The sequence below is a fragment of the Hemitrygon akajei genome, chromosome 14 (genome assembly GCF_048418815.1).
Source record: "Hemitrygon akajei chromosome 14, sHemAka1.3, whole genome shotgun sequence".
NCBI classification, from domain to species: domain Eukaryota; kingdom Metazoa; phylum Chordata; class Chondrichthyes; order Myliobatiformes; family Dasyatidae; genus Hemitrygon; species Hemitrygon akajei.
In genome coordinates, this window is record NC_133137.1 from 7,067,827 (window position 1) to 7,192,701 (window position 124,875).

Below are 124,875 nucleotides of genomic sequence, written 5' to 3' on the forward strand. Positions count from 1 at the left end.
GTTGATCTCTTGTGGGACCTACCTTTCCCCTAGTTACACTTTTCCTTTTAATATAGCTAATGAATCTCATAGGATTTTCCTTAACCTTATCTACCAGATCTATGTCATAGCTTTTCTTTGCCCTCCTGATTTCCCTTTTTAAGTGCATTCCTAATAATTTTATAGTTATCAAGGGATTCAGTTGTCCCATCCTCCTAAACCCAATGACCGTAAGACCATAAGACATAGGAGCAGATTTAGGCCATTCAGCCCATCGAGTCTGCTCTGCCATTCCATTATGGCTGAACCCAGATCTCACTCAACCCTATACACCTGCCTTCTTGCCATATATATTCCTTCTTTCCCCTGACAAGAGCATTAGTAGCTGAAGTTCCCTAAATTTGCCAGGCTTACTCTTAACCATATCAGGAACAAGTTGCCCTTGGACCTATAATAGCACATTCTTAGAAACCTCCCATTTACCATTCATTCCTTTCCCTTCAAAAAGCTTCCTCCAGTCCACCTCGGCTAGATCCTGTCTAATTCTCCCAAATTAGTCCGGCTCTAGTTTAGGATCCTAACCTTTCCATCACTATCTTGAAAACTTATTGTCATGGCTCATTTAGTCCTCCTATTAAATTAAACCCATATCACAGACATTCACTTTGTCCCAGTCATTATCCTCTCCCCCATTCTCTGCTAGTGTACTCACTGGTTTTCCCTCTCTCACTTCTGATGCAGAATCCTTAACCTGAAACATTGACTGTTTCTCCTTTCACAGATGCTACATGATTAGCTGTGTTTTTCCATCCTCTTTTGCCTCTGTTCAAAATTTCAGTCGTCTATTTAGAACAGGTGGGGAATTCTTCTAGCAGTAATTTATTAAAGAAACTGGTTTCCTTATCCATTGAAGCATTTGGCTAGCTGAAATACTTCAGCATGTAATGTTGGACCTAAGCAAGTACCTTATCTAAGGGTGTTGGATCATATCAGAACAAAGAATGTAAAAGCATGCACTGTATTCTTTTCTTCTCCTGCACCCTTCATATGGGTCTTCCAGATATAATACTGGGGCTTTATAAGGCTTTGGTCAGACTGCACTTGGTGGATTGTGAGCAGTTTTAGTCCCCTTATCTAAAAGAGGATGTGTTGGCATTGGAGAGAGTCCAGAGGAGGTTCACAAAATGATCCAGAGAATGAAAGGGTTAATGTATGAGAGATGTTTGATGGCTCTGGACCTGTTCTCATAGGAGTTTAGAAGAATGACAGGTGCTCACATTGAAACTTACTGAATATTGAATGACCTAGATAGAGTGGAAGTGCAGAGGATATTTCCCACAGTGGGGAAGTCCAGGACCAGAGGGCACAGCTTCAAAATGCAAGGACCTCCCTTTAGAACAGGGATGAGGAGGAATTTCTTGAGCCAAAAAGTGGTTAATCTGTGGAATTCATTGCCACAGAAGGCAGTGGCAGCCAAGTCAATGCTATATTTAAACCAGAGATTGATACGTTCTCGATTAGTCAGGATGTCAAACAGAGAGAAGGCAGGAGAACGGGAATGAAAGGGATAATAAATCAGCCATGCTGGAATGGCGGAGCAGACTCAATGGGCCGAATGGCCCAACTCTGCTTCGATTTCTTATAGTCTTCATATCATCTTTTTATCTCTGAAATAGGCATTTTGCAAAGACTAGTCCCTAGCCAAGTAATTTTTTAAAAAATATTTCTTTTTCTCTAAGTATTAATTCCCTCAAGTATTAACTTTAAAAAAACCTTCATTCAGGAGGTCAATATATTCTTAATCATATTCCTTGTGAGTTGAATCAAAGCCACTAAGTTATGAAAGGCCTCTTTTTCCAGTCACTTTTCAGCTTTAAGCAGATAAAATATTAACCAAAGTGTTATTTTCATATGTCAGTTAAAAGGCAACTAATTACAAAATAGCCTGCTTTGTTTTCACCTTGACTTTAATGAATTTAATAAATCTATAATGAATTTAATAAATAGCTCCTTTTAAGGTCTCATCAATAAAAAAACAGAAATATTTTCTCCTACCCTGACTGAAAGTCTGCTGATGAAATGTTGTTGCCACGCTCTCAGATTTTGAACTCAAGAACCCTGAAGCTCTTAATTTTCTCAAATGACCAAGAGAAAGATTTGAGTAAATAAGAAAAGCTGCAATAGATTTAGAAAATAACACAATTCAAGCTCAATGTCTGTAAGTCCAAGTCTGAATCTAAGTCTGCTGGAGGCCAAAAACGGATGGCCTGTCCTGTTGTTACGGAGTGTGCATATGCACGGGTGTGAGGAAGGAATGGGGTTTCGCTTTGCTGTTGTTGCTTTGTTGCTTCTTGTATCCTGTGTTGTTCTGCCCAGCATGGTGGTCATGCTATGTTGGCACTGGAACATGTGGTGACACTTGCCGGCTGCCCCCAGCACATCCTCAGGTGTGCTGGTTGCTTATGCAAATGACACACGTCACTGTGACAAATAAACTTGAATCTTGAATCTTAATATTTGTTATAATTGGTGAATTGCTTCCATGTCAAAATAACCTTTCAAAATAGTTGTTTAAGGTATGAAATTACAGATAATACTTATTGATTAGTAAAAGGGGTTTCCAATTCAAACACTAACTCTGCAAGTTAATTCTAAGTTTTTTCATTTAAAAAAATTATTTTTGGGATCTGGCCAGCATTTATTGCCCATGAGCAGATGTTTGTGATTGCCTCTTTGAAACCCTGCAGTCTTTCTCCATGTATAGACGTTTCTGCTTAGAGCACGTTAACAGGCCCAGTCGCAACTGCTCAATTACACCCATGTGACCAATTAACATACTAACATACTAACCCGTACGTCTTTGGAATGTAGGAGGAAATTAGAGGACATCCACATAGTCATGGGGAGAACATACAAAGTTCTTACAGACAGTGGCAGGAATTGAACCCGGGTCGCTGGCACTGTAATAGCGTTACACTAACCGCTACGCTACCGCTCCACTGCCGCCGCCCCACGTTTCCTTTCCTCCTTACTCTGATTTTTCACGAGTGATCCTGCACCGATGTGTGTTGGCCTATTGGAAACAACTATCAATCAAGCTGCACCTTTCATTATAACTCTGTCATATTGCCTGTGTTCTGTGCTGTCTGAATAAATGTGCATTTAAGATTCTATCTACTCAATATTTGGTGCTGCAATTATTAAATATACCTAAATTACAAATAAGTTGGCAATTTTCTTCGTGTTTTCCGCCTGTGATGTATAGTTTTATTAAACTGCACATCACGCAATATTGCCAAACATGCAACATCTTCTGAAACTGGGAGAACATGATAGGAACTGTTGTGACTGTAATCGAAGTCACTGGGCAGACACTGAAACTGGTGATATAGAAGTCTTTATTCAGCACAACAAGCAGGCATCATGCTGGGGACACTCTTGGTGGAGGCTGACAAACCCAAAGGTACATCACAGTTTTATACCCTTAAGGGCAGCAGGTGATTCAATATGATTTTCACATTGTTTACTCCAATACTTTGTGTTGACAAATGGTTCCTTTGAGACGCGTAGTGGAAGCACATGATAATTGGCAAGACACCTCAGCAGGTCCAAATGTCTTTGGGAGAAATTAATTAATACAAATATTCTAAAACCTTTAGCTAACAGAGGCAGACACTGAAAATTAATATTGTCAGCATTGTACACAAACATGATAAGTACGCAAAATTCTACTGATTATCTATGCCTGTGACCATGTTTGATATACAAAGTGACAACACCCATCTGGTCTGCCAGTTTGTACTCATGGCACAATGGTATGAATAAATTAGCCATGTTGACTGGTTTGATGCAAGCCAATTAACCCAACCACGTTGCAACTTGCAATTTCTTAGTCTGTGCAGCAGCCTGTGCTTTTAATTCAATGTACTGATTACAATTAGTAAAAGCTGAAGGCTAATTGCAAACGTCCTGAACTTGTGTTTACAATAAAAAACTGAAGACTGGTTCTTGTTTGAATTAATATCTTATAAACCACGGAACTCCAGAATGCTCACTAACAGGCACCATATTCTCCTTCACTGCATCTGAGATTCTGAGATGCTGTTGGACTGAAGGTAATTGGCACTGTTCCATCAGGGTTCTGCCCACACTATTTTATCCTAGAATTTTGGGCACAGGCAAGTCAGAATTCTTTTGTCATGGATTCTGGAGAATACAGCAAGAAATGAGCCCTTCAGCCCAACAAATAAATACTGATCCTTAGCCACCCATTTGAAGTAATCCTCTGCCAACGCCAATGTTCCCATTCATTCCACATTGTCATCATCTCACCGCAGACTCTACCACACATCTACACAATGGGGCAACTTAACCGACCAACAGCGTGTACGGGAGGAAACTGGAATCTCCTGGCCCAGGAGATCACTGTCTATTGATGCTCTACAGCAGGACCCCTGACACCAGTGTCTAGGTTCTGACGACAGTTCATACTGCCGCAAGCAGCTGTTTCTTGGTGCCCGGTCTTCATAAAGGCCTGGATCCGGTCTGTGTAGATGGCAAATCTCACCAGGGCTCCTATGTCAATTGCCAACTCCCTAATCCTATACCAATCCCAACTGATCATTACAGAAAACCTGTTTAATATAAATCTGATTGTTGTACTTACTACACAATGACCCCTGAACCTAGTGGACTTGTACGAGAACACAACAGTCTGCTGAACTACATAGACTTGAAATTAACTGCAGAAGGCAGAATCCTACCATTCACATCGGGCCTCCGTTTACGTTTTCCTGCACAGTGGTATAGTGAGCAGAGGTGCCACCTCCCACTGCCAGAGACCTGGGTTCAGTTCAGGCCTTGGCTGCTATCTGCGTGGAGTTTGCACGGTATACTCTTGCTGTGATTGTCTGGGATTCCTGTGCTCTGGTTTCCTCCAACATCGCAAAGACAAACAGATTGGTAGCTGAATTGCCCCAGTGTTGGGGTGACTTCTGGGATTCAGAGCTGTTGGTGAGAAGAAGGGGAGAATAGAATGGGATGGGTGTAGGGTTAGTGTAATTAGATGGACGATGGCCATTGTGGACCTGGGAGGCTGAGGGAGGAGCAGTGCCTCCAATCGCCTTTATCCAGGGGTCTGTGGGAGGAGCCACAGGAGCAGTCAGCAGAGGGGTGTGTCCAGACAGGTATATGTAGTTCACCACATGGCCATTGTGGACCTGGGAGGCTGAGGGCCTGTTTCTATGCTGTATCTCACCGTGACTCTCTCTGAGACTGTTTTCCTTACTCCGTAAGATCACAGGGCATAGAAGCAGAATTAAGCCATTCGGCTCATCAAGTCTACTCCACTATTTGATCATTGCTGATTTATTTTCCTTCCCAACCCCATTCTCCTGCCTTCTCCCTGTGACCTTTGATGCCCTTACTAACCAAGAACATGCCAACCACTGCTTTAGATATACCAAATGACCTGGCCTCCACAACCACCTGTGACAATTAATTCTACCCTCTGACTAAAGAAATTCTTCCTCTTCCCTGTTCTAATGGGATGTCATAGTATCCTGTGACTGTGCCCTCTCATCCTAGACTCTCTCACAATTGCACTCATTCTCTCCACACATGCTCTATCTAGGCCTTTCAATATTCATTACGTTTCAATTAATTCATTCTTCGAAGATCGAGCGAGTATAGATCCTCCCTTTAGAATGCTTCTTCTTATTTGGGATGAATCAATCCTGCAGCTTCTGAATTACTCCCAAAAACTCTAGCTAGTGCTGTTTTACCATCATCCCTGATAGTTATCCCTTTGCAGTCAACTTTGGCCAGTTCATGCCTTTAATCCACTGGAATACTGATTTTAACTTCTCACTCTCAAACAGCAGGGTGAATTCTATCATAATCACTACCTCAAAGGGAACCACTATCTTAAGTTGCCTAATAAAATCTAGTTCATTACACAACATCCAATCCATAACTGCTCTTTCCCCAATGGGCTTGACCGCAAGTTGTTCTCATATCATATCATATATCTTTGTTCCTTTCAACTTAATATTTAGATCCAGTATTCCTTAATTGCATATTTTATCAAGATTTTATAAAAACATCTTTTATCAATTCAGTATTAATGCTCCGAGATGCTTAACAGCCCCAGGCATTTTGAGGAGAACATCAGAAAAGTTTCTTTATGAAAACACTATGTTGTTCTAGCAAAAGAGGTCAGCAAGTCTGTATGTTGGAAATGTTTTAATAAGCACAGCTCTCAGGAACTTCACTATATTTCTGCTGTTTATCTATATACAACTAAAACTCTCATGCTCTGTTTGTGACCTCCAATTAGCACAAGCGGTGCATTACAGCAGCATTATTTTTGGCTAAATTGACTTAAAATGCGCTAACTTACAAAATGCAGGCAAAGTTCAGGGTTATATATTCGTATGAAATTGCTCACTTGCCAAAATCAACAGCCCCGCTTTCACCTGAGAGCAGATGTCAGCCATGATAAAAACCGCGTCGTGACACCACGACGCATGCGCACAGCCAGCCTCAGAAGCGACTCACGATGCTCACAGCAGCCACACCAACTGGAGCAAAAGGGCAGGGCAGCTCTATTTCAAGTGGTAATCACCATCAGAATGTGCAGGATTGGGACAGGTCTGACTGCCACCCATCAATAAGAGATAATTAAATCTTATTGTAATGACGTACTTCGAGACACCCATCAAACCCTTTGCTATAGTCAAAGGACAGCGGTGACTATATCACGTTTATTTAGTAAAGCACCAACTACATCATCAAGAATAATCAGTATCCTAGAGGTTTTGGTGTTACTGCTTCATACCTTCGATCCAACATTAGGGTAAAAAGAATATGGACAGCCTAATTATGCCGCGTGGAAAGAGAAGGGGGACATTATAGTCAAGAGATGATGGCAAACGTCGTTGGGAAGTGGCAAGGAGGGGGAGAGAACAAGAATCGGGTGAGGCCAGGGACGCACGACTCCAGGATCCACAATGACAACAACTGGCATAGGAGGAGGAGAGAGGAAGAGACAATGAAGCAGAGAAGTGCATGTCTCCAGGATCAGAGACAAAGAACAAACAGCAGAAGAGATGAAGAGACAGGGAATGAAAGGGCTGCACGTCTCCAGAATGACAAAAGCAGGTACAGGAGGAGGAAAGAGGAAGAAACAAAGGAGCAGAGAAATGCACGTCTCCAAGATCAGAGACTATGAATAAACAGTAGGAGAGATGAAGAGATGGTGGATGAAAGGATTGCACGTCTCCAGAATGACAACGGGAGGCACACCCTTGTGCCTTGGCAGATCAACCAGAAATAATGCCATCAAAAGTATCCTTCGTTAAACGAGGAGGAGCTATATTTGAAAACACAAAATGCTGGCAGAACTCAGCAGGCCAGACAGCATCTATGGGAGGAGGTAGTGACAATGTTTCGGGCCGAAACCCTTCATCAGGAGCTATATTTGCCTTGCTACGCGTTCTTCTTCTTTAATAAACTGAGGCTTTCTTCAATTTCCAAAGCAAAGTGATACCAATAGCATTCAGGAAAATGTGAAGTTCATTCTGGTCACATCAGACTGCACTACCTTTCTCTCAAAGAGTGCCCCAACGAGTCGCCCCATTGTCTAGTTAGCATTAAAGATATATCTCTCTTTTTAAGCAGAACTTAAATCATAAAGGCAGCAGAGTCGATGCACGCCCGATTCCAGGCCCAAACCCAACAACAGAGGGACACTCTGCTGCTTGTCTTGTTCATTGACCCTCCTTTCCCACGCTTTGGACCTCACTGTGTTGTTATCTTGCAACCTGGATCCTTGGAAACTGGAACTTGAACTTGCTTCTATCTCAAATGGTGTTGAACGCAGTTAAAATGAGGTGCATATTCTGAGAACATGTGAGGCCGTTGGAAGTTGGGAGCCTGACCCAAGGCCTTCATTTTTCACGTAAATCTCCAGCAATCCAGGGACTTCAGTGGTTCTGGACGAGCAGCTTTTCCAGACTACTGGACGTTCCTATCATAAGTACTTACAGCGGTTCATGTGGACATTCACCCAGACGATTGCACTCTGTACTCCTCCCATTCACATACCTATCCAAACTTCTCTTAAATGTTACAAATGAACCTTCATCTAGCTCTCCTGTTGGCAGATGCTCCATTTGCACCTCTCTTTGAGTGATGAAACTGCCCCTCAGAATCCCCTTAAATATTTCACCTTTCACCCTAAACCCTGACTTCTAGTACTAGTCTCACCCAATCTGTGGGGGAAGGCTTGCATGCATTCACCCGGTCTGGAGCCCTCATAATTTTGTATTCCTCTATGAGATCTCCTCTCATTCTCCTATTCTCCAGGGAATAAAATCCTGACCTCTTCACCCTTGTTCTGATTTATGAAGGCCAATGTGCTAAAAGCTCTCTTCACTACCCTATCTACCTGTGATTCCACTTTGAAGGAATTTATTATATCAGTAATTGGAACACTAAATTATTGACTCAATCAATTACAATCAGGTTTAAAGTGCAAATGTGGAAGTGCTTGGTAAACAGAAAGCAATTATGTGGCTCGTAATCTTCATTCTCAGAATGTCAAAGAGAGGTTGGCATCAGTGTAATAATTGTGGCCTGGACTCAGCCTCTTAAAAGGACACTCGCCATAGTGGAGCCTCAATAGTTGTTATGGAGGAGTGGGAAAGAGATGCTGGTCCTCTGAGAGCGATATAGAAACAAATGGTGATGAGCTCTGTGTCAGGAGGGGAGTGCTAAACACCAGGACAGGACAGTGGCTGTGGAAGTATTAAATGGCAGGAATAAGGCCCAATGCCACACAAGGTATGCCAGGGTCAGATACACAGCACTTAAACCTTCACCTTAAGAGTTCTGTTTCCTGCTGTAGCATTAAATACCTCCACAAACACTCACACCACTAGGTTCCCCCAGTCCCACAGACAGACAGACACACGCACATACATGCAACCTCCCACCTACACAGCCCACAGACCTACAACACACATATACGAGGAGTGATTGATAAGTTCGCGGCCTAAGGTAGAAGGAGTGTATTTTAGAAAACCTAGCACATTTATTTTTTAACAGTTGATAACTCATCTCCTTTTATCTTAGGCCACAAAATTATCAATCACCCCTGCTGTGGACACTTTCTGGAGGTCCAAGACCCGTATGCTCCACGACTGTTGGACTAAGTGTGTAAATGTAGGAGGGGACTATGTTGAAAAATAAATGTGCTAGGTTTTCTAAAATTGACTCCTTCTACCTTAGGTCATGAACTTATCAATCACCCCTCATATTGTCTACTTAAATTGGTTTATTATTTTTCCTATGATAATTTAACCTCAGCTGATTTTGCCATTAACCTTTGGAATTACCGTATATAACCTAAGTGCACGATCCATGTGGTCATGAAGGATATTAACTAATGTGGTACATAAATATTGTGTTTTCCTAGGCGGGGTTTTGATAATAAGAATAAAGAGAGTTAATAATATAAGCAGACAAATTTGGAAACACTCAACGGGGAAAGAGAAACAAAGTTCAGGTCAGAGAAGTCTTGCCAGCCCTGGAAAGTTCACTCTTTCACTTTCCATAATTACCATCTGAGCGGTTGAATGTTTCCAGCATTTTCAGCTCTATTTCAGATTTCCAAAGCCTACAGTTTTAGAGATTTACATTGAGAGTTAACAAGGGGGCTTTGAGGAAGTTGTCTTTATCCAGTGCAGTAACCTAACCCAGGCAGTTACATTAGATTAATCCTGTGTCGCCTTCAGCTGTTGCATGGGACTTGTGAGCTATTCATTCAGTTAAAAGTGACACCCCCCACCCCCCATGATAATCTATCATTAGCTGGCTGCAAATGTGGTCATTGAAAAGTCACCCTTGTGTACAGTTCTGATTTTTTTTATGCCTTTGTTTTAGAATTCCGGAACATAATGCATTTTCAAATCTTTATTGCTTTACCTGGGACTCTGTCTCACATAAAAACAGCATCTGAGGGTGCCTACAATATTGTATAACATCGGTTAAACGGACCCTGCTTTTGATCCACCAGTGTAGCAGTTAGCATCAAACCACCACAGCAGCAGTTGTAGGATTGTAAGACCGCGGTTCAGCTCCCACTGCCGTTGGCAAGTTCTGCCCATAACTGCATAAGTTTCCTAAGGGGGCTTTGGTTTCTCCCCACACTTCAGATGTGCGCGTTTGGGGTAGCAAGTCGTGGACACGCTATGTTGGTGCTGGAATGGTGATGACATTTGCCAGCACCCCAACCTTCACTGATTTTATTTGATACAAACATCAGACTTCAACCTATGCTCTGATATGCATATGACAAGTAAAGCCAATCTTTAGTTCCATAAAATGATTAATCCTCAGACATCCTCCTCTCCGTGGAAGTCACCGAAAGGGACTTTTACGTTTTCTCTTCTTGGGATGACCAGGAAGAAATGCTGAAACTTAGCAATGCAGCACAACTGAATGGCAAACTAAGGACTAAAGGAAAGAGTTAATAAATAAGAAGACTTGTAGATTCCATTTACACTGAGCTTCTTATTGGAGTATAGTCCAATATGATAAAAGTCCAGGGGAGTTGGATCTGCCTCTGTGACATAAGGAAAATATCAGTGAGGTGGAACAACTGTTCAAGGTCAACCATTGATTAAATAAATTATTTATTACCCCTTTTAACATTATTTGAATAAATAATTGACCATCCCGTTAAGCTCTTTGTCAGTGAGAAGATAATAAATATTAAGCAACACCCTCATCCCCACAGACCTGTTATAGACCTTAAAGGTCACTGCTTTGTTCACTCTGAGTGGTGTCTCTCATTATCAGTAGTGTAGCAGCAATAACTGAAGTCCATGAGCTAGATAAGGGACAAATCTGCCATTGTCCTCACTGCTCACGACTCTCCACTTTGCTTGGGTAGAAGGCTGTTATAATCAAAGGAGAGCATTCTGTTAAAGTTGTTGGTGTGTTCAATAATTGGCAGAAGTCCGGAGTAAGTGTTTGTTCCATTTCTTTCACAATTTAAATTGGTTATAAATGAATTAATTATACATTGTTAATGTGGCAGTTCTTGAAATATAAGGTATTCATAAATCAGCACTACCTATAGCCATTAAATTGAACAAATCAGATGTTTTCCTTTACATTGGTCAAGGTATTTGTCTATATAATCTCACTTCCAACCAATCATTCTGTTCCGTAAGACCATAATACATAGGGGCAGAATTAGGCCATTTGGCCCATTGAGTCTGCTCAGCCATTCCAACATGACTGATTTATCTTCTCTCTCAACCCCATTCTCCTCCCTTCTCCCAGTGATCTTTGTTGTTCTGACTAATTAAGAACCTATCAACCACTGCTTTAAATATACCCAATGATTTGGCCTCCATAGCTATCTGTGGCAATAAGCTCCACTGATTCACCACCCTCTGGCTAAAGAAATTCTTCCTCACCTCTGTTCTAAATGGTCATCCCTCTAACCTGAGATTATGCCTCTGGTCCTAGACTCCCTAACTGTAGGAAACATCCTCTCCACATCCACTCTATCTAGGCCTTTCAATGTTCATTAAGCTTTATGAGATCCCCCTTCATTCTTCCAAACTCCAGTGAGTAAAGGCTCAGAGCCATCAAGCACTTCTCGTACATTAACCCTTTCATTCCCAGAATTATTCTCGTGAACCTCCTCTGGACCCTCTCCAATGCCAGAACATCTTTTCAGGTAAGGGGCTCAAAGCTGCTCACAATACTCCAAGTGGAGTCTGACCAATGCCTTATAAAGCCTCAGCATTACATCTTTGATTTTATACTCTCGTCCTCTTGAGATGAATGCCAACATTACATTTGCTTTTCTTATCACTAACCCAAAATGCAAATTAACCTTTAAGGAATCCTGCATGAGGACTCCCAAGTCCCTTTGCATCTCTAACTTTTGAATTTTCTTTCTGTTTATAAAATAGTCTTCGTAGTTTATAAGTAACTTTTAGAAGGTACTGACTAACTTTTCTTCATGTAGACATTAATTTATTAACTTTTTACGGGAGAGCTGGCTTCCAGCGTCTCGATCCTACGTCATCACGTGACGTCCCCCTAAAATAGTCTTCGTGCATTTTATTCCACCTGCACTTCTTTGCCCATTCTTCTAATCTGTCTCAGTCAGTTCCCCTCCACCTGTGTTTGTATTGTCCGCAAACTTGGACACAAAGCTATCGATTTTGTCATCGAAATTATTGCCATATGATGTGAAAAGAAGTCATCCCAACACTAACCCCTGCTGAACATGACCACTTAATGACAGCCAACCGGAAAAGGCCCCCGTTTTTCCCACTCTGCCTCTTGCCAGTCAGCCGATCTTCTACATTCCATGGCACTCTTCCACGTTCTATCTTCTCTTCTGCTCTTATTTCACTCTCATCAATAGCCGTCTGATTGGTTGTCCATCAAATCCTACGATGATAGTAGAAACCTGTATGTGAGAGTTTTAAAAATGGAGAAGACACTGCACGGGGCAAGTTCCACTCCCTCAACCTTGGAAGTCCGGGTCTAGTGGTACCAGTAGTTGTCACAACTGGAGTTTTCCTTGGTTGCATTGGATGGCCTTGACATCTTCTGTGCCTTGTCATAGCCTTCACTCTTCATGAATCATTGCAGAACCGCCTTCCTGGCCATTGGATCTCACTATTGCTCTCATGTGCCCAGTTGTTGGAATTGACACGTAATTTTTCTCCCTTTCATAACTCTTATTTCTATCCCTAGTCATTACTGCAAATAATTTCTTTGTCTCTTAATAGAATGAAATATCCTAAGATTCATCATAGCAATAGAATCAGTATAAAACTAACAGCAAGCTTAGGGTGGAGGTAATTTTACAGTTGACTAACAGGTCAAAGAAGAAGACAATATGCAATATGACAGAGGAAGAAAAGGAAATGAAGATTGATTATGATTTCAAGAGCTTCAGAGTTATACAGGAAAAGTCAGTTCAGCTAGTGGAGGACGAAGAAATTTGGAAGAACTGGGACCCAAGGTGGAGAAAAGCAGAGATACAAATGTAATTCCCTTGTACAGCTATTCCTCTATCATGGGTGAGATGTAATTTTCCCTACTGCACTTGTACAGGCGTTTGTCCAAGCAAAAACCTTTAATCTCAATTTTGAAGTGTTGAACTGACCTGATGTCCACAGTTGTTCAATGGACAGAGATGTGAATGTTAGTGATCTTGTGTGAAGAGAGATTTACAATATTTATTTATTTAAAATTAATTGAGATACAGCACAGACCAGGCCCTTTCAGTCCTTCAAGTCTCACTGCCCAGCAACCTCTGATTTAACTCTAGCCTATTTATGGGGCAATTTACAGTAACTAACTAACACACTGTCCAGTACATCTTTGGACTGTGGGAGGAAACTGGAGCTCCTGGAGATAACCCACACCTTGCACGGAGTGGACGTGCAGACTCCTTACAGGTGACATTGGGATTAAACACAGACTCTGCTGCCCCATACTGTAATAGTGTCTCATTAATCTCCACACTACCATATTCTCAAAGTACCTTGAAGGACTCTACTTGCAGGGATTTATCTATTTCCCAACAAGTAGGAAACAGTTACTCACAATCTACTCTTTCCATTTAATAATCTTAAGCACTTCTGTTATATATCAAAGAACAATAGTGGCATTCATGAGTATTTAAATTGGATACATGGATATACAGGAAAGAGCTGTATATTCGTCAGTCCTGACAAAGGGTCTCGGCCCGAAACGTTGCCTGCTCCTTTCCACACATGCTGCCCAACTTGCTGAGTTCTTCCAGCTCGTTTGTACGTGTTGATTTGACCACAGCATCTGCAGTGTACTTTGTGTTCACAGGAAACAGCTGCCTGGATATGAATAATGTGCAGGCATAAGAGATGAGTTTAGTTTGGCATCCTGCTCAGGACAGACACAGGCTGAAATGTCTGTTCCTGTGCTGTACTGTTCTGTTTTCAATGTGAGAGTGATAATGAGTTGAAGGAACAATTAAGGATGTGCGAAGCTGCAAAGTGTTTTGATGACAGGGTGAGATTGGAAGGTGTACTTCAGTATTAATATTGGTGAAAGTGTGAATTGAACTGGGTATTACTAACAATGTGAAGATGGAGTGCTTACGTGACCCTGGGTAGAGTGTTTATGCCAGTGTTAGTATGAGGTGGAAAGGTCGGTCAGTGACAGTGTCTCTGTATTAATGGGAGTATGGTGGTTGGTGACTAAATGAGATTGGAGTATGGAATTTTGTTGGTGTGAGAGAGTGTCTGTATTAGGCCCAACATAAGATTAATGAGTCTGTGACAAGGTGATATGGTATTTGTTAGAGATATGTATGAAATTACAATGCTTATTAGTGAGAGGGTTAGACTGGAATTGTTTATATTAGTCGCTGTGGAGACAGGAATGTGTTTGCACTGTGTGGTGTTGTTATTCCCCTATTAATGACAGGTTTGGCATCCATAGAGGTCACAAGTTAAGTTTGGAGGGAGTGTGTGTGTGTGTGTGTGTTTTTGTATGCTATGGACAATTACTGCTGGTGTGAGAGTGAAGTGAGTGTGTATGACAGAATGAGGCTGGAGCGTGTGTGCACGTGTGTGTGGGGGGTGAGGGGTCAAGGTGTGTGTGTTGGGGTTATGTGTAGGTGTCAGTGACAGCATAGGGTAGGAATGATATTTGGTGACGATGATTGATCTATACTCCAGGCAAAGAGATAATGGAGTATGTATTGGTATTGTTCCTCAGTTTTTCATGTAGCCTTCTGGTTGAGCTACTGGACAGTCTAACACACCCAGAAGCCCAGTGGAAAATAACCTTTCCCTGCAAGGACCTTTTGAGTCTGATTACACAAGCCTCTGTGGACAGCTGGCCCAAGCCAGAGAGTGTTCACTCATATGACCTTGAGCTCAAAGAGGAAGATGCCTCAAAGCCACAGTCACTCTTTGGCATTCTGTTCTGAATACACAGTACTTCTTATTAAAAAGAAGATTATGTACTTATATACTTTACAGTTTCAGATTTAACTCAGTGATGGACATTTATATTTCTTGGACACCATAACTGTACAGGTGAAACCGATGTCTCAGTGGGTTTTAAACATAAAACCACAAGGCATAGGAGAGAATTAGACCATTTGGCCATCAAGTCTTCTCCGCCATTCCAACATGGCTGATTTATTTTCCTGCTCAGCCCCATTCTCCTCCCTTCTTCTCATGATCTTTGACAACCCTACTAATCAAGAACTTAGCAATCTTTCCTTTAGATACACCCAAAAGCATGGCCTCTAGAGCCATCTGGGATAATGAATTCCACAGATTCACCACCATCTGGCTAAAGAAATTTCTCCTCATTGTTGTTCTAAAGGGACATCCTTGTATTCTGAGGCTGTGCCTTTTTGGTCTGGATCTCCCCTTTTAGGAAACATCCCTGCCACATCCACTCTTTCTAGGCCTTTCAATGTTCAATATGTTTTAATGAGACCCCCTCATTCTTCTAAATCTAGTGAGTACAGGCTCAAAACCATCACTTACTCCTCACACATCAACCTTTTCATTCCTAGAATTATTCTTATGAACCTCCTCCAGATCCTCTCCAATGCCAGCTCATCTTTTCTTAGCTAAGGGGCCCAAAAATTATACTCCAGGTGTGGTCTGACCAATTCTTATAAGGCCTCTGCATTACAACTTTGTTAAATTATTGTCGTTTGGAAATTAATGCCAACAATACATTTGCCTTCCTTACTCCCAACACAACGTGTGAGTTAACCTGGAGGAAATCCTGCACCAGGTCTCCCAAGTCCCCTTGCACCTCTGACTTTTGAAATTTCTCTCTATCTAGAAAGTAGTCTAGGCCTTTATTTCCTCTACCAAAGTTCACACTGTATTCCATTTGTCACATTTTTTTGCCCTTTCTCCTAACCTGTCCAAGTCCTTCTGCAGACCCCCTGCTTCCTCAATGTTACCTGCCCCTCTACCTACCTCTATATCATCCGTATATTTGGCCACAAATCTATCAATTGTTTTTTGAAGATCTCTATTCGTTGTCCTCTGGAAGTGTCAGAATGTCCCTGCTCTGCCCTTTGGTTGGAGACCCTGTTTGTCATGGGCTAAGCTATACTATTACTGACTATATGAGACTGGTGTGTGTAGAGCTATTGTTGATAAGTTAGTCCATTTGCTTTTTAAGAATACCTGTGCATTTCCTCTGTGCCTATAGTTCAGTACATGCGCAGTATCTCATGTGCACTAATAAAAGAAGCAACTGTTGTTCTACATCACGTAGCACTGAATCAAAGGCTCACCCTTCACAGTACACACACCATGCTAAGCTGCAGAGTGAGGCTGGAGTGGCTGCACCTGTGACTGTGGGAGCTGGTGTCAGTGAGCGTGTGAGACGGAGGCTGTTAGTGAGGGTGCGAAGATGAGCAATGTATTAATGATGTCCTGACGTCAGATTCTGTGTATCAGTGACAGTGCGAGCCTGGAGTGTGTGTGTGTGAGACTGTTTGCATGAATGAGTGTGTAAGTGTATGAGTGTGACTGTGTGTGTGTGTGTAAGTGTATGAACGTAAGTATGAGTGTATGTGTGATAAAGTTAGTGTGTCACTGTAAGTATTACTAGTATTTTTATAATACCTTTCATTACTAGAGATTGTATAAAATCATTTTCATTTATTGAAGTAATCATGGTTTTGTTATGGAGTAATATTGCAAATATAAATACAAAATAGTTTTCCATAAAATTCAACAGATAAAAATCTAATCAATTCTTCCATCCTAATTTCTGAGGGATATACTGTATAGCGCTAATGAATAAGACTTGTCTCTGATTTTTGAACTTGTGCTATGGGATATTTTACACTCATCCAATAGCAGACAGCAATCTGTTTAGTCTTTTAACATGAAAATTATTCCCTCTGACAATGGAACTCTCTCTGAGTAGTATTGGTCAAGTTGTGAGGTTCTGGGGATGTTTTGCCCAGAGCGAGTAGTTGGAGTATTTGTGTCAGAATAGTGTGGCCAAGGTTTTGGGACTGAGGTTTGAAGCTCCAAACTGATTCAGATGATATTGTTACCAGTAGAGCTATTGTTAGTGCTGAGCTCATATAGGGCCAACAATTGAAAGCATTACATTACCTATAGCTTATATTAGATCATTGGTTTCAGTACAATTCTGGGTGCCACACTTTGGGAATGATATAAAGGTTTTTATTGAGGGTAGAGGGGAAATGTGTTGATGCGTGGCCAAGTGGTTAAGGTGTTGATCTATTGATCTGAAGGTTATTAGTTCGAGCCTCAGCTAAGGCAATGTGTTGTGTCCTTGAGCAAGGCACTTAACCACACATTGCTCTGCGACAACACCGGTACCAAGCTGTATCGGCCCTTGCCCTTCCCTTGGACAACATCGGTGGCATGGAAAGGTGACTTGTCGCATGGGCAACTGCTGGTCTCCCATACAATCGTGCCCAGGCCTGTGCCGTGGAAACATTCCAAGGCGCAAATCCATGGTCTCTTGAGATTAACGGATGCCTTTTAGAGGGGAGATATTAAGAATGGGCTGCTTCAGTTATGTGGATAGATTGGAGAAGCTGCGATAGTTGTTCTTTGTGCAGAGGACACTGTGGGATCATCAGATGGAGGTATTTAAAGTCATAAAGAGGGTGAACAAGAGCAGGTGAAGAAGGGTCACTAATGAGGGGATGTAGAAATAAGTTGATTGGGGAACAGACCAGAAGTGACCTGAGGAAGACAGTTTGTGCTGAGGGTCTGGAATATTCACCCTCTGGAAATAGTCAGGCTGACTCAGCTGGTAACTGGAAGGGACGAATGTGCGATTGGGAGGACGTGGCGTGGGTTTTGCTCTTATGTAGAGTCAATATGAGATCCATAGGCCAAATGGCCTCTTTCTGTGCTGTAGTCATTCTGAGATTCTGTGGTTCTATGGCTAGAATTTAATGTTGAAAAGCTGCAGCAAATTTTAAAAGGTGAACATTTTAATCTTCTTAATACTCAATTAACGTGAACCTTAACTATCCCCATTTATAAAAAATATAGTTGTTGGTGATAATTTCCCAATTACCATCTTTTTCTCTGCAAACATTAATTTCTGACGTAAATAAATAAAGACATGAATTCTAAATGATGAACTTTGAAGAACAAAATAATTTTCACAAATGTTTGCAGCCTAATGCGACCTTAGGTTCAGATGACTGGATAATGATTATGGTTGGAGATTGAATGAATTTACAACTGAATAGCATTGGGCACAATGGCTCAGATATTAGTGGGGAACTCAACACGGCAATTGCCATCCTTATTTCCAAAAATACTTCTCAGTGCTAGAGTTACCAGCCTCGTTTGGAGTTCAAAATGGTGTTGGTGTGAGAAACACGAATAACCAATGACTTTGAAGTTTGATTTTTTTTTTAGGTCATTCCTCTCTGCTGTGCTGTGAATTATTTTAGCAGTTCATCAGCCAGAAGGTGGTATGATATATTTTACTGTAAGTACACGTGTGGCTACCAGCAGTGGCAGTTCGAGCTGGCATGTAAGCTTAGCAAATGTAAATTGTATCTGCATGCACTTCAATTATTGTCCTATTCTTTTCATGCACTTTATGTTTCAGCAGCCTGCATTTCTAAAGTCATGGAACTACAAACCTTTTCTGCAGTTTAATGGTGGGGATTCAGAAATTGCAATACATGGTCAGTGTGGCAAAGGAATGCAAATTGTGGTCATATGACTTTGGACACTTGAATTAGAACAGGAGTCGGTTACAATATGGTATTCCAGCAGTATACTTTTAAATCAGGCACAGCTTGCTAAATTATTTTTTATAGGTTGAAGAAGGATATACACTCAGCAACCTACAGTTTGTAGATTGTCTTCAGTGATACTACACTCCCTGTTGTATACCCAGTTGGATAAACTAAAGATCACACAAAAGCCTCAAAACTTTGTAAAAGTTACTTGTTCTTCAAAGTTTTAATCTTCATTTAGTCATCTTAGTTTTTAATGATTACAGATTATATAGGGTAATGGTAGTTACTGGGTAATCATTGCCAAGGGTTTTTAATGTAATACAGTTTGGAGTCATAGAGCACAACAGCACAGAAACAGTCCTCTGGCTCAGCTAGTCCATGGTGAGCAATTATTCTACCGTGTCCCATTGACATGCACCTGGAGCATTACCCCCCCCCATCCATATACCTATCCTAATTTCTCTTAAATGTTGCAATCAAGTCCACATTCATCACTTCTGCTGACAGCTCATTCCATATTCTCAGCCCCCTCTGAGTGAAGAAATTCACCTTCAAGTTCCCCTTAAATATTTCTCCTTTCATGCTTAACCTATGACCTCTAGTTCAATTCTCACCCAACCTCAGTGGAAAAAGCTTGCATGCATTTACTCTATCTATAGCCCTCATAGTTTTGTGATTTTATATATATATATCGAGAGAGAGAGAGAGAGAGAGAGAGAGAGAGAGAGAGAGAGAGAGAGAGAGAGAGAGAGAGAGAGAGATAGATAGATAGTGGATGTACCATGGTCAGGAGGAACATAGTTACGTTTGGTTGTATATATGCACGGTCAGATGACAATAAGTTTGAACTTGAACTTCGTATAACCTCTAACAAATCTCCCCTCATTCTTCTGTGCTCCAGGGAAAAAAACTCCTATTCTGTTCAACTTTTCCCTACAACTCAGGTCCTCAAGTCTCCATAACATTCTTGTAAATTTTCTTTGTTACTCTTCAAACTTACTGGTATTTTTCCTGTAGGTTGCTGCTGAGAACTATACCCAATTCTCCAAATTCGGCCTCACCAATGTCTTATACAACTTCAACATAACATCCTAACTCCTGCACTGAAGGTTTTTTAAATTTATGAGGAAGGTTAAAATGTTTAACTTGTTTTGAAATCTGAATCATAATCATACATTTTCAGAATCAGAATCAGGTTTACTATCACTGACCTATGTCATGAAATTTGTTCTTTTGCAGCAGTAGTACAGTGCAATACATAAATTAACCAAAGAGTGCAAAATAGTGATGTAGTGTTTGTGGGTTGGTTACCCATAGCTAGACTTACTCCTCAACTTTCCCCAACAGCACTGCGAATGCTTTCCTTCCAATTCCCTTTCAAACACTCTGATGAAATCTGCCTCAACAAAACCATTGCAACCTTAACCATGCAAAGTGTAAAATGAATCCTCATGTTGCTTTTGGGTCGTTTGTAAATCAGATTTGTTTGTTGCTATTTTGTGCATTCCAGTTAGTCACTGCTCCCTGGGTGAAAAAGGTCCTCCTCAGGTCCCCTCTTGTCTTTTACCACAAGTCCATGTATTCTAGTTTTACCTACTTTTTGAGTGGGGAAACATTTCCCTCAGTCTATGTATTCCCCTCATAAGCTTATATCAATTACTCCTTGTAGATGCAATTTTGCTTTGTATTCCCTTTGTATGTACCCAGTATACTTACCCCCCTGCTCTGCCTTCTCAGCTTACTAACCTTTTCTACTCTAGGTGACTGTACCTCCCCATCTGAGCATCATTCACCTAACAATTCAAAGTCAAAGAGCTAGCAAAGCTCCCCATCAGCGTTAGCAAGCCTCTGTGCTAGGACATTGGTCCAGTTCCAGTTTAGGTACAGCCTGTCCTGCTTACCTTCTCCAGAAATGGTCCCAGAAGCCTAAAACTCAGCCTCCGCACCTTTCCTTAGAAGCTACATATTTATATGATTGGGGGGACTTTAACACAGTCAAAGGGAATTAAGCCAGGCCAGGTCATACCTGTAAACAGCAGGAGTGTTGTCGAACAGAGAAACCTTGGGGTACACATACATAGTTTGCCGGAAGTACTGACACAGGTAGACAGGATAGTGAAGAGGCACTTGGCAAGCTCGTCTTCATTGGTTATGGCATTGAGAGGTGGAACGTTATGTGTGGAACATTAATGAGATCACACTTGCAGTATTGGCTACAGTTCTGGTCGCCCAGCTGTAGAGAGGTTGTCATTAAACTGTAAAGGGTGCAGAAAAGATTTGCAAGCATGTTGCCAGGACCAGATAGAAGGAGAGACAGTTTTCCCTGGAGCAGATGGCATTGATGGAGGTATATAAAATCGTGAAAAGAATAGATACGGTGGATAGTTACAGCCTTTCTCCCAGAGTAGAGGAGTCTAAAACTAAAGGGTATAGGTATAAGGTGAAAGGGGGACGATTTCAATTGTATCTGAAGGGCAGCATTTTTACACAGAGGGCGGTGGGTATGTATAACAAGTTACCAGACATAGAAGTAGATGTAGATGTAATTACAACAGTTAAAGGACATCTAGACAGGTATGTGGATAGGAAATGTTCAGAGGGATAGGGGACAAATGGCACCTTGGTCAGCATGGATGGGCAGCCTGGACCAAAGGGCCTTCGACTGTGTTGCATTATTCTATGAATTGGTGAGTCTATCCCTGTATTAACAAGTTATGGCCCTGAGAGAAATTAGATAACTAGTTCGGAAAAGAATGCTTGTCATCTGATGTACAGCACAGCATCAGATTACTGATATATAAGGAAGATCTCCTGATTAACTTTTCCACATGTCAATGTGCTGTAAACGTAAACACTACTTACAATTACAACCAGGCCTTTCAGGAAAGGAAGTACAAGCACTTCACACGTTCAGGGTGGTATTAGGTTATTACACTTTCTGTTGCCTGGCTCTAAAAATGGTTGCTCCTTTTCCCGTGCATTTGGATAAATGGATCATTTTTAGATTGGTGTCACTGATTCATGGAGTGCCATCGGCGTTTGTGCTGGATCATCCACCTTAGCCACATTTTAAACTAGGTTAAAGGGGCCGAGTGTACCCTGGCCTGGTTTGTTACTGAGAAGTTGGGTCGGTAAGTTGTGAGAAATAAGTGAGACTGAGGTGGGCAAGATAATGGCAGATAGAGTATAATGTAAGGTTTTCTCTGTTGAAGGATGACAAAGGAAATTATTACTTACACTGAGTAAAACTTCAAACAATGGTACAAATGGATCTGATGTCCTTAGCCCACAAAGTACAAAAAAATGCATTCGAGTACAATAAGTATTCAGGGAGGCTAACAGAATATTTGAGAAATAGATTACTCCAACTTCTGATAATCACTTCATTTGGTTTTCCCTGCAACCTCTTCTCTCTTTTTCTGTTCCCATTTCCTGTTACACTTCATTGCTTCTCCTCTCCTCCCCTGCCCTTCTGAGCTGCCATCATCTCCCTCTAGTTCCTCACCTCTTTCCTTACATTCCATGGTTTATTGTTCTTTCCTATTAGATTCCTTTTTATTCAGCCCTCTACCTCTTCCACCTATCACCTTGCAGCTTCTTATATCATCCCCTCTCTCCATCCGTCCACCTTTTCCCTTATCTGATCTCACCAATCACCTGCCAGATTGTACTTCTCCCTCTCTTTTCACCTTCTTATTCTGATTTCTGCCCCCTTTCTCTCTGGTCTTGATGAAGTGTCTGGGGCAGAAACATGGACTCTCCTCTATAGATATTCTGTGTGTGTTGCTCAGGGGAGGGTTTGATACAGCTTTATACAAACTGCTGGCATAATCACATCTGTCTGCAGTTTGATGAAGGACATGCTTGCACTGGTGAAATACAGAGAATGTTCGTTAGGTTGATTCTAGATGTCAAGGGGTTGACAGATGAAGCGATGTTGACCATTGATGGCTGATACTCAATGGGGTTTTGCAGAATAGAGATGATCTTTCTCGAAGTGTTGGATTGTGAGGGGAATGCTGGAAAGTTTGTCCCCTAATTGATGTACTTAGGACCAGAAGGAGTTTTGGAACGAGTGATCTCCCCTTTCAGATGGAGATGAGGAGGAATTTATTTTCGCAGAGGTTTTGAATCTTTAGCATTCTCTACCACAGAGAGCTGTGAAGGTGGTACTATTGGAAATATGCAAGCAGACAATGATAGACATTTAAATTAAGTGATACAGGGAGACTATGAGGAGGCACTGAGGCCAAAATTGGGTTTGATGTTGTGATGGTTCGGAAACTGAACTCGGTTGACACTGCTTATGCATTTATTACCCAAAATACCAGCCAACAAGTAAAAGAAGCCAGACGTTAGTCCTAATTTATCAAAAACAACATTTGTACTTTCGTACCTCCTGCTTCCAGCTTGATGATTGATGCTTCTCAGCTATGTCAGGTCTGTTGCCGGTGTGCATGAGAGCTAGCCACATGACCTCATCTATAAGCCAATGAATGTTGAGTAGTGCAGGACTCAGCAGGCATGGTGTTGGATGGTAGGCTGCAATCTATTGAAGACTCTTGGTTGGACATTTAGCTGAATGATTAGCTCTATTCTATCATACATGTAGCCTGGTGAAATAGATTTTACATAAGGAAATTCAGACAATTTAGGTGTTCCTATCACTGCAGATAGGGAAGATGGAGGAGTTCCGGAATACATTGATGTGGGCAGTGGAAGTAAGAAGATTAGGTGGATGAATGTCACCTCTGATGGAGGTTTGCGAAGGGGAGAGACAATTTAGGATGGAGAAGGATGGGGAGGGGCAGTTTCAGTAAATGGAGGATTTATGGGGTGGTTGATGAGGGAGAAGATCAGTTGGGAACATTTGCAGATGGGTTCATCTGAGGAGATGAATGGGATTGGAAGGAGACCAAGGAATTTGATGGTGAAGAAATGATTCCTAAGAAAGATAACTTAATGAAGGACCTAATCAAAAAAGATGGCCATATTAGACCCCTCAAATGTTGCCAACATGGTAGCTAACTCTCTCAAACAACAGGGAGGCAGACCTCCATTGTCTTGTTAAGGGGTGCTTCGCTGTTCCAGCGTATATCACTTGCAGACCTTGTGTGTACAGTGCAATTTGAACAAGTGATTTGAATGTCAGCATTGTACACAGGAAAGGGCGTATCCTCCCAAACTCAATGGTCGCCACACACAAAGCTTGTATTTCCACAAAGGAGCCACACCTAATTTAGAACATTGTTGACACACTCTGAACCTGGCTGTATTTAGTGACTGGGATTAAAACAAGACTCTGTCTTTGAAACATTGTGAACACAATGGAGTTTCCATTGCTAATCATTTAAGCATAAGCAGGCTGATTACTAGTCATTGTATTCATGTGATGTAATGGAGATAATATCATATTTTCTCATAAATTACAGGAAAATATACAAAATGCAGAATTTTCTGAATTCTCTGCTCGAAACCTGGGTCTCATTTGGACATATTAACCTCAGAGATTGTCTTCAAATCAAAAGTACAAATGCTGCAAATCTGAAATGAAAACAAAATGTTGGATGCACTCAGTGGGTCAGAGAGCCCCTGATGTAAGACCTTTGATCTAAAATGTTAGCTCATTCTCCTTCCACAAATACTTCCTGACCCGCTGAGTTTTCCAGGACTTGTAGACTGGCTTCCTCAGCTGGACTAGAAGCATCAAGATGTTTGGCGACATCTTTTTTAACTTATTGTCTCACTTGATCTTTTCTGCCAGTGCCCAGTGAATTTGTCTTAGCTATGAAAACAGACCATTTAATTACTGATCTGGTAGAAATGTGTAAAATTTCGGGATAGGGTAAATGGTCCAAATCTTGATTTTAGGATGGTCAGCTTGGGGCGTTGGAGTTAGGAGTTCTTCTATAAGGAGTCTGTATATCCTTCCTGTGGAATACATAGGTTTTCTCTGGGTGCTCCGGTTTCCTCGCACAGTCCAAACACCTACCAATTAGTAGGTTATTTGGTCATTGTAAATTGTCCTGTGATTAGGCTGGGGTTAAACAGCAGGTTACTGGCCACTGTGGCTCAGATGGTCACAAGCTCCTGTTGCACACTATGTCTCTAAATAAAATAATACCAGAGGACAGAGGTTTAAGGTGGGGGTGGGGGCACTGGGGTTTAAAGGAGACGGTGTGAGGCGGGTATTTTTACACAGAGTGGTACGTACCTGAAACATATTGCCAAGGAGGTGGATGAAGCAAATATGATAGCAATTTTAAGAGATATTTTAACAGGTACATGGACACTCAGACAACTGGGGGATATACAGATCATGTGCGTTGGATGGGATTAGTTGGACAGACATCAATGCAGCACAGAGCCTGTTTCTGTGCTGTTGTGTGCCCTACATAACAACAGTGATGTCACTTTTTCTGCACACCATTCATTGGCTGTACAGGATGGTGGGATATAGAGTGCTGAAGCAGGACAGCACAACAGTGTAGAGGCCCTCAACCCATTATGTCCTGCTAACCAATAGAAACCTACTCCATGAATAATCAAACCCCTCCCTCTGACACATCGCATAATCCTCCAATTTTCTTCCATCTGTCTGCCTATCTAATGCCCCTATTGCATCAGCCTCTGCCACCAACTCAGCCGTGCTTCCAAGCAGCCAGCAGTCTCTGTGTAAAAAGCTACCTCTGACAACTCCCCTAAACTCTCCTCCACTCACCTGAAACAAGTGCTGTTAAATGGATGGCCTCGGATCTTGGCCATTTCCACCCTGGTACATCTTGGGATAGAAGAAAGGAGCATTTTAAATGTAGGAATTTAAAAAAAACTATGGTAATGTTCTTGTCTAACAGTGTGCCTATAATATTTTCAAAGCTATAGTTAAAAAGATTGAGAGTTAATGATTGGAAGGTAGAAGTGGCGTGGGATCAGTGCAGGTTAGTGCATTGCCATCTGCTTTAAAAACCAGTAGTCAGAATCAAACTAAATTTATACAATGATACGTTGAATTCTCAATTAGACAACGTTAAGCACATCAAGCTGTAATTAATTCAGTACTCCCAAGGTGAGGAAAGGGGCAGTGATACAATTTGTACAGCATCAGCAAGCACTGACCTTTGAAACAAAATTAAGTTCAATAAATGATCCTTCAGTTTCATTGTTCACTTACTTGGTTATCTTTAAACCTCAGGCATTCCAAGCAGTGGATGGTTCCGTTTCCTCTCCCAGACAAATAAGAGTGAGCGTTCTCTCCCGTCTGATCTTTGCAAAACTGTCCGAAAATAATAACGGATTCAATCTCCTGTTCATTTTGTGAAGCTTCAAAAGAGGCAACAATCCAGCATGATTAAAGGCAAAAGGCAGAAAGCACAGCTTCTTTGTATATTAGTGACTGGACTTATTTCCTACTTTACAGTTCAAACAGGTATGTTGAAATAAGTAATTGAAAATATCTTTGCTATTAATCCAGTGGCGTTTTTGATTCTTTTATTTAAAAACCTTTCTTCTAGTATTTTTTGGCATTTATTTATTCAGTACTTTATATTATTGGTTAATTAGAATTAATTTGAAGTGTGCCATTAATGGGTTTGCAATTTATGGAGCAAGATGTTCAACACCATCAATTTTACAGGGTTTTCAAAACAGTTTGAACTAGGTCTATGTCTTCCTCTACACTTTGGATTGGATGACATGGCAAAGAATGATTTCTGCCCCCGGACAGTGATTTAAAGCCTCCTGCACAATCTCCTGAACTATTTTCTCATGCTTAAGTTTATTTTATGTAGAACTCTGAAAGTTGTATCAACTGCTACAGCCAAAGCTGTAGGTAGATATTTTTGTTTAATTTCTCTTTCCTTTTATTGCATAGTTAGAGCAGTGGGGGATGGCAGGCAGGACAGTGGTGGGAGGTAGGCAGGACAGTGGTGGGAGGCAGGCAGGACAGTGGTGGGAGGTAGGCAGGACAGTGGTGGGAGGCAGGCAGGACAGTGGTGGGAGGTAGGCAGGACAGTGGTGGGAGGCAGGCAGGACAGTGGTGGGAGGCAGGCAGGACAGTGGTGGGAGGTAGGCAGGACAGTGGTGGGAGGCAGGCAGGACAGTGGTGGGAGGTAGGCAGGACAGTGGTGGGAGGCAGGCAGGACAGTGGTGGGAGGCAGGCAGGACAGTGGTGGGAGGTAGGAAGGACAGTGGTGGGAGGTAGGAAGGCAGGGAGGTCTCAAGTGGACCTGACGACTGCACCTGCACAAAGTGCATCCAGCCGCAGCTCCTTTTGGACTACATTAAGGAATTGGAGTTGGAGCAGGAAGAACTCTGGATCACCTGGGAGGCCGAGGGGCTCATCAGCAGGCAATACAGGGAGGTAGTTACACCCAATATGCAGGTGACAGGTGACAGTCGGGAGTGGAAAAAATAGGTAGCCAGTGCAGAGTAACCCTGTGCCTGTACCCTCAATAATAGGTTGGGGGGGTGACCTAGGAGGGAAAAGCCACTGTGGTCAGGTCTTTGGCACTAGTCAGGCTCTGCAGCTCAGAAGGAAAGGGGTGAGAAGAGATATAGTGGTAGTGGATTCAATGGTCAGGGGAACAGGCAGGAGGTTCTGTGGGCAAGAGCAAGCTTCCTCGATGGTATGTTGCCTCCCGAGTGCCAGCATCAGGGACATAGGATTATTAAGTGAGAGGGTGAGCAGCCAGTGGTCGCATACACACCGGTACCAAGGACTCGGGTAGGAAGGGTCATGTGGTCCAGCAAAGTGAGTTCAGCCAGTTAGGTGCAAAGTTAAAGGAAAGGAATGCCAGGATTGTGATCTCAGGATTACTACCCATGTCACATGCTGGTGAGGTCAGAAATAGGAAGATAATGCTGTTTGACACACGGCTAATGAGATGGTGCAGGAGGGAGGGTTTTATATTTTTGGACCATTGGGCAGAAGAGAGAGTTTGCGCCTGAACTCGGTGGAGTGGGGTGGGGGTGGTGGGGAGGAGGGAAACTGATATCCTAGCAGGAAGAGTATGGGAAATAAAAGTGCCAGAGCAGATAGTAGAGTGGTTGTGGGGAAAGGTGTTAAGCCCACATAAAAAATCAAGAATAGAAAGAATGAGCATAGTGGGACTAATATTCTGAGTACTGTTCTATGGATCAGCATATGGAATAGACAATAGACAGTAGGTGCAGGAGTAGGCCATTCGGCCCTTCTAGCCAGCACCACCATTCACTGTGATCATGGCTGATCATACACAATCAGTACCCCGTTCCTGCCCTCTCCCTATATCCCTTGACCCTGCTATCTATAAGGGCTCTATCTAACTCTCTCTTGAATGCATCCAGAGACTTGGCCTCCACTGCCTTCTGGGGCAGAGCATTCCACATATCCACCACTCTCTGGGTGAAAAAGTTTTTCCGCATCTCTGTTCTAAATGGCCTACCTCTTATTCTTAAACTGTGGCCTCTAGTTCTGGACTCACCCATCAGCGGGAACATGCTTCCTGCCTCCAGTGTGTCCAATCCCTTAATAATCTTATATGTTTCAATCAGATCCCCTCTCATCCTTCTAAATTCCAGTGTATACAAGCCCAGTCGCTCCAATCTTTCAACATATGACAGTCCCGCCATTCCAGGAATTAACCTTGTGAACCTACGCTGCACTCCCTCAATAGCAAGAATGTCCTTCCTCAAATTTGGAGACCAAAACTGCACACAATACTCCAGGTGGGGTCTCACCAGGGCCCTGTACAGCTGCAGAAGGACCTCTTTACTCCTATACTTAATTCCTCTTGTTATAAAAGCCAGCAAGCCATTAGCTTTCTTCATTGCCTGCTGTACCTGCATGCTTGCTTTCATTGACTGATGTACAAGAACACCTAGATCTCGTTGTACTTCCCCTTTTCCTAACTTGACTCCATTTAGATAGTAATCTGCCTTCCTGTTTTTGCCACCAATGTGGATAACCTCACATTTATCCACATTAAACTGCATCTGCCATGCATTTGCCCACTCACCCCACCTGTCCAAGTCACCCTGCATTCTCATAACATCCTCCTGACATTTCACACTGCCACCCAGCTTTGTGTCATCAGCAAATTTGCTAATGTTACTTTTAATCCCTTCATCTAAATCATTAATGTATATTGTAAACAGCTGTGGTCCCAGCACCGAATCTTGTGGTACCCCACTGGTCACAGCCTGCCATTCCAAATCACTACTCTTTGTTTCCTGTCAGCCAGCCAATTTTCAATCCATGTCAGTACTCTGCCCCCAATACCATGTGCCCTAATTTTGCCCACTAATCTCCTATGTGGGACTTCATCAAAAGCTTTCTGGAAGTCCAGGTACATTACATCCACTGGCTCTCCCTTGTCCATTTTCATAGCTACATCCTCAAAAAACTCCAGAAGATTAGTCAAGCATGATTTTCCCATCATAAATCCATGCTGACTCGGACTGATCCTTCTACTGCTATCCAAATGTGTTGTAATTTCCTCTTTTATAATTGACTCCAGCATCTTTCCCACCACTGACGTCAGGCTAACCGTCTATAATTCCCTGTTTTCTCTCTCCCTCCTTTCTTGAAAAGTGGGACAACATTAGCCACCCTCCAATCAGCAGGAACTGTTCCTGAATCTATATGGAAAATGATTACCAATGCGTCCACTATTTCTAGAGCCACCTCTTTAAGTACCCTGGGATGCAGACCATCAGGTCCCGGGGACTTATCTGCCTTCAGACTCAACAGTCTATCCAACACCGTTTCTTGCCTAATATAAATTTCCTTCAGTTATGACAATGTAGCCATTAGCGAGACTTGGTTGCAGAAGGAGCAGGACTAGCAGCTCAATATTCCAGGGTTCCATTGTTTTGGATGTGATAGAGCGGGAGGTGTGGGATTACTGGTCAGGGAAAATGTCATGGCAGTGCTCAGACAGGATACACTGTGGAGCTCATTTACTGGCACAGAATGGGTGGAATTAAGGGATAAAAAAGGGAAGACCAAATTAATGGGATTATATTATAGATGATAATATGTTGTGTTGGCGCGTGGCCTAGTGGGCAAGGCATCAGACTAGATGGATAGATGGATAGATAGATAGATAGATAGATAGATACTTTATTCATCCCCATGGGGAAATTCAACTTTTTTTCCAATGTCCCATACACTTGTTGTAGCAAAACTAATTACATACAATACTTAACTCAGTAAAAAATATGATATGCATCTAAATCACTATCTCAAAAAGCATTAATAATAGCTTTTAAAAAGTTCTTAAGTCCTGGCGGTAGAATTGTAAAGCCTAATGGCGTTGGGGAGTATTGACCTCTTCATCCTGTCTGAGGAGCATTGCATCGATAGTAACCTGTCGCTGAAACTGCTTCTCTGTCTCTGGATGGTGCTATGTAGAGGATGTTCAGAGTTATCCACTAGTAACCTGAAGGTCACTGGTTCGAGCCTCAGCTGAGGCAGTGTGTTTGTGTCCCTGAGCAAGGCACTTAACAACACATTGCTCTGCGATGTCACTGGTGCCAAGCTGCATGGGTCCTAGTGCCCTTCCCTTGGACAACATCGGTGGCGTGGAGAGGGGAAGGCCTGCAGCTTGGGCAACTGCCGGTCTCCCATACAACCCTGCTCAGGCCTGCGCCCTGGAAACTCCAGGCACAGATCCATGGTCTCTCGAGACCGACGGATGCCACCACCATTATAGAAAATCCAACAGTCTATGGGATTTAGAGGAGCAAATTTGTGGAGAGATCATAGACTGTTGCAAGAAACAGAATTTTGTGATAATAGGTGATTTTAACTTTCCACATATTGACTGTGACTCCCATACTGTAAAAGGGCTTGATGGGATAGAGTTTGTCCAATGTTTCAGGAAAGTTACCTTAATCAGTACATGCAGCTCCTAACAAGAGAGAGTGCCATGCTACGCAATGGACTATGTACAGATTACAGAAGAAGAGGTGTTTGCTGTCTTGAAACAAATTAGGGTGTATAAACCCCTAAGGTCTGACAAGGTGTTCACATGGACCCTGTGGAGGATTAGCAGAGAAATATTTAAAATATCCTTAGTCACAGGTGAGGTGCCAGGTGATCGGAGGATAGCCAATGTTAAAAGGATCTAGTGCTTCCCTGGTGTATATGACAAATAAACTCTTCTCGGGCTTCCAGCTGGGTACAGGTATCGATTTTAATCAATGTTTCAATGACAAGCTCTGTCATCTTAATCAGGGCTGATGCCTCAGTTAAAATCAATACCTGTGCCTGGCTGGAAGCCAGAGAAGAGTTTATTTGACAGCTAATGTTGTTCTGTTTTTGAAGAAATGCTCTTAGAATAAAACAGGAAATTGAAGGCTGGTGAGCCTGACACCAGTAGTGGGAAAGTTATCGGAAGGTATTCTAAAGGACCAGATGTATGAGTATTGGATAGACGTGGACTGATTACCGATAGTCAGCATGGCTTTGTGTGTGGTGGGTTATGTCTAACCAATCTTACAGAGTTTTTCGAAGAAGTTAAGGCAGTGGATGTTGTCTACATGGACTTTAGGAAGACCTTTGTCGAGGTCCCATGTGGGAGGTTGGTCAGAAAGTTCGGTGGTAAATTGGATTAGACATTGGCTTTGCAGGAGAAGACAGAGAGTGGTAGTGGATGATTGCATTTCTGACTGGAGGCCTGTGACTGCAGGGATTGATGCTGGGCCCACTGTTGTTTGTCATCTATATCAGTGATCTGGGTAATAATATGGTAAACTGTATCAGCAGATTGTAGCTGTAGTGGACAGAGATGAAGGTTATCAAAGTTTGCAATGGGATCTGGAGCAGCTGGAAAAAAGGGATGAAAAATGGCAAATGGAATTTAATGCAGACAAGTGTCAGGTGCTGCACAGGGTACACAATGAATGATAGGGCACTCAGGAATGTGGTAAAGCAGAAGGATCTGGGAATATAAATCCATTATCCTGTTTTGTTTTCTACAGTTGCTGCCTTTTACAATATTTCCTGTTTTTATTTCAGATTTCCAGCATCTGCAGTTTTTATTTGGATCTTAAAATACCATTCTTCCTTTCAGGAACCTAACAGAAATCCTGCTGAGTACGACTGCAGTAGCTTCAGATGCTTTGTTTTCGTGCTCAGCTGAGGAGCCAATTTTGTGAAGTTACCATTTGTGGGATTATGACTGAGCACATCAAAGTCAGAATCCCGCATAAACGGAATTAGTGGTGTGAGTTAAAGTATTCAGAGGCACTTCCTCTGTAGTCTCCCTCACTCAACAGCAGCAAAGCAAATTCTCTCAGTGGTCTTTGTGAGAGTTTGCTGCATGTATATTGACAGCGGTATTTACTTCCATCTCTACATTTTCACCACTTCATTGTGTAAAAAGCTTGCTGGGATATCCTTAGCCCATATAAAATGTTAAGTTAATGGAAATGATTAGTTCTGTTTGAATAAATACATAAATAGACACACATACACACTCTCTCTCTCTCACGCAACCAGACAGAGAGAGAGAGAGAGAGAGAGAGAGACAGACAGACAGACAGTCACAGATCTCACACACACAGATCTCTCTCTTACACACACACACACACACACACACACACACACACACACACACACACACACACACACACCGTGTTTCAGTGTTCGCTGAGTCTGTGTTGCTTGTATGGTTCAATCTGGGCATAATGATAACATCACATGATATCAGGTTAAATGCAGCCGTGAAGACCAGAAATATTTTTAACTGTGATAGTAATGATTAATTATACTAGCATGTTCACTCTGTTGTTGTCCAACAGTAAGGGAGAGGAATAAAGGGCGTTGTTTAGACTGGAACTGCACAATACAGGAAAATAATTCAATTTATGAAACAGACATTCCTGTACTTTCCCCCAGTGTACTTATTTATTCATTAATAGTGTTGACAAAAGGTCAACAGGTGAAAAACTAGTGGAAAGAAAAGCAGATGAACCCTTGAATTCTTGACAAGTAGATCACAATCAGTAAAGATGGGCAGCAAATTCTCCGCCACGATTATTTTCAATACTCAGCTCTCTATTTTACTCCCTGTACTCTTACAATTGCGTTGGCCACTTTCTGCTCTAACTCCACCTAAAAGCGTACCAGATGGTAAAATCATAGTGGGCTGTAGCTCAAATAACAATGAGACTGAGTACAGGAAGGAGATAGTGAGCTTAGTCTTATGGCGTCTTATGGTGTACTTTTTCCTCAGCAAAAGAGTTAGTCATTGACTTCAGGAAGGCAGGCCGTACACATGGTTCTGTTTACATCAGTGGTGCTTGAGGTTGAGAGGGCAGAGGGCTTCTAGATCCCAGAATATCACTAATAGCCTGTCCGAGTCCAACTTCATAGATGACACAACCACAAAAACTCACCAATGCCTCTATCTTCCTCAGCAGGCTAAAGAAATTTGGTATGTTCTCTCTGATCAATTTTTAGTGATGCATCCTATCCAAATGCTTGCTATGGCAACTACTCTGCCTTTGACTGCAAGAAGAATGGTGGACTGATCTCAGCACATCACAGAAACAAATGTCCCCTAAACTTCTTGCTGCCTTGGTAATCAAAGGCCCCTCCCACCCTGGACATTTGCTTTTCTTTATTAGACCATAGGATCATTGTTGTGTTCTCTATATTAATACGTGCCATGGGTTTCTAATAACCAACCATATTCTGGAAGAAATAGAACTTTTACTTAACAGCAACAACCACATGTGTCTTACAGCGCCATGCTTCCAGATCTTTCTATCATTTCTGCACATGCTCAGAACTCCCTCCAGTCATGTTCTTACATGTGATATCACCACATCTTCCTTTCCTTAAAAAGAAAAATAATTAGCAACATTGACCATAGCAAATGCATAATTTAACATGTCTCTATCAGTCTTTCTGGGGGTTTATGAACACGAGTAGACCTTCTAAGTGGTTCACACAGTTCTTGTGTTTCGTTGTTATTTCCATGTTTTGTCTGGTCTGCATCAGTTAACTGAAACTCTGAAGTTGGCTCTTTTCTGAGGTTTTTGCGATTTCTTCTTAACACTGCTCCTTCTCCTGTTTGGACCATGTATGATCTGGGTTGTACTTCTTCAAGGACTGTAGCTTTCTTAATTCCTTCCACTTCCATTCGCAATGAAATACGAATCTTCTTTTCTTCATCTAATTCATTCATTAACTGTGTAACTTCTTTTTTATGCTGAGACTTCATCATTTCAATAAAACCTCTCAATTCCTTCACTTGTGCTTTCACTTCTTCAGTTGGATCCTGATCCTTGTCACTCTTTGGCTTCAGATCAGTATTGTACTGTACCGGCAAGTTTGGCCTCTGTCCTCCTGTTGAGGTGAGATTGTGATGGAATGCATGGCCCATTGATGCATGTGCATTACTTCCAGAGGGCAAAATTGCAACTCCTGGTTTTGGTGGCAATGTTTTGTCAGACGCTAGTAACAAAGGGATGGGTCTGGGAGCTTTCTTTATTGCTTCTAGCCGTTCCATTCTGTCAAGTTCTGTTTTCAGTTGATGACGTAATTAATGCAAAAGGTACTTTTCTACATGGATGTACTACAGGTGGCACTGTGTTGTCAATTTTAATCATGTGCTCTCCTGGCAGACAACCAAGCCCTTTGAACAAGTCCTCATACTCTTTCATCAAGTCACTGTATTCTGACTCTGTGTCACTGTCCAGGACTAAAACTCTTTTCACCAAATTCAGTCTCTCACAGGCAGATAAACCCAGTATTGACTGTACATTCCTCAGTATCACCACAAATGAAAGCGTGTGCACAATATTTTTGTGTGATACTTTTGCCACACATGTTCCTTTAACTGGAATGTCTGCACCTGAATATCCAGTCACTTTTATGTTTGTCTTATGTAACTTTGGTCTTGGCTTTAATGCATTAAACTCAGATTCTGCAAGAACATTTACTTGTGCTTCAGTATTAAGTTTAAACAGAATATTGTTTTGGTTTACTTGCAATGGAATAGTCGAGTCATTCTTACTCCGTTTGTTTTCACAAAGCACATCTATATAAAACTCCTCACGTTCATTTTCAAGCACTGCATTTACATGTTTTATTTCCTTTTTACTTCTGCAACAGCATGAAAAATGATTACTCTTACCGCAGTCATTGCACATTTTCCCATACGCTGGACACTATTTTGGCCGATGCTGCCACCCACAGCGATCACATAGTTTTTTTCTCTCAGATGACGTCTTGCTCTCTGTCGGTTTTGTTGTCATTTTATTATTTTTTCCAATATGTTCACGCTTTCTCACAGCGTGTACGTTGCAGTTCTCAATCTGTTTCCGAAGCTTTGCAGAGCGTCAAAGCTTTTTCCAAATCTATGTCTTGTTCCCTTACCAGTCTTTCTCTCAGACCATTATCCAGAATGCCACAAACAATTCTGTCTTTTAATGAGAGAGTCTGTCAGTTCTCCAAACTTGCATGTTTTACTCCGGTGTCTCAACTCAGTAACATATTGATCAATAGTTTCAGCAGCTCTCTGCTTGCATGTAAAAAAATTTGTACCATTTATACATCATATTACGCTTTGGTATATAAAATGCTTCAAATTTGTCCATGATCGTGTTTAGATTTAAATTATCTCCATTTTCGAAAGTAAAATGGTGATATACCTCAATTGCGTCGTCACCTATTACATGGAGTAGAAACCCAGCTTTCGTTTTTCCCGGTTTTTTATCCACTTCAATCACTGATAAATAAATTTCAAAACATTGCTTAAATTTTCTCCAGTTCTCAGCTATGTTCCCAGACAATTGAAGTGTCGGTGGCGGCTGCAAACCTTCCATTTGTAAAATTGTTAGAAACACCAAAACAGTTTCAACTCTTTTTTCAGAAAATTATCTTCGATTCTCCCATGTTAGGAAACATATTATTCTTCCAAAATGACTTCTGACACCATGTTGTGTTCTCTATATTAATACGTACCGTGGGTTTCTAATAACGAACCATATTCTGGAAGAAATAGAACTTTTATTTAACAGCAACAATCACACGTGTCTTACAGCGCCATGCTTCCAGATCTCTCTATCATTTCTGCGTATGCTCAGAACTCCCTCCAATCACGTTCTTACACGTGATATCACCACAATCATAAGAAATTAGAGCAGAATTAGGCCATTCGGCCCATCAAGTCTGCTCCACCATTCCATCATGGCTCATTTATTATCCCTCTCAACCCCATTCTCCTGCCTTCTCCCCTTAACCTTTGGCATCCTGACTATCATTCTCTGCTTTAAATATATGCAGTGACTTGACCTTTACAGCCATCCATGACAATGAATTCCACAGATTTATTACCCTTTAGCTAAAGACATTTCTCCTCATCTCTGTTCCAAATGGATGTCCCTCTATTCTCTGGTCCTAGACCACCTACTATAGGAAACATCCTCTGCATATCCACTTTATCTGCAACTTTAATATTTAATAGATTTCATTGAGATACCCCTTATTCTTCTAAACTCCAGTGAAAATAGGACCAGACCGATCAAAAAGGTCCTCATTTCATTCTTGGAATCATTTTTTGTGAACTTTCTCTGGACCCTTTCCAATGCCAGCACATTATTTCTAGATAAAGGACCCAAACAGGCTGGTGAATGTTTGAGATAGTCAGAATACTGACTGGTATGGAAATATTGCTGCACCTCTCCCACATTGCCCTCCACCACCCCCACCTCACCCCACTCCAACAATCGAAGAATACTTACATCTATAGGACGCCTGCCAGGGTTAACTCAAGCTCATAATAATTTGAGGATGCAAACTTTTCACAAGTGTGTTCGAAATTCCAGCAAAATTTCTTCAAATACGTTGTTCTCCATTCTGACAGCGAGACTGAAGTCTGCAGGATTAGTACACATCATAGAATGATAGAATGGTTACAGGTTAGAAGGGGGCATTCTGCCCATTATGCTTATACTGGCTACTGACTGTGAGTCAGATTAACTCACCAGTTTCACTGCTTGCCAACTTTTTCCACAGCTGAGGGTGCATTTGTTCATCATATATTTTAAAGGTAAAGACACTGCGGTACATTCCAAATGATAGCCCCACACTGTGCCAAAAGATTTCTCCTCATGCCTTCTAGTTCTCTTTCCCTTAATTTTATGCCTATGGTCTCCATTCCATATGGAGATCGGATGGATCGGATGGCTGCACGCACCTGTTTATCAAGGCCCTTTAAGGTGTTACGATGGGCCCGACCAAGGACCAGACTGTGCACCAACTTAGGAATGAGGTGCTCGCGAAGAATCGCCAGCCGCCGGTGAGGCTTCAATGAGAGGGAAACACCCTCCCATTATCAAAATCTATCCAGATCCCCCATTATTGTATGTTCTTCTATAAACTCTCTCCTCAACATTCTCTCTCTTAAACGAGACAGATCCAGACTCCCTATTCTATAATTTTAACTGTCGTTCATAATTCCAGGAACTTTTCTCATTCAGATCTTCTCCAATGCCTTCTTGTAATGAAGTGAGCAGATCTGCAAACCATACTCCAACAAGGGGCAATTATCTGCAGGACTGGTGCACCAGAGGTAGAAACTAAGCTTCAATTAATGCCCGTTGCAACGTTGGCGTTTAGAGCAGCTATGAAGGCCCTCCATCTTTGATGTGTCTTGAGCCTCCTTCCTCATGTTGATAGGTTCCTCTTGGTTTTTGCTACTGTTAGTAGATGCAGATCTTGGGTAGAGATTCAGGAATACCGTCACACTCAGAGGTTCAATGACTCTTCATTTCTGTTCCCTTAACAATTTTGTTTTACCTGTCAGGGTTGTTGGCCCTGAGTTGAACCCCCGAACCTGGAGGACTGGTGGGCCACTCTTAGTCTGGTCTCTACCCTTTGACGTGTTTGGCATGGGTGACTCTACCGAAGCATAAAGCCCTGACTCCAGCCAACATAGCTCTCCGGGTCATTGAGGCAAGCGAGCCTCCAAACCACAACAAGGTTGTGGTGCTCTTGGAGGACAGGTAGAAAGGGTTTATGCTTATTGGAGCAGAACGTTATTGTTACCTCTGGATCATAGATGACCTTATTTTGGTTTAAGTCCATGATAGGAAATCTTTGATAATGTAAACATCAATTTAGTTAGCAAGTGGGAGAGTCAATAGCTCATTATGCCAAGGTGAGGTATCTTCTACTCTCAGGCAGTTATTAATGTCTACCATTAACCTGCTGGGTTACTGTTTGGCATTTTCCAGGCAGATGGATACAGAAAAGAATACTCAATGGTCTTGATAGCAATGTGTGAGAAACTCTTCCTCTATACAAAAATAGTGCTTAGATTTCAAAAGTAATTAAGTGGCTGTAAAGAGCTTTGAGACGACCCTTGGTTGTGCAAGGTACAAGATAAATGCAACCTTTAATATTTTCATTTTTTTAACCATATCATACTCAAGTGTTTACCAAGGCAACTTTACAGAAGAATTTGGATGAGGAAAACTATTTGCCCATCTCAGAACAAAAATCTATAATCCTCCCAATATGACATCACACCGCACTCTAAGCCACTCTGTATTATCGTTGTTTCAATTCCTACATGAAAACGCATTCCAACCATTGAGAAGAAACCCGTGCAGATATTGCCTCCACTTACTCTGAAATTGTACCTTTAATTCCACTGTTTTTGAAACTGCTCTATACAACATTGAGGTTAGAAGTTCTTATTGCATTAAAACAAATGGGATAAAGTCCATAAGACATAAGACTATTTGGCCCTTCGAATCAGCTCTGCCATTCTATCATGGCTGATTTATTATCCCTTTCAACCCCATTCTCCTGCCTTCTTCCCAGAACCTTTGACGCTCAGATTAATCAAGAACCTATCATCCTCTGCCTTAAATATACCCCATTAACTGGCCTGCACAGCTGTCTGTGGCTATGAATTCCATAGATTCAATACCCTCTGGCTAAAGAAATTTTCCTTCACCTTTCTTCTAAATGGAAGTCCCTCAATTCTGAGGCTGTGCCCTTCAGTTGTAGACTCCCCCATTATAGGAAACATCCTCTCCACATCCATTCTATCTAGACCTTTCAATATTCAATGTGTTTCCATGATATCCCCCATTATTCTTCTAAACCCCAGTGAGTACAGGCCCAGAGCCATCAAATAGGTCTCATATGTTAACTGTTTCATTCCACAGAGCATTCTTGCGAACCTCCTCTGGACCCTCTCCATCACGTCTCCACCAAGTTAAAATGTAAGAAAGAATAAAACAAACGTTTAGTTCAGTATTAAATCTCCTGCTAAATTTCAGGACATTTGTATGTCATATCTCACCTAGGGCTCAATTGGGTATTGGTTGAAAGTATATACTCACCTCAGAGGAGAGGGTGATTGGGGGAAAGTATAGGGGAGATGCCAGGGGTTGGTTTTTTACACAGAATGGGAACACCATGCCATGGGTGGAGGTAGAGGCAGATATGTTAGGGACATTTATGACACTCTAAGGTGCATGAATGGCAGTAAAATGGATGGCTATGTAGGAAGAGGGAAGGGTTAGATTGATCTTGGTTTTGGTAAATAATTGGCACAACATCGTGGGGTCTGTACTGTGCTATGGTGATCTTTGTACTATAGCCCATCTGATTTGGTATGATATAGGGCCTGTGTATTGAGATGACTGGATTTTTAAATATTAAAGACAACTTAATATTCCACAAAACTCCAACTTGCATGTCATCTAAGTCAGTGATAGTAAATCTCAGCAACACAATCTGAGCTTCATAATCAGAGCAGTTGGGTCAAAGGAAAGTGGAATCAAAAGGAGAATAAATCTTATTCTGATTCAATTTTCCTTTGATCCAAGTGCTCAGATTATGTTCTAAGGCAGTGCTGTTGATGGTGTATAAACGAAGCTTATGATTAACAAAACATAATATTTAAACAATTATCTATGTGTTTCTTCCAAGAGCAAATGTAGGTAACTGTTAACTTGCAAAGGTGTGCCTTCACGTTAACAAATGGCATAATGTTCACTTCAGGCAGCTGAAACAAAGAGGTATAAAATTTCTGTCACTTTATTCACCAAAAATTATTATTACAGCTACTCTTGGGCCATGATCTATCTTTTAATAGATTAGACTATAACAGTATTTTATAATTGATGAGAGTGTAGCTTCAAATCTATATGGTAACATGATCAAGGCTGGTTCCTTTCCAAATGGGGTGATTATCAGTTTAGTTAGAAATTGTGTGGAAGGAAGGGTGGGTAACTATACTGAATGACATACCTTATGTCAAAGTTCTTCATTTTCTTTTTGCCTGAATCTTTCTTTTTCACCAGATGCCATGACTTGGTTACTTGTCACTGGATAAAGATGTCCACAAAACAGAGTTAACTGCACCAGTGACACCTCCCTCCCTGAAGCTCTTTGCGATTTTTACGCATGCTTCGAGGCACGCTACACAATGCTGGCCACAAAAGCTACCCTGCTCACAGGTGAGCTGTCACTGAATAGCAGCAGATGTGAAATGGACTCTGCAGAGAGTCAACCCCCCCCCCCCAGTAAGACCTTGAAAGGTAGTTTCTTTTTAATCTCCTTTCAATTGATTCTTATGATTTCATTTCCAAAACCCTAGCTATTTTATATGAAGTATGTTTTTATTGGGTGCACTTTAATTTTAAGATGGTGCATATTTGTTTCTTCCTGTTATAAACCCTTGACCTGTACAGGATATTTTTACCCATCAATCCCCCACTTTATGGACCACCCAATGTCCAAACATAGACAGCAGTCATGTGATCCACTGATGATCTGTGTTGCTGAAGAAATTTGGCCTGTCACCTAAAACCCTCACTAATTTTTATAGATGCGCCGTAGAAAGCATTCTTCTAGGGTGCATCACAACCTAGTGTGGAAGTTGTCCTGTCCAAGACAGGAAGAAGTTGCAGAAGATCGTGAACCTAGCCCAGCACATCACACAAACCAATCTTCCATCCTTGGACTCACTTTACACCTCACGCTGTCAGAGCAGTGCTGCCAGGATAATCAAGGACACGACCCACCCAGCCAACACACTTTTTGTCTCTCTTCCCTCTGGGAGAAGGTTCAGGAGCTTGAAGATTCGTATGGCCAGATTTGGGAACAGCTTCTTTCCAACTGTGATAAGACAGCTGAACGGATCCTGACCCGGATCTGGGCCGTAACTTCCAAATATCCGGACCTAACTTGCACTATCTTACTTGCCCTTTTCTATTTTATAATTATGATTTATAATTTAAATTTTTATTATACTTACTTTGATTTGTACTTCAGGGAGCACAAAGCACAGAATCAAATATCGCTGTGATGATTGTACGCTCTAGTATCAATTGTTTGGTGACAATAATCATCATCATTGTATTGCGACTACTGCTGTCACAAGCCATCTCCAGTATTCAATTAGCTAAAAATGTCTGTATTAATTTTATGTTTCCTGAGACTATTGGGTGTATGGAATTCCCTACCACAGAGGTTGAGGTGAATATACTTGGCATGAATATAGGAAATCACATTTCCGAAGATAAGATTGGGAGTTCTTATCCTATCAGGAGAAAGCATGAGAGAGAATGGAATGGAAAGAATGATAGGCAATGCGAGGTATGGAGTAGTTGGAGAAGGATTGATGGGGGCATAGATCAGTCATTCAGTCACAGAGTCATAGAGCACTACAGCACTGAAACAGGCTCTTCAACCCATCTAGTGTATGCTCTGTCTAACCTATTGACCTGGACCTGGACCATTTTCCTCCATAACCCTCCCATCCATGCAATTATCCAAATTTCTCTTAAATGTTGAAATAGTACCCTCATCTACCGCTTCCAAATATTATTATTGTTATTATTGCCAAAGAGCATGTTCCTGTACCATGCTGGTACCACAATTGTTCCTGCCTTGTCATGAACCTATAATTATTTAGATTTGGGGGAATGTCTGAGTTTGATGAAAATGAAAATGTTAGAGATGTCTATAAATGGAGCTTATGATTAACATAATGTAATATTTAGACTTGTTTGTATGTTTTTCTCAATATGGTTGTAGTTTCAGGCTAATTTATGAAGTTACTGGTAAGATCAACAGCTCATTCTTTAAGTACATATATGCTTTCATGTTTTTATTCATGGTCAATGAACCTAGGAAGCCATAATTGTACAAAAATGTCATTGTGCCCAACCGCTTATTAGTATATCCAGTTCCTAACCATGGATTACTTTATAGTAGAATGAATTGTGCTATCAGATCTTCACATCTGCATATTTTTTAACCAGACTGTGGAGTAACTATCAATTTAATTGTAAATTAAATGTGATATTGGTTGGCTGAAAGTATAGCTGCATTCTTTCATTGTTAAATGTGTCCTCTATTTCTACTTTGTTCACCCTTTCCTTGAACGCCTACTTGGAATGGTTGGAAGACCTAGCTTGATATGCCGGCTCAGCACCAAGTCAGAAGAGCTGCTACCTGAGAACTCTGGAGATTTGAATTCAATCATGAGTTTGGTTGCTGTCTGTGTGGAGTTTGTACTTCCTCCCTTTGACAATGTGGCTTCCCTCTCACAACCCAATGGTGTGCTGGTTGATTAATAGGTTACTGTAAATTGTCCTATAGTGGTCGAATGGGTGGAGAATCGGGCAGGAGTTAACAGCCACATGAGAGAAAATATATTGTAGGGACATATGTGGTGCATTGGGACTGACGAGAATGCTCTGAGAGCAGACGTAGGCCATTAGGAATATGGTGTGAATAACGTATGATTTATTTTTCTCTAATCTCTAGTATAAGTGGAGGTCAGTCTTTAACAATATTCCTTTCCTCACTCCTATCACTTTAACAAGAAATCCCTCCCTTCCTGAATGTACTATGATTGCTTTTTATTAATTTACCTTTTAATCTTCAATTAGAGGCAGATACATTAAGGACATTCAAGAAATTCTTAGATTGCCATAAGGATGATAGAAAAATGGAGAGCTATGTAGGAGGTAAGGGTTAGATTGATCCCAGAGAAGGTTAAAATGTTGGCAGAACCTTGTGGTCCAATGGGCCTGTACTGAACTGTAGTTCTATGTTTTATAAAATGTTGCAGTAATGACAGTTAAAGATGGTTTAGTCCATTTAAGAATAGTGGAGCCTAGCAAGCCTTCACTTCTTTTCAACCCTCTGCTCCCAGGCCAATGACTTCAAAATCTTTGTGTACGTGTTTCAGCTGTAGTCTTGTCCAGCCCTGTTTAGTTAAGACTCCAGTCATCATCTCTCCAATTTTGGAGCATGCAGAAACTGCTGCCATCTTGTCTAGAATTCTGGAAATTCTCCAAATGTCTTGGTCTCAACATACATGATAGTCTTAACAACCAAAGGACCTGCTTCTATGCTCTGTCTCTCTATGATCTACCCTCTCTGTGATGCTTCATGCTTTATAACAGTCTTCTTTTTACTTCTATTGTGTACAGATTTAACCTTGACTGTGACCCATCTTTGGTTAATTTTATATGTCTAAGGTAGAATATGGATGGTGCTTACAGTTTTTGTAGAATCCAGACAGAATTCTCAGAGGTCTGAAAACAATTTTGGTAAATTCACACCCAAAGGAAAATTGTTCTTGCTTGAATTTATCATTTATCTGCAGTAAGATTGGCCATTAAGGTCACTGCTGGCTAATATTTAAAAACTTTTACCACGGAGAAGAATGTCTTCATATTTTCCATTACATACCTTGAGTTAAGCAGATGCCTTTCAAGCAGGGGATCATTTACTGCTGCAGTCTTACTTTAATGCCATTGGAAATTTCTTATTAATTATTGGGAGTGATTAAGCAAAACATGATTATCATTGCACTACTGGCTTATCTGACTGAACAAGTGGCCAACCTTCAGGGAAGTGTAAATTATGATGTAAGGCAGCAAGTGAGTTCTCTCTGAAATCAGTCAGAGTGGTGAAAATCCCTTCTCTTGCTACATGCGAATATCAGCAGGGCTATGTATTAGATTGGCATAGGGGTTGTACTGAATTTTAGCATTCCAAATCAGTTTCTGTGAAATGAATGAAGCAATAATCAGGCAACATCTGTTTGGGATTGAATGATCTAATGTGCCAGGTTACATTTGAGCAGATGTTGAAAACAAAACTAACTATTTGCCCAGATCAAAGATCTCAGTCCGAAACATTAACTGTACATTTCTCTCCGCAGATGCTGCTTAACATGTTGAGTTCCTCCAACATATTGTTTTTCAGCTTTTTGTAATCAGCTTTTCAGTTTGTGTGAACTTGATCAAAATATTGGGCAAGCCACTGTTGAGAACTCCACTGCACTTCCTTGAATAACAACATGGGTCATTTACCAAAGAGGTCATATTGAATTGGTGTGAAGTTCCATTGAAGCTATTACTCACCATCTTAGAGACCTCCAAAGAATTTCTATCTAGAAGAGCACGGTCCCAATTTTTCTATCTTCTCGAAAGCCACTCTCCTATAATGCCACCTTGTCTGCCCTTTCTAAGATCTTTCTAACACAGCTTTTGTATTTCAACAACCTTGATCATTTAGTAAAATTCCTATTTACTCAATGTAGTAACTCTGCAGCCATTTCAGCTTGGAAGGGAAATGACCAGCATTATGAATGATGCCGCGAAAAAGAGCATTGTGCTAAATATGTTATTCTCTTGATGAAAGTTGCTATGTGAACTTTTTCTGCGTGTTCTCATAATTTTTTAGTCCAATGTGTGGGAGTTACTCTACCAGGAGCAATAAATTCACTTATTTGAAACTGATATGCTGGAGAATGCAGAATTTCTTGAATGTAGATGTGTGGCTGGAGTGTCTTCCACCATTCAAGCAGATTTCAACAGGTGGCCCATGAGCAAAATTAGATCCTGTTTTGTTTTTAATTTCTAGATGCTCAGGATTCGTGCGCAAGCCGTTGTGGAAGCAAACTGCCTCAGTGTTCTTGCCATGTGACTTGTGAACCTTTGGGAACATGTTGTACAGATTACTGGAATTTCTGCCTGCGGATATTTCCTCAGTCAGGAACCTTAATGGGAGGAGAAGACTTTGTCATCGTTAACAATACATTTCAGCCTGAAGACCAGATAGTCTGCAGGTAAGTCTCTAACGTGGTCACTCTGGATCCTATTTGTACAAAGAACCAGCCCATCCAAGGATATTAGCCCCTGTTGTTAATGGACTACAAAACTGCCAACTTGGACTGTGCTGCTGGGACCCTGACAATCCCGAGGCAAAGAGATGGGCAATTTTAGTACACATAAATACAGCAAAATTCTCATGCCGTAATCATAAATGTATGCATATTTAAGCCAATTGGCTTAATTCTGCTCCTATGCCTTACAGTCTTATGGTCTTATAATTCTTGAGCCCAGTCAATATTGTCATAAAGCTCTCTGCGGCCCCTCTTGTTTTCCAGTGATGTGTTGACAAGGAGTTAATGCAGTACTTCAACAATTTTTTATGGTTGTGCTGTCATTTCCCGCTTTGATATTTTATGCCTTGGTCAATAAAAGCAGGTATTCTCTGTGCTCCCATAACCACCTTATGCAGCAACGTTCAGGGATCTGTTGTCAAGCAGTCCCTGAGCCCTCAGTGGTATAACAACCACTTATGAACATTTTCTTTCCCCTCAAGTGCATTGCCATTTACTTTTTCAGAATGAATTCCATTTGCCACTTTTGTGCCCATCTAACTACCCCACTATTACCCTCTTGCAGACTAAAACTCCATGATCTTATGACTTTCAAGTTGAGGCTCTCTACTGCATGTTCCGTTTGGACCAAACATGAATCTACTCTCTTCTAGGTTCAAGAACTCCATTGTCACCAAGGGGTACATTGAAAATAAGATGGCCCACTGCATCTCACCATTGCTCTATGAAAATGGAAGGATACCTTTTGAGTTGTCAGTTGACAGTGGAATAAACTACAGTCACCAGGGGACCTGGGTGTCAGGTGAGCGAAATCGTTCAGCTGCAAATGTCCTTTTTCACTGGTAACCGATTAGAAAACTAGTGCAATAGTAGAAGGCTCAAGGTAATTGCTTAGGAGCAAAACTGGCAGAAGCTAGGCAATATTTTTCACTTTTTGTGTATTAGTCAAGTCCAATACAGATGAAGTTGGCACTTAAGCTCAGAGACCACATGAAGCTGATGAAACCGCTCACATGAGGCTTTCAAACAAATGCTCATGATCTAAATGTGAAGAGTTAGATAACAACTGTCAGAGTATCCTTCGTTATCGGAAGAAGTCATAGAAGATGAATCAGGGGATTGAGTTCAAGAGTTGCAAGATAATGTTACAGCTCTATAAAACCCTGATTGGACCACATCTAGAAATAGTGTTCAGAAAAGATATGGAAGCTTTAGAGAGGGTGCAAAGGAGATTTATTAAGATGGTGCCTAGACCAGAGGGCATGTTTTATGAAGCAGTGTCTCAGAAAAGCAGCGTACATTATTAAGGAGCCCCAGCACCCGGGGCATGCCCTTTTCTCATTGTTACCATCAGATAGGAGGTACAGAAGCCTGAAGGCACACACTTAGCGATTCAGGAACAGCTTCTTCCCCTCTGCCATTCATTTTTTTTGTAATTTTTTTTATTGAAGTTCATCATCAAACTTTTCCATAAGATGTATTTCAGACATTGTACATATATATCATATAATCCCATATATCACAAATCTCCACAAAGTATTTATCTGAGGTATACACTTATAGAAAAGAGTGGAAAGAAAAACAAACAAGCAAAAGGAAAGAACTATGTACAAGTAGGGAGTGATTTTTTTTTTACAACAGATTCATTGATTTGTGAGAATAAAATCAGGCCTATGAGGCATTATGTAGTTAAACCATTTTTCCCAGTATGAATCAAATTGCTCCAGCTTATGATTAACAGATGCTGTTATCTTCTCCATTTTGTAAATGCCCATTGTAATTTCCATCCATGTATTTAAAGTTGGGCTCTCCTGTGATAACCATTTCCTACTAAGAGTCTTTTTACCAGCCACAACAGTATATTCATTAAATATTTATCTCTTTTCAACCATTCTTGAGGTATATATCCAAAATATATGGTCTTACTCTCTAAGGGTATTTCACATTTAAAGATGTCTTGTAGGGCATTATGTATCCCCCTCCAATAGTTTTTGATAACAGGGCAGTCCCAAAAAATATGATAATGATTTGCATTTTGATTTCCACAATTTCTCCAGCAAACAGGGAGGTTACTATCATAATGGGATTTCTGAGAGGGTGTAATAAAATATCTTATCAAGTTTTTCCATCCAAACTCCCTCCATTTCTGTGAACTGGTACACTGCCACTGAGATCTCCATATTGTTGTCCATTCCTCCTCTGATATAATTATCCCTCCTTCCTTCTCCCATTTTGTTTTAATGTATGAAGTCAAATGTGTTTTAAGATTTGACAACCCCTTATACATGCATGAAATGATTCTACTACCATTATCTGAATTATATGCTTTTCTAAATAGCTCTATCAAGCATGTACTTGCCATGGTTACATTTTTAAACGTCTTATTAACATATTGTCGCATCTGTAAATACCAATAAAAATCTTGTTTTTCTAATAAGTGTTTCTCTTTAAGCATTTCAAAACTGAACAGTGTTCCTTCTTTCATTATGTTGCAAAGAACTGTTATTCCTTTATCTGTCCAGTCCTTAAATCTGGCATCCAATTTATTTGGTGTAAAATCCGAGTCATATGCACACCATTTAAGAATTGCAATATCTCCCTCTAGATTATATTCTTTTATAGTAGTTTTCCATATTTTAAGAGTCAATTTCACCCATGGGTTATCAATAGTATTTATGTACCTTTGCAGGTTGTTATCAGCCAGAATTGCTTGTATGGGGATGGGAAGTACCCGCTCCTCAATGTTTTTCCATTGAGCGTCATATGATGGGTTGCACCAACATATCACAGCTCTCAACTGTGCTGCAAAATAATAATCTCTAAGAGAAGGTAGGCCCCATCCCCCCCTTTTCCTTTGCTAATTGCAAAGTTTTGAGATGAACTCTAGGCCTTTTACCCTGCCAAATATACCTTGATAGCATCTTGTTCCATTCACGGAATTGATTTTGATTAATCTCTATTGGTAGGGTCTGAAAGAGATATAACAGTCTGGGCAGTATATTCATTTTAATAGACTCAATCCTTGAACTGAGACTGAAAAAAAGGATCAGGTTCCATCTTGCCACATTTTCCTTAACTTTTTTATATAAAGGCTGATAATTGCATTCTGATAATTTTGCCAAATCTTTTGGTATAATGATGCCCAAATATTTGAAAGACTCTGTGTGCCATGCCCAGGGGTATCAACTTTCAATTTCTCTTGGTGGGCTATAGTAATATGAAAGTAATTGGGTATTATCTATATTGATCTTGTATCCTGATAATTGACCATATTGCTCAAAGGATTGCATCAATTTAGGTAAAGAGTATGTTGATTGCCCTAGATTAGGGCAATAACAAGCCAATTTATGCTCTGTCCCTTTAATAGTAATTCCCCTGATATCTTCATTTTGTCTGATGTATTGAGCTAATGGTTCCAGATATAATGCGAAAAGTAGCAGTGATCATGCACAACCCTGTCTCGTGCCCCTTTCTAGGGTAAGACTATTTGATAAATAGCCATTGATTTTAATCCTAGCAGTAGGATTGTCATATAGTGTCTGTATAGTTTTAATAATTGTATCTTGGAAACCAAATCTATGTAAAACTTTGTAAAGAAAATTCCAATCGGCATCCACGCTTATTGCTTCGATTTAATTTTTTTGTATATGATCCATAATGTGAAGTATCCTTCATATATTGACTTGTGTCTGGCATTGTCGTATAAAACCTGTCTGATTGTTATGTATCAGTATGGGTAGAAATTCCTCTAATCGTTTGGCCATAATGGAGGTAAATAACCTATAATCTACATTAAGAACGGATATTGGTCTAAATGACCCGCATTCCATTTTATCCTTGCCTTCTTTTGGTATAACTGAGATTATCGTTTCCTTCCAACTGGGTAGCATTTGTGCCTTTTTTAGAGCCCAGTTCAGTGTGGGGAGTAAAACAGGAATTAATTGATTTTTAAATTCTTTGTGCCACTCTGCCGTATACCCATCTGATCCTGGTGACTTGCTTAATTTAAGCCTATTAATTGCAGTTTTTAATTCAACTTCAGTTATGTCAGCAGTCATCATTCTATTTTGTTCTTTGCTTAAAGTGGGTAACTCTAGAGAATTCAAGAAGGTGTCAATTTGGGTTATGCTTTCCTCTGGAACTTTGGAATATAGAGTTTTGTAAAACACTTCAAAAGCTTCTTGAATTGCACTTAGCTTATTTTTTATCATTTTCATTCTTGGGTCCCTAATTCTATGAATTGTATTTTCTGCTATTTTTTTTTCAGTTTCCACGCCAGTATTTTCATAGATTTCGATCCACTTTCATAATGTCTCTGTTTCAGAAACATTAAATTTTTCTTGATTTTTTGCGTAGCCAAACTATTAATTTCATTCCTAATTCTTTTAATTTCCCCCTAATGTATCCTGTGCCAAATTCAATTTATTTTTTCTCTAGTTACTTCAGCCTATTTTGTAATTCCCTAATGTTTTATTCCTTATTTTTTTCTTAGATGAAGATATCGCTATAATTTTCCCTCTTAAGACCGCCTTCAGAGTATCCCATAAAATGGGAGGTGAAACCTCTCCATTATCATTAAATTCTAAGTAGAGACCAATTTATTTTTTAATTTGTTCCTTAAAGTATGGATCATTGAGTAGACTTGAATTTAGTTTCCAAATAGTATTCTTTGGTTGTAGGTCAAAATCAACAGATAAATATATAGGTGCATGGTCACTTACATCTATTGTTCCAATTCCACAGGTGTTAATTTTGTCTTTGTCTTTTCCAAATGTTATGAAATAGTCTATTCTTGTATATACAGAATGGGGAGCAGAATAATGAGTGTAATCCCTTCTGTCCGGGAAAAGGTCCCTCCATATATCAATTAAACCAACATCCTCAAAAAGTGTATTAATTTTCTTGTGTAAAGATTTTGTTTCATAGGTTTTTCTATTGGAAGAGTCTAAGTTTGGTTATAATTGTAAATTTAAGTCTCCCCCACATATCAGGAGATCTTCTGTTTCCGTTACCATAGCATCAGTAATTTTCTGAAAGAAACCAAATTCACTTCCTGGTGGTGCATACATATTCAACAGAGTAACTGAATTTCTGTCTATATTCCCCCTTACCAGAATATATCTGCCCTCTGTATCTCCCATTTCGAATACTTCTTCAAAATTTAGCTTACTTGAGATAAGAATAGCAACTCTTCTCCTATGTCCTGATTTATATGAGGAGAAAAACAAATTAGTGAAGCCCATTCTCTTTAGTTTTTTATGCTCATTATCACTTAAATGAGTTTCCTGTAAATATAGTACATGGGCTTGTTCTTTTTTCAATTTGGATAAAATTCTATTATGTTTGATTGGATTTAATAGCCCATTGACATTAAAAGAAATGAATTTTACCTTGTCCTTAACCATCTGTATTTATCTGTCAATGTACCATTGAAATTAAAATAAAACTTAATCGATCTACTCACTGAACAAATAAGAACCAAGAAACGCAAGTAATAACACAAATGGCAACGAATGTGTGATTCCAAGTCCGAGGTCTCTAGTAGATGACCCTGCATTGAGCTAGAGGAAATGTCTAGCTGTGGGGGATAACCCCTCCTACTTCTGAGTTGAGGGCCCCCATTGCAGTATTCATAAAAGTCAGTGAACAAATCTATTACACAGAAAAGATTTCCCTGATACACACACACACACACACACACACACATACACACAGGTGTATATATACACACACATATACACTTATATTACATACATACACATATATGCACACATAAATGTATTCTCATTTTGGTGGGGAAAAAGGAGTAAGTGAGTGAATAAAGAATCACAACTAAGTAATATAAAATCCACATTATAATAAGTATTTCTCGAGATAGGTATATCGCCGTCTACTTTTGCTTCCATTTAGCTTCTCAGCATTTTGAGAGTTCGCCAAACCTTATGGCTCTTCTGAAGGGGTTGAGGACTGTCTTTGGGAAACTCCCGGTCTCTTCCTGATATACTTCTCTCGGCCTCCTCCCATCTCCTGCCTTCTCGATTCTCGCACTATTTCCCAAACAGAGCGGGATAATTCCTCTGCCAGGCTTTCCCTCGGTTTGGTCACGCTGACGGGCAACCCTCTGGCCTTCATGTCTGTAGTTGCCTCTTCCACTGTCTGGTACAACCACGTCCCGTCGTCATAAAACACTCGAAGTTTAGCAGGGTACAGAGTTTGAAATCTAATCTTTTTTTGCTTTAGTACTCGCTTTACTTCAGAGTATTCTTTATGTTTCTGCAGGATCACAGCGGGGTAATATCTTGGTCGAAATATATTACTTTATCATCTAAAAACACTCTCTTCTTACCCCAGGCCCTTCATAGAATCCCCACCTTGGTGCTGTACCGAAGGAGTTTAATTATTATTGAGCGTGGCTTATCTTGGGTAGACTTCAGAACTAACGCGCGACGCGTTCTCTCGATTTCCAGCTCCATAGCTGAGGGAAGCTCCAGCGTGTCCCACAGCAACTTTCCGACAAACTCCGTCATAGATGAGCCCTCCGCTCCTTCAGGAACATTGTAGATTCTGATATTTTTCTGCCGTGATCTTCCCTTCAGGTCAAGCAGTTTACCTTCTTGGTGATTTAATATTTTTATCGTCTTACTCAGTATTCGTTCAATGTTTTTAACGCGATCTTCCACCTTCTCAATTCGAGTCTCTGCCACCGCTGTTTTTTGATTGACGTTGGTGAGCTCTGACTTACTATCATGTAGCTGCTGCTTTATTTCTTTCTGGAACTCCCTTACCTCTTTCAGAATTTCGATCATATTTGCCGCTTTGCCTGAACGAGGCCCAGCGTCCGCCTCGCTAGCACGCGGTCGGGTAGGAGAGCGGCTCGCTGCACTCCTCTCGGCCACAGGCTCCGCAGTGTTGCTTTTTAAATTTCCATTCCTTTTCCCCATTCTTGCCCCTCCTTTCAGTTCAAATAGTTTTTGAAAAATACTATATTTGACGGGTTAACGGGGCTTAACACGTGTTTTTCTGGAGGAGCTAGTGACTTAAGCTGACGTCCTCGATGATGACATCACCGGAAACCCCCCCCTATGCCATTCAATTTCTAAATGGACATTGAACCTGTGAACACTACCTCACTTTTTTAATATATATTATTTCTGTTTTTGTACGATTTTTAATCGACTCAATATGCATATACTGTAAATGATTTATTTAATAATTTATTTATCTATTTTCTTCTATATTATGTATTGCATAGATCTGCTGCTGCTAAGTTAACAGATTTCACGACACATGCTGATGATAAAGACCCTGAGTCTGATGCTGAGAAAAGTTGAGAAAGCTAGATAAGGAGGAGTTTTGGAATGAAGGAGGATGATTGGTGACTTGATAGCAACGTGCAAGTTAATAAAAGGCAGAGTTAGAGTGGATGAGCAGAGACTTTCTCCCAGGGTGGAAACGTCTATAAGGGAGTGCATAATTTAAAGGTGATTGGAGGAAAATATAGGGGGTTATATCAGAGGTAGGTCTGTACAGTGCTGTAATGTTTAGATAAGTACATGAATGTCAGGAAGGTGGAGGGATATGAACATTGTGTAAGTAGAAGGGATTAGTTTTTGGGCATTTTTGATTTACTTTTTAGCTGGTTTGGCATAACATTGTGGGCTGAAGGGCCTGTTCCTGTGCTGTACTCTATGTTCTATGTAAGGGGGCATGTCCTGGGTGGTGGGGGTCCTTAATGATGACATTAAGCTGGGATTGATGTCATTCTGAAGCCTTTCCAGGCACTTTGGGCTAGTTCTTGGTACTCTGCCCACCAGAAACACTGTTGCTGCTCAGTTCTCGATGCTTGAGACTGAGCTGGTTTGAGCCAGCAACATAGACCCCTTACATCTGGACCAGGTTAGCATTAATCCTGGTGAACTGTGAATGGCCTTTTCGTATGGTGGCAATGGTCAGTGAGATCTGGGCCTTTGTTTGCTTATTTTTGAGAAGACACTTTGAAGAAAACTTTGCTGAAGATAGTCACCCTAAAGGTTAAAGGAAAGATTAAAGATTAGTCTCATGGATATTGAAACATCCAATGAAATGTGTTGTCTTGCATCAAATCAAATCAGCGAGGATTGTGTTGGGCAGCCGGCAAGTGTCACCATGCTTCCAGCAGCAACACAGCATGCCCACAACTCACTAACTCTAACCTGTACATCCTTGGAACGTGGGAGAAAACTGAAGCATATGGAGGAAACTCGTGCAGTCACAGGGAGAATGTACAAACTCCTTACAGACCACAGCAGGAGTTGTAACCTGTTTCTAAAGCTGGCAAACTGCAAAGCATTGTACTAACCACCATGCTTCTGTTCCAACCTGGAGAAAATTCTATTGAAGCACATTGTTCTAAATGGAACAATGAAGTACATGGTTGTAAATGACATTCAAACGTAGAGTATATTGGGGAAGGAAAGCTGTGGTTTGAGATCATATTATTGCATGAGAATAAAATTCCAAGCAGGTTAGAATCTTTACTTGTGATCTTGCAATCAATTCTCAGTCAACACTTGCTGACAATAAACACATTTTGCTTTTTAATGAAGTGATCTTTTTTGGTGCTTATCTCAGACCTGCAGAAGTGCTCTCAAAACTGAGTGCAGCCATCATCTGCCCTCATGATACTGATGTTGGTCAACAGAGTGAATATTTTTGAAATTATTATTACAAGTTCATCAATTAGAAAGGTGGATCAGTTTACCACTGCAAAACTTTATTAGCAGTTAAATTAATAAGACTATATCAGGGTTCCACCCTCAATATCAACAAAACATTTTGCTAGATTAAGTGTGGGTTGCAACTGCAGCTTATCTTCATGTTCACGCCAGTTTTTCTCTATCAGTGACATCAGCTCTCTCCCACCCTCCTGGCAAATATATGAACTTCTTTTCTCTTCTTCCTCGTTCGGAAAAAGGGTTTTTGCCCCTAAGTGTTACCTCTGTTTCTCTTGCTACAGATGCAGTCATACCTGTTGCCTTTTCATTTAGGTTTCCAGCATCTGCAGTTTTTTCTTGCTTTGCAGAATCGGTCACAAATTACTTAATTCGACATCTGACAAAGAATTCATTAAACTCTCTGCTCTTGCCATCGTTTCTCTTGTGTGAGTGCACGTACATGTAAATGAGATGACCTTGGTAACAGGAAGCAAACAAATCCCTGGAATTACCACATTCTGCAGCAATGGAGAATTTCTTCCAGCAAGGCTGAACTAAAATGTTCAGAACCTAATGTTCCTGAAACATTTGCAAGTATATTGCAAGGAGCTTGTTGTCTTTGACCAAAACTGAGTGGACAGTTTAGTTGGGAAACAATTTCTCTTGAGACTTCAGCTGATTATTTGATGACCATTGACATTTGAATGGGTGAATGAGCATTCCTCCTCCCCGCCCCACTCACTCCTGCTGCTGTCCGTACTGGACCTGAGTTGCCCATATGTTATGTCAAGCCCCGTAACTGTTTGATGGAGAATGAGTATGAGGAGTTAAGTGAGGCTGGACGAATGCAAAGGGAATATCAGGAATTCCACAGACTCCATAGGGTGAAGGTAGCCAAGGCCACAGGCCCTCCACTTTCCCTAAAATTGCTTTTCCTTGGATTTGCTTTTACTGAAAGGCACATGAAAAGTTTGTACTATTTCTACAGGTTAAGTACAAGACCTGGAAATCTCTGCTTAACACCTTAAGGTTATAAGCCTTTATGAGCTTTGCTCTCCCAGCTGATACACTGAATTGAACTCTTGATTAGATAGCTGTGTTGTAATTGTTCCCAGTTATTACCACATGCTAAATTTAGGAGGGTATATTCATAGCCGTACAAAAAAAACCTGTTCTATATTTGAAGAAGTAATGGAATAATAGAAGCAATCTTCTGGAAGACAAGGAATATTTTATCAAATTACCATACAGCCATATGGACAACTTCCTCATAACTTAATGTCAGAAAATTAACATATGCCATATTTTTTATCCCTCGTGGTGCTTCTTGGCTCCATGAGGTAGTAGGTGTGCAGCCAATGTACAACTAAAAAGCCAATTCATTGTAAGTTTATTTAAGTTTTGACATCAACATGATCACTTGGGGAATAAAAGACCAAGCAATTTAAGATTTTTATTTGCGACCGTGAAATCATTTCTCATTCAACAGACGCGGATACTAAAAACACTTAACTTTTTAATGAAATAGTCTTACTCGGTGCTTATCTTTGATTTGCACAAGTGCTCTCAACACTGAAGGCATCATCGGCCTTCGTGATTCTGATGCTAGTTAACATATTGAATATGTGTGAGGTTCCTTCAGTTACTGCAAAAACTTTTTATTACTGCAAAATTTTATTGGCCATTAAATTAATAAGGCTACAAAGGAGCAAAACCCAGTGTCAGCAAAGTTGTAATTGTCAGTAATTTTGATTCATCATATTTCACAATAGTAGCTATGATGAGGCAGAAAGTTAATTCTGAATGCTTCCTCACCCACAAAGGGCGCGGCAGGCCACAGGTAGAAAGCCAGAGATAGACAATAGACAATAGACAATAGGTGCAGAAGTAGACCATTTGGCCCTTCGAGCCTGCACCGCCATTTTGAGATCATGGCTGATCCATTACTATCAATACCTGGTTCCTGCCTTGTCCCCATATCCCTTGATTCCCCTATCCATAAGATACCTATCTAACTCCTTCTTGAAAGCATCCAGAGAATTGGCCTCCACTACCTTCCGAGGCAGTGCATTCCAGACCCCCACAACTCTCTGGGAGAAGAAGTTTTTCCTTAACTCTGTCCTAAATGACCTACCCCTTATTCTCAAACCATGCCCTCTGGTACTGGACTCTCCCAGCATCTGGAATATATTTCCTGCCTCTATCTTGTCCAATCCCTTAATAATCTTATATGTTTCAATCAGATCCCCTCTCAATCTCCTTAATTCCAGCGTGTACAAGCCCAGTCTCTCTAACCTCTCTGCGTAAGACAGTCCAGACATCCCAGGAATTAATCTCGTGAATCTACGCTGCACTTCCTCTACAGCCAGGATGTCCTTCCTTAACCCTGGAGACCAAAACTGTACACAATACTCCAGGTGTGGTCTCACCAGGGCCCTGTACAAATGCAAAAGGATTTCCTTGCTCTTGTACTCAATTCCCTTTGTAATAAAGGCCAACATTCCAATAGACTTCTTCACTGCCTGCTGCACTTGCTCATTCACCTTCAGTGACTGATGAACAAGGACTCTGAGATCTCTTTGTATTTCTCCCTTACCCAACTCTATACCATTCAGATAATAATCTGCCTTCCTGTTCTTACTCCCAAAGTGGATAACCTCACACTTATTCACATTAAACGCCATCTGCCAAGTATCTGCCCACTCACCCAGCCTATCCAAGTCACCCTGAATTCTCCTAACATCCTCATCACATGTCACACTGCCACCCAGCTTAGTATCATCAGCAAATTTGCTGATGTTATTTTCTATGCCTTCATCCAAATCGTTAACGTAAATGGTAAACAGCTGTGGTCCCAATACCGAGCCCTGTGGCACCCCACTAGTCACCACCTGCCATTCCGAGAAACACCCATTCACCGCTACCCTTTGCTTTCTATCTGCCAACCAGTTTTCTATCCATGTCAATGCCTTCCCCCCGATGCCCTGAGCTTTCATTTTACCCACCAATCTTCTATGTGGGACCTTATCAAATGCCTTCTGAAAATTGAGGTACACTACATCCACTGGATCTCCCCCATCTAACTTCCTGGTTACATCCTCGAAAAACTCCAACAGATTAGTCAAGCATGATTTACCCTTGGTAAATCCATGCTGGCTCGGCCCAATCCTATCACTGCTATCTAGATATGCCACTATTTCATCCTTAATAATGGACTCTAGCATCTTTCCCACCACCGATGTCAGGCTGACAGGTCGATAGTTCTCTGTTTTCTCCCTCCCTCCTTTCTTAAAAAGTGGGATAACATTAGCCATTCTCCAATCCTCAGGAACTGATCCTGAATCTAAGGAACATTGGAAAATGATTACCAATGCATCTGCAATTTCCAGGGCCACCTCCTTTAGTACCCTAGGGTGCAGACCATCTGGACCTGGGGATTTGTCAGCCTTCAGTCCCATCAGTCCTCTCATCACCATTTCCTTCCGAATGTCAATCTGTTTCATTTCCTCTGTTACCCTATGTCCTTGGCCCATCCATACATCTGGGAGATTGCTTGTGTCCTCCTTAGTGAAAACAGATCTAAAGTACTCATTAAATTCTTCTGCCATTTCTCTGTTTCCCATAACAATTTCACCCAATTCATTCTTCAAGGGCCCAACATTGTTCTTAACTATCTTCTTTCTCTTCACATACCTAAAAAAGCTTTTGCTATCTTCCTTTATATTCCTGGCTAGCTTGCGTTCGTACCTTATTTTTTCTCCCCATATTGCCTTTTTAGTTAAGTTCTGTTGTTCCTTAAAAACTTCCCAATCATCTGTCCTCCCACTCACCTTAGTCCAACTCAGATAGGGTTCATTTCTTTGGCATACATCCCAAGAATTTCACTTTCCACTGAAACCGGAGAATACATAACTCTATGGAAGGGCTCATTCTTCTTTCATACACTCCCAGTTCAGAGAAATGTCACTGGGAGGATTGCCTGGAAAAGCACATTCATCAATTAAACATCCATGTAAATTGGTAGAGAAAAGACTGGGCGCTGCCCTTTCCTGCAGTTGCTGACTAGGGCACAATCCAACTCAGACTGGCCCTACCCAGTCAACATTTTGCTTTTTTAATACTCTATTACCACTAATTAATGTTTTATCAATGAATTAACTGATAGTGCTGAAGACAAAGTCTTTTGACATGCTCTCCATGTGATATTGGTCCAGGCACTGCTATGCACTAAGCAGACAATGGTTTCTAGTTGTGATTTGCAACTGGTATACTAATGATGGTGGTCCCTTGTCAGCTTTAATGTAACCAGTTGAGCATTTTGTGTGCAACTTGTTGCTTTTAAGATGAAATATCTTAATTCTACAAATTAAAATCTGTGTGATACTTTGCAGCAGCTTTCACAATTTCCAAGACCTGGTCATCTGATTGACTACCTTCAACAACAGGCTCCTGAACCAATGTGGATAAATTCACTCACCTAAACTGTGGACTGATTCCTCAACCTGTGGACTCACTTTTAACAACTCTAAAACTCACATTTTCAGTATTATTTATCAGTCTGTCTGTCTATCTATCTATCTATCTATCTATCTATCTATCTATCTATCTATCTATCTATCTATCTATCTATCTATCTATCTATCTATCTATCTATCTATCTATCTATCTCCCTTGATCCCTTGATGTAATCTGAGCCTAATCACAAGAAAATTTACAATGACCAATTAGCTTACCAACTAGGTTGTCTTTGGATCGAGGGAGGAAACTGGAGCATGTGGAGGAAACCCACGCATTTATGGGGAGAACATACCAACTCCTTACAGGAGGCAGCAGGAATTGAACTGGGGTCACACACAAGGAAATCTGCAGATGCTGGAAATTCAAACAACACACACAAAATGCTGGTGGAACACAGCAGGCCAGGCAGCATCAATAGGGAGAAGCGCTGTCAACGTATCGGGCCGAGACCCTTCGTCAGGACTAACTGAAAGGAAAGATAGTAAGAGATTTGAAAGTAGTGAGGGGAGAGGGAAGTGTGAAATGATAGGAGAAGACCGGAGGGAGTGGGGTGAAGCTAAGAACTGGAAAGGTGATTGGCAAAAGTGATACAGAGCTGGAGAAGGGAAAGGATCGTGGGACGGGAGGCCTCAGGAGAAAGAAAGGTTGGGGGTGGAGCACCAGAGTGAGATGGAAAACAGGCAAACAACTAAATATGTCAGGGATGGGGTAAGAAGTGGAGGAGGGGCATTAACGGAAGTTAGAGAAGCTGTTGTACTAACCACTATGTTATTGTGCTGCCCAATTTCAGATTCAGATTCAGATTCAGTTTATTGTCATTTAGAAACCACAAATGCAATGCAGTTAAAAAATGAGACAACGTTCCTCCAGAATGATATCAACAAAGCACATGACAAAGTAGACTACACCAGAAAATCCACATAACGTTTGGCAATCCCCATGTGCAAATGTGTTTGCACGTTCCAAACACAAGAAAATCTGCAGATGTTGGAAATCCAAAGCAACACACACAAAATGCTGGAGGAACTCAGACGTTCAGGCTGCATCCATGGAAAAGAGAAAACAGTCGACGTTCCGGCCCGAAACCCTTCTTTAGGACTTTGTATTTGTTGTTCGTCAATCTTTGTCTGCAGTCTTTGATCAATTCTATTGTACTTTTCTGTTCTACTTTGAATGCCTGTAAGGAACCAACTTCAAAGTGGTAAACAGTGGTGATATGTATGGACTTTAATAATAAATGTACTTTGAACTTTGAACTTCAGAAGTCAGTTTTGGCAGTTTAGATATTAATTAAAGCCCACAGTGAAGGAATAGTGCTAACTTTAACAGCTGAAGTACCCACGTGATGGGGTCCTCAGCAGTCACACCCATGGTTGATATCCACTATTGGAGGAATTAATATCGTGATGAAATGCCATACAAAATCATTTGGGACCTTGTCCTAGGAGGCACAAATGTACGTGACAAAAGATTACTCTATTTGCAGATGGTCTTCAGAAACACTGGTTTAGCTATGAAGGTATCAACAATGAGAGGTAACGGGACCTAGAGTCGAAATAGTTCAGACCCTATTGAGAACCCACAAATACATTAATAAGTTGCACGGAATGCAGTCTAGCTTTCATACCAACTGCCAGACTTGGTACTTCTAATTAAATGCTAAATCTACACTTATTTTATGATATGGACGATCTCTCCTCTTCTTTTTGATGTCGTTCTGCCCCAGAAGCCCTGTTGGGCTGAATCATGTTGAACCTGACTCAAGAGTGCACTCTGAACAGAGGGTGGCACTATGGAAGGAGTCAAAGGACTTCGAGTTAGTTTCAAATTTCACTGGGAATATAGGGTATATTTTAAACTAATTAGAAATTATTAATGGAATAAATTCAATTAAAACACCATACAATGCTAACAAATAATTAAAAGCCTTGACCTAAGGTAAAGAAATGCAGGCACTTACTTGAGATTGGAAATCAAAACACAGTGCAGATATTGGGAACTTGAACAAAAACCAGAAATGACTGGAAACTCTTGGCAGGACAGATGGTATAAGTGGAGAGAGAAACAGTTTCCAATTTGGGACCCTTCGACTTACCTGCACTCACCTTTCTCATCAGTCTTGTAGACAACTATTCTCTTCAGAGCATCAATACCTTGCTGCTGAGCTCAGTGATAGGTGTACGTCAGGGCAGGCCGTTGGATACACTGGGGTCTGATCTTCAGCTCTTCTTGAAGTATAGCTGATCATGAGATAAGATGAGCCTTGAACTTCTGACTGTTAATGCCCCAATTCAGGCCAATATTTCTTCAATTAAAGAATAATAATATTTTTAATAGAATATTAATTTTAATATGAATTAATAATATTCTTTCACCAGATTCTCCAGAGAGTACTGAGGAATGGAGAGACATTGGTGTATGAAAGTGGCAGCACAGGTAGATCAGCCGGTTAAGAAGGGACACACAATACCTCCCTTCATTAGTCAGGGCATAAAATATAAGAGCAGGGGAATATCAAGCACATGATATATTATCAGAACTCCGATCAGCCAGTATCCATGCTCCTAGAGAGGAGCCCAACTCTTAAGGAATGTTGGGGGAGACATTTGAAATGTTGATGTTGGAGACTTGTCAAGAATATATGTCCTCTGTAAGTGTAGTCTCCCTGTCTTTATGGCGATGTAAGAGTTGGAACTGTCCAGCATTAACTGCCGTCTGTAAATTATTTTAAACTCTTCTCTGTTGATCCTCCTCAAACCTGCAGTGCATCACGGCAAATTTCCAGACTCGAAGAAAAGCGTTTTGCAGAATGGAACCAAATGGCAGTACTACGGTACGCCTGGTGTCACTGGGACCCTGACGCTCAATTGGAACCGTTCATCACTCCCAAGCAGACTTCTAAATGTTGAGCTCTGGGGTTACAGAGAAAATGGTAAGTGATTATTTTGTGTGGTAGAGTTAGATTAGGATTGTACATGTTCTAGAATGTCAGAATCAGCATCCTGATTGTGACTGTAGATGCAATTGTACCTTTACCTGTAGGTTCCCACCAGGATCACCTGAGTCCTCCCAGATCCTAAAGATGTGCAGATTGGTTGATTAGTAGATTAATTAACCACTGTGTATGTATTGGAATAAGTTACAGGGAAATAGGCATGGGAATGGATTGGTGGGATTGCTTGTAGGCTGCACCATGTCTTTCTGCCTCAGAAGGGAATCAAGATAAAATGGGCGATCCCCACTTTGCTCCAGCACCTAAGCCTACCCTCCACTTGGGACAGCTAGCAGCCAGCCCTTCCACTCACACAGGCAGCTCATCATTACATACTGCCTGGATCTTCACTCGCAGCTCGACAATACGGCCCCAGTCACAGAGATTGGGACCATTAGCTTGCAGGTGAACTTTGCGGGCAGCAAGCTGGTGCTGGTCAAAATGCTACAGATTGCAGATTTTAAGTAAATCTCTATTACACATATAATGAAATCCTTTGGTGTTTAAATTCAAGGCAATGACGCTTTGCATTTACAAACTTTGCATGGGAAATGAGTGATTTCGTAAATGTAATTTGAAATAGCTCCCTCTCACTGCTTGCGTACATATTCTGCCAGGTACACCTTATTCAGATTCCTGGACGGGGAATTGGATGTACCTGTACTCAATTGGAGAAGCCGTTCAAAACAATGGAACATTCACTTTCACCCCCAAATCCGCTGCAGAAAAATATTTGCAATGGGAAATTGGAATATTACGTCTCGTTGACAAGAAGGAAAAAGCTGGTGCGCCGTGAGTATTAACCTATCTCGTCATCGGCGCTGGTATGATGAGAGGTTTTCAAGTGTACAAGGAGTCCACAGGTTCCAAATGCCCAACTTATGGACACCCTTTCATATAAATAAACTCCCATAATATAATTAAATTAAAAAGTACAACATATATACATGTGTTCATTCCTACGTTTGGCGCAACTAGTTTCCTTTCTCTGCCCTTGTGGCGATTCTACCTTTTCATCAGTCTTACGTGCCTTTGATGTCATTCATGTGGAGATATGTATTTTCTGATTTATAGACAAATTTGACTTATGAGTGTCTATAAAAATGGAATCCGTTCATTACCCAGTGAGGGCCTTTACCCGGATGCTAAGCCTGTGTTGCAGTCAATAGGGACTTTCAATTTCTGTTCAATAAAACTAATCAAAGCATCAAACTGCACACAGAGGCCAGGCCTTGAACAGCAGTCAAAGAATGATGAGTTATTTCAAAATGTCTCTAAATGTTAAAAGTATATCAAAACTATTCATGTATTTTTTTGGTGTATTATTCATTTTGGATTTAAAAAATAGCATTTTTAATTAGATTAAAAAATGACAAAAGAAAGAGTCAGTTTAATTAAAACACCATAAATACTCATACTCATAAATAATTTTTAAGAATTCCCAGGACCTGCTAGACCTGTAGCTGGCTTCTGCAACCTGGTCATGTTGATGCCAAGGTGGTCCTTTACTGTGGAGTTATCTAGCATGGGAAGCGGGCTCTTCATCCCACTCACTTCATGCTTACCACTCAGCGTTCAATTACACTAACTTCATTCTCTTCTCAATCCCATCAGTTCTCCCCAGATTCTACAACTCACACAGTAGAGGTAATATACAGAGTGGCTGATAAGTTATTCGATCTGCGCGCATTTGGGATGCTAGAGGAAGCCGGAGAACTTGAAGGGAACCCACACGGTCACACAGGAATCGTGCAAACTCCACTCCGAACCTCATCCGAGGTCAGGATTGAACCCGTGTCACTCGGCTCTTCTAGCTGCGCCATGGTAGCACCCAAAACATTTCCCACGTTGACAATCACACTCAGAAGAAGGAAGTTGACTTTTATTTTACTGAGATACAGCATGGTGCAGGCACTTCTGGCCCAACGAGACTTGCTTCCCAACAACCCTCAATTAACCCTAATCTAATCATGGGACAATTCACAGTGACCAGTTAACTCACCAACTGGTACATCTTCGGACTGTGGGAGCAAACTTGGAAGTTGTTCATTTGCGCTCAGGTAACATGGTGTCTGAACCTAGCTGAGGAAGCAGCCAGAGCAGATGAAATGCCCCCATCTTGTCAACTGAAGAGAAAATAGCGACCTCTCTCCTAATGTTTATCCTTCAGCTGAGTCATCTTACAACTCTTATAAACTCTAGTGTTACTCTGTTTTGCTCTTTGTAGGATGTAGATGGGTGAATGTTGTGTTCTGTACACTACAGAGGTACTAAGTGACTGGAAAATACTTTGAACCATTTTGTGGTTGTGAAAGTTCTTCCTTCTTTCTCCATCTGCGCTATATTTCAATCCTATCTCAACTCTGCAGAAATTCTTTGTTCTAGGAGATTTCCAGTTACCTTATAGCTACAGTGGAAGAGAAAAATAATATTGGCACAAAGTGAATGCATGAACAATACATATTAAAGTCTATAATGGTGGAACAGTCTCATCAGATCATCAGTCCCTGGCATTAGACTTGTTTAAATCCTGGAGTGAAAGGTGAGAAGTTTGTCAAGGGAGAAATTAGGTATGCACATAGTACTTGTGTTGGCCAATGGTTAGTGGACATCTTAAGTGAAATGATTTTTCTTTATTTTCTCTTGAATTGCAAGATCCTGAGGTTAAAGTTCCCCCAATTCTGCTGATTGAGACTTTTGTTCAATAGAGGCTGTACACGTGGTGGGGTTGGTGAATCATGATGCATCCTTGTGATATTATAAAAGTGGAACCAAAGACACTGAAGAGACTTACCCAACTTCTGCCTGGTTGCTACTGGTATCACTAGGCAGATCTTGGATGGTAACTAGTACAATTTCATTGGAAAGTCCGGTGGTTCTGACCATGTTCGAGTGAAGGGTTATGACCTCTGTCATTGGATACGACGCCACGGCTGGGCTCAGGAGAGGAACTGGCCACCACTTCCATGCTGGAAAGGATGAATTCCACACGAAGACAGGAACAAAGCTGAGATGACTTTTTATCTGGCATCTTAGGTGGACTGGTTAGATTCATGAGGTCATAGAGTTATACAGTGTGATAACAAGCCCATCACCCCAACTTGTCCATGCCAAACATAGTTCTGTATGAGCTAGACTCATTTGATGTTTTTGGCACTGCCTTTGGTCCTGTCCTGAGACTTCTGGGAGCAGAACTAATGCACAAATGCTCCCTCCAGTGATCTGACCTACAAGTCCCAGTCATATGGAACAGAAAGAGGCCCTTCAGCCCATTGCATCCATACTGTCCTTATCGCACATCTATACTAATCCATATGCCACATTAGGATGATATTCTTCTATATCCTGCCTACTTAAGTGTCACTCTGAATGCCCTTTAAAATTAGGTAAATGTAGTACGTTAATGTAGTGAGCGATGGTTTCATCTTGGCCTGGTTGCAATCCACCTGTTGACTCATTATGTCCCTAAACTTTCCTTTACTCCCTACCAGTGTCAATGACCTGAATTGACAGAAACAACTGCCAGAGCCATGGATGCAATCTCTTCTTCCTCTTTGGAATGGAGAAGCCTTGCTGTAAAGCAAGGGTCCAATCACCCCTTTTTTAAAAAAAAACCTTCTTTTTATTGTGTTTTCAAATAGTTACAGAATAAAAGTGTGTGAAAAAGAAAATATGTGTTAGCCATCCCCCTCCCCTTAACCCCTCCCCCTAACATCCCTATTGAAAAAAAGAAGAAAGAAAGAAAGAAAGAAAAAAAAAGGAATGCCTGGATATTGGAAGATCCTCACATGCTCCATGGAGTTCGTAATAACTTTAGTATATATATTTATTTATTTCCCCAAGTAACCAATTATTTCATCTTCGGAGCACCTATATATTTAATCCTATCTTTTGTAAATAAGGGCGCCAAATTTTCAAAAATGTTTCATATTTATCTCTTAAATTATAAGTAGTTTTTTCAAGTGGAATACAGCCATAAATTTCTTTCTTCCAACGATCTATACTTAAATATGTATCTGATTTCCAAGTAACTGCAATAGCTTTTTTGGCTACTGCCAATGCAATTTTTATAAATTCTTTCTGATATTTATTCAATTTGGATATCGGTTTTATCCCTTCAATATCACCTAGTAAAAGTAATATTGGATTATGTGGAAGTTGTATTCCAATAATTTGTTCCAATAAAACTCTTAAATTTGTCCAAAAAGGTTGAATTTTAGAACAAGACCAAGTAGAATGTAAAAAAGTACCAATTTCTTGGTTACATCGGAAACACTGATCAGATAAATTTGGGTTTAATTTATTTATTTTTTGTGGTGTAATATATAATTGATGTAAAAAATTGTATTGCACTAATCTTAATCGGACGTTTATTGTATTTGTCATACTCTCAAGACATAGTCTTGATGAATTTTTTTCTTCAATTTTAATATTCAAATCACTTTCCCATTTTTGTCTTGACTTATGGACTCCTTGTTTAATTGCTTGTTTTTGAATCAAATTATACATACAAGAGATACATTTTTTAATCTTTCCTTTTTGAATTAAAGTTTCTATTTCATTGGATTTCGGTAATAACATTGTTTGACCTAACTTTTCTCTTAAATAAGCCCTTAGTTGAAAGTAACAAAAAAGAGTATTGTTTGATACTTTATATTTATTCTTTAATTGATCGAATGACATTAATATACCTCCTTCAAAACAATCTCCTATATATCTAATCCCTTTTTGAAAGCAATTATATAAAAGTTGATTATCCATTGTAAAAGGAATAAGTCTATTTTGAATTAAAGATCTCTTTGCTAATAAGGATTTCTTTGTCTCATCGTCAACATTTATCTTATTCCATAAATCAATCAAATGTTTTAATGTAGGAGATTCTTTCTTTTCCCGTATCCATTTAGATTCCCATTTATATATAAAGTCTTCTGGTGTGTTTTCTCCTATTTTATCTAGCAATCACCCCTTTCTTAACAGTATTGGTCCATTGCATAAAAAAGGTTGGGAATCCCTGCTGTAAAGTGTAAGGATATGGCAAAGGCAAAGAGAATGATGGATAGGAGGGATATAGGGTGTGAAATGGAGGATCAGAAATAGTCACAATGATCTCAGATCCTGTGCTGGATATTGGCTCTCTGGTGATTGAGCCATAATAACTACGGATTAAAGATCAACTTTATTGGCCATTTTCTTTTACATGTATTTGGAATTTGCTGTGGTGTGTTGGTGTGACATGCAACAAAAACAACAATATTCAACAATTATAAAGAACAAAGAAATATATAACAATAAAATTGGAGAACAATGTACAGATATGGAATAAAATGTGCATAAATACATAAATACCAGAACTTACTTCCAATGTAAACAACATTATACCAAGTTTAAGGTGCTTAAAGTGTGGTGCAGTGACTGAGGTCATAGATAGAGGTGGGTGGGGAGGTAACTACAATGGTTGATCTGATTAACTGCCTGGGGGAAGAAACTTCGAAGGTGAAGTTTTAGTTCTAATAGCCGTAGGAGACAGTGTTTGAAAACAGCAGGTTGCGGGGCGGGTAGTGTCTGCAATGATCTTTCCTGACCGCTTCTCTTCAATTCAGTATAGCCTAGAGGCTTGTATATGGGTGCTTGTCTGCTGTGGCATCCTATATTTCTGCACATGCTTACCCTGAAAGAGTATTGATGACTCTGCTGGCAGGTGTATGGGCGTGGCATGTCTACCTTTGTTGAATAGCTGTAAATGTGTGGGAGGTTGATAAGAAATGTTACTGCTTCTACTAGCTTTTCAGACACTCACACACTCAGGTAGGGCACTTATCTCTCTGGTCACTGCCTCAATTCACCACTTCAGTCCATCCTTAGGTGACCCATAGGTCTCTGACCTTGAACAACCATTCCCACCAGGAACGCAAAGTCTACACCAGCAGAGAGGAAAGTGTTAAATTGATCTTAGCATAGGTTAAAATGTTGGAACAATATCATGAATCATAGAAACATAGAAAGCCTACAGCATAATACAAGCCTTTTGGCCCACAATGCTGTGCCGAGCATGTACTTATTTTAGAAATTACCTAGGGTGACCCATAGCCCTCTATTTTTCTAAGCTCCATGTACTTTTCCAGGAGTCTCTTAAAAGACCCTATCGTATCTGCTTCCACCACCATCGCCGGCATCCCATTCCACGCACTCACCACTCTCTGCATGAAAAACTTACCCCTGACATCTCCTCTGTACCTACTTCCAAGCACCTGTGCCTCTTGTGATAGCCATTTCAGCTCTGGGAATACACCTCTGACTATCCACATGATCAATGCCCCTCATCAACTTATACACCTCTATCAGATCACCTCTCATCCTCCGTCACTCCAAGAAGAAAAAGCCAAGTTCACTCAAGCTGTCCTCGTAAGGCCTGCTCCCCAATCCAGGCAACATTCTTTCTCCTGTCCTGCTCCTGAGTTGCCCAATGTTTTCCCCGTGGTTGGAGAGAACCCTCACCACCCCTTCTTCTTTAAGAGGTGCCAGTAAGAGGTAAAAGAGTCCTGTTTGTTCTGGGTGGTGCCTGGTTTCATGAAGCTCTTCACGTTTAGCATGTGCAAGTGGAGAAAACATCAAAATTGGCATTTTCCAGCGAGTCATGCATGAGCGTGTCCATTATTTACAAATGGAACTTGAACAAAATGACATAAATGCAATGCGCCAATCCATTTTAGTGTCTGCTTTCTTGCAAAAATAATTTATAGGCAACTGCCTCTGTGTTTTCTATTGTTTTGAGCTGTTTATGGAGGAAGGGGATAAGCTGATGGTTGTGGTATTTTATTTTGGTTCAGGAATGTGAGAGCTCTGTGGAGTCCAAGCCACGCTCTGGCCTGGCACCTGGGGGAGGATTTCCGAAGAGATTCTGCAGCCTGGGCAAAAGAGAAGTGCCTGAACTGGGTCAACCATGAAACGACCCTTCCTGACTTCCTGTCGGAGATCGCAGATTGTCCGTGTACGTTGGCACAATCCAGAGCTGATACAGGTCGATTTCATGTAAGTGCATTGTTTCACTGAGGTGAGGGCTAAAGAGATCTACTTTAATTTTCTTCTTAGCTGAACATTTCAAAAATAACTACGCTGCCTCTACTCCCATGTTTTCCCTGCAGACTCATGGGGCATCAGTCATCCACAGTGACTGCCTTTGCAACTTGAGCCCATTAGCGTGAACCCCTTGGCTTCAATGACAAGAGACCCCTGAAACTCTGTTGGAATTATGACTGGCGAGAGGTTATCATATCTACACCTACTCACCGCCTAGCTTGTTGTTTGATCTTAGAAACTATTTATGGCTGCAAAATTTATAGATAAAACTCTGTGATTTTTGATTTCAATGGCTTACCGTCACTTTCCAGGTCCATTCTGATGCCTTGAAAACCGGACTTTCCCCTGTCCAGTTTTACGTTGGCTCCAGATGTGGAGTTGGGGGTGGGGTCTAGGACCAGAGGTCACAGCATCAGAATACAATGACATCTCTTTAGTACAGGGTTGAGAAAGAATCTCTTTAGCTAGGGGGTGGTGAATCTGTGGAATTCTTTGCCACAAGCGGCTGTGGAGGACAGTGACACCGAGGTGCAGCAGTTAGTGCTGCTCGTTCACCTCACCAGAGGAGGAGCACATTGTCCCTGCGACAGCACCGGTCTCCTCTGGGCTCTCTGGCTTCATCCCCAACCCAAACGTGAGCTGGTAGGGTAACTGGCTGCTGTAAATTCTAGGCATAAGACCGCAAGGCAGAGTAGCAGAATTGGGCTATTTAACCCACTGATTCTGCTTAGCCATTCAACCATGGCTGATTTATTTTCCCACTCAGCCATTACGAATCAAGAACCTATCAACCTTCGCTTGAAATATACCCAATGACTTGGTGGGTGGTAGGAGACAACAGAGGAAAGTTGATGAGTCTGTAAGAGAGGGATAACAGGGGAATAAGTGGGGAAAGGGGAATAATAGGATTGGGAATCAGCATTGACTCAATGGGCTGAATGGCTTCCTATGTGGTGGATAGCCAGCACCTATTTCCCAGGGCACGAATAGCAAACACCAGAGGGCATATGTACAAAGTTAAGGAAGGGAAGTTTAGAGGAGACATCAGAGATAAGTTTTTTACACAGAGGGTCGTGGGTGCCTGGAATGACTTGCCAGGGATGGTGATGGAGGCTAAAACATTAGGGGTATTAAGAGCCTCTTAGACAGGCACATGGATGAAAGAAAAATAGAGGGTTATGGGGTAGTGTGGGTTTAGTACTTTTTAAAGGAATATATGGGTCAGCACAACATCGAGGGCTGAAGGGCCTGTACTGTGCCGTAGTGTTCCAGTGAATTAGAGAACGAGAATATGGAATGTATGGAGAAATCTTTTGAGTAATGCCAATTGTTTTCCTAAGAAAGTTAGGGATGCTTTCAACAGAATCCACCTCAGGATTCTTTCTCCCTTAAGTGGAAGCTGGAACTGTGATCAACCGTGGTCCTTGTGCCCACCATAGGACCTCAGGGACATTGACACAGTTCTGTTGATGTTGGAGTAGTGGATATGAGCTCAGAGTGAGGGTGGATTGACTGGTGGATCTCATTTCTAATGCAGCCAGACTATGGATGCGACATTGAACATGGGAGTGTGTGTACCTACCATCCTGGGGCTGTCCACTGTGTTCGAGCGATCCAAGCAAGGTAAGCTGAGGCCTGACTGTGTACTTCACGAGTGTGCGATGTCAATCATAATCTTTTCTTTGCCGTACAGCTGCTTGAGTGGGCAGTATGCCAAATACTGATCCAGGATCCAGCTCAGCTCCTGCCAGGTTGGGGAGGGGGCGATTTTCTCTCGTTCCCCTCTAGAAGTGAGATTGGGGAGTGTCCGTCCAGTTCCTTGATCATTAATTGGTTGTGAATTAGTTCTGCGGTATCTAGAAGTGATTTGGGCTCCACATGATCACAGGTCTTCTGTTACTGATGAAAACCATTGCTGGTTTGGTCAGTATTGGTGGCCACACTCAGAGAGGCCTGGATGCATAAGAAAAGCCACAGACCTCTTGGTTTCTGAACCTGTCCTGCATTGATCTAGATCAAGCCCAGCGTGTCTCTGATGTTCAAAAGCAGAGCACCAAAGGAACTCAGCAGTCAGGCAGCTTCCGTAGAGGCAAAAAGTGCCACCTTGAACTATGTTTTTTTCGGCAGCATAACGGTTAGTGTAATGCCTGCACCTCTGACTCACTGAGCTCTTACAGAATTCTCTTTGTTTTTCTGGATTCCGGTATCTGCAATCTCTTTTGTTTGTATCCAGTGTTCCAAAGCACTCAAAGTCTCTCTCTCTCTCTCTCTCTCTCTCTCACTCTCTCTCTCTCTCTCTCTCTCTCTCTCACTCTCTCTCTCTCACTCTCTCGCTCTCTCTCTCTCTCTCACTCTCTCTCTCTCGCTCTCTCTCACTCTCTCTCTCTCTCTCTCTCTCTCTCACTCTCTCTCACTCTCTCTCTCTCTCACTCTCACACACTCTCTCTCTCTCTCTCTGAATGTGGGCATTTTCAAATACACAAGTTCCTTTTGCATTTGTGGAGTGAACTTCCTACATTCTTGGGCGTAAAACTGCTTCGTGGCATGGCTCACAAATGACCTCTGCCTACCGGTAGGTTTATGCCACAACAAACAAGATACTGGAGGAACTCAGCAGGTCGGGCAGTATCTATGGAGGATAATGGACAATCAGCCTATTCTGTATTCTCCCAGCAGAGGGAGCACTTTCCCCCTCCTCTGCCACATTCAATGCCCTCCTGATACCAGCAGCATGAATTTGAGCTTTTGCAATAACCCAACAGCTTTTCATGGCAGTTTTCTGCTGCGCCACATACTGGAAAATGCATTGAATTCCATTTCTTAGCAAGTCGTATGAGAATTGAGTTCCAGGTTGCAAATTCAATACCACAACCTGCTTTACATATACTGGTAACGCCCCCCAACACTTCAACCCAATTAGGACTAAACTTGTTCCAGAAACTTCAATACGGTGGTGGTTATATATGGCTCCTGGTATTTGCTTCAGAGCTGTGAGGTTCCTGCCTTCAATGAAGTCAAGTATCTTGATCAGGCACTGTAGACCTCTCGGCTGTTCACAATACTTTCCTAACATTTATTAAACTGCTAATGTTATCTGGTGTGTTGGCGCGTGGCCTAGTGGGCAAGGCATCAGACTAGTAACCTGAAGGTCACCCTAATGCGAGGCAGCATGTTTGTGTCCCTGAGCAAGGCACTTAACAACACATTGCTCTGCGAAGTCACTGGTGCCAAGCTGCTTGGGTCCTAGTGCCCTTCCCTTGGACAACATCGGTGGCGTGGAGAGGGGAAGGCCTGCAGCTTGGGCAACTGCCAGGTCTCCCATACAACTCCAGGCGCAGATCCATGGTCTCTCGAGACCGACGGATGCCACCACCAATGTTATCTGGGCGCCAAGTGCCACATCCCCTTGTGTCATTTTGGAACATTTTGTTTGAGTCGTAGTTCTGTTGCACACTGTCTCGGATCTCCCACCACCTGCCTGGATTACAGCAGTGGCTTCACTCCCAGTTCTGAAGTTCTTTGGAGCATACTTAGTTTTCATCGATGCAATGTATCCAGCTAATGGCCAATAAATACCTGAGATTTAGAATGGGAAGTAGGAGGAAGTTGTTTAAACTGATCTGTGATGTATCTGAATTCATATCAAGAGTGTTGGTTGAGGCAGAAACTAAGTCAGTGATCAACAATGAATATCAGATATAGGAACAGGCCTTTAAATGTGAGAACAAGTGTGTGGGGTATCAATACTAACGATGATTCATTGAGACTAAAGGTCTATTTCCCAATTATAATTTTCATGTTTTTTTTCTATCTAAATATAGTGACCCAATGAAGAACTGGACACCCACTTCTTCAGAGTCAGGGTCAGGTCTACTATCACTGTCTGATGCTGCACAATCTGTTGTTTCATCACAGCAGTACACTGCAATACATAATATATACTACAAATTAAAACAAAACAAAGAAAAATGTATACACATAATTAAGTAAGCAATGTCACAGTGAGCACTGGCAATGACTGAACCCAGTGTGGAGGAACGGCAGACTCCCACGTAGAGACCGAAATAAAAGGTTATACGTGGCAATTCCAACAGAACATTGGTGGCACGACCAAGTTACACTGTGAGACGAATCATTTTCAACACAAGGTCTCTGTAGTGATCACTAAACGGGAGTCCACATTAAATAATCACAGCATGTGGAAGATCCGTGCCAGTAACAGTTAACAACAGAGATTAAACAGAAAGCAGCAGGGCTTAATGTCTCTCATTAAGACAACAATTAGTAAATGCAGGTGCTCGAAAACCCTAGAAGACCAATGCTGCAGAGGCCCGCAGGGCTCATGAAAATACCTCCCTCTCTAAAGTCCAGCACCTGACTGCCCAGGAAGCCTGGGGAACTCAGGATAGGGCTGGAAAATCCCGAGACAGACCTGATCTTCTCGAGACAGGGCTGGAGAATTCAAGACAGACCTGATGTTCTCGAGACAGGGCTAGAAAACTGGAACCAGCGCATATAACTCAGGAACATTGCATATGACTTGAAAAGGCAGGAAACCTAATGAACCTTCTTGACCTAAAGAACCCTAGAAACAACTTTGAACGCAGATTATGGACCGGAGAAGCTTGGAATGAGGACTTGGGACACTCAGAATGTAGACTCAGGACATGAACTGAATAAAGGAGGCACCCTTGCCTCTAGCCGGTTGCTGTAAAGGCTGCTGTGCTATCTCTGCTGGGTCTATTGATCAGAGTCCTTCTGTCATGGTGAGAGCTGACAATGACTGAACCCAGGTGCAGAGGAACGGCAGATTCCCACGTGGGGGAAGGAAACAAGAGCTTATACATAAGAATTCCGAAAGAGGATCAATGGTGCGACCGAGTGACACTGCAAGACAAATCATTCTCAACACGAGGTCTCCGCCATCAGCGCTGAAAGAGAGTCCTCGTTAAATAATCAAAGAAAGTGGAAAACCCGTGCCAGTCACAATTAACTTGACAAGATTAAACAGAAAGCATAAGGGTTTGAAAACCCTCGGCAAGACGACAATTAACAAATCTGGAAGCCCAATGCTCTCTAGCACGCCACAGAGATGCGCAGGGCCCATGACAGAGCAGTGTAAAAAGAGATCAAAAGTACTGAGGTAGTGTTCATGGGTTCATTGTCTGCCTAGAAATCTGCTGGCCAATCTCCCTCCCTACCTATTCCAAATTATTGGTAAAAGGATCACTTTCACACTATCTGGATCTGAAACTACATTGTAAATATTTGCTTGAAATTCAGCTTGATGTTCCAATCAGAAAACATCTGGTTATTGGACCTTTTTTTAATCACTGATTATAAACCATAGTGAATTGAAATCCCCTGTTTAATGTTATCAACCATGTGTTCATGTGACTCTTTAACACAGTTGGCATTTATATCCCAGACAGGAGTTTTTGGAACAAGGAGACAATTCATACCTCAGCTGTGTCCTTTCATTCGGTTAAGTGATTATTGATCCAATGTTTCTTGAGCTACTTCACACCATTTTACTTGGCATAGTGCAAACGGAATATAGACACACTGATGTAAAATAGTTTACCAGATTGATGCCAGAACTGAGAAGTTGTAACTATCAGGAAAAACTGTACAAGCTATTGGAATTTTCTACAGAGAATAGAAGGCAGTTGTATGACTTGATAAAGATCTTTAAGGCTAAGATGAGTTGAAAGAGGGGAGGTTGAAACTGTTCTTCCATGTGTGGCAGTGCAAACTGTGGAGAGCATTCTAACTGGTTACATCTGTTGCACGACTGTCTGACACGGAGGGGCCACTGCACAGGATCAGAAAAAGCTGCAGAAAATTGTCAGCTCAGTCATCTCCATCATGGGCACCAGCCTCCCCACCAATGAGGACATCTTCAAATGGCCATGCCTCAGAAAGGCGGCATCTGTCGTTAAGGACCCCCGTCACCCAGGACACATCCTCTTCTCTTTGCTGCCATCAGGGAGACCCCAAAAATAGATGCTCAACCTTTTAGGAACAGCTTCTTCCCCTCTGCCATCCGATCTCTGAACAGTCAACGAGACCATGATCACTAAATCACTCTTCTTGCACTACTTATTTAATTATATATATATATATATATATAATTTTATATATATATATATATATATATATATCTTATAGTAAATAGAAACATAGAAAACCTACAGCACAATACAGGCCCTTTGGCCCACAAAGCTGTGCCGAACATGTCCTTAGTATAGACATTACCTCGGGTTACCCATAGCCCTCTATTTTACTAAGCTCCATGTCTCTTAAAAGACCCTAATGTATCTGTCTCCACCACCATCGCCGGCAGCCCATTCCATGCACTCACCACTCTCTGCGTAAAAAAAAAAACAAACCTGCCCCTGACATCTCTGTACCTGCTTCCAAGCACCTTAAAACTGTGCTCTCTCATGCTAGCCATTTCAGCCCTGGGAAAAAGCCTCTGATTATCCACATGATCGATGAATCTCATCATCTTATACACCTCTATCAGGTCATCTCTCATCCTCTGTCACTCCAAGGAGAAAAGGCCGAGTTCATTCAATCTATTCTCATAAGGCATGCTCCCCAATCCAGGCAACATCCTTGTAAATCTCCTCTGCACCCTTTCTATGGCTTCCACCTCCTTCCTGTAGTGAGGCGACCAGTGGGAGTAAAAATTTTTATGTTGCATCTCCATCGCAATGTACAAGCAATAAAGAGGGGAAATGTAGGAGGATATTAGCCAAACACTGAGATTGTATAGATAATGGTTTTGAAGACATGTCTGTACAGTCAGGTATGCAATCATGTCAATGTGTATTGATGACTATGTTGGCTTGGTGAAAGATACAGTCCCAGAGCCTGTTGATCCTGACCGTAATGCTGCAGTACCGTTTGGCAGGCGGTAGCAACTGAAACAGTTTGTAGTCGGGGTGGCTGGAGTCGTTGATGATCCTCTGGGCCTTTTTTACGCACCTGCTGCTGTAAATGTCCTGAATGGAGAAAAGTTTACATCCACAGAAATAGCCGGGGAAGTGATTACCCCCTCCCCTCCATTAGACTGTTTGAGGTAACTTATTTTTTATTCTTTCATACTTCCCTTCTAATATTTGTATTTTTTATATCGGTGCCCTTGTAATGCTACTGTGACACTGTAATTTCCTTTGAGATGAACAAAGTATCTATCTAGCTATATATCAGAGGGTCATGGGACTAGAGGATATTTCTGAGAAAAGTGGGGAGACGGAGGGATAAGGGCCATTGAGTGACTAAAATAGTGTGTATTTTAATGCTGGGTGATTGCTTAATAGGGAAACATCATAGATCAGCAAGGTCAGAGGCTAAAGCAATAATTTATCTCAGGACCAGAAACATAACTTTGCTGTGGTGAATAGTTTAAGATCCTTTGAGCGAATCGTGGGCTGAATCTACACGCCAGGACATTTGCTCAGCCAGTGGTGTAGTGAGTGACCCCATGTACCACCCTTTATTAGCTATTGACTATTGGACCTGTCTGCTTCCTCAGTGGATCCTGCGATTTAGAGCTCGGCATTCCCCTAATATTTCGCCTCCTCAGCTGCAGTGATCGGATCGTTATCACATTGCCATGTCTGGTGGCTGGCTCCCAGATAGACAACAGGCTCGACGTTTTTCGACAGACTTCATTGACTGCTGACTGCTTTGGGATACCTTGATGTCTTGGGTGTGGGCAGTATAAATAGATAGATTTTCTCTGTTATTCTGGGTCTCATTAATTTTAATATTGGACAGCTCACACACCACCCGGAAATGAACCCTGAAGTGCGTCAATCCAGTCATCCCTGAACAGGTATTCAAGTGTCGCAGGTCAAACCCTGGTCATGAAAGCGCCATTTGATGAATGTCAATAATAATTGTGCACATATTTTCATTCGATATTCTTTATTGTGATTTATTTGCAACTCTAGTTTCAATTGTTTTTGAGAACGTGAGAGAACCCCAAGGGTGTAGCTGACTGTGTGACTCTTTTCCTCCGTCTTTGACTGCCTTATTCTTTATGGCTGGTTCTGTCTGTCTGTTGCTCTCGTCTCCCTCTTCAATCTCCTGGGGCTCTCATACACACTCACTCTCAGACACAGGCCCCATCTAGTGGTGATACTGAGATGGTGCAGGCACTGCTCCTTCAGTTGTTCACCACTTTGCTACCACATTATCGGAATCAGCTGGGGCAGGCGGCTCACTGGGGAGAGAAAGATCAGTCCACTTAATAATTACGTTGTGCATTGAAATTTCTTCTCACGGGGGAGGTAAGTGTCTGGAAATCTTAACCCCACATCGTTGCGCAATTAGATCATAAGAAGACTTGATAGAAGTTTCTAAAATTGCAAGAGGTGTAGATAGAGTAGATAGCTGATGTGTTTTTCCCAACATTAAAATGTACACTCTGTGACCCGCTTTATTTCGTACCTCCTCTACCTAATAGAGGGAACACAGTGTATGTTTGTGGTCTTCTGCTACTGTAGCAGTTCCACTTCAAAGTTCGACGTGTCGTGCATTCAGAGACACTCTTCTGCACACCACTGTTGTAACTTGTGGTTATTCTAGTTATGGTCACCTGCCTGACAGCTTCCGGCCATTCTCTTCTGGCCTCTCTCATTAACAAGGTGTTTTCACCCACAGAACTGCCGTTCACTGGATATTTTTTTGTCTTTCACACCATTCTCTGTAAACTCTAGAGACTGCTGTGTGTGAAGATTCCAGGGGAACAGCAGTTTCTGAGATACTCAAACCACCCTGCCTGGCACCAACAATCACTCCGCAGTAAAGTCACTTCGATCAATTTCTTCCCCCAGTCTGATGTTTGGTCTGAACAACAACTGAACCTCTTGACCGTGGCTGCATGCTTTCAGGCATTGAGTTACTGCACGTGATTGGCCAACTAGATATCTGATTGACCGAGCTGGTGTACAGGTCTACCTAATAAGTGGCCATTGAGTGTATCGTATAGAGATGGGATCAGCTCAAAATAGGTGTGCTGGGCAATTTTTTTTTACGCAGAGAGCAGTGATTCAGATCGGATTCAGGTTTATCATCACTGATGCATGTCATGAAATGTGTTGTTTTGTGGCAGCAGTACAAATAAATATATTACTGTAATTAGTGAGCGCCTGGAGTGCACTGCTGTGGGTGGTGTTGGAGGCAGATACCACAGAGGTGTTTAAGAGGTCCTTAGACGGGAACATGAATATGCAGAGAAGTGATGGATATGGATCTTGTGTAGCCAGAAGGGAATAGTTTATTTAAATATTCAGTATGACACAACATTGAGGGCTAAAAGGCCTCCTTCTGCACCTCACTGCTTTCCTTTCCAAGTATTTCAAGTGAAGACAGGTACATTTTTGAAAGTTGGAAACTGGCACAGATGAGGAGGGGAGGGCTGGTGTGGGTGAGCCATCTTCATGCTGAATGGGGAGGGGGCAGAGTTGAGGGTCTCTGTGGTTGACTCCATTTTCTGTTTACTTGTGAACAAGTGGGGTCGATCTGCTTGCCCACTAGTTTCCGGTAACCACAATACTCATCGATGTGATCTGTGGTGCTGCCAGAACTTATCTTGCCTCTTACTAGTTTGGAAAGTTCGATAGTTCCTTATCGCACTAAAGACTTCACAATTTTAGAGTCAAATTTGGCCCTGCGTCACCTGCTCCCCCACATAGATTTTCTCTCATTTGCTGCTTTTCCCGGAATGCTTCAATTTACATTTCTCCCTCATGAGTACAACTGTTTCGTACTGTTGGCCCTGATACTTCTGCAATCCAGGGGTTCTTTGGAAGTCAAGTCATACTTGTTGCTTATGATTGTTTTGTTAGTGCCTCAAGTACAGAAAATAAATAAGAAAGAGGAGCCAAGAGAACAAAGAAAAAAGATAAAGGAAAAGCCAGTCATGATCGTTTTATATTTAGACCAGAGATAACCAAAATTCCAGAGATAACAATTAATCTATAAAGCTGCCAGATTCAAGTAGCGTGACATCTGCTACTGAAAACTAAGACGTTTATAGAGAAATATAGTAGCATCTGTAGGTAATTGCGGAAAATTCACTGAATAATTATTTGTACAATGTATAGGTAATTATATAAAAATACAAGAAAGCACAGGAGGGTTAAACTATGAGAAAAAAATTGCAATTCCTCACCCCTATCCAACAATAGCTTCACCCTCCCTACTTCCTCAGCCTCCATCTCCTCCACCTCCTCACTTTGATGAGGTATATGCTCCTCCTCCATTTTGGGATGCTTAGCTCTACTGTTAACACCTTGCCTTTGGAGATCAAAGCCCTTAACACTGGAGATCATTCCTCTGCCTCACTGTGTTCCTCCTTTCATCCATGTTAAAATCCTCCTCATTGACCAGGAATGTAGCCACCAGAAGGGGAAATTAATTGTTGTGTATTTAATATTTAAGTAATCTTTGAATAATCTTGCGTATATATATTGTTTGATTAAGCATTCTTGTTTATTTAAATAATTAACTAATGGGTTATATGTAAAAATATGTGAACTGCATACATCATCAGCCTACCATGCGCTGTGTGCGCCTCGCTTAAAGTAAACTGGAAGTTAGACCTGTATTTCTGGGCTCCCTTGTCTTACTTTGAATTGGTTTAATGTTCTGAAACTATAAAACCTAACATGAAAGATTGAAGACACAATTCTATTTCAAGGGTCGAAGGTTATGCCAATGGGGAGAAGGCATCTGAGTAGAAAGGAGAATATCATTCTACATCATTTCAGTCTACCCCTCACTTGTTATAGACCAACATAGCTGAATGCACACAGACCCGATCAGGTAACTGACAAGGTATAAGGGGACTATTTAACTATCTTGTGGACAACACTGGGTTGTTCCAAGTTGTTTATTTATTTCCTGCCCATTGTCCTTGGGCCAATACAAAGACTTCAGTGTATAGTAAACCTCGTGATCTCAGTCTGGGTATCAAGTAGACTATCCATAGAGCTAGAGAAACATGGTTGATAATAGCTCGCCTCCTGCCAGTTCTCTATTTGTACATAAGGTGTGTGTCTACGTTCCCGATTCCGCGATGGTGCCTTTGCATGGGCTGCTAACCTGTCCCAACGTTCCTGCTTTGTCGATGAACCCTGGGAGCAGGAATGATTCGCTTCGTAACGCTTCGCTGACGGCTGCTCCTTTCAGTAAGATTATTCTGCTGATGCTCTTCTTCCTCCGCCAGTCCTCAGTATGGTGCCGGCCAACAGTGCTGCTACGATGCCAAGGGTAAGCAAATTCTGACTGCAGACTCCACGGGAGGCAGCACCCCAGACCGAGCGCACGACTGGGGCTCCCCACCATACCAGAAACCCCCAAGGGTGCCCGGCTTTTCTCATGGCCTCTACGACGTGATCAGTTTCTATTACTGCTGCCTGTGGTCCGATAACTGCAAGCAGTACATGGACCTGCGCCCTTCCAGCGACTGCCGGACCTACAGGCCACCAAAGGTTGGTAAGTGATGCCAGTAATGGACGGTTACTTGTGCAGTGATCTTAATATCATGTTTAGCCCTGCATCACCTTTCTGTCCACATCCATTTCCTTTCAGGAGCTCCTGCTCCAGGGATGTCATGGAGTCATACGAGAGGTGATTGATAAGTTTGTGGCCCAAGGTAGAAGGAGTCAATTTAAGAAAACCTAGCGCACTTATTTTTCAACATAGTCCCCTCCTACATTTACACACTCAGTCCAGCGGTCGTGGAGCATACGGATCCTGGACCTCCAGAAAGTGTCCACAGCAGGGGTGATTGATAAGTCCGTGGCCTAAGGTAGAAGGGGATGAGTTATTAACTTCAAACTTTCTGCATAATCACTCAAAGAGTTGACCTGCATGTAAATGTAACGAGAGCTGTATAACTCATCTCCTTCTACCTTAGGCCACGATCTTATCAATCACCCCTGCTGTGGACACTTTCTGGAGGTCCAGGATCTGTGTGCTCCACGACCGCTGGACTGAGTGTGTAAATGTAGCAGGGGACTATGTTGAAAAATAAGTGCGCTAGGTTTTCTTAAATTGACTCTTTCTACCTTGGGCCACAAACTTATCAATCACCTCTTGTAGACTTATGTTGTGCTTTAGCACAAAACCAAACCCTTCAGTCCATCTAGACCATGCCGAACTGTTATTCTGCCTAGTCCCATTGACCCTCCATACCCTTTCTGTTCCTGTACACACCCAAACTTCTCTTAAATGTTGACATCGGACTCGCACCCCCCCACCTCCTCTGTGGCTTGTTCCACTCTCTTACCACCCTCAGAGTGAAGAATTTCTCCCTTAGCTTCCCCTGAAATATTTCACCTTTCACTCCTAACCTACAACCTCTAGTTCCAGTTTCACTCAACTGCAGTGGAAAAAGCCTGCTTGCATTAACCTCCATCTCTGCCCTTCATAATCATGGGCCAAATTATCATTACATAATGAAGTAATGTTCTATGTTCTGAATTGAGTCAGCTGGAGGAACTCAGCAGGTTGAGGGGGAAAGGGAACTGTTGATGTGTCAGTATTGAGAGGGCAACTTTGAGTCCTGATGTAGGATTTTGACTTGAAATGTCAAAAGTTTCTTCCTCTGCCCCCAACAGAGACTGTTTGACTGACTGAGTTCCTCCAGCAGGTTATTCATTGCTCCCGTCCAGCATTTGCTGTCTCCTGTATCTCCGAGGTAAAAACTAAGGTCAGCTCTCTCCCTTTCCACAGATGCTGCCTGCCTAGCTGAGCGTTTCTGGGGTTCTATTTTAGATTTCCAGTGTCTGCGTTTTTTTTTTGATTTTCACTTTGTCAGGCCTGATGCGATTGAATCAATCAAACCCCAGACTTTGCTCATGCAACGCAGAACGTGAGGGAGGGGTAATTCATCCATTTCCCTGCAGAGACCGCCCACCTATTCCTGGTCAATGCTGCTTGTCCTGGTGTGACCCCACAAGCCCTCAGCCTACCAGCTGCACTCACAAGACAACTTTGACAGCTGGTGAGCCGATACTCACTCCTGTCCCATTCGATGTCAAAGCTGTCAGTGTTCATGAATGTCCATGTATGTCCTCGGCCCTCACAAACATTCCACAACATACTGGGCCAGCCAAAAAAATCAAGCCACACCTACCAAAACTCATTCAAACCCATAACAATGAAGACATTGAAGCCAACTTAACTCTGTTATAAAATCGGCTAGTTTTATCTTTCACCCAGCAGCTGTTTTCTTCCCGTCATTAGAATTTTGACTACTCTCCTCATGCCAGGTTTAACCAGCTGGGAAACCTCTAGGAGCTGGCAATGCCCTGTTGGACTCCCTGCGTAGCTGACCTGAGCACAGCAGAGGCAGCAGACGCAGGTTGGAAGATATCCGGGGGAACTTGGGCCTACGCCAGTGCGTGAACTCAGAGCGCCTGTGGGGAACTACACTTAAATCCTGGCCAAAAGTGCTAGTATGAAGTGTGATGCCAGCACAGCCTTCTATTTGCACAGAGTTTCAGTGTTGTGATCATAACAGTGCTTTTTTTTGGGGGGTGGGGTAAGATGTTGTCTCTCTCTTGACACTCTTGCTAGACGTCAAAATGTGTTCTCCTGCTTCATTAATGTCATTTTCTAGCAGATAATGCTGAAGCCATTTTTGGATTGTCTGTTATCCCGATGAATAGTTTTTTCTTCTCACTGCTGAAACATAGAATTTACAGAACAGTAAATGCCCAGCTGGTGATATAGCTGTGCGATAAGATTCACGCCTTACCAACACAGGAGTCATCGTTCTTCTCAAATCCTGAGGCATTCTGACAAACTGAGATTAAAATGTTCATAGGAACTTTTATGAATTGTTTTTAACATTGATTTGGTCACCATGACAACAATGAAGCATCGGCAGTCAGGAACATGCAAACAATGGGAATCATGTTGGCTCACTTCAGCAATGTAAAACATCTGACATTAGTTCAACCATTCATTTTCCATGTCCCCTAATCTTCATTTCCATTGGAGATGTTACTGGTACAACATCACCCAACAGAGTGACCAGAGATCCCTCAAAAGTTGCCGTGAATGTTGATAGGGTTTTTAAGAAGGTGTATGGTGGTGTTGGCCTTCATTAATCGGGCAGTTGAGTTCAAGGGCTGCGAGATAGTGTTGCAGCTCTACAAACCCCTGGTTGGACCACCCTTGTGTTCAGTTCTAGTCACCTCATTCCAGGAAGGATGTGAAAGCTTTGGAGAGGGTGCATAGGAGATTTACCAAAATTCTTCCTGGACTGGAGGGGAAGTCTTATGAAGATAGGTTGGGTGAGCTTGCTCTTTTCCCTTTGGAGTGAAGGAGGACGGGAGGTGTCTTGATTGAGATATTCAAGATGATAAGCAGTATAGATAATACGGGCAACCAGAGGTCTTTTCTACGGGGGAGAAGTGGATAATACAAAGGGGTATAATTTTAAGGTGATTGGAGGGAAGTCTAGGGAGGATGGCTGAGGTAAGTTCTTTACACAGAGAGTGGTGGGTGTGTGGAACACCCAGCTAGGGGTGGTGGTAGAGGCAGGCACACTAGGGGCACTTAAGAAACTCTTAGAGAGACACATGGATGATAGAAAAATGAAAGGTTATGTAGGAGGGAAGTATAGGTTAATCTTAGAGTAGGTTAAAATGTCGGTACAACATCGTGGGTCAAAGGCCCTATACTGTTTTATGTTCTATGTTGTAAAATCAGCCATCACTCCCAGCAGATAATTGACAAATGGATAACTGATATGAATCCATCTCCACCTCTGCTGTTGCTTTCCAAGTTTGGATGTGACAGGTCTGCTGGGCTGGACTCCACCTCAATGGTTGCAGCAACACCAGGGGTTCCGGCAGTGCGGTGAGGTGGGTGCCATGGTAACTCAGTGGGCAGAGTAGCCTCGTCACAGCTCCTGTGACCCAGGCTTCGGGGCTGTCTCTTGTTGTTCTCACGTGCTCTCTGTCACCACGTGAGCTTCTCCTGGGCACTCCAGTTTCCACCTACATCCCAGAGACGTTGTAAATTGCGGTAGATGGATGTAGATGAACATGTGCGAGAGTATAGGCTACAGGAGAGGGGACTGATGGGATTGCTCCAGGAGATGGATGTGTAGAATGTCTTCCTCATTGAGGAGATCTGGAGGCATTCAAACACTGTGAATATACAAGTAGATAATTCAAATAATATAAACCTTATTTCAAAACACAACTACAGATGTCTAACATATTCATAATCAATAGCAAATTTTAAACTGAACCAAAATGAATAAACAAAGGGAATTCTTGTTCTCCTTTGCTCTATAATACAGTACACTGTCCTTTAATCTGCAATGGGCTATCAGATTCTGTATTTGGTCCAGTGTATATGGCCTGTTGGCAGTTTCCATGTCGAATCTAACTATGTGATTCCATACCAATTCTAACCCGAAGCAGGATTCAGGAGTCAGTGCACATATGTGGGAATCTCAGCTGGAAGGGGTTGTTGGATCCTGATGTTCTTGTGATCCAAGGCTCTTTGGAAGTCAAGAATGAAGCATAATACTTGTTGCTTCTAAAACTTTATTGAGCATTTCAAGAACAAAGGGAAAGAATGAAAGAAGAGATTGAACAAAAGGTAGTCCGGTCCTCTATACCAGACAGCTGATTCCACACTTTCCAATGAAATTCCATTACTTAAATTAACCAATAAGATAGTACCTATTCAAGTAATGTGACACCCACCACTAAAACTAATTAGTTTCCGGAAAAATACAAAGGGAACTGTAACTGCTAGAAAACTCACTGAACATGTACACAGTTAATTATATCAAAATACAAACAGGTATGAGAAAGTTAAACTACAAGGAAAATAACACTTATGTAGTCTAATCCAATGGGACAGTATCCTAAATCAGAACCCAATGATAAATACAGCATTCTGGAATGGTTTGTAGAACTCCCTCTGCTGCTTGCTGTGTTAGCAATTTACCAGGCTGTTGTGGAAACAATCATACTTGCACTGGCATAGCTTGGAAGCAGAGGTAACCAACCAGCTGAGACCATTGTGTCTGTGTGTGGACTTGCCATAATTGAGTTTTAAATGAGGAAAGTTGACCTGAAACCTGCCGGCTGAGGAACTGCCCTAATGAACCCAGGGAATACAAAAAAAATGGGAGTTGGACCCAATCCCTCAGCCCCTCATTCCTGCCCCACCACTTACTGCAATTGTGACTGATCTGCTCTCAGCCTCAGCTGCTCATCTGTGTCCTTTCCCCTTCAAATCTTGAACTTCTGGTCATAAATTCTATAGTGGGAAAATTCCACCCTCCTGTCTGTGAATCACCATGCTACCATTGGTGGTATTATCTAAGTATGACAAGGAGGCTTCCCCTATTTGTGGATTCTTCGCTATCAGTCCAAGAACATTGGAGATATTGCCATACCAGACTGACTTAGAAGTGTGACTCAGCTATGACAGGCAGATCTACGTCAGTAGCTACTTTATTAGGCACACCTGTACACCTGCTTATTAATGCAAATATCTAATCAGCCAATTAGAGGCAGCAACTCAATACATAAACACATGTAGACATAATCAAAAGGTTCATTTGATGTTCAGAGCATGCATCAAAATGGGGAAGAAAAGTGTGGAATGATTGTTGGTGCCAGACAGAGTGGTTTGAGTATCTCAGGAACTGCTGGTCTGGGATTTTCACAGCTGTCTCAATAGTTTACAGAAAATGGTGCGAGAAGCAAAAAGGATCCAAAGAGTGGCAGCTCTGGGGGGTTAAAATGCCTTGTTAATGACAAAGGTCACAGGAGAAAGGCCAGACTGGTTCAAGCTGACAGGAAGGTGACAGCAAGTCAAATAATCACACGTTACACCAGTGGTGTGCAGAAGAGCATCTGTGAATGCACAACACATTGAACCTTGAAGTGGATAGGCTACAGCGACAGAAGATCACACTCTTTTACCTAATAAAGTGACCACTAAGTGTACTTTTAGCATAATGCAGAATAAGTAAATTTGTTCAGTGCCTAAATGGGCCTTGGATCTGCAGCATCAACTTCACTCAGTTGAAAGATTGATGTTGAGGTGTTAAGCTGTAAATCAGTATTTAAAAAAAAAAAAATTTGTGATGTTGCACTTTCAAACCCTACGTAGCAATAGCTCTAAATTCTTATAGCAAATAGTCAGATATCTTGAACTCTTTTCCAGGCACAGCATTTGGGGACCCACATCTCTTTACGTTTGATGGTGCCAACTTCACCTTCAATGGGAAGGGGGAGTACACCTTGGTGAAAGGAGAAGCAAACTCCACAAGTGGAGCATTGCAAGTCCAAGGAAGGACAGAACTAGTCAAGAATATCAATGGTAAGAGTCTTCAGGCAGCAACGTTCATTATTAAGCAACTGCCTTGTTGAGCTATATGTTCTATATATATCTAAAATGAACTTTATTTGTCACATGTACGTCAAAACATTGAAAGACACATTTGTGTCAATGACCAACACAGTTCGATAATTGTGCTGGAACCAGCCTACAAGTGTCGCCACTCTTCTGACGCCATGTAACATGTCCGCAACTCATCAACCTTAACCATGCTTCTTTGGAATTTAGGAGGAAACCAGAGCTCTCAGAGGAATTCCGTGGGGAGAATGTACAAACTGCTTACACAGAGCAGTTGTGAATCAAACATCAACCAGTGATTCTGGCACTACAAAGTGATTGTGATCGCCGCCACACTACTGTGTTACCCCAAGATTCTTATCTTTCCAAGATTTGGTCAGATAAATCCTTCAAACACTAATGATTCCATTTCTATTTCTCAATACATTACTAAAATAGATCACTGATGCAAGAGAAGGCTGTTTTGTATGTTGGGAGGAGAGATGTAAAGTGAGAAATAGCTCCCAGATATCGGCATTATTTGTTTTGTCGGTATAAGTTGTCCATATTATCCATTAGAGGCTCATCGTCGTCAAGATCATCATCATCATGTGCCATGTTGTATGACATAGGCAATCATTGTCCAATGACCATGATTGTTCTTGGCATGATTTGCTAATACCTTCTTCCAGGCAGTGTCTTTACAAGACGGGTGTCCCCAGCCATTATCAATACTCTTCTGGTGTCAGTGGTTGCATACCAGAACTTGTGATATCCACCAGTTGCTCCCATGGCTTCCTGTGAATCCTGATCAGGGGGCTCACCTTGTCTAAGAGTGACCTGCAGCTTAGAGGAGAGAAGGAGTGCTTTACCCCTCCTTTGGTAGAGAGTTTATCTGCCCAATCAGGTCAGTAGTTTTAATAATGACCTGGTGTCACAATGGTCCTGCAAGTAGTGTGGCAAGTAACTCTTACTGCTTCAGTGGGCTGTGTTCAGTTCTGCTCTTGAGTGCTGTCGATGGGGAGTATACACGTTCTCTCTGTGACTTCACTGGTTTTCCCCAGTCACTTGGGTTTCCTTCCACCTCCCAAGTGCTGGCTGTTTGTTAGGTTAGTTGATGATAGTAGATGGTTCCACGTGTGAAGGCAATTGGATAGCAGGAGAAAAAGCAGAGTTCCAAATGGCATGTGTGAAGGAGTGGATTGTGGGGGAATGGGATTACCCTGGGAGTCAGTATAAATGTGATGGACCAAATGGCCTTATTCTTTGCCATAAGGATATATGAGAAAAACAATTAGCTATTTTTATTACTTCATAACTACAGGATTCCAGTGAATGACGACTTGAAAAGCTTATTTTGATCTCTAAAACTGAGTAATCAATAGATGATTTGTTACCAAAACCATTTTACAGCATGAAATAATTGACTAAATTGCTCTGATCTCTAATTGGAAAATATAAATAGACACAACAAGAATAAAGTGATTTTTATGCAGTTCAATTAATTATTATCTGGAAGGCTGAGGCTGAAAGGGAAGGCAAGTTCAAAATGGGATTGGATAAATATTTGTAGGAAAAACTGCAGTGAATCTGAACAATTGGCCCTTAACCTTTTGTTGATCCCAACTAGAGATTTATTGGCTAGAAGTTTTTCTACAGCTGGTAGCACTAAACACACTAACTAGTTGCCTTAGTACATCACAGTCAGACTACAGTCTTCATTTTTATGATAGTCAAGACGTCTGATAGTGGCCACACTAATTGCTCTAATTTAAAATGAATTGCAATTATCAGGGATGCTCTGAGCTTATAAACGTCAGGAATGACTAAATGAATTGGGATCTTTTCTTAATGGAAGAGCCAGCGGAATAAAGGAACACACACAAAATGCTGGAGGAACTCAGCAGGTCAGGCAACATCGATGGAAATAAACAAACAGCCAACACCTCAAGCTGAGACCCTTCTTCGGGACTAGAAAGGAAGGGGGGGAGACCCCACAATAAAAAGGTGGAGGGAGGGGAAGGAGGCTAGCTAGGAGGTGATAGGTGAAGCCTGGTGGGAGGAATGGTAAAGTGCCTGAGAAGAAGGAATCTGATAGGAGAGGAAAGTGGATCATAGGAGAAAGGGAAGGATGAGGGACCCAGGTGAAAAGAATTAAGAGGCCAGATTGGGGAATAGGAGAAAAGGGGAGGGGGAGGGAAATATATTTTTACCAGAAGGAGAAATTGATGTACATTCCATCAGGTTGGAGGCTACCCAAACGGAATATAAGGTGTTGCTCCTCCACCCTGAGGAGGGGGCCTCACATTGACACAACAGGAGGCCATGGACTGACAAGTGGGGACTGGGAATGGGAAGAGGAATTAAAATGTTTGGCCACTGGGAAGTTTCGCTTTTTGACAGATGGAGCAGAGGTGCTCGACCTGATGGAACAAAGACCTGATGCGCATTTTGTAAACTGGAAATATGGCCTCATAATTCAATCTCCTTGCTGCAGTCTGTAGGTACAAAACCAGAGCATGCTGGAAACATTCCCCTTCTCTCTTTTTCCATTCCCCATCTGGTTCTCCTCTCACCCCTTCTCTTCAGATCTCCTGTTCATCACCACCCTGTAGTACCCCTCTTCTTTCCCTTTCTCCCATGGTCCACTGCCCTCTCCTATCAGATTCCTTCTTCTTTAGCCCTTTGCTCTTCCACCTATCACTTTCCAGCTTCTTACTTCATCATTGTCACATGGGAAGAGTAATGTGATTGGAATCCATGATTTTCCTGGTGAAGGTAAAGGTTAGTGTTCCTGAAATTCTTCGGCTGTACGAACTTGCTGCGATTTGCAGTGTTGTGGAGGCTGTCATGGGGCACGCAAGTTCATGCCTTTCCTACCGAGTGGAGGATAGTAGGTGGCACGTGGACACAGATGTGTCCAGATGCCTGACCTCCCAGTAGTTCAGGATGATTGATCACACTGACTGGTTTTACATTTTTGAAATATGAATCCTGAGCTGTTCAGTGACAGATGTGTTCCGACATCAGGCTTCCCAGATGCAGATGTGGTCAGTTTTCCAGCTTTTCCCAGTGTTTTGTGCACAGCAATTCATCAACACATATGTCAAGATATCAGGCTACAGGAACTGTACATGTGCACCATGTTAAATTAGGGGCCCTAGCTGTGTGTTAACAGAGCAGAAATAGGTTGGGGAATGGGTTTGATGTGATTGCTCCAAGGACTGGCATGGAATCAATGGGCCAAATGGCCTCCTTCTGTGTCATAGGTATGAAAATGTGGGAAAATACAAGGCAGAGAAAGGAATGTAAAACTAGAACACTGACTTCCTGTCTAAACGTAACAGACTAACTCTAATTACCTCATCTGGATATTGACTGATATACTTAATGATAGCTCCCTGTATGTTAATTTAGAGTATAGACAGCAAAGATGTTTGTTTCATAAAATTATAATAATAATTTATATTAATGCAAGGCCACTTCCTTCCTCATTTATTTGAACTGTTGAGAAATAAGAAAGTCTTCCTCTAGGAACATACAGATCCAGGTTTCCAGCATCTGCAGAATCTCTTGTGTTTATGATTTGTTCTTCCTCCAGGAAAGTGTTTAGAGAGTTTATACAATGGATTCTGGCTTCCGGTGCACTGCTCATTGACATTCATTAATTTAGGAAAGGCATTGCTCTCTCTCAAGGTTTGACTAAAATTTCAATTCATTTAAATTGTTATTAGATTTGAGTTTCTGAATGGACTGTTCTTTTCAGTCATTAGTGCAGAACATCCTTAGAGCACAATTCTGATTGACGGGAAATGCTGAAGATTTGGTATCTGGTTCCTTCTCCCTAACGCAAAAGGCCATGTTTCCAGTGCTCTAACACACGACAGGTTCTCACAAACCCTTTAATGTGCAGGGACCCCAGCTTCTAGGCTCCCTTTAACACACAGGGGCTTCTGGTTCTAGCATTTCCTTTTAACATAAGAGCAATGCACTCCCCAGGTTAATGGGCAACAATGAAAAATTAAACCATTATTAAAGTGAGCAATTATTGCACTACCACAATGTCCAATGATAACAGTGGGTAATTATAATCATATAACTGGGCAATTACGACATCATACTGGTGGACAATTATACCATTATAACAGAAGGAATTTATAACATTACCCTGCAGACAACTATAACATTATGCAAGTGGGTAATTGCAGCATGTTAACAAGGAGTGATTATTGTGTTATAATGTTGTGATAGTGATGGCTGTTGCAGGATAACAGCAGAAAGTTATAGAGTTATCACTTAATAACTGGCACTATGATATATTAGAGCATTATAACTTGAGAGCACAAAAGGAGCATGTTGTCGTAGCATTGTACAACTGGGCAAACACTGTACTGTGATAATGAGCTGCTGAACAGTAGGCTGTTACCAGCAATGCATCAGTTTCATTGTTTAAGAGGTAGTTTAAGGCCGCATGATAACGTCGCAGTTAGCGTGTGCTACCTCAGCTCCAGCGACCCGGGTTCAATTCCCACTGCTGCTTGTAAGGAGTTTATATGCTCACCTGGTGACTGTGTGGGTCTCCTCCAGGTGCTAGGGTTTCCTCCCACATTCCAAGGATGTAAGGGTTAGTGGGGTAATTGGTCACATAGCTCTAATTTGGAGTCGTTGGACCGGAATGCTGTGTTAACTTGCGGTAATTCATTAAATCTCTTAACCTTTTAGGCACCAAGTTCTACGAGGAACGATATGATCAACATCCCAGAGATTTAATTCTGATTTTTTTTAAGCTGGCTTTCCTTTATATCAGGGAAATATTTATTGGCAATTTGCTGCTCTTCTTTTAATTACAGGAGCAAATGCAAATGTGACTGGATTTACTGCTGTTGCTATGCAGGAAGGTGATTCTGATGTGATTGAATTCCGCATCGCTAGCCATGACAATGGCAGCAGCTTGGAGGTACTGATCAACAATGGACCTGCAACTTTCCATGAACAGAGCTGGATGGACCTTAAAGGTAAGCTTTGTCAAATTGGTGAGATGATCGGAATTTACCTGATCAATCCTCATGATCAGGACTTGGACTGAAACGTTGACTGTTCATTCCTCTCCATAGATGCTGCCTGATCTGCTGAGTTCCTCCAGCACATTGTGTGTGTTACTCTGGATTACCTGTTAACTTCCTGACTTCCCCAGACTGCTAGCAGTGGCTCAATAGATAGTGCCCTGACCTGATTCAAGTCCCACATCAAACACTTGGCATGAAGGCCTAGACTGAAGCTTCACTGCAGTGTTGAGAGAGATCTGCATTATTAGATGTCCTGCCTTCCAAATGAGACAAGTCAAGAACCTGCCCTTCTTATATAAACATATTCATTCAAAATACAGCAAGAGATTTCTCCATGTTTTTTATTTATACTGCAGCCAAAAGCAATGTAACAGATTATCTAGTTGTCATCTCATTACAAGTCAAATATTAAAACTATATAGAAGACTGTTTGGAGGATGTGAACTGTATTGCTAAGACCAGCAAATATCACCCATCCCTAATTATCTTCAAAAGTGTAATATAGTGCAGGGATGTGTATGGTCATGCACTTTGGTAGAAGGAATAAAGGCATAGATTACTGGAGTCATAGAGTCATAGAAAAGTCCAACACAGAACCAGTGCCTTCGGCCCAGCTAGTCTGTGCGGAAGCATTTAAATTGCCTACTCCCATTGATGTGGACCGGGGCCATGGCTCTCCATACACCTAGCATTTATGTTGAAATCGAGCTTGCATGCAACAGTTTTGCTGGCAGCTCATTTCACACTTTCACGACAGTTAAGCAATTTTCTAAATGAGGAGACAATTCAGAAATCTGAGGTGCAAAGAGATTTGTGAGTCCTTGTACAGGATTCTCTGAAGGTTAATTTGCAGGCTGAGTTGGTGGTAAGGCATGCAAATGCGATGGTAGCATTCACGTCAAGAAGGCTAGAATGTAAGTGTGAGTGAGGCATCCGTTAGTCTCGCGAGACCATAGATCTGCACCTGGAAAGTCTTGCTTCAGTCTCTCCAGGGTGCAGGCCTGGGCAAAGTTGTATGGAAGGCCGGCTGTCTTCCCTCTCCGTGACACCGATGTTGTCCAAGGGAAGGGCAAGGGCTGATACGGCTTGGCACCAGTGTTGTTGCCAGAATGAGGTTGAAGACAACGTCGGACTGCCTTAGGGACTCCAGCTCCGGATTTGTCCTCAGGGTTTACTCCCGAAGCCTTTCCCATGAGTGGGTATGGCCGCAAGGCAGCAAAGGTTTGAAATCAAAGTTTTCCCTCTCTTAGATGGACTGCCTTCCACCTACCCGAATATAAGAGCGAGAATGTAATACTGAAGCTTTTTAAGGCATTGGTCGGTCTGCACTTGAAGTATTGTTAGCAGTTTTGGGCACATTCCCTAAGAAACGATGTGATTATGTTGGAGCAGGTCCAGAGGAGGTTTACAAGAATGATCCCAGGAATGAAAGAATTAACATATGAAGAGTGTTTGATGGCTCTGGGCCATCTAAACTGGAGTTTAGAAGAACGAAAGTGGATCTCATTGAAACCTTATGCATATATTTTTTTGGCAGCTCAGGCACAGTGAGTGTGAGTAGGATGGAATGCTCCTCCTGTTAGATGTGGGACTTCAGGATACCAGGCGGTTTCCCTGATGACTATATCTGCAAGAAATGCATCCAACTTCTGCACCTGACTGACCGGGTTAAGGAGTTGAAACTGGAGTTGGATGTACTCAGGAACATTCGGGAGGCTGAAGATATCATAGATGAGACTATTAAAGAGGTGGTCACACCCAGGGCACAGGCATCAGACAATAGATGTCTGAGCGCCAGGAGAGGTAAGGGGATTACGAAATCTGTGCAGGATCCTCTGTGGCCAGTCCCCTTAGCAACAAGTATATCTCTTTGGATATGCTGGGGGATGATCCATTGGTGCACGTCAGTAGCATCCAGGCTGGTGGCAACTTGGCTCAACAGGGAAGGGTAAAGCGATGGGTAGGTTAGTAAATTTGCGGGTGATACCAAAATGGGTGGGGTTGTGGATAGTGTGGAAGACTGGCAAAGAGCACAGCGTGATATAGATCAATTGCGGGTACGGGCAGAGAAATAACAGATGGAGCTTAACCCAGATAAACGGGGGAAGTTGCACCTTGGTAGGGAAAATGCAAGGGGACAGTACACTGTGAAGGGCAAGATAGTTAGCAGTGTTGCTGAGCAGAGAGATCTTGGGATCCAAATTCATATCTCCTTGAAAGTGGCTACACAGGTCGATAAGGAGGCTTAGGGAACGCTTGCTTTTATTAGTTGAGGCACTGAGTTGAAACCAAGAGATTATGTTGCAACTTTATAGAACTCTGGTTGGGTTATTGCATACAGTTCTGGTGACTATAGGAAGGATGTTGAGGCTTTGGAGAAGGTGCAGAAGAGGTTTGCTTGGATGCTGCCTGGTTTAGAGGGTATGTGCCACCATGAGAGTTGCTATCTGGAGCAGAGGATAAGGGGAGATATGATAGATATTTATAAGATTATAAAAGGCATAGATAGAGTAGACAGCGAGTATCTGTTTCTCAGGGTAGAAATATCTAATACCAGAGGGCATGCTCTAAAGGTGAGAGGGGGTAGGTTCAAGGGGGATGTGAGGGGTAAGTTTTTTACTCAGAGAGTGGTGGATGCCTGGAATGCACTGCCTGGTATGGTGGTAGAGGCAAATATATAAGAGGCTTTTAAGAGATGTTTAGATAGGCACATGGATGTGAGGAAGATGGAGGGATATGGATATTGTATAGGGAGGAGGAATTCATTCTTGATTTGCTTTTTAGCTTGTCTGGCACAACATTGTGGATCACAGGACCCGTTGCAGTGCTGTACTGTTCTATGTTCTATATTGAAAATCCTAGAAAGAGTGGGTGTGGAGAGGATGCTTCCAGGAGTGAACGGCCAGAGAGTCCAGCCTTTAGAACAAAGGTGAGGAGGAATTTCTTTAGCCAGTAGATGGGGAATCTATAGAATTCATTGCCACAGATGGCTGCAGAGGACAAGTCATTGGGCATATTAAAGCGGAGGTTGATAGGTTCTTGATTAGTTATACTTTGTCACTCCAGAATCTAATGAAAAGAAAGACATGGGAGCCAGGAAGTGCATGTCTACTTTGTTTTAACTTAGTGAGGCGCACAGATATGATGTCGTGACGTAATGATTTATGTCATTCACGTACTTCTTACATATAACCCATAATGAAATGTAAACAGACAATGCTTAATCAACAATGTATTTGCAATATTACTCAAATATTAGTGAAATATTAAATACACAACACTCCACCCTGCTTAGCTAAAAACTCCAACTCAACATAGAATACATCTGAACTCAGGTATACTCAAATATGGAACATATTGCTCTGTAGTTATTTTACACACACACACTCACACTCACACGCACGCACACACACACACACACACACACACACACACACACACACACACACACACACACACACACACACACACACACACACACACGTATGTACATGCATGTTGTTTACTATATAATGCAACTACTATAGAAACATCCACAGCACCATATACTATAAATTCCCTCATTCAGGTCTAAAGATTTAATTGCTGTGGAAGATTTCTTACCTTGTCTCTCCTGACAATGGGGTCACTCTGCTTGGCAGGAGAGACTTGTGGTTGTGAAACAATCTCAGGTTCAGGGGCCTCCTCTGTGCTGGTTGTAGGAGTTGTCTCTGAGACTGCTGGAAGTGGTTCTACAGCTGTGGACACCATTCCTCTCTAATGACTGACTCTGCTCTCCTCAGCTGATCGATGTGTTGTTTCCAGAAGACATCAGACCCAGTCTCCATTGTGTAGGAGAGTGGTCCAGTTCTGACCTTAATCTTTCCGAGTTCGCACATTTGATCACTCTGTAGTCCCTCGTCAGGACTGCTTGTTCAGGGGTGAAACATCGAACCTCCTTGTTTGAGGAGCCCTCAGTCTGTCTCAGCTGTTTGTCCTGCACACTCCTCCTGAGACTGGGTTTGAGGAGTTCCAAACGTGAGCGCAAGGGATGACCCAGGAACGGTATAGCGGGTGAGTTGTTGGCTGTGGAGTGCGCTGCATGGTGATATGCAAGGAGGAAGTTGGTGAGCTTCTGATTCAGTGTCAGTGTAGTGTGTTCCGTTGACAGTGCTCGCAGTGCCTTCTTTAAACTCTGGACAAACCTTTCTGGATGGTACGGGGCAGATGTAATATGTCTTATTCCATTCATTTTCAGGAGTGACTGAAACTGTTCTGCACAAGCTGTGCTCCATTGTCACTGACTGTACTGGAACACCAGTCCTTGAGAAGAGGCTTCTCAACACGTCAGCAGTGTGCGAGACTGAACATATTGGAACATGTCTGGCCACTTTGCAGCTGCACCCACTACTACCAAGAAATTTGTGCCCAGAAATGGTCCAGCAAAATCCTCATGAATCCTCTGCCAGGGCGAAGCAAGCCAATCCCAAGGATGGAGAGGCACTACTCTTGCCACCTTCTGAATGTACTGGCATTCAGGAGACTTTCGATTTGCATTAGGGAACATGTGTCAAGGGGAGAGTCCCCTTTTGTAAACTTTTCAGGTATTTTCTTTTCCAAGGGTAAATGGAACATCCCATCAGCATTTGCATGATTAGTTGTTCCCTTGGATTCAGGCTTGTAATTGTGTCCTCCAGGCAGAGAGCCCACCTCTGTACTTGTGCTGCTGCTGTTAGTGGAACACTCTTCTGTGGATGGCAAATGGACACCAGTGGTTGATGAGCAGTAACAGGGGTAAACGTTCCCCCATATAGGTACTGGTGGAAATGCTTACCCCCCCAAACCAGACCCAAGGTCTCTCTGTCAACCTGAGAGTAATTCTTCTCAAGCATTAAGGAAATGTGATGCAATGGCTATGGGGCGTTCACTTCCCTTACTCACAACATCCACCTATACCATAAGGTAAAGCATCACAGGCAAGCTTCGCTGGATAATGTGTGAGTACAGTGTCTGACATCACCACTTCCTTTGCCTTTTGGAAAGTCACCTCACACAGCTTTGTCCATTGTCATTTCTTCCCAGTCTGTAGTAATGAGTTCAAGGGTGGACCACGGTAGCCAGATTTGGTAGGAACCCGAAAAAGTAATTGACAAATCCTAAAAAGAAAGGCAACTGTGACAAGTCCTTCATCCTTGGGGCATCCAGCACTGCTTGAATTTTCTCAACACACTTGTGTAATTCTTCTGCACCAATGGTGTGACCACAGTAAGGGATGCTTGGTTTAAAGGATACACACTTGTTCCATTGTGTCCTGAGCCCATAATCTTCTAATATTTTTAATACTGTCTTGAGATTTTGGAGATGTTCCTTGACATCCTCACAGGTCACAATGATGTCATCCAGGTAACACTGAGGGCCTGGGCAGCCTTGCATCACCTGGTCCATCGCTTTCTGCCAGAGTGAAAGTACAGATGCTACTCCATAAGTAAGGCTATTTTAGGAATAAAGCCCTTTATGAGTGTTTATGGTGAGGAACACTTTGGAGTCTTCCAACTCCATCTATAGGTAGGTGTCATCTAAGTCCACTTTACAGACGTGTTTTCCTCCAGAAAGGTTTGCAAAGATAGCCTCTGTATTGATCTATTTTCAGTACTGGGTTGATGGTGACATTAAAATCACCACAGATCCTGGTAGACTCATTCTTCTTGGCTACTGGAACCACTGGGCTCCACTCAACCATGGAAAGAACCCCTTCAGCCTCAAGGCAATCTAGCTCACTGGCTGCTTTATCTCAGATGGTGTAAGGAACTAGATGGGCCTTGTAAAATTTTGGTGTGACATTTTCACTTAATACTATTTTACCCTTGATATGTTTAAGTTTTCCAATCCATCCTTGAACGCTGCTGTGGCATCATCCAGTACCTTTTTAAATTCACTTTCAGTTGACTCTATTGCAGAGGATGTGGTATGCAATTGGTGGATGGGTCTCCAATCAAGCTGTTGTTGTATCAGTCACTCACATCCCCATGATGCTGGCCCTCCTATTTATTACATACAAGACCAATGTGACCTGCTGGTTGTAGTACTTCACTGTTCTGAATGTCATTCCCACGAGAGTTATCTTTTCTCCAGTATATGTTCTTAGTTGGATATCTGCAGGTTTCAGTCCAGTATGTATGAAATACCATTTTGTGGAATGACTGAAACAGCCGAGCCAGTGTCCAATTCCATTTTAATTAATTTGCTGTTCACTTCTGATGTAAGCCATATTGCCTATCTATTGTTAGTTTTCATGTTGTAAATCTCAAGGCTACTAAGTCCTGTGTCTCTTCTCATTATCAGATTTTTCATCAACAACATACAGATTAGTGCTCTTCATGAAATTTTAACTTGACTTTTTAACCTCATCTCTTCCATGTGCAGTCCACTTATTTCTGTCTGCCAAACATGCTCTTTGTATGTGTCCTAATTTGTTGTATTTTCTGCTAGTTTTGCCTTTAAACCTGCATTGGTCTGGTGTATGTGAGCTCCTGCCACAATGGTAATGCAATTTGTTCGGCCAGGCCATTTTGTGTTTGGATGTTGTCATTTTGTTCACACTCGCTTCATTCCTGACTGCAACTCAATTGCTTCTCTGACTGCTGTTTCCATTGTTTCAGTGACTTCAACAGCTCTTTTAAGTGTGTGCTGTCCTTGTGTTAAGAGCTTCTTTGTTTTTGAATACTTCCTTGTAAGATCCCACAAACTAAATGATCTCTCAATGTATCATTAAGCCCATCTCTGAACTGACAATGCTTGGACATTTCCTCAATTCAGCTACATAAACTGAAATCATTCCCCTTCCATTTTGATTCTGCTCTTGAATCAGAATTAGAATCAGAATCAGGTTTACTATCATTGGCATGTGTCATGAAATTTGTTAACTTAGCAGCAGCAGTTCAACGCAATACATAATTTAGACAATGAAAAAATATATAATAATAAATACTTAAATTACAGTATACATATATTGAATAGATTAAAAATCATGCATAAACAAATAATATATATTTAAAAGTGAGGTAGTGTTCACGGGTTCAAAGTCCATTTAGGAATCGGATGGCAGAGGAGAAGAAGCTGTTCCTGAATTGCTGAGTGTGTGCCTTCAGGCTTCTGTACCTCCTACCTGATGGTACCTGTGAGAAAAGGGAAACCTAAAGCATACTGCAATCAACTATAGTTTTGGTTTAAATGTTGCTGCATTAGGTTCATGATATCAGCAAAGCTTGTTTTGGCTGGTTTGGTTGTAGCAGTTAAACTTCAAAGCAAACTGTATGCTCCTCCACCTCGTGCAACCAGCAATATGGGCACTGGTTTTTCAAATGCTATTTCCTTTTCTTTAAAATACTGCTCAATTTGTTCAGTATATATCATCCGGTTATCTGTTGTGCAATTGAATGCATCTAGCCAGCCATTTCTGTTTTTATTTATTTATTTATTTATTAGCACTGGGCATTCATTATTTATGAAACCATGAAATTAATTTGTTTTCTTCCTTCTTGCCTCTCTCTCTTTTCAAAGAAACACTCACTGCACTTTTTTTTTACTTCAACATCTGTCTCCCCCTTTGGGAGAAAAACATGTTGCACTTCAACCAGTAGGTAGTTGTTATGGGTTCATTTTAAAACTTTCTTATTGCCAATGTTATGTTTGTAATTTCAGAAACTAATCAAAAGAAGAACACGGCAGCCAGGAAATGTGTATCTAAAAACATTTGTACTTAGTTTTACTTTCCTTCTTTTTAGCGGGCAGCATATATGACATGGTGGTGTAATGACATACGCCATTCACAAACTTCTTACATACAACCCATAAAATTATGTAATCAAAGAATGCTTAATGAACAATATATTTATAATGTTACTCTATTATTACTAAAATATTAAATACAGTACAGATGTCAAAGATTATAGGAAGAAAGCAGGAGAATGGAGTTGAGAGGGTTAATAAATCAGCTATCATGGAATGGCGGAGCAGACTATATGTACCAGTTGGCCCAATTCCGCTCATGTGTCTTAAAAGTGAAGTTTTTATTTTCAGGTTTGCCTTTATTGGGGTTGCTTCTTGCTCATTTCTTTTCAGATACAAGTTTAAGTTCAAGTTCAGTTGTCATTCAACCATACACACTTATACAGCAAAATCAAACAGCATTCCTCTGGGGGTAAGGTGCAAAGCATGGTGTGTACAGTCGCACAAGCACACTAATTATGATAGCACACACGGTCACAAAAAATAATATTAGCACAAGTCGCTGAGTGGCCTGGCCTGAAGATTGGTGGTGTATAGGACATTCTCCTGAAGCCACATTTCTGCAAGAACAAGTACATAGCAGTTCCTCATCTCACACTGGTTCAGAGGACGAAGGCAAATGAGCTGGTCTCATGCTGCAAGCAATCTAGCTTGTCTTCCTTGGAGCAAGGAGCACTGACAGAAGGGGCCAGTCCCCAACGCAGCACAGATTCCAACGTGACTGTTGTGCCTCTGTTCTCTCCCACCCTGTCCCAAGCGTCTCCTCCCCTAGGTGGCAGTAAAAGGTGATGCCGCGCCATGAAGGCCTGTTCCGCACAACAAGTGAGGCCATGCAGCTTCCTCCCCAAATCAGTCTCACCGATGAATCAGTCTTGCAGTGTTTTATGTTACCAGTGTCCACCAGGGTTTTGTGATCACAAGAAAACTGTCTAAGACACTCATTTGCACCACTTTTTGGATCAGGAAAGGCCACTGTGACCAAGCACACTGCCAGCTTTGGACCAGGGTCGTGAATCCTGTAGTATTCGAACTGGGAGAATAGTTTTGCTGAAAAGTAGGTTACCGAGAATGAATGGGATTCAGGGCGAGCCGTGATACAGCAGAAGGCAGAGGGCCAAACTTGGTCAGATGAGACCTCAGTTGAGGAAACTTGGTCAGCATGGACAAGTTGACCAAAGAGCCTGTTTCCCTGTTATATAACTCCATTTCTTTACAAACTATCAGCTTACCTGTATTATATCAACGTCATTAGCCGAAAGAGTAATTTGTGATCATAGTATTATGCTTTGACATGTTGTAAAATATGAATAAAATAACATAGAACAGGAGTGGGTCATTGGTCCCTTGAACCTGCACTGTCATTATGATTGTGGCCGATCTGTCCTGGACCTCATCTTCTTCCCGGTGGTTTCCCCACTCCCTCAATTCAAAAACAAATAATTAATTCCTCTTTGAATATCCAAACTCCCGCAATTCTCCGGGGACAAAGAATTGCAGATGTTTACTGGCCCCTTTAAAGGGGCCATCAGTTCAGGTGCATGAACCAATGCAAGAGTTTTAAGTGGATTTACCTGGGTGCCTCTCCTCCTCTAGGGGTCTACCTCTATTCGGCCAGCCCACAGAACGTTACTGCCATGTTTCCTTCTGGAGCTGGTGTGGAAGCAGAGATCAGGGGCTCAATCCTGAGCATCAACATCCTGCTACCAGACACGTTCACAAACCAGACAGAGGGGCTGCTTGGAGTGATGAACGACAACGTGGATGACGACTTCACCTTCAGAAATGGATCAGATCTACCAGCCGGCGCGGGCGAGGAGAGTATCTATGCATTCGGAGCCAGCTGTAAGTAGAAGGCCTCCCAAGGCACATCCTCTGGCCTTTTCAAGTCACACATAGGACCATGGATCAATCCCAATCCAGGCATCAGGACTGGTGAATCAGAATTGGTTTATTAGCATTACCTTATATGACGTGAAATTTGTTGCCTTGCGACAGCTTTGCTGTGCAAAGGTAACATAATTGCTATAAATTATAGAATGAATGAATAAATAAATAAATAAACGCATAGAGCAAAATGCGAAGAATGATGAGGTTGTGTTCATGGGTTCTTGGGCCGCTCATGAGTTTGATGACAGAAGGGAAGAATCTGTTCCTAAATCACTGAGTGGGTCTTTGGGCTCCTGTACCTCTATGCTGATGGTGCTGGTAAGAGGAGTGCCTGTGCCGGATGTGGGTGTCCTTAATGATGGATGCTGACTGAGACAATGCCTCTTGAAGATGTCCTCAATGATGGTGAAGGTTGCGTCTGTGATGGAGCTGGCTACGTCCAAGCCCTCTGCAGCCTCTGGCAATCCTGTGCATTGGAGCCTGCATCCCAGGTTGTGAGGCAACTGATCAGAATACAGGGTTTTGACCGTTTCTTTCCCCTGCCAGATGCCACTTGAGTTCCTCTGGCAGACTGTTTGTTGCATACACTTTGGTAGCCCTGACTTCTCTTTGCCTCTCCCAGCCATCCTCCTGAAGCCCTCTCCCACTATCCCACACTTCCACCCACATGCATGGAGATCTTAGACATTTTTGACACCAGTATTGAAGGCATCTTGACTCTGCCAGTCCTGTCCTTTTCTCTTGTCCACCAAGACCAACCTCCCTAAAGATTCTCCGGCATTTCATCTCCTAATTCAAATAGTTTTCCTTTGCACCGCTTCTCACAAACCTTTTCAGTTTGTCATGTCCACAAAACTTACGACTTGTTCCCTGGTCTTATTGCCAGTAAACTGCTAGACTTAGCCAACTTCTCCTACTGGTCCTTGCAGTAGCAGCTTGTACTGTTAATATTCTTGCTGTTTGGAGTATCCATCCCCTGTTTGCTAAGTTACTGAAATGAGCCAGAACCATAAGCAGGCTTCAGACTGCCCAACAGGATGCCTGATAAAATCAGCTCAGACAAGCTTCTACCAAGTTCTCCTCCCTCAATTTAATTTTAAAACAATGTTTCCTTTATAAATGCCAACTTAATCGGAGATGATTTCAGAACTGCTTGAATAAATTCTGCGGAAAGTCATTGGCTGTTGCACAGTGTCAATATGACCATCTCAAGGAAATTGTAATTGTGTTTATTGTGTTATAGTTTTAGTAGATGACTGTTGTTACAGCTGGAAATACATGTTAATTTAATCCTGGCCCTGTCTTTTCTATGTCTCCCTCCCCTCTCGTCAGTCATCATTCTTATTCTACATCAGTTAACCCAACTTTTGCCTCATTGCTTCTCCATTTTCCATCTCCACAGCCAATATGGACCCTTTCCAATATTCCTCAGATAAAGAAACTTTTGTTATTCTGAGCTGTTATCAATATCCAGCTTTGATCTATAACTGTCGTTGCCACATCAGCAGGGTTAATTGATTTCACGTATTCTTTTCAGGGGCGATTGAAAATAAGAGTTCTCTCTTCACCTATGACAGTCAGTTCTTGCTGAACAATTACTTACATGCTCCCAAGCATGACCCAGCCTTCACACCTGTCTTCCACGTGTCGGACAACCCAGCAAACCCCCTGCATGCCGAGATGAATGCCCTGTGCGAAGGGATCGAGTCTTGTCAGTTTGATACTCTTGTAACCAAAAGCCTCCAGGTGGGAAAAGAAACAAAGCTCTCCTATCTGAACTACCGAAAGCTGGTTGAAAGCCTTGAACCAGGTAAGTTACTGTATATAATTGCTACTCTGCTTGATGTGTAAACCTGACTTGACCACATGAATGAGATAGAATTTACATTGCAGAAATAGACCACTTGGCCCAATTGGCTTCGGTTACTATCCAAACCTCCAAACAAGCTATCTAACCCACTCGGCATCTTACCTTATTTCTTTTCCCCTTGTGCCTTTGTCGTCAAAAACTGTAAGAGTCAAATTTATTGTCAGACGTACACACAGGTGCAATGAAATGCTTATCTGCAGCAGCATCACAGGCATATAGCAAGCAAAAAAAAGCTAAATTAAACATAAATTAAGCACAATTTATTCAAGAAAGAATGCAATTAGATGAAGAACAACAGCATCCATCTTAGTCTTTTCCAAACTATACCCTTGCCATTCACCCCAATTGTAGAAGACAGCATGGTCTACTCTTGCATCATTCTCTGGGCAAGCATGTGTCCACTTAATTTCCCATTCTAATTCCCCCACAGATGTAATTTAACCTATTTTTAATACCTTCATCTTACTCTATCTCTCATTCTTCGCCTGTGCACATGGTCCTAATACATTGGGGTCTCCAGCCCCGCTGTTGGAGCAATTTACTCACTAAGCTTTTGACTGTGATCATCTCTGTTCTGGACTGCATGGCTGTGTAAATTTAAGTCTTAGGAAAGGAAGTGGACAATTACTGAGACTGAAGCATTGTAAATCCAATAACCTACGTTTAGCTCTTTGATATTTTTGAGACGGCTTCATCTTCTCTGTGCCAGTCTAAGGTTCATTGATGAGAATGCTAGAAACAGCTCCTTCCTTAAATTCACCTGCTCATAAAATCTCAGTGGGCATAAATGCAAGTGGACGCAATCACTGGGCTTTGTGAAGGTTGTGACAGCAATTGTAGGTAGCAATGATCATGGCCTTGACTCCCCATCTGAAGCATCTGACACTTAGCCATGCTTCTTAAAATCTGAGAAGAAAGCAAAGTCTAAAGTAGAATTGTACAGAATGAAGTCAAAACCGGTGAATGCATTGCATGGGTAATCTTCAGTGGGAATGCTGCAAACAAAGGAGGAGAAAGCTCTTTCCTAGATCTACATCTTTCTTGCATCAATCCTTGAGGATATTTAAAGTCAGTAACTAATATCATGAGATGTGTTGGATATCAGCCTTAGAAGAATAATAACATTTCTCCTTGTCCACCCATCGCACCCCTCTTTTCTTTCTTCCATGGTCTTCTGTCTCTTTCACCAATCAACTTCCCAGCTCTTTACTTCATCCTTCCCCTTCCAGGTTTCACCTTGTGTTTCTCTCTCCTCTCCCACCACCCCGCCCACCCACCTTTTAAATCTATTCATCAGCTTTTTTTTCTCCAGTCCTGCTGTAGGGTTTGGCCCGAAACATCAACTGTATTCTTTCCCCAGATGCTGCCTGACCTGCTGAGTTCCTCCAGCACTTTGTGTGTGTTACTCGAATTTCCAGCATCTGTAAATATTCTCGTTTTTAATAGCTTTTCTTATTAGTTGTTAGAAATTTTATAATTTGAAAGACAAATGTGTTGATTAAGACCAAAGAATAAGACAATAAAGGAGCTGTTGAGTCACTATAAAATGGAACTGTAATGTTTGACAAATATTTATATAGGGTGTCTGCCAGAGTCCTGTGTCATTTGATAGGTGAGAAACAGGCATCAGGAAATACTAAAAAAGAATCTGTATTTATATAAGGCCTCATGACATTAACAAGTCATTCCGAAAGTGTTTTGCAGCAATAAATAACTCTTGTTTTAAAGTCATTGTTGTTATATAGGCTAACAAAGCAGCTAATTTGGACTCTGCAAAGGATTATGTCAGGAACATGGATTTAATACTTGTAATCTGCATTTGGCTGTTTTGATTGGGGGAAAGTGCTGCTCTGGGTACAGGGAAGCTCCCTGATTGTGATATTCTTGTACCTTCAGACCTGTGAACAAGAGGAGTTTGCAGTTTGATGTAGGGATCTAGATTATGTGTTGTTATTCTGGAGTGGGATACACCATAACATGGTGGTGAGCATTTTGTAGAAATGACTGAAGGCATGGTGGGAGATACTGTGTGTGAGGAGGCTTATGGACATGGAGAAAGAAGAAGAAATGTGATTAGAGCTGTAGTGAAGCCCAGTGTCCAGTTACAGATGGTCTTGCCTCATTCCTGACCCACTGGGCCATCAGAGGGAGAGGCAATGGTGTAAAATGAAGCAGGTAGACGAAGGAGAGCAGGAAGAGATATTGTCAATGTCTTTGAGCAGGAAAGTTTAATACCGTAGTGGGCTGGTCATCAGAACCAATCATTCTTACTGAGTTGATGCTAATCAATATATTACCCCATGGGAAATAGCAGATCATTTGCTCTGTCAGTAATCTAAACCATCAATATTTTCAGGCTGAGTGGTGCCACAACAACAACAACCTCTCAGTCAAGTCAGCAAGATTGAGGAGATGATTAGTGACTTCAGGAGGAGGAAATCAGATGTCTGTGAGCCATTCCTCATTGGGGGAATCGGAGGCGGAGGGGGTCAGTAACTTTAAATGTTATCATTTCAGAGGATCTGTCCTGAGTCTGGTGAGTAAGTGCCATTATGAAAAAAGCATGACAGTGCCTCTACTATCTTAGAAGTTTGTGAAGATTTGGCATGTCATCTAAAACTTTGACTAACTTCTATAGATGTGTGATGGAGATTATATTGACTGGTTGCATCACAGCCTGGTATGGAAACACCAATGCCCCAGACATAAAAGCCTATAAAAAATAGTGGATATGGCCCAGTCCATCACGGGTAACGCCCTCCCCACCATTGAGCACATCTATACAGAGCACTGTCACAGGAAAGCAGCATCCATCATCAAGTATCCCCACCATCCAGACCATGCTCTCTTCTCACTGCTACCTTCAGGAAGAAGGTACAGGAACCATAGGACACACACCACCAGTTTCAGGATCAGTTATAATCCCTCAACCATCAGACTCTTGGACCAGTGAGGAAAACTTCACTCACATTCACTTGCCTCATCACTGAACTGTTCCCACAATACTTATCATTCATTTCTTTTTGTATTTGCACAGCATATTGTCTTTTGCATATTGGTTATTTGTCCATCCTGTTGGGTGTGGCTTTTGATTCTATGTGTTTCTTGTATTTACTGTGATTGGCTGCAAGAAAATGAATCTCAGGGTTGTATATGGTGACATATATGTACTTCTTGAATAAATTTACTTTGAACTCTGAAATGCTACTTTTGTTCATTTCAGATGCATTTTTCAGATTAATTCCCCTGGAGGAAAGGATTCATAACTTGAGGTTTTCTAAAGCTGTTGGCATTAGTTAAAACATTTGCAGAAAGATTGTCAAACGGAGATATTCTCCAAAAATGAGGGGACTATCATTGGCAGGATATTGCAAACTTGTGAGACTCTTTGTGCAAATGGATATCAGATTTCACATCATTCACTTTCCTTTTTGATGTTCCTTTCAGTCACTTCCTGTGGAGTTTTGGAAGAGCCCAATAATGGGAAAAAGAAAGGAATTGTTTATTTGATTGGATCCACTGTGAATTTTACCTGTAACCAGGGCCATGTTATCTCAGGATCGTCCTCACGTACCTGTCTGCCAAATGGCCAATGGAGTGGAGAACCTACCTTCTGTATATCTGGTGAGATAGTTATCTCTACCTAATTCAATAGATTTCAATAAGTACATTTAATTCCAGAGAAATGTATACAATATACTTCCTGAAATTCTTTTTCTTCACAAACATCCACGAAAACAGAGGAGTGCCCCAAAGAACAAATGACAGTTAAACCATTAGAACTCCAAAGCTGTCCCCCCCAGCTCCCCCTCCCATGCAAAAGCAGCAGAAAGGCAATGACACCCCCCCATCCCCAGCAAAAAAGTGTCAGCACCCCCCACCGAGCACTCAAGCGTGCAGCAAAGCATCAATAAAGACACAGACTTGCAGTACCTCGAAAGCTACTCATTCACCCGGTAATTCAACATACCACAGGCTCTCTCTCTCTCCCTAATCAGGGAAAAAGAGGTGGACTGTTTCACAGCGAGAGGGGAGACATAACAAACAACTCGCTGATTTACAACGTTAAGTCTGTTGCGTTGCTTTTTCCGAGCTCTGTGCCCAAAGAGTCGGCACCATAAAGGTGCAGCTCTCTAGACGCATAGCCCACGGCAGCTAACCTGCTGCTCCCATGTTCCATGTTCTCCTGCGACCCTTCAGTCAGGGGCACCGGCCTAGAATCAGCACACCCCCAGAGTCATAAACATCCAGAACCCTGAAGACGCATTTGCCTTCCAGGCCTCATCCTTGGGATATCAAAAAGCGGCCAGTCGTGAGGTCCCATTCCTGCAAAGAACTGAAATCAGAGTGTAACTCCAGGTCAGGGTCTTCAAAAGAACCTTGAAAAGGAAAAAAAAAGAGATATCAAAAATAGAAATAGAGCTGTAACTAATTCTTAAATAACTAATTCCTTCTTATCTCCCTAAAGTAACTAATTCCTTCCATGGGAGGGGTAGGTGGGTAGTCAGCCAGTGTGAGTCTTGTAAGACTAACATGCACAAAATGCTGGAGAAACTCAGCAGGGTCAGGCGGTGTCCATGGAGAGGAGTAAGGAGCCAATGTTTTGGGCAGACACTCTTCATCAAAATTGGAAGCTGCTTTATTTGAAAAGTTTGAATGTAAATGACAGCTGTGTCACCAGTATTTGCTGCAAAGCAAAAGAACTGAAGTTTTTTTTGATACGTGTTTATAGTTCAAAGGGGTGCAATCAGGGGAAGGACTGAGGCGTCGCTGGAGAACATGGAACATTGGGAGCAGTGGGTTAGCTGCCGGGGGCTGTGTGTCCAGAGACCTGAGCCATTTTGGGGCCAACTCTCTGGGCGCAGAGCTCAGAAAAAGCAGTGCAACAGACTTTTAACATCATAAATCAGTGAGTTGTTTGTTATGACTCCCCCCTCGCTGTGAAACAGGGGCACCTCTTTTTCCCTTAGAGAAAGAGAGCCTGTGGTATGTTGAATTACCAGGTGAACGAGTAGTCTTTGAGGTACTACAAGTCTGTGTCTTTATTGATGCTTTGCTGCACGCTTGAGTGCTCGGTGGAGAGCGCTGGTGTTTTTTTTGCTGGTGGGTGAGGGTGCTGGGGTTGCTGCTGCTTGTGTGTGGGAGGGGGAAGCTGGTGGGGGGGGTTTGGGGTTCTAATGTTTAACTGTCATTCATTCTTTGAGGGCACTTCTCTGTTTTCGTGGATGTTTGTGAAGAAAAAGAATTTCAGGATGTATATTGTATACATTTCTCTGACGTTACATGTGCCTACTGAGATATTACTCGAGTAACAGGAACTCTTTTTGTTTTGAAAAGAGAACATTTTGGGTATCGTGTTGGGAACGTTGCTTGCTGTCTTTTCCCTGGTGCTGATTGGAGTGATCTTGTTCATTAATGAAAAGCGATTACAGAGGTGAGTAATTATTTCATGAAGCGCTTCACTGTTGGTATTTTATTTAAATCTTTTTTTAACCCTCCAGCCCTTCCTTCAGCTCCTCCCTCCACAAGGAACTTGTTCTGGGAGTCTGCCCAGCTGATTCAGCCTCTCATTGTCCCCTTCCCTGTGAGATCCTTCTAAAGAGCAGGTACAGAAACGGGGGCTTCACGCACCCTGACAGTTGGGCTCTCTTGCAGGGCAAGGGGGACTTGCACAAAAAAGGTGGGCTGTACCTAAACTGGAGGCTCACCGAGAGTTTCATTAGTGTCTAACCTAACGTGGCATGTCACAGGGATTGCAGAAGTCAGTCAGCAGGTGGAGAGATTGAAGAGAAGATGGAAAATGAGGTAAGTAAGTTGAATGAAAAGAACCTGCAGGTCTGGATTTATGAACATGGTGGGACTAATAATCAGAAGTTTGTTTTAATGCACGGAATATAATGGATAAAGCAGACGAGCTTGGAGGCTGGAGCAGCACATCTTGAAGGAGGAAAGCTGGAGTGTTTGGGGATATTTGATTTCCACACAATCACACAGGCTTTTGTTCTGTACAGGATAGCAGAAATGGCCATTCGGCCCTTTGGGTCATCTTGCTGATTTGGTACCATCACTTTGATACCTTATATCCCTTCATTCCTTCAACCCTTTAGAATGCAGAGATCCATCTACCTCTATCTTGAGTGTATTTAGTGACTTCCTCTTCACTTGCCCTCTCCTCTCTCTTCCTTTCTCTCCTCTTACTCCACCCTTTCTTCTTTCTACTTTCTCCCTCCCCCTCTCTATCCCCTTCTCTCTCTCTATGCACCCCCTCTCTCTATGAACATGTCTCCCTTTCCTCATCAATTTCGGTTTTTTTTGCCCATCCCTTTACTTTATACTTCGGAAGTTTGACTTTATACTTCCACGTACAGGTTTCGAACTGGGCAAAGCGTAAGCAGACCATTGGGTGTGGTAGTTGATCACTATGTTACATCCAGGGATTCTAACACTAGAGGAACTGGTTTGCATTTAGCACTTTGTGTACAGTCACATAGGTTACCATAGAGATGATAGAAAAGGGGTGAGGAACTTGTCGATGGGGTGGAAGGAAATTGAGGTGCAGAATGAAGTAGAACAGAATAACCCCAAAACAAAGTAATAAGTCTTTCAAACCTGACCTTTGATGATCACAAAGAGTAGAAGCTGGGAAAAGCAGAGGTGTAGTAATATATAACGAGTAAATTTCACTCACTTCCAGGCTGCTTGCTTATTCATTTTGTTTTCAGCCAGACAATCCTAAAAAACTTTCTTCTTTCTTGTAATGAATTTGAAGTTCATTGCACTGTTTCCATAAAGTCATTCTCTTCTTGAAACACAACTGATGAAGTTTCTCTGTCTTCCTTCTCCTGACGCCTATATTCTTAGTGATGGATGTTTTAGATTATCCGAGCACAGTTATTGGATTGACCTTATTTTCTTTCTATTCTTACAGGAATCATTTCCTGTGCTTCTTGACACTTGGACTGAGGTTGCTTGTAAGGGAAAATATATCTCTTTTATTTATCTATCATAGAACATCAAACAGTACGGCACAGTACAGGCCTTTCAGCTCAAAACATTTTTCTGGCGTATATAAACCTATCCCATGATTGACTTTTGGAGCAAACTTGACAGGTGGATTGGCCTAATTCTTTTTCCTGTGTCTTATGTTCGAAAGGAAATATCTAAACTCCTGAACTTCGAGCACCTAATTTTCTGTAATGGCCAAGTCATTATTCCATGACCTAAGTTCTTAATACTTTTAAACCCATACACCAGATTGTGTTTATGCCCTATCCACTGCATATTCTTCCTCGCAGTCATCTACATATTGCACCTACATTTATACAAACTGTTCCATCATCTGACCTAACAGTCTGGTTCCTATGCCCCTGCCAAACTAGTTTAAACCCTCCCCAACATCTCTGGTAAAGCTGCCTGCAATGACATTGGTCCCTCTCGAGTTTAGGTATAACCCATCCCTTTTGTGCAGGTCGTACATTCATTCACCAGGAGAGATCACAATGATCCACAAATCTGAAACCCTACCCACTGCACCAACTCTTCAGCCACACATTTATCTGCCAAATCATCCCGTTCTTACTGTCACTGGTAGGTGGCACAGGCAGAAATCCAGAGATGACTACCCTTGAGGTCCTGCTTTTTAGCTTCCTTCCTAAATCCTTAAATTCACTCTTCAGGATCTCATCTGTTTCCTAGCTATGTCATTGGTACTAATGTATACCTCAACTTTTGGCTGCTCACCCTCCTACTTGAGAACATTGGGGTTTCAATTCAAGGCATCTCTGACCATGGCACCTGGGATGCAACATACCATCTGGGAGTCTACTTCTCCTCCACTGAATCTTTTCTCTGTTTCCCTAACCAGTGAATCCCCTGTCACTTCTGCTCTCCTCTTCTCCCTACTTCCCTTCTGACCTGCAGAGCCAGGCTCAGTGTCAGAGTTGTGCCTCCCCCTAAGATTATTTATTGAGAGGAACAGCCGTTGCCTATACCCTTTCCATTTCCTGATAGTCACCAAGCTACCTGCCTCCTGAAACTTAGGTGTAACTACATCCACGTAACTCAGTCCATCAACACCCTCAACGTCCAAAGTGATCTGGAGCTCCAGCTCCAACTCCCTAATGCAGACTGCAAAGAGTGTAGCTGGATGGCCTTCTTGCAGGTGTAGTCACCAGGGACTCTTGAGAACTCCCTCACTTCCCACATCATTCAAGGTGAAAATGACACTGCCCTGATTTTCATTCCCACTGCTCTACCTGTGCAATAAGAAAGAAAGAGGCCTTACCAGAACCTCACCTTCAACCTCCACTCACTTATTCTCACCCTTGAGCCAAAACCACGAGGTCCCTTTCTTACACTGAGCCACTCCTACAATGGCCATTCATCCTGAGCTTTTCTTTCTTTTAATTGGCAGTTGTTGCCCAATTAGCTGACCAGTGAGACCTGCTCTTTGAACTTGCTGCTCTCACTCTTGTGAAGCGTAACCCATTGGCAATGAGACTTGCTCCACAAAATCCTTCCCGCTCTTGCTTTTGCTCCTGTACCGTGAAAATGGTTGCCTGGTAAAATAGCTTTGTGGACCAGGCATCCAGTATGATATGTTCTGCTGTAGCTCATGTTGAGCAGTACTGTACAGCTAAGCAGATGATTAAGCACAGAAAAGTGGTATAAGAATATCTTTAAAAGAGGGCATCTTGTCTTGATCACAGAACAATTGGATATTTTTCTTTTATTATAGCCTCTGCTTCCTTGTTTTACCACATCAGGTTGTGCGATTCTCTTCCTGAATTCCTCAGGCTGTGTTAAAGCTGATCCTCTTTATTAATACTGCATATCACAGGCATTTCTTGCATTTAATACAGCTTAAAAAGAGATCACACCATCTACCTTGTCTTGCTTTTTCCTTGAAAGAACTATGTACTACAGTAGATCATGCTATACTATTGTTTCTCCGTAACTTGACAAAATAATTTATTTTCTAGCATTTAGCCAATTCCTCTTTGAAAATTGAAAAGCAAAAAAAAAATACAGACCTGAAATAAAGGGCGAATGTACTGGAGATGTTCAACAGTACAATCAGCATGTGCGGAGAGCAAAAGAATTAATGTTATTCCTATAATTTAGCTAAACCTTTAATTCTATTTCTCTCTTCATGGATACTGCCTAACCTGCTGTGCATCTCCAGTGTTTTCTGTTACTATTCTCATTTGAAAGCGTTGTTGTAGATGCCTGTATCAGGCTCTCAGGCAATGTGTATGAACCGTTGCTCAGTTGATGTTGCTAAGTTTCTGTAATGTTACTGTTGAGAGTGCAGTCTTTTGGAATCCAGCAAAGCCTTTTGGGCGGTTATGAATGCTTTTCTTTAACTCTCTTCAAAAGGATTATGGGAGTGTTCCCATTCAGCTTTTGTTTCTCACTTAGACGTAGACCATGGAAACCAGCCCTTCAACCCAACTCAATCATTCTGACTCGGTTCCCCACCTTAGCCATTCCCCCATCTGCTTACATTTGGCCCAATCCTCTCCCATGCTCATATTTATCTAGATTTCTTTCAAATGTTGCTAGTTTTCCTGCCTCAATCACTATTTCTGGAAGCTCATTCCAAAGGCTTGCCACCCTTTGTGTGAAGAAACTGTCTCTAACATCCTTTTTAAACTTCTCATTTCTCATTTTAATCCTATGCCCTCTTGTTTCCAGCACCTCCTTCCTGGGAAAAAGATTGTGTGCTTTCACTCTTTTTATCTTATGTTCCTCTATCAGGTGACCACTCAAACTCCTACGTTCCAGGGGATAAAGTCCTAGTCAATGCAAGCTCTGTAACTCAGGCCCCCAAGTCCAGGCAGCAGGCTTGTAAATCCACATTGCAATAGCACATCATAACAGAATTATCACAGCAACCGTACACCAGGATGTGCTTAATGTGTCTGTGAAGTGCTTTGGGACACCCTGAAGTCGCAAAAGATGTTTTTTTAAAATGCAGGTGTTTCTTTCTTTCTAGATCATGTTGACTCATTATGGAAAAGGCAAAAACCCTTATCTTTCTTCTGGTTCCTTCGGGTTCTTTTTCCAATTACCTGGAATTTCCAATTCCAGAGATCGATATCCTCTGGATGTTGGAGGTGTGAGCTGTGTCCTCCGGTTATCAAACAACATGGAACTTCTTCCCTACCTACTTTATCCTATGTTCTCACTTATGTGAGTGCCCTGCTTAATCTTTTTATCTTCTCTGCTCAGAGAAGATCAAACTCAAATCCCCTGGTTTCAAATCATTTCACTGCTGTTAATTTCAGACTTGGCTGGAGATCACTAAGGTAGGGTGCTGTTTTCATTTCTGTCAATGTTTTCTTTTGTGATACTGTGAGCCTTGTGATGTAATGGTCGCCATAACTTCCTTGCTGTAAATGATGGGATGGGGGGGGGGGTGGAATCTCAGTTCTCCATATTTGGCAGCCACATTAGTAATCTGTTTCTCTTCTCCAGTTGTCTACAGCCAACCACCCTCAGCCTCTGGATTTAACTTTTCGTGGTTCTCCAATTTATTCCTGGTCTAGCGACACTTCAGTTTTATGTTCAAGTCCTTCCATTTTCTTCTCTGTCACTGTCATGTCCTCCGACCAATAACCTTCTCACCTCTCTCAACACCACTGATTCTGGCACTGTGCCCCTAATTGTCCTACAATTGGCTGCAGATGATTCACCAATGGCCACCATTCAAATTAACTTAAGATTAATGGTCACTCAGCCAAGATGGAGACAAAGCTCTGGTATTTATAGAACTCCTTCATAGCTAATTAATCACTTAGGTAAAGCAGGAACCTACCAGACATCACAGACTGGTATTTATCATTTTGCAGGGAGTAATGCCACTCAATAAAATGGTTTCACTGTGTGGATAGAATTCTAAGCAGAATCTTGCAGGAAATGCCTGGAGGTTGGTGACTAGTGGTGTAGTGCAGGGATCTGCTCTTCGTCAGTTTTATAAATAACTTGGTTAAGGAGGTGGAAGGGTCGGTGAGTAAGCTTGCAGAAGTTATGAAGGTTGGTGGTCTTGTGGATAGTGCAGAAGGTTGTCATAGGTTACAATTGGATGCTGAGTTGGGACGAGAAGTGGCAGGTGGAATTCACTCAGGAAAAGTGTGAAGTGATTCAGTTTGAAGCATTGAACTTGAAGGCAGAGTGCAGTATAAAGTTAATGGCAGAATTCTCAGCGGTGTGGTCCAAGTCCAAAGATTCCTCAAAGTTGCCATGCAAGTTGATAGGGTTATTAAGTAGGGTGTAGTGTGTTGGGGGACTGAGTTCAAAAGGTGCAAGGTAATGATGTACTGTAGCTCTATAAAACTCTGATTAGACCACACTTGGAGTATTGTGTTCGCTTCTGATAGTCTCATTATAGGAAGGATATGGAAGCTTTAGAGAAGATGAAGATTTTTCTGCCCGGGTTGGAAAACATTCTTTACGTGTAATGGCTGAGTGAACTAGGGCTTTTCTCTTTGTAGTGGAGAAGAATGAGAGGTGACTTGATAGAGGAACATATTATAAGAGGCATAGATAGAGTGGACAGCCAACTCCTTTTTCCCAGGGTGTCAATGGCATCTTATTAAAGTGAGTGGTAGAAGGGTTAGGGGAAATATCAGAGGTAGGCTTTTTTTATTCAGAGTGGTCATACTGTGCTGTGCTGTCTATGTTCTATGTTTTGAAATAACTTTCAATTGTTGAACAAATCCTATAAGCAGATATATTCACTACCTATTACTCTGCAGGCATTTCCAACCTGGGGTCCACAGGCTCATTGCTTACAGGTATTGGTCCATGACATAAAAAAAGATTGGGTACTTCTGCTCTAGCAAGATAACTAAGTGTGTACTGACTCATGGATTGGAGATAAAATTCCTAGCTGGGGCAGAATTCTCTCCATTGTTCATTTCTATTCCCAGCTTCTTAGAGTTGTTAGAGTTCTTAGAGTGAGAAGGAAAGTTGTCATCTCTATGGTATGAAGGACAACTGTAGATTTGTTCAACAAATAATCTATGTAAGTTAGTCAGAGATATGAAGAAGAGGCAGAGGAGGGGCTGGGTAGTGATGGTGGAGGCTCACTGAGGGCAGTCACTGTGACTGGCCATTGGACAGATTTGCAGTTTAGTCACAACAGTCACCTCTGCCTTGCTGGTCCAGACACAGCAGGGTGAGTTGCAGTGTTAGTTTGTGTGCAGCTGGGGGGAAATAGGGGTTGCTAAAGAATAAACAAGGATGGAGAATCCTCCCTCTACACTCAGAGTGGGCTATTTTCAGCCATTGGGCCCAGTCACCAAGGGCTATGATGGTACCTTGACCATAGAATCAGACATGCAGAAACAGGAGGCACAAGTGTGAAAAAGATTTGATCTGTCCTTCAGGCTGTTGGCGGTAAGGTAATCAGCACATCAAAATGACTTTCTAGGATTGATAAAATATTAAAATCTCATCCCAGCAAGATTCTACTTCCAGTGCAATGTACTCCTTGTTGAATCGAGAATTGTCAACATGGTTCTAAGTTGCAAGCCTACTGATTCAGTTTTTTTAATAAATAAATTATTAATGGCAGTGTTGCATACTATTGACATCATCGCACGTAGGAAATTGACTCCTATGACAGGAAAAATGGGGAGCTTCTTAACAGATGGGATATCAGGAGGGAATGGGCAAAATACTGCAAAATATATGCAATATATCTTTTATTTATTGCTGTTGAATGCGTAAAAAAGGGGACTAATGGATTCGTATTCTAGGCTTCCAAGACAGCATTTCTTATTACAAATGGGAAGCTGCCAATAGACCCCAGGATAAACCAGGTAGTTCCGGATTACAAAGGTGCAGAAGTCTTTAATAATGTAAAGTAGTCCAGTGGCCACCAAACTAGAAGATAGCAGTGAACCGATACACTTCAAGGCCCTCTTCCTCCATTCACAACATTCAAAGACAGAGTCAAGTTTATTGATGTATGCAGCAGTGCATTGGTAAAGCTTATGTTGAAAATGTTGAAAGGACTAGATAGGGTGGATGTGGAGAGAATGTGGTATCAGTGGTGGTGATATCCAGAACTAAAGGGCACAGTATCAAGATTGAGGGCGACCCTTTAGAACAGAGGAAAGGAGGAATTTTTTTAGCCAGAGAGTAGTAAATCTGTGGAATGCTCTGCCACAGGCTGCAGTGGAGGACAAGTCCGTACGTAGGTATAAGGTGGAAGTTGATCATTTCCTGATCTGTCATGGCATCAAAGCACAGGGCAAGAAGGCAGGTGTACGGGGTTGAGTGGGATTTGAGATCAGCCATGGTGGAATGGTGCAGCAGACTTGATGGGCTGAATGGCCTAATTCTGCTCTTATGTCCTATGATCTTATGGTCTTACTTGCAGCAGCATCATGGGCATATGGTGTCATATAAGCAGCATCCACAAGAAAAACTTAAACTAAACATAAATTATGCATAATCTTTACAAGAAAGGATACAGTTGGAGCAATTGCAGTGTGAGGTGATCAAAGTAGTCAGTGTTGCGATATTGAGGTATTGATTAGGATAGTATTGGTTTGTTCAAGAACTGAATGGTTGAAGGAAATAGCTGTTCTTGATCATTCCAACCATTTCCTTAGTTCACATTGACTTAGCGATCCCAGGGAAATGCAGATGAAGGAGTGATATGAGTGAAATGTGCTGGGGACCTGCAGGGTTGTCAACACTTGAACATGGCACATGAGAAGGAATGTCCACAACCACAAATATTCCCTTGCTGAATGAATCAAAATTTCAGTGAATGGTTTCTAACTTTTCTCTGTTGCTCTCATGCTGAGGAGCAACAAATGACTCGGCAACATTTATTCCATTAAAATACAATATGTTGAGGTAAAATTTGTCTCTGCTTTGTCCATTTTCCACTTTGGGAAAATGTGGGGGAAACATAGATCGATTTTGCCTGCATCCAATCTATATCCGCTTTAAGTGACACCATATAATGTCACCCCTGAAATGAAGCCTGAGAGTCAATTGGTGAAGGGATTTTTCCAGATTATAGATGTGGTACTGAGGCCTGGGTTCGTTGGGTTCCCAATGCAGTTCAACCAACAGAAAAGGGAGGACACCACTAAATATCTCAGTGTATTTGGTAAACTCACCTTTCTGGATCTCAGTAATGCCACTAGCAGAATGACTAACCGCAGCAAGAGAACAACTGAGGAAATTTCCAGTCAATAAAGTACACTTTTGTTACAAAGGGTTAGAATGTATAAAGGGAAGTCAGAATAAATCGCCAAAGGAGGTGACTTCAATGGAAGAGGAGATCAGGCAGAAGGTAAAACAATAGGCAACTTTCCCCATCCTTTAGCAAAGATCAGTTCCATGTGCCTGTGCTCCTTCAAGCCCCTTCATCAGATGCCATTCACGCCATAACCTTTCTCTTTATCTCTGGCACCTGTTGGCACGGTGGGTCAGTGTGAGGACAACTGCGATGCTTTGCCCTACAGGTGACTCCTTTCCGTTACAGATTCTTATAGTGCGGTTAGCTGACGACCAGCAACTCCGCAGGTATGGATGGCAGTGGGCTCATGTTTCCTGCTCTCTGACAGACCTTGCTTACAGATCCCCCCAGCCCAAGCCTCACCCTGAAGGGACAGTTTTATCACATATAATCTGACCATGAAGTATGATGTCTGCCCTCTTTGACCACTTTGCCCCCTTGCCTGAAACTCAGTCAACACAGGCACAAAATGCTTTGGGAACTCAGCAGGCCAGGAAGAGTAAACAGTTGATGTTTTGTGCCGAGACCCTTCGGCAGTCCTGCAGCATTTTGTACGTGTTGCTTGCATTTCCAGTATCTGCAGATTTTCTCTGGTTTGTGACCCATAACTCAGTTGTTGGATAGCAATTGAATATTTTAAGACCCCTGCTTCACCCATCCCCGCCACCCAACAGATACTTATTCCTTAATCCCAGAGAGTTTAAAGCTAATTCTAGTGTCTGGACTTTTGTCCAGCTTATTCTTTGCTAGTGGTGGATTGAATCTAAGATTTTACTGTTAGAGCAATTCAGTGCCATACTTTAATCACTTGGCCATTAGTGTGACTATCCAATGAGTCAAAAGGGTGCTACAGTAAAAGATGGCTTTAATGGATAATGTATTTCCATGGATATTATAAATCAATTGGAATAAGGGAAAGAATATTACACAGTATCATTATATTTAACATTTATGAGCTGGTTATAATTCTGTGTTTGCTGCAATATTATTAATTAATCATATAGAGAATGAGAAATGGCTGGTTCGGAACAAATGTCCAATGCTTCATAAATAATTTCCTTGGCCCAATCCTGCTTAAGCTATTGTTAGCCAAGGCTAAGTAAGCAAGACTCAAATCATTTTAATGCAGAGAATATCTTCTCTTGCTCTGAAGGAAAACCAGACTGGAATTTATTTGAAGCATCTCCATGGAAGTTGATCGTTTTCTGATTGATCAGGCATCGAAGGATGTGGCAAGAAGGCAGGTGGATGGGCTTGGGTGGGATCCAGGATCAGGCATGATAGAATAGCGAAGCACACTCAATGAGATGAATGGCCTAATTCTGCCCCTATGTCTTATGTCTTATGGTCTTAAGAATGGTCCAAAGTGTTTCGAAGCCAGCAAATTTTTTTAAAGTGCATTCACTGTTGTGCAGGCAGGCTAGCAAAACATATGTTAATGGTCATGTTATCTAGAGGCTCTTGCTGGCCCATCTGTGTTCCTATGTTTAGTTGTCGTGAGATGTGGAGTTGACTGTAGTAAGTGGTGGCTGAAAGCGATCTGTGAATTCCTCAGTGATCTATTGGACGTAGTTAACATAGATGGTGTTTCTACCTGCTATGCCCCATCAATAAAAAGGTTGCAGGTAGGATTAGGTGAATTCGATAAGCAATACACTGATGATCCCAGATGTGTGCGGACTAGCCAGTACTGTGTCACTGCAGACTTTGACCAGGACAAGAAAGCAGCTTATCAAGATTAATATCTCATCCTTGCTAATAGCTTATCAGGACGAGCTTTTAATTTTGATAAGCTGCTTTCTTGTCCTGGTCAAAGCCCGCAGTGACACAGTGCTTGATATGATTCATTTGCCAACCATTTTAAGTGGTTATTAACCTTGTGGAGCTGTCAAGGAGGAAGACAACATGAATACCACAGGTGCTCATGGATAACACCTGCCTGGGATTTGAAGACCACATCTGCTCCTGGTGTTGCAGACATTTACTGCAAGCAGGGAGAGACTGTAAGTAAGGACCAGCAGGCAGGGATTGGTGAGGCTGGGGGTGATGGGGGGTTCAGTCACAGCAATCAGTAAGGCTCATGTGTAATACTGCTTGATTCACAGCTACTATACTATATGGATCTGGAGCAAAGCCATTACTGAACCCCTTTAATAGTTGAAGCCAGCTGTACTTCTACAGACAAATGTTTCTAACAAGTACTTTAAAAGCTTCCCCTCCTGCAACTGACTCTGCCAGCCAGTCAACCCTAGCGCTTGCTCTACTCCTCGCCTGATGTCTTTATATTAGCTAGTTCTCCTCAACTCTTTCAGCCTAGATGAAGGGTCTCACAAGTCCTTTGCCCTCTACAGATGCTGCCTGACCTAATGGGCTCCTCCAGCAGTATGACTTCTGCTCCAGATTCCAGCAGCTGCAGTTCCTTCTGTCTCGACTTTTAAAGATATAATGCCTGTCCATTTTGTTTTTAGCTGTGTTATAATTTGTGATATTTTAGTTTCTCTGCATTGTATTGTATTGTCTTTGTACATTTTACTTTTGGTTTTAATTTTATTTTCAGCAACTTCAAATTAAATATGGTTTACTAGTACAGTAAAGTGGTGTTGAAATAGAATGTAAAATCTAGTAAACATTTTACATAAGATCCATAACATTTCACACTAAGATACATATGAAGACGTTAGGACAGATGACCAAATGTATGGCCTCTAAAATAAATTTTGAAGAGCTTCTAAAAGGAAGTGTGAGGTTATGGTCCAAGGTAGCAGTAGAAAAGGCAATGAATGTAGAGTGCTGGGATGGAGGAAGTTTGCATTTGGATTTAACCAGTGCTCTCAGAGAGTTGTAGCACTGGACAAGGTTACAGAGAGCCGAGCTGAAACCATGAATGGATTTATAAACAAAGATAATTTTATACTCCTCCTCTTTACATTAAATAGTATATCACTGAATGTATTCCTCCAACAAAGTAGGAGTTGGAGGGCGATGAGCAGGTAGTCAAGATACCACCTCCATGCCTACACTCCATAGAGTGTCAGATCACTGATCCATGATTAGGTTCCCCTAGATCACCCTGGTATGCAATCTGCAGTTTGTAAACACTTCCATCTGCTCATAATCTTCCATTATCAGCAGTCCAATGAGAATTACTCTGCCACTGTTGGAAATAAAATCACAAAGATGGGAATATAATGTTTGAATACACTATTGGAGAGATGGTGAGACAGTGGACCTTATTGAAGAGAGTGTGGAGTGTGTAAATAACCCTATTGAATGCCCAGCTGTGGGACTGTGTGAAAATGTGTGTTCAGAGATTCTCTCCTGCATACCACTGTTCTAAGGAGTGGTTATTTGAGTTACTGTTGCCTTCCTATCAGCTGGGACCAATTTGGCCATTCTTCTCCAACCTCTCTCATTAACAAGGCATTTTTGCCCACAGAATTACCATTCGCACCATTCCCTGTAAACTCCACAGACAGTTGTCTGTGAAAATCCCAGGAGATCAGCAGTTTTTGAGATACTCAAACCTCCCCATCTAGCACCAGCAATTCTTCACGGTTAAGCTCACTTAGATCACATTTCTTCACCGTTGTGATGTTTGGTCTGAACAACAACTGTTTCTTTGTGATTTTATGCATTGAGTTGATGCCATATGAATGACTGATTAGAAATTTGCATTAAGAAACAGGTGTACTTAATAAAGTGGCCATTGAGTATATATGCCCATGACAAGAAATTTGAAACTTGAAATTTGGAAAGCATTACTTCATAATCGTGTATGACTTCTTATTTACAGGTGGCTTTCTTACTTCTCCACCATTACTAGGAGTTCAGTTGAACATGACATTATTCATCAACTTCCTTTCTGTTCATTTTTCAGGAAAAAGGCCAAAATGGCTCAAAGTTCCTTTCAGAATCCCAATGGAGGGAAAACTGAAAGTTCGTAGCTTTCAAAAGAAAACCCATCTCCCTAGCGTCTGCAGTCTCTTGCGTCCCCCCACTACCCCCAGCTTCAACATGGAGAGAGCCTTTGCCTTTCCGCCAGCCCAGTGCGTGCTGTCTGCGAGATGGATCTCTGTCTTTTGACTTCAGAAAAATGGAAAACTGACTTCTCAGATGGAATAGGATCATCTCTCAGGCAGCTCTGGGCAATACCTGAGAAATTAATTGAAGCTGTGGCCTGTTCAAATGATCATGTTCGTAATACCTGACCAGCTAAAATTTTCATTAATGTTTGCTTACAATGATATAAATACTAGATATTAACAGATTTCTCAGTACAAGGCAGGATTTATTAACGGGGCTGGGAGCATTGGCCTAGTGTATATTTTGACTTTGCCCTTTCCTCAGGATGTTGGGAATCTTTAGTACATCTCTTGCAGAAGTTAAATGTTAATTTTTCCAACCCTGTTGCTCATCCAATTCCCTCACGCTTCAGATTTCAATTTCATTTGAACTTTAAAAGAAAATCCACCTGAATCACTTCATTTGTCTAAGTTGACTGCACAAGGCTAGCTTAATCTCCAAAACATGCAATGACTCAACACTCCATCTGCAGAAACAGGCATGTCACATGCTGTTGTTGTTGCCCCAAGCAAATGTAGGTACAGCTCGGGTGAGCCGTGCAGTGAAGCTCTCCCAGCACTGCCCTAACAATATGGCGACGTCTCCAGGCTTGCTGAAGACCACACCTCTGTAAAATTCCATTCCTGGCAACAGGTGTTCCTGCAGCCCTTTGAGTGAGATTACTGAAACGTTGTTGAAGTGATCTTTTCTTTACCTCTGGCTTGTGGATTTGCTTTTTCACTCACGATTCTGCCAGCTATGTTGGGTCAGACTTCTACTCCCTCAGACTGAACTGCATTCAAATCCAAGATCAGGGATGGTGGTCTGTCCGCTCATGCCTATCTGTATTTCAGCTCTTAAATAGGATCATATTTTTCAAAAATAGTATGGTTTTCTGAAAAATGATAACATATCTTGCCATCATTCTTAATTTTTGTAGCAATATGATCCAATGGATACTGCAGTTTTTTTTTAAAGTTCTTGACTAATGGAAGAATTTGTTTTATGCATTGTCTGTCAACATTATGTAATTTAGTGATGCATAATTGCTGATCAGATTAAAAGCAAAATTTGTAAAATTTGTATTTTAATGTGAAAAATATATTTGTTTATTTTGATGAATTGCCTGTTATGGTGATATGTGATGCTTGTTTCTAAAGTGGACTTACTGTCATTGCCCACTTTCTGAAACCAGGTGTCTCCAAGCTTGGTGTTGTTCAGTCAGGAGCCTCCCAGAGAGAGGGTGCCTTTCTTCCATGAAGATACTTTCTGAAGCGGTTACCCCTTACCAGGGATCCACTTTCAGTCATAGGGTGCCACTTAATAAGTGTGATCAGAACCTTTCCTTAAAGAACTGCTTGAACCATCAGTCTGTTTTTAATTATGACAATGAAAAGATCATTAACCATTTCAGCATTACTATTCACATTTATTTCAGCATATAAATTTGAACTTTTGATTCAGCTGTGCATAAGGTGATATCTTGAAAATAATAAATGCAGAAAAATGGGACTAAGTTTGTTTAGAAAAAGTCAAAGTTGAGTTTAATGTCAGATGCACAAGAACATGTATGAGGGGGCAATGAAAAACGTACTTGCAGTAGCATCTCAGGAACAATGCATCATTTCCATCTATTACTACCGGAGTACCTGAAGTCTCTCTTGATTGTTATCCTATCTTTTTACTTGTTTCTCTAACTTTCTCCACGTTTCTTCTGTAGGAAGCAAAAATTTAAGGTAAAAGCTCCCCCCAACATTGATGGCAAATAGATGAGGGAAAGAAAGTAAATGAAAAACATTTGACTGTGGGCACGTATCCCCAACATAGTAACAATTTCCAGTATCAAAACCATAAGGAGCACATGTAAATAGAACTACTGCTGCATATTAATTATTGCATGAATTGTGTTGTACAGCTTCATAACTGCTGAATAATTAAGCATTAATAACTTACATTATTCATAAAGATTCCATGAGGCTTCAGATTCAATAAAGGACTTATGCAAAGAGATGGGTGGGCACTATCGGAAATCACTGATAATGTTCTAGTACTTATTCACTGATGATTATTACCTCCTATATCTTGATGGCATTGGCATTGTCATCAGTCAATTTGTACAGGCCCTTAACAACCATCTTGGCATTAATTTTAACCCCTTTCTAATCTCACAAGTGCCATGAAACATATAGTATGCCCTCCCCCCCTTCACCATTCCCCATTCCTGTTTCCCCTCTCACCTTATCTGCTTACCTGCCCAGCACCTCCCTCTGGTGCTCCTCATTCTTCCTTTTATTCCCATGGTCTTCTACCCTTGCCTATCACATTCCCCCTACTCCAGCTTTCATCTCTTTAACCAATCAACTTCCCAGCTCTTTATTCACCCCCTCCCTCTCTCCAGGTTTCACCTATCACCTACCTCCTTGTACTTCTTCCTCCCCTCCCACCACTCTTACTCTGACTTCTCATCTTTTTTTCCCAGTACTGACGAAGACTGTCAGCCAAAACATCCCTTGTTTACTCTTTCCCATAAATGCTGCCTGGCCTGCTGAGCTCCTCCAGCATTTTGTGTGTGAGACAGTATGCCCTGGTAGTTTTGCATGCATGTCTTAATTTGTAGTAAAAAGCAACTTCTTTAAGCCTGGTTTACAGTCAAGAAATGAGAGCAATCCCACAGATAAAACACTTTGGTATCTCCTGTGAGCTAGTTTTAAACTCACTCTGGAAGCTGACTTCCAACTATTTTGAAAACTTTCTTGAGAAGTTTATTTTCTCTTCTGAGTTAAGCAAAATAACATCACTAACTCATTCTACAGGGTCTCAGTAAAAAAAAACATATTTTCCTAGTGAAGAATTAAGAATAGCAGAATAAGAATGTGGTTTGTATGAAAGGGACAAAAGCAGATGGCTTTCATGATGCAGGCATGACTTCACAAGAATGGAAGGAAACAGCTGGAGTAACAGCAGAAGGGGGTACATGGGACATGAAGGTAAAAATGATCAAGGGAGTGCAAGATGGACAATGTCCAGTGTGACTTGTTACAGAAAAGGTTCAGATGACTGAAGCAGCCGGAACCAATAAAGTAAAGTGAACTCGTTGTTGTTGATCAGCTGACACGTAGGAATTTGATACTACTTGTAATAAAAGGAAAAGCATTCAGTCCAAAGTGATTGAAAGGAACTAAAGCTCCTGTAACAAAACATGCTATCCATTTTCTATTGAGCTACTGTAGTTTCTTTGGCTGCCAATGTAATCCTTTATTTATGAAACGTCTCAGTGGAAAATGGCTAAAAGCATCAGCCATTCAGGTCGTACAAGGTTAAAGGACAGACGATGATTGGACCAAAGAGAAGAGGCAGGTGGGGTGGGAAGGAGAGGAGCAGAAGATTTATATTTCACCTTTGCACAACCTCAAAACACCTCAAAGGACTTTGAAGTCACATTTGATACTTCAGAATTTGTTGTTGCGTTGATGTTCGTTACACGATGTGACCTCTGCACGGAGATTGGGCAGTACAGTTTACAAGCTTCTGTTCACAGCATCAGGGTCTCCCCTGATAACCACATTTCTTGCATTTTCCTGCAAAATTGCTCCCTGTTTTTCGTGGATCTTTCCTTTGAGCTTTATACTCTCATGTATTTCAATGAAAGGAAGTAGGAAGCAGAATGAATGATAATGACCAGGTAACAACACACACAAAATGCTGCTGGAACGCAGCAGGCCAGGCAGCATCTATAGGGAGAAGTGCTGTTGACGTTTCGGGCCGAGACCCTTCATCAGGACTAACCGAAAGGAAAGATAGTAAGAGATTTGAAAGTAGTGGGGTGGAGGGGGAAATGCGAAATGATAGGAGAAGACCGGAGGGGGTGGGATGAAGCTAAGAGCTGGAAAGGTGATTGGCGAAAGTGATGCAGAGCTGGAGAAGGGAAAGTATCATGGGACGGGAGGCCTCAGGAGAAAGAAAGTGGGGGGGGAGTACCAGAGTGAGATGGAGAATGGGCAAACAACTAAATATGTCAGGGATGGGGTAAGAAGGGGAGGAGGGGCATTAACGGAAGTTAGAGAAGTCAATGTTCATGCCATCAGGTTGGAGGCTACCCAGCCGGTATATAAGGTGTTGTTCCTCCAACCTGAGTTTGGATTCATTTTGACAATAGAGGAGGCCATGGATAGACATATCAGAATGGGAATGGGATGTGGAATTAAAATGTGTGGCCACTGGGAGATCCTGCTTTCTCTGGCGGACCGAGCGTAGGTGTTCAGCAAAACGGTCTCCCAGTCTGCGTCGGGTCTCACCAATATATAAAAGGCCACACCGGG

General features: G+C 41.8%; 1 protein-coding gene across 2 annotated transcripts; it reads left to right on the plus strand.

The window, feature by feature from the left end:
- Positions 1–10,877: 10,877 nt before the first annotated feature.
- On the plus strand, positions 10,878–121,678 carry susd2 (sushi domain containing 2). 2 transcript variants are annotated; one of them, XM_073065441.1, is made up of 16 exons: positions 10,878–11,008; positions 25,989–26,222; positions 44,697–44,901; positions 45,612–45,760; positions 60,934–61,101; positions 61,779–61,953; positions 67,989–68,190; positions 69,776–69,861; positions 79,484–79,752; positions 85,468–85,623; positions 90,489–90,653; positions 100,065–100,313; positions 101,896–102,168; positions 105,676–105,852; positions 107,566–107,662; positions 120,372–121,678. In XM_073065441.1, exons 2-16 carry the CDS (start codon positions 26,141–26,143, stop codon positions 120,436–120,438), a joined length of 2,520 nt encoding a protein of 839 aa, XP_072921542.1. In that variant the 5' UTR covers positions 10,878–11,008; positions 25,989–26,140; the 3' UTR covers positions 120,439–121,678. The 2 variants fall into 2 exon arrangements, with proteins under 2 accessions (XP_072921542.1, XP_072921541.1); XM_073065440.1 differs by lacking the exon at positions 10,878–11,008 and adding an exon at positions 18,413–18,537.
- Positions 121,679–124,875: the final 3,197 nt, after the last annotated feature.

Bases quoted from the DNA above. Each gene is read 5' to 3' on its own strand.
- susd2 (XM_073065441.1), top strand. From the start codon at position 26,141: ATGATTAAAGGCAAAAGGCAGAAAGCACAGCTTCTTTGTATATTAGTG. The intron at 45,761-60,933 runs GTGAGCGAAATC...TCAAACCTGCAG, and splicing joins CCAGGGGACCTGGGTGTCAG to TGCATCACGGCAAATTTCCA. The intron at 68,191-69,775 runs GTAAGTGCATTG...TTTCTAATGCAG, and splicing joins CTGATACAGGTCGATTTCAT to CCAGACTATGGATGCGACAT.